We start from the raw sequence: 144,179 nt of genomic DNA, 5'->3' as shown, positions 1-144,179 counted from the left end.
AAGATTAAAAATGACAGTATGACAAGGTTGATGCAGTGATTTATTTCACTGTGAACATTACACAGTGCATTACCAGTGAGGTGGCACTTACTATCACTGTAAGCTATTCATTATGTCAAACACAAGTCAGGGCCATCGCAGGCCATCGTCCCTTTCATATTTGTTTTATCACTGTCCTACAAGGAGGCACGCCAAAACACACTTCAGATTGCATGTTACTGCACAGAGAACCTCTTTTCTTGAGCCCAAAGCACTTCACTCAGCATTTCCACCTGCCTATAAACACCGTGCCACATTGCACTGTGGGAGGACACTTCCAATCAATTTATGTTTATCTTCTGCTGAGCCACGAGCAGACATTTCTCACATGTTACAGCTCTAGCAGCATTTCCAAAGCCAGTCCTTCTACATCACATTTCATCTCTATCTGTGGCTGTGTGCTTTTTTTTTTTTTTTTACCTCCACTCCTCAGCAGCCTCACTCACTATGTTTATATTCAAAGCATGCATATACACACAACTGTCACATGCCTGATTTAAATGCATCTCAGTGGGCATAAGAGCCCAGAAACTACTTTAGGTCTCCGTCTGGCTATTTGAGAGAGTGATGGCCAGGTATAATGTGCAGCTGCACTGTGGGATGGATAAAGTGTATGTTTGGGGCTCATGCTGGTGGCAGGGGGAGGCAGAGCTGCTTAGCATGGGGAGAATGGAGGTGGTGACACACGAGACGAGGTCATGTCAGTGTTCAGGGCTGCACATTAACACAGCCAAAGTCATGCTCCAGATGAAACACTAGCCTGACAGAACATAAATGTGTTGTTCAAAGGGCTTGATATCCAATTAACTCACAGACAAAGGGACAAGTACTAAAAACTAGCATTTTTTTTTCAAGGTCTTCCTGTATGCAGCAGCCCTGTCATTTCTACATGTCGTGGTCCTTTGAGAGAAGATTTATGTTTAATATTCTGCATACAACACGCATTAACTGAATATTGCATTTAAATGACCTTGAAAAGAATTGTTTTCCTAATTAGCGTAGCACACAAAATATAGCAGTGTAGCCCTATAAAGTATGAAGATCATTAAACATGAATTTTCATATCCCTAATGCTCCACTTTGTACTGGGGAGGATTCTTTGCACGGGCACTTACGAGATGGCAGTTGATAAAATCCTGGGCAGAGGAAGCAAGAAGGGTGCTCAACTCACTTCATAAATGGATGGTCTAGTTGAACTTTATTTTAAGTGGACTGAGGTCAAGGCAGCATTTTGCAACCTTGAGCTGGAAAATCAACCTTGACAGAGTTTTTTTTTCTTTCTTTTTTTTTCAGAGGAGTGCACTTTGCATGAGGACGATTTGATACACTAACAGATGTGTGGTGAATGCAAATGTTCGCTTAAGAGGAGGCACACAGATCCTTGAGAGCGCAGTCTGGCAGGGTTTCTTATCTCAAAGGCATCTCCGGGTGGAAATACCATACAGAAGTCTCCGCTGATTACAACATATGACATCTACAAAATAGGATGCTTTATCTGAGAGCACTGTGAAAGCCATTATTCCCAACAAATCTGCACTTTTAGATCAGATTCTTTCCTGCTCAGTGCCGCAGAACAGATAGCACTGTCCTTGGTTATCACATCATATTTTTTCCTTCATACATCACAAATGGTTAAATGTCAGATCCCATCATTTTGACAGCCTACTCAAGCATTTATAAACCTATTCATACCATCTGTTAGCAGCATACAGTACTCTCTGCTAGCCTTGTATTTAGTGCCCCGCTCTGGCCCACAGCCCCCATAGTCATGTTCAACCCCATGCTCCCATTCAGCCATTGTTATTTCCATGGCTTACAGAAGATCCCTTTGGACAGTCAGTTGCCTTGATGTCAATGGCTGGAAATGACAATGAGGCCACCGTTGACTGGACAAGAAGAGCTGCTGGTCTGGAAAGCATTCTTGGCGTTTTACCGTGTGATATGATTTGACATCTCTGGTCAAACATTAGACAGAAATAAAATGTGGAACTTTGGCTTATACAATCAGTACATCTTCCCCTCAGTGCAAAGGGCTGACATCTCACAAAGACATGGTTGCAAACATGCATTTGCAAATGCACAGTAGTTTTATTATATAGTAAAGTATACAGCCATGCTAGCAGCTTTCTGAAGCTATAATTAGACACAGTGGAGCTTTGAGCAGTGGTGTGCCATCAGGGCAGGCAGTGCTTGAACAGTTAAAGCAAAAAACAAAAAGGATCGATACCGAAGTTGAAACAATATCTCTCCTTACACCTGATCTCAGAACAGCTTTCTGTCCCATAAAGGATCTGATGCCTGTTTGCTTCCATCATATAGGTTATTTCTCACTTGAGGCTGCAGTAGGATATTGTCTCTGGAAGCTAGCCTGACTATCAGCCAGGGTATCTACATTTGTGCAAGTGCACTGAGGATAATCCACCAGATGACTAGCTACAGCCAAAGAAGCGTTCAACTTCACGCGACGCTAAGCAGCGCAGACCTGACCTGTGCGTTCTGGACTGTAAACAATGAATGCTGGTTAGAAATTTTGTCCAGCTTTCGCCGGTGCTGTGCATCGTCACTATGCTACATGACATTAAAATCTTGCAGGAACAAGCCGCTTTCAGTTTGCTAAGTGCAGCTTTTCTCCTCCAGCTGGGACCATCTCTGTGATGACATCACTTTGTACTGATTGGCCGAAGACCTCACTGACACATATTCTGAGACATGTACGTTTTTATTCTAAGAACATCTGATCCTTGTCTTTCATGGTTATCTCTCCCAATGGGGATGCAATTGATTTGATCTCCCCCTTCTGGCGGCTTTTTTTTATGTGGGGGCAGCAACATTTTAGTTTTTATTTCCAGCAAGAAAGCTGTAAAAACTGTTTAGTTGAGAAGCTTTTTATTGGAAAAGAAGGGATGCCTTTATGGGTCATATTTTTTTTATCCTTTAGATTTCTTTTCATCCTCCTGGCAACATAGTGGCCCTTGTCTTTTCACAGTTTTCAATCAGGTCTGTGGCGCTCAATAAAACACAAAGAAATAAAAATTGTGATCTCTCTGTAAGTGTTGGTCTAGCAGGTATTCCGTGACTTTTATTAACTCTTTATCCTTGATGTTTTCCGAAAACATTACTTAGATTTTATTTCATGTGTCAAAAAACTGAGGTAAACTTGTGCCTGGCCTGAAAATGTTTTACTACAGCATATTTTTCGGGTGAGTAAACAAGACAAACTGAGGATAACATGAAAAAGGACAAGAACTGCTCTGAAGTTTTTCTGTAATGAGTTGTGTGAACAACCTGCTGCCATGACACTGGTTTAGTGAGCTCACTCGCGCTGCAGGAAGAAGAATGTGTCCAACGTGACTGCAGTGTTTTTGTACTTCACCGGGGCAGTCACCGGCAGTTCACGTTGACCATCGAGTCACCTAAGGTGTCCTTTTCAAGCTGCCCTTGACTCAGCCTTGACTCAGCCTTGAAACCACTGTTATGCATTTGCACATGTGTGTGGAAACATAACCTTTGCTTCAGAAAATTACTCCCACAGTCTTCCAAAGCATTAAGAGGCAGCAGCAGCAGCAGCAGCAAGTAAACAGGTACATTACACTGTGAATTATCATCTCTGTGCAAGATTTGCAGTAATTTTGATAAGTCGCATAATTACAGCATATTGTTGCACAAGTAGCGCAGCTCCTTTCAGGAGTAGCTTAGTACATCCAGTATGTGTGTCATGGGTGTGCAAGAGAGAGAGACAAAGAGAAAGAGGGAACAGAGAGGCTCGCGACCAGAGCACTTTAGGCTGTTTGTCAGTAAATAAATGCTACAACTCCACAAGACCCAAGTTCCTCCATCTCCCCTGTGCTTCCCAACTACAATCCAGTTTTCCTCAATACTGCCCATTTGATGTGCCCTGATACTTCTTCAGCCAGGAAGGAGTGCAGAAAGGTGAAGATTTCCAGGCAGAGAGCAGCATGTTGCAGGAGAGAGACTTTCAGCACAGGAAAAACAGGCAGCAAAACATCATGAGACAGGACAGGCCCAGAGTTTAAGATTTTCTGCTACTACTGTCATGATAAGGTATTCTTTAGTCAGGTCCATGTTATAGTTGTTAATGTAGTAAACAGATTATGTTTTTTTTTTGGGAGAGGCAGGGGGCACAAAGTACAGTTAAAGCAGATGGAAATGTCACTAGTTTAGCTGGTATTTGTTCTAAAATACTCGGAAAATTCTGACTCAAATGTGGTATTACATGGAAAATAAGGATATAACCAAAATTATTAAGATTCAAATAGTACCAAATAGTAGCACATTTCATGGGAATCCACCCAATAGTTGCCAATACATTTAATTTACCCGTAAGATTCATCCTCAGGGGACTTTGAATGTCTGTACAAATTTTAATTTCAGTACATCAAGTAATTGTTGAGATATTTCAGTGGGGACCAAAAGGACAAAGGCAAAAAGCTGAAGCATGAGTGAGAAAGTGGTTGTGGTACATAGCCGGGAAAGGAAAATGCCAACGAGGACTGGTATGTTTCCCAGAATAGGATATAAAAAAAAAAAAAAAAAAAGCGAAGTGGACATTGAGTGATTCACATGGAAATGTCAGCCAAAGTGTGTTTTAAGAAACAGATGCATGCAACAATGTAGACTATGTATATTTAACAGTGAGAGAAAGTTCAAACAGAGCTAAAGGTCATTGCAACGTGTCTGGAGGCCAACTGGATGACATCTGACAGTATGCTAATTATACTACTACTGCAGCTGAGGCTGCAACACCACTGCAGTGCTCTATTACTGCTTTCAATGGGGCCATTACAGTCAAAAGGTTGTCACAAATGTGCTTCGAATCTCTGTTGTTAAATGTTAACATTTCATTAATGCCAGCCTTGTAGTAAAGAGTTCTGTAGACAGTTAAGGAGGACTCCATTAATTAATTTTACATATTAGTTTAATCAACATGGGTATTACTCAGTCTGTGAATCAAAAAAACTGTAAAATGTCTCCTGTGCCCCTGGGAGAGTTTTGCCAAGAAAATAGAAAAAATAGCCCCATAGTGTCATCAGAGTTATATTAGCTTATGCTTGAGATTACAAATTTTTAATGGAAAGGCTGTTTTACAAACTGGTGGCTGGCAAAAAACACTATTGGGTTGTTTCATGGTTTCTGTTAGTATTTTTGGAGCTTGAGGGATTAAAGGTCTGTCTATCTTGGCCTCGACTGCATCCATTTTGACCATTTGCTTTTAGCCACACTGTGGTAATGTGTCCCTAACCAAAACCCTAACCCCAGCGCTACTATGAGGTTGACATTTTTGGTGTTGAGTGACATAGCTTGACATCTATTGAATGGATTTCCATAAATTTTGGTGCAGTCACTCAAAGTCCCTACAGGATGAATTTAAACTACTCTGGTGATCCCCTAATATTTCATGCAACTCAACTCAACTTTATTCATATTGCACCCATGATACAAACATGTAGTCCAAAGTGCTTCACATAACAAGACAAAACAATAAAAAATAAAACATAAAAAAGTTTCTGATCTTGCTTGCCTTTCTAATATCAGAGGCAGTGTTATTAGGATAAACTTGGAAATTATCTTGTGAAATGTCTGAACATCTGCAGAATGGTATATGATGGATTGGACAAAATTTGGTACAGACATTTATGGTTCCCAAAGATGACTCCTGATGACTTTAGTAATCCCCTGACTTTTCCATGTTTCCCCTAGCAGGTTGACGTTGCTTTTTTATTATTGGATAATTATTTTTGGATGGCTTGCCACAAATTTTAATATAGATACTCATGTCTCTTGTTACCCCTGACTCATCATCTGTTGCTATAATGAGGTAATAAATTCAAATTTTCAAATGTTTTGTTTTACAACCAAATATTTGCTAAATAAATGAACATTACCATTGTCATTGTGGGCACATTGTCTGGTGGCTCAAAGCGTTGAACCACAAATTTAAATTTCTGACATAATTTCTTCCTCAGTCAGTGACAGTGCATCAGACATGGTGGGTATTTGTATAAATACAGGATTTTAAAAGATGCTACAGACTATTTTATCAGTGATGCTTCTCTGACATTTTGCCTGGTCCCATCTTCCTGTAATATAATTGGAATATTAAGTGTCTATAAAGGGGCTAAAAAACCTCAGTAAGTCGTACCCATTTAAAACCCCTCAGACATGCCTACTCTGATTTATGGTGTAGGTTTGGTTTTATCACTACTAATTGATGCATTTCTTTCCTAATAATGAACAAAACTCATTTGTAACCACTTGTGTCTCTTGATCCAAACACTGGGCAGCTCACTCTTGTTTATTGTCTAACTAATGCAACATACAGCATGTGCGAATTCTGACCTTTTATCCAAGTTGGTAGTATGTTATTGTGCCAAATTGTCGCATAGTGCTTTAGTTGAGAAGTCAAGTCATTTTTTACTGCAACATAACTTTGGTTTGATGATAAACTGTTGTTTTGAATAATGGAGTGTTTGGCTGAGGAGATCAAGACAGGATCAGTGCGGCAGTCAGCCATAGCTCCCACAGGAGATCGCTGAAAAACACAAACTGTCTGTTAATTTTCTCCCTGGCTCATGCCTCGGGGGTAGAGCAGCATTTGCGAAGCCTACCCTGGAAGTGTGACCTTGGGCCCTGGCCTAGTACTTCGACAGGGAAGGCTAAACAGGTTTTGCATACCAAGAGAGACGCCTTCTTGTTTTCAGTCCAGTGGGGAGCCACATAATAGCAGACTGGAGCAAGTCGAACGATCCCTCCCTCCAACTTCCCCTCTGTTTACTTTGTCCTGAACACCTGCTGTCTCTCAGCTTGTAAATTAGAGGGTGCAAGGCTGGAGCAGTGTACTGTATATGTGGGAGTGCAGCACACAAGGATTAATTGCCAGCACAGTGATAAGAGCCCTCCTTCTCTGTTTCTCTCTATCATCTCAGAAGTCCTACTTCTAAAGCCCTCCAAACACCACACCACCTCTGCCAGAAGAGATCAATGTGAATGAATGAGGACACATCTGTGGTGACAGAACCAAAGCTCAGGCCTTCACACCTCCCACTAATTTATGTATTTATCTATTAGTGAGACATCTGCTGGTGAATTTCAGTTGAATCAGAACAAGGTGAGGAACTGTATTGGCTGGAGGAACATAAGAAATTAGGAAAATGGGTTGAAAATGTGATTTTCTCTCCTATGTGGAACACATCTAATTTGATTTAAAAAAAAATCTACACAGCACTCAAATATAAACCTACTGAAGCCTAAACCACAGACCAAACAGAGTAATATAATAGTACCAACATTATTAATGCATAACTGTCATGTACGGTAAAGGATATTTGGAAAATCATGATTGGAAATTCTCCAATTCCAGGAACCAATAAAAAGAACAAGTAATCCACCTAATACTTAACAGAAATGTACAGGAAAATCTAAATAATTTTATTTTGTGTTTTTTACATGACAAGAGCACAATGTCAGTGGCAATCAGCCCTTGTTGTTTGGTGCAAAATAGCAAATATTAGCATGGTCAGGGTCCCATGTTCTGCTAACTTACATTAAAAAAGGTCTTCGAAATCAACTGCAGAGAAATGCAGAAAGAGGCAAAGACAAACTGGGTTCAATTAGATACTTAAGTCATGATGTCACTATGTCAGAAGACAGATGTGAAGTATGAGAGTTTCACTCTGGACTCACTGCTTGCGTTGCCTGTGTGGCACTGACCTGCTGCGGCTGGCACGTGTGCATGAGTTAACACCGGCTGCGTGTCGGCTGCGTCACTGCTACCACCAGCTCTATCTACCTACACTGAGTTTGACCTGGATAATGGTGATCAATAATCGATCAACTGATAGACATTTGATGTTGGGAGCCATACGACAATTCTAAGGAACCGACAACCCACTTAACGAGTTCCAACAACAGCCTATGTCAAATGAAGTGAAGACAGAGCTTTGGAACATACAACCCTGGGAACATAGGACCATGGGTGTAGTATTGGCAATAGCCAAAAATGCACATAGGGATTTATATTTGCCAATTAGATCAGCAACATTGGAGAGAAGTTTCTCAGCTATGAGGAGGATCAGAAACTGTCTGAGATCTATAACAACCCAGGAGAGATTTTCTAATCTGGCTTTGCTGCACACTGAAGACGATCTGACTTCAAAACTGTCACTTGAGAAGATAATGGACATCTAAGCCTGCTGGAAAAGGAGGCACCTTCTGTTGCACAAGGTTTAATTGTGTTTAATTCTAAGGCAGTAATATCAGGCTAAAAATGTGTGCTTATGTGCTTAAGCTAATGTAAGTTTGGCAGCATTTGCAGATATGAAAATTCACTTGCTGATATCCCTAATATTAATTTTGTGTCAATGAAACCTCTATTGTTCAGAATCAGAATCAGAATCAGAATCAGGTTTATTGCCAAGTATGTTTTCACGTACAAGGAATTTGTTCTAGTGAATGGTGCAGAGCGCACCAAAACACCGAGGCAGCCATCTGCGGCGCCATTTAAAAAGGAGGAATGGGGAAAAAACAAGTGGAGAGGAGAGGAGAAAAAAATAATAACAGAACCCAAACTATACTCCTGGGGGGGGGGGGGGGGGGGGGGGGGGGTACAGTGTGGGATTCGGGAAAAAAACCTCAGCAACATAGGCATATATAAACAAACACATCTTACAACACAGTGACTCAAGACAATTTGCTCCAGGGGAGGGGGTAAAGGGGGGAGGAGGTGATTCCAGTGCAGACAGGCAGCCAGCCGCAGCCGCTGCCATTAAGGCGCAGCTATCGGACCCCGCCCGCCGCGCTGGATGGGAGGAAGCCGCGAAGGCGTGGGATGGGGTTGGGTTGTGAGTTGCATATGTACATGTAAGAGGTGTCCGTGAATGTGTGTGTGTGCATAGGACTGGGGAGTCGCTTCGTCTAGTTCACAATCAGTGCCTCAGTTCGCAGGGTGTCATCGCGATAACACAGCAAGTTGCCATGGAGACATCCTTGATCGGTTCCTGGACGGAGTCAACAATCCACAGGTGTCCGTGGAGGAGGGGGGGGGTAGGAGTAGAAGCGTCTCACTGCAGCGATCTCGTGGGGGAGTTGTTCCAGCACCGGTCTTGGCCAAGGCCGGTGCTGCGGGGGCCGGAACGCAGATTAGATTATGATTGTTTGGGTTAGGGCGAGCAGTCGTATTTCAATAGACACGGCTTACTCTGTTAGTCCATTCTGGTCATCTCCATCCATTCTCCTTTCCAAAGCTGCAAGCTTCTCCAAGATGTGACCCATGTTGCGATTTATGACCACAGTCTGAGCATTAACAGCTCCTTCCAAGGTGGTTCCCAAGTTGCGGTTCACAATCACAGTCTGAGTGCTTACAGCTTTACTCACTCCATCAATTATGTCGGGCAGCGTGGGGATTTGGACTGCTGTCACCGTCTTCCGAATTTTCCGATACACCAGGGCAATGCCTAATCCAATCAGCAGAAAGCCTGATATCACAGTTCCGAATATATAGAGATCTTCGATGTCCTCAACGGAAAGACTCGCCAGGCACACGACCCTCCAGTCCTCCCAGGAGTCCCTCATGTAGCCAGCGGGGTACGTTCCGCCAGGGCAGACAGGTTCCCCGAACCCGGGCTTCTCGTCGAGAAGATCCTGTCAATTGCGTTGAGAGACCAGTTGACCAATTCCATGATTTTAGATTTGGAGAGCAGTGCGGAGAGAGGCTTCCAAGGTTTAGACAAGACAGGACGAGACGTGAGATGCAAAGCAGGGAAAAAAAGGGAGAGGAGAGAGGGGGAAGATGCGTCCGCCTTCGTTGGGAGCCGGAAGAAGAGAAGCGTTTCCTCTACATTTTTTTTCATGAATCCATAACTTTAAAGTTCACTCTACACCTGTGAAAGGACCCTGAGAGCACACATGTAAAACTGGGGAACATCCAGAGAACATGGGAATAAAAAATGAAGTCACAGTGGCATAAACTGGCTGTTGTAAATGAGGAAGATGAAATTTGGTCTGCCCAAAAAGTAGCTAGATTTGTTGTTAAGTGATTTAAAAGAAAGAAAAAGTCACTGACTTTAATTGTGGAATAATAAGCTAAATACAGCTTTACAGACCTGTTAGCGCTACTGTGGATTATTAGTCTGGTTTTGAAAATGCAGCAATTAAATGCACAGTACACAACTTCTGCTGCTAGGGCTCTCGCAAAACAATAACAAAAGATGATGATGACATGAAGTAGCGTGGGATCATTGCTGTCTGCTACCCCTGATTCGGATTCCTTCAGTGTCAGTCGTTCAGGATGTTTTTACCTGGAGCTAAATTATGGTGATTATAACCATTAAGAACACCAAATAAAGCAGTTCCACATTTTAAACAGTGTTTTGTTGACACTGTATAGCAACAGAGCTGAGACTGCTGCTAACCTTTGTTTCAATTGTTTCTCTGATGACTTGTGAACCAGATGTTCAGGAGGTTTTTACCGGCAGATGAATTATCCACAGAGGTCTCCTCCTCTCCATAACAAAGTGACCAGGGGATTAAAACCTGTAGAAACCGAATAAAGCAGTTTCCCCTTAAAAACCAGTGATTCACTGACGGAAACAGGACGTCCTGGAAGGGCTGTGAGCAGAACTGCCTAAAACTTGCTTGGTTGTTTACTCTGACAACTTTCAGATTCAGACATCCCTCATCTGGTGAAAAATCGATAGTTGAAAACAACCAAGGTAAAAAGTGTATCTTCAAAATGTGGCTTAAAACTGGATAGAAGTCAGTTTTGTGTGTAGGGGATATGGCGTCATTGTCAGGTGACCAGATGAAACAGATGATAATGTAAGTACACAACTTGAAAAATATATCCAAAGTCTAGTAATTTTTAGATATTTTAATGTGGATAACTTGAACATGATATTTAACTGGAATTATTTATAGATGATGCTAAATGAATGTTAATTTGAATAAATCGTTTTCATGATTCTCACTTGAAAGAAACAGCAACAGGACAAACATGGTTCAAGTGAAATAAACCGACAGTATGAGAAGTTAGAGTTGGTTTTATGTGACCCACCAATTAAATCAACCACCTAGCTGCTTCCAGTTGAAAATGAAATAACTTTTACAGCACTCAGGTTCAAGTGGTGGTGTTTTATTGTATTGTCACAAAGCCAACAGCTTTACAACCACATAATTTGGATTTGAAAGTATGAGCGTGTGTAATTTACCAAGACACCCACATGCCAGATATTTTACTTTATTTCTGAATCTGCATAAAAAAACTTAAGTAGATGTCACTTGCATTTTGAAAGTAGGTTATACTCATGTAAATATTTTTTTTTAATATATATATTCTGGTCCTCAGAATGTAGGTTTTATTTTATTTTATATTCTTCCATCCATTTACTGCATTCACCAGAGATTCCCACTGTACAGTAGTTGCTGATTAGATGGCTCTAATTAAAACCTGCAAGGCTCCAAGTGCAGCGTCGAATCCTATAGGTAATTATGAAGAGAGGGCTTATGTCAATGTGTTTGTCATGGTTAGCAGGTTGTTTGCTTTGTTGGTTTGTTTGTTTGTTTTTTTTTTTTTTTTTTTTTTTAAATAAATCCAACATTACTGTGCTTCCTCAAATAAAAGCTGTGAGTCAATCAATAATAGCCACGGGTGTGGTCGACAGACACATAAGGACCTGTCCCCAAACACAGGCCTTGAAAAACCAAGGCTGGATTAACTCCAGGTGTCTATCATCTAATGCCCATGCCAGTTAAGCATAATGCACATTTTTTACTGCTTTCATTGAATAAATTCAACAATATAATCCTGCTATATACACGTGTGAATGCAGTCAGCTTCAAAGAGAAGTGCTAATGCCTGTGGAAGTTTGTAATCGGTCCATTTTATGCGGATGGGGTTTTACAGGCTTTGTCATAACTGGGATTTCTGCTGTCTCCAGTACAATAGAGGTAAATGAAATTGTGTTTTGGAAGCATTAAAAAAAATGTTGTAATGTTTGAACAAGCAGAGACCTCACTGTTGATCGTTTGAACTGATTTAAGAAATAGTCTGGATGCAGTCCTGGTCTGTTTTCTGTGCATGCTAGAATTAGCTAATGTCATCTTGTTACTTCAATGTTTCCATAGATATAAGCAATTATTCACATGACAGCTTTATTCTCACAGCAGCACAGTTTCCCTGAGAGTTTCAATCATATCTGATGATTTGAAGATACATACCTGATGTTTAAGACCAGTTGTCTCTGAACTTTTGACAGTGGAACCCTAATGATACTGATGTTGCACTACTTGGTTCGCTTATTCCTAACATCAGGTAGCTATGTCTCGTGGGTGTTTTTCTAAATTTGCAGCCAGAATACCTACTATGGCATTTTCTTTGCTGTGCCTGACAATTTCTGTCCAAATTCACTTTAAAATTACAAACCAGGCTTTACATGGCCACGTAATGGATTATTTCAGTGAAGATTTTACTCCCCACCCCCGTCTCAAATGGCCTCTCAGATCTGGTAGTTTAAGTCTTTTAGCTGTTGCAGAGTCTGAGTGAAACTCAAAGGGTGAGCGACGTGTTGCTGTACTGACACTGGAGGAGTTTATTTAGTTTTCAGTTTCCTGTCATGGCCTCTGTTTTTAAAACATATTTTTGCAGATTTTCCTCTCTGACTAATGGCTGTTTAGTTGTTGCCTAATATTTTTTTTTCCATCATGCTATCACATCCATCTGTTGGTTTTGTTGTTAAATTATATACAGATTTTTTTTGATGCATTTGTTTCTTTGTGCAAAAGTTGCTTTTCCTTCTTTTGTTCTACCGATTCTCTTATTTTGTAATTGCACTTCACTGCCTCCCTTCACTTCTTGAAAAGTGGTTGTTATTATTATTACTAAGGACTCAGTTGTCAACACTACATAACTGTACAGCTTTAACAATGCAAAAACCAGAAGCAGTTTTTATGCTGATACACAACTGCAGTTTTGAATAGCTGACTGAATGAAATTCGATTTAAGTGATCCAACACAGCTTGCTTATTGGTGATAATGAGCAGCAGTGTGGATTCTCTTCCTCAGATACTCAAAGCAGAAAAGATGGAGCTGCATCAGTCTTTGTGTTTGATTAAGGGATCGTTTAGCAAAGGCAGCATTACAACTTCTCCCAGAATTGAATTGACAGCCCTAAGCCTGCCTCTTTTTGCAGCTCGCACAACCCATCTGTTTGTCACCTCTTAATATGAACGGAGTCACTCAAGCTGAAAATGTGTTGCAAGACTAATATTTACGGAATACCAGTTATCCTAATGCATGGTAGAGCTAGCAGCATAATGCCTGAACATTGAGCTTATGGTGCACTCTGCATGACAAATATGAGCTGGTGTCAGTGATACATGTGATTAAAATAGGTCCCTAGAGCTTTACACCGTCCTAATGGAGACACAGTGTGCAGGGCAAAAAGGCTGGACCATGTTTGACAGTATTTAAAGCAGCAATGATGATGTACTGAAATGTATTGCTTTAACATGGACAGTCAATTCCATTGATTAGCATCATTAATAGGTCAAGGCCACCTGATAGCTACACTCTGTCTCATTCATCATTTTAACCCCTTCATTCCTGAACATGGTTATGAACCTGCAGATGCTCTGCTCTATTCATTCATCAGTTTTAATAAGACATACACTAGCTGCCTAAACAATATGAATCAACACTTTGCATGCTGACTTTATATGATGCTCTCTTTTAGGTGGAGAAAAGGGATTAGAACACGAGTTACTTTCGCAAGTGCACATTACTCAGTTCACTGCAGCTGAAAATGGTTAGTAGTTAATCATCTGAAAATTGATTTTGCATTTTTTCCCCCAGACTTGCTGGCTTTAAAAACTCACTGAGCATTTTAATGTGACTGTCATCAGTGCCTGGAAAAAGTGTTGTTACTGCGCTGGGCTAAATTGAGCCTTTCAACCGACCAAGGGGATATCAAGACCTGACAGAGGCACAACCTCAAACCCAGAAGCTTATCTCATATTGAATTATTTACAGGCAAAAAGAAATCAATTTTCAAAGGTAATGGCAAATCTCGTCTCCTCTCCTCTGAAGTACAGTCCCCATCTTGTGTTTTCAGCGAAGTGTCAGAAACTGTTCAAAATCACATAAATAAAAATCAGCATGTGTTTTCATAACAGAGCTATTTGTGTGCTAAAATCAGGGACAATAATGATATTGCTGTGATTCGCTCCTTCAAGGTACAGTCACATCTAATGTGCTCAGAGCGCTGTCAAAACACTTTTAAAACCACATAAATAAAAATAAGCAGAGATTGCATCAACTAACAGATTCTGCTGCTGATACCCTGAGCATCCTTTTCACTGTTAGGCTTGTATGTTTCTCTCATGTTTGTGTTTACTGAGGCAGATTGCAAATAGTATCCACTTCCCCCTGGAGCCATGGGTCGGACTCAAACCCGTGGCTGCTGTGGTTAGGATTCCGTTCTGCTAGGTCAGCCACCGAAGCGCCCCCTCACCGCTTTTTTTGTGTCTGCTGGAAACACTTCCGTTCTTTCGTAAGCATTTGCAGCACGTGTTGTCAAACTGATGAAGATGTTTTCTGAATTTGCTTGTGTCTTGTCTATTTGCATGTGTGTTTTTTAAAGTTGCAGTGTGTTGAGCTCTCAAAAGTACAGCGGAAATGAAAAAAAAATGATGACATACATGTAGGTCCACTGAAGCTACTTGTTCCTCTAAAGACACAAAAGAAAAAAAAAAGAAAAAAAGAAAGGTGGAGGACAAAAACATCAGATCTGTGACAGGAAATAAAAAAATGACTCATACAGCTCTTCAAGACTTAATTTGACTTAATTAATACTTAAAACTTAATTAGCACTTTTCCTTCCTGGATATGAATCACATGTTAATAACAGGTGTAAATACAATTACACAATGAGGTAGGTGTCATGTCTAGATTGATATATTATGCAAATGTGTCTAACTTTAATTAACCATGTGTGGGCCTGGCTTCTGATCTCGCCTGTCAGGTTTACATAGAACTCATACCTACTGCAGCAGTCTAAGAGACACTGTGGCTTGTCTGTGTAAATGTTATCACTTTAGGGACAAGCGGCAAATTTTTCACTTTTGTGTCTGAATTATAAATGGAGGAATGTGCCACAGATTTTTATCTACATGTGCAGAATCGGAGTGTTAATTAATTAAACAGCCCTGTCTCTTTACTCGGATCTTTAATTACAAGTGAATCAAACAATGCCCAACGTGAATTATGTCTAATCAGAGGAATAGATTTCACCAATTAAAGTGCCCTCCAGTCTGGAGGTGAGAGTAAAAATATGTCGCTGACTTGCTCATAAATCCAAGTATTGATTTGAACGCTGAGGCGAGGGTGATTCAATAAATATAGCTCAGTGCTCTCTGTGCATTGCAATGTCAATTCCCATATACAGACAGAGACAATGACTGGGAACCATGTAGCTGACTGCTGATAGCATCAGGAGCTCACAATATTGTTCTTGATGTCAGAGAAGTTGCTGTGACTTTTGGTTTAAAAGTTTTAATGAGAGACCTTGGACAGCACCTTTACATTTCATAGTCAGTTTTACAGGGAACATTGTGGCATAGACTTTTAGAGAATATGGTTCAGTATGAAATTTTCTTTTAAATTTAATTTTATAACATGAGAAATCAGATATTAAACTCAGTGAGCACCTAGGTAAATGGATCATTTTAGTTTCTTGCGACTGTTATTAGAAATGTAATATGAGACTTCAGATGTAGTTTCATATTAAAGGGCCTATGCTGGGAGCAGGTGGTGGTGATTGTCACTTGACAAGAGCTTCGGCTATTGTAGCATTTACAAGACGAGGAGTTATAATACGTCCTCTGAGCAGCGTTACATCGTCAGGGCAGATTGGAGGCTACAGCGGGTCAGTGCTAATGTTAGCCATGCAGCATAGGGTTGCCACCCATCACGTAAAATATGGAATCATCCCATAATTGGAAACCAAAAGATGTGTTCCATATTGAACTGATCACAGGACGCGCTTTGTTCGGTATTTTTGAGAATCAATTCAGTACAAATCTATGGGAGAGAAGATTGAAGAGAGACTATATGAGATAGAAGGAAATCCTCCTGCTCTCTCTCAGCCTGTCGGTCAGGCTGTCGTTACGCTACCCAAACAGAGAATGCACTTTTCATTGGTCGTGAGTCACCATCAATGAAAAGCCCTGTCAATGTTGCTAGGATACACCTGACATGGATTTTAAAAATGGCGACCTGTGAGCATATTCTGCTGGCACAGAAAAAGAGATTACAAAAGCATAGAACGGAATGGCAGAACGAGTATCAATGGCTGGGGTGCGTGAGCAACAATGTACACAAGACCAACTGTACCGTCTGCCACCGGGTTTTCTCCATTAACCACGGAGGAATTTGAGAAAATCATAAGAGGAGTGAGATCCTGTGGAGGACGCAGGGATAACTCTACTTCTGAAGGAAGAGCCATCATTTTGGATAAAATGTGCATTTTATCCTCCCCTACCCTAATGTAGCACTAGCAAAACTTACAAATAGCTCCATTAACTACCATATTTAAACAACTATATGCAATGCACTTCAGTTAAAATAAGGGCTTGAAGGTTGAATAACACATTAATAAAAGTGCACACAATAATAATAATAATAATAATAATAATAATAATAATAATAATAAAGGTAATCAAAATTAAATTTGGACCACAGATAATGCTTTTAAGGTGATGGACATACATGAATCTGCACAAAAACCATGCATATGCAGTTATCCCTCATAAACTGGTGTTTAGAAAGGTGGAGACTCTGTGTGCACAGTTCTTTAATGAGCTCAGTTTGATATTGTCAAGTTGAAATGAAACAAGGACTATGTGATTGACAGAGTCTAATAATAATAGGTTGTTTAAGTTGTCCAGTAATTTCATGGATTGTGCATAACTTAAATTGTATAATTATTTCTACTGTAGATGCAGGTAGGATTTTATTTACCTGTGTTTATGTAGTTTTCAGTTTCACCTTTCAGTAAGACTGCTATTTCTGATGTTTGATGGTGATGAGATGTCACTGTTGATGAGGGGTTAAACAGGTACATATATTTATTTAGTAATAAAGCTGTTGCTATAGATAGCTGCTGCTGTGTATAATGGTAGCATGTAATTACTGCTGCCATTGTTAGCAGACTTACATGTTAGCTCTTAAAGATGGAGGAGGAGTCAGAGGGATATGATATGGTAACTTAGGTGATTATTTCACAATGACGTGAAGCGTGGTGTCATGTCTCCTGTTGCATCCTATAATCTTTATGTGTATATACAGGACAAAAAGGAGATTAACCACACAAGGATCAGCGTGTGAGTTCAGGCTAAAATACTAACATTCAGATTATTTCATAGTGTTTCACTAAAGAACAATCATACACTTATGTGCTGTCAAAGTATGTTACCTAATGTAAATATAGTATATACTGTGGAGAGAGCTGAACCCAGAACAGACCCATGGAGGATTTCACAGAGACGATCTGAACCCTGCCGGGACCTCAGATAAAGTTCTGTGAGGCAGATGGAGAGAAGGTAGCCTAAAGCAGTGGTGGAGATGCCAATCCAGAGAGTAGGAGTGAATGATCGTCTGTGTCAAAAGTTGCACTAAGATCTAGGAGAACTAAAACAGGATTTTCCACCTTAGTTACTAAAAGCAAGTCATTCATCACCTTGAGAGCAGCTGTCTCCCTGCTCTGAGGGTCATGAGAGGCAGGCTGAAATTTCTTCAGAGACTATTACTGCTCAAAAGAGTAACTAATCAGTTTGATAACTTTTTTTTTTACAAGAACTTTTGGCTGACCAGCAATAAAGACATTAGTCAGTGGGTGATTAAGATCAGCTTTATATAGCTAGAGACACAGAAAGTGTTATATATTTAAATATTCAGCAATTTAAACAAGACTGCTTTTGAAACACAGCCACATAACACACACACAAACACACATACACACACCCGCACACAGTAACATCAGTGATGAAACAAACAACAAAACCTCAAAACAAAGTTTCACAGAAAACCGATGAGAGAGATGATAATAAATTCCCCGAGGAACCAAACACATGCAAGAGAGAAAGCACAGACATTAAGGGAAACACAAATCAAACAAAACAAATCCAGAAATGCAGCAAATACCTGAACAAATAGGGGAAACACACGTAACAAGAATTGCTGCTGGGCTCAATTTGGATAAGCAGCAAAAACATATTTCTAAACAGGCTTTGCTGCTGGGTCTAATTGACAGTCACTGTAGTAAAATACACAACTATTATCTAATCTGTTCTGTATATTGAAAAATAAAGCTAAATTAACTCTAGGCTGCACTGTCTCACTTTCATTAAAACATATTCATTTTTAATAAAACGTTGTGATATATCTGTACAAAGAAGTTCAGAGAGGCAGAGGTGTTGTTAATCTGTGCGATAAAATGTATTTATTATGTGTTCAGCACTAATCAAAATTTAATTTTGATATAAATACAAAGAAATATATATTTGTGTAAGTTTTGGCATGTATGGTTATATATGAGAAAAACACAATGTGATATAAAATGGTTAAAAGTCATTTTTCATTTCAGCTGGACATTTAATTGTTATATTGCTATTTATTCCTCTGTATTAAAGTGAGGAGTAAAAATCTATAGATTACACATTTGTGCACAATGTTTCCTCCTTCCCACTGTTTCGAACCGTGGTTGGGAGCGTTCGGGTTGTTTAGCCTGGCTCATAACTCTGCAGGTAACTTGCTTTCTGTCCGGACCACTCTGCTGAGGAATGATGAGGTGTTTGGAGTAGCTTTACACACACACACACACACACACACGAGGGAGATCTACTTCCCTTAACACCTTGATGACAACATCACACACACAGGTTACTCATAAGGCCCCTGTCGCTAAAGGGGAAAGCTGGGGCAGTAACAACAAAGAATTTATTTTTTAATTTAATATAAAATAATTTAAAATGAGTGACTGTGTACTGAGAGCAGAAATTAAAATGAAAGCACAAAGTGTGACATGATGCCCCGGTTTCCCTTATTTGTAACATTGCTGCTTATCCAGTCGAGCCCGTCACGTCATTCCTATCTCGGAGCACTTCTTGTGTAGCGATTCTTGTTACATGTGTGTTGCCCCCATTTGTATGTGATTTGTTTCATTTCTGGATTCAGAGAGTTTTTTTGCACTTTCTCTCTTGAATGCGCTTTGTCCTGAGGGGCCACCATACTTTTTGTGCTGTCGATCTTTTTCTCCAATAGTTTTGTCTCTCCACAACCATTAATGGATCTCCATAAAATTCAGAGCAGACTTATAGTGCATGGTCCTAAAAGGATGAATCCAAATGACTGCGGTAATCCTGTCACTCTTCAGCTACCATCAACATCAGGTTAAAGTTTCTCCTCATTGGAGACTTGAGTTCATGACAGAACTGCAACTAACGACAGAACTCCAGTTCGTCTCAGCTGTACTTTGTGATTAATGCTAACATTTCATGCTAACTAATCCCGTTTGTAACCTCAGCACTAAGCTTTACTTTTTATTGTATCTGTTTTACAGTTGAAACATCAGGTGTGCTCTCAGGTGGATATATGAGGAAAGCCTGATGCTGTTTCTAAATGACCATTTCTATACAGTAATGTCTTGTTATTTGTGATCATTTGCACCAATATTGATATGTCTCCACAAAGCTAATATGGTTTGCATATGGGAAGCTCCTTCACAGAATTAAAGAGTAATGTTTTAGGGACTGACGACACAAATTGGACTAAATGCTAATATGTGAGCATTAGGATGCTACACAAACATGCTAATTACCACATGAGGATGTGAAAACTGTCAACATGTTAACATGATAACATTTTTTAAAGACTCAACTCTAGAACCAGGTGAATTAAAAAACTAAATCAAAATAATTTGGTAACGTGATATTTAAAAAGGTAGAAAGATATTTGCTTTTCTTCCCTCTCTGCTCTTTTACAGGGTTGTCAGGCTCCATTACAGCGGGAGACAACTTTCCAGCCTCACCTCCCGGAGCACTCGCGCTGCTCCACAGCACACCAGTCACCAGCCATGCCTTTGCTATCTAATGCATAATTTGGTGCCTAATTTGACAGTCTTCACTTCAGCCTGTTTTGCCTGTAGCTTCTCAGTCAGCAGAACAAGCTCTGCGTGTATCGCATGCTATTTTTATCTGAGCGCACATCTCCTGTTGATAGGTAATTGTTGAAACCCTTCGTCTCATCACCTTGAGAGTCTGGGGGCCTTGCACGGTATTGTAACCTATTTCTTCTCACTGAGGAGGAGATTTGTTTTTTTGTCCAATAATGATAAAATGGAAAAATGAAACAAGGTCACTACAATGTGTTTATTTACTGCATTATTACAGGTTTAAATGAGGTAGAGGAGGGTGTCTCAAGAGATGGAGAAAATTAGATGCGGAGTGTTGCATCAAACATTCCCCCCTCATACTGTATTTCTGCATTTCACTTCAGAAGCCGGTCCAATTACAAACCTGAGACCTTCACAGGGATCTGTTGCAGAAGTCATGCGATTATCCTTTTTACAGTCATGAACCAAAATCCTCCCCAATCCTATTTGTTGATAACCCCCACCTTTGCTGGCTGAAGAAATATGAAATGCAACCTGGGAAACAGTATCCTGTAAAGTTGCCATTCTCTCCAGTAAACACAATGCCATTATATCTGGCTGTAATGAAATCGACCGGCAGGGGTTACTCAGTCTAATCTGCAGTCTTTGCTGGCAATCTGGAGATGGACTCCCTGTATGCATTCACTGTGTTGAGTGTTTTATCAGCAAACAATGATTCAATGCTTTGTGGTCTACCACAAGCTGGGCTTCTCACACATCAAGTGGAGTGCTATTAGAGAACACTTGGGCTGAGGAGAGGGGTGGGGGTTGGCGCCTCGGGACAAAGTCTTCTTGCACCGCAGGAATTGTGCTGACTGAGCGATTCTGATAGACGCGCCATGTCTGTATTCGGAGCTCAGCGAGGTTCAGGAGTGCTGGGTGACAGCAGCAGTGTTTGCCAAGAGAGGAAAGGCCGTGGCAGAACAAACACACTGCTTTAGTGTGGTGGAAAACTGAGAGCTGGTTCTGTTTGTCAAACTCCTCAGCTCGGTTTAAAATAGGTTTGGACATGTTTTGGAAAAAGCCGCGTAGTGTACAGACGGGTGACAAGTTAAAGGAATAACCTGAATGAATGACAGGACAAATATAACAAATGCAGACACTCCCACACAGATGCACTGCATGGTACAATTAAACACTTAAGATCCAAACATGCTCTGTGGCTTGTATAAAGATGCTGAGCAGGACCAGACGACGCTGATTTTGTACCAAGATGGAAAGAGGAAAAGTACTAAGTGACTTTGAAAGAGGAGTCATTGTTAGGGCATGGGTGGCAGGAGCTTCAGTCACAAAGATGCTCAGCCGGCTGGTGTTTCAACAGGAACGGTGACATCTGCATTTAGATCTATGGAAGAGACATCAGGAAATAGCAACAACTCCTCCAACCTGAACAGCCATGTTCAGTAGGTGGTTTGTTTCAACCGTCTGATACGACACATAGGAGTGTCTCCTGAAACAGGTGTTCTGGACCTTGGCTGTCATGGATACAATTGTAAACAATCATGGTTTAGTTCGGTTTAGGCACAAAAACTCCTCAGTTAAGTTAAGGAAAATATCATGATTTGGGTTAAAATAAGTACTTCCTCAACATTAGATGGTCTTTGTTGTCATGGATACAACAGCAATAACAACGTGGTTAACCGGGTCCAATGGTCATGGATAAAGAAACATATAAACTGCTAATTTCACACGGGAATCGAACAACTTTATCAACTTTCTCGCTCTATATGTACAACACCAGACTTTCCCCTCCTGTCAGAATTACTACGGCTGCTAGATATCGCCTAACAAAAACAACTTTGACAATGGTTCATAATGATCTGCTGCACAGATGAATTATTGACTCGGTGCACATTTGATGACTGTGATGCTCATGCATCAGTGCGATATATCAGGAAAAACAGAGGAGCAGCTCTTCCTCAGGTGACTCAGACTGTCAGTGCAGGGCAATGTCAAACTGTGTCAGCAAGAACAGTCTGTCGTCACTTACATAGAGGGGGATATTATAGTAGGGTTGCAATGCATAAACCCTTCATTACAAAGATGAAAACACATTTGAATGTTGAGTGTTGTCAAACCACAGCTGGTCTACAGAGATGTGGAAAAAAGGGATCTGGTAAAATGAGTCATCCTTCACCATATTCTCAACAAGTGGCTGGAGGCTGGACTCCAACAGTGAGGGGATCTGGTGGCTCTGTTGAAATGTGGGGGGCATTTTGTTGGCATGGTTTGGGTCCACTTGTCCCCTTAGAGGCAAGGGTGACTGCAAATCAATACAAAGTTGTTCTGAGTGATCTCCTTTGCCCTATAATGAAACGTTTCCCTCCTGATGGGAGTTGTCTCTTCCAGGAAGACAATGCTCCCATCAACAGGGCACGAGGGGTCACTGAATGGATTGATTGGAATAAAAATGATGTGTATTATAGGCTATGTCCTTCGCAGTCACATGATCTCAACCCAACTGTGGGACAGCTCTCCACCACCATCATCAAAACACCAAATGAGGGGGCATCTTTTGGAAGAATGGTGTTCAGGGGCAATGAAGCTGCTCTGGCAACAAATGGTGGAACCAAAACCTTATTAAGACACTTGTTTTTGTCTAAAACTGCATAGTGCACATATTACATCTCACTTAGTTTATAATCTCAAATGTCTGCAAGCTCCAAATTTGACTTTTGACACATGCACTTGAGAATAATATATGGAATAAATTTAAGTGCAGCCCAGTCTTTTGAAGTTGCACTCAGGCAGCAGTACAAAACACTGCAGAACAACGTTTTGTGTCTGCAGCTGCCATTTTATTTGACCTTGGAAAGTCTTGTGAAAAAGACAATTGACCGGCGGACATAATAATAATTAAAAAAAACAGTCCGTGCCACAGTTTAGTTCCCCATATTGACCTATGGATGAACTTTGTTTTTCCACCTAAACTCTCCCACATAATATTGTAGTTTTTAACAGTAAAAAAAGAGTGCACTTGCAAAAAAGCAAGTTTCATAAAGTATTTACACTCAGTGGGGTTTATCAGCAGTTCAAAGAGAAAGGTAGGTTTCTTATTCAGCATGAATATTATGCGCTACATGTTCTTCCAAAGTTTAGATATGGAGGTATGCTGCTGAGTCAAGAATAGAAAGGCTGTATTAGGCCTGCTGACTTTGTCAACACTTGAGGATCATCAGAGTCAGTGGCTTACATGCAGACAGTGAGAGAGTAACCAAAAGAAATCTTTGTAAAAGCAAACCTGCTACATCACAGCATGCAGGTGAGATCAGTTTGATGGGCACACTTAGAGGAGAAAAATTGCATGAGACTGGTTTTTTTGCAAGTATTTTGGATAGTTTTTAGGAACATAGATATTCACTGCAAGCTTTGCATCATCTCAGTGTATACTGTAATGCTGTTTGATCATATTTGCCTTCCAGGTGAAAGCACACTCACAAAACTATAAACTACTCAGAGGGGCAGAAAGGGATGTGAGTAAAAGGTTTCATTGCATGGGGTCAACAACCATTCTCTTCTCTCTGTCAAAACCTGCCACATATTCACAAATCGGTTTTTAAACCACACAGTGTTTGGGGCATTTTTGGTTGTTTTTTTTTTTTCAAGTGCATTGGGTTTTTGAAAGTGTCTCTTTAAAGTAACCTGATGTTAGAAAGACCAAAGCCTGCTTCTAGCCTGTTATATTTAGAAATTGAGTGAAATAAAAAAAACATGTTTTCAAACACATTTTTTTAAAATTGGGATTTAAGATACCTGTGGAAATTGCAGAGAGGTCAATTTAAAAGGCAATACATACTCAAAGAAAGATAGCACTACTGAAAGACTATAAAATGAATTAACGTTCCATTAGCATTCATAAGCAGCATATCAACAATTAACTGTAAATTTCCCATAGGTGTGTAAGTGAGTGTGCGCTTGTTTGTCTCTATATGTCCGCCCTGTGATAGCTTGGTGACCTGTCCAGGGTGTACTCCGCCCTCACCCAATGTCAGCTGGGATTGGCTCCTGCCTCCCACAACGTGGTTCGGACAAGTGGTATAGAAAATGGACAGATGGATGGATATCAACAATTAATAGTTTATAATGTCCAGCCATAATCTGGACTGACATGTAGAGACAAACCTACGGGTAATTTATAATCTCCAGTTAACCTAACGTGCATGTCTTTGGAACAGGGGACCCAGGCAGACACAGGGAGAACATGCAAATTCACACAGAAAGGCCCGAGGGTTCAAACCCAGAACCTTCTTGCTGTGAGACAATAATGCTAACCACTGCACCACCGTGCCACCCAGTTTGTAATGTGGTTGTTAGCAAATGTAAGTGCTGAACCTTTATGGTGAAGTGCACCTTGTGTGTAAACAATTAACTGAGAACATAATACAGTTATATTTATTAATTTATTTTTAAAATTAATTATATATATATATATATAATATATATATATATATATATATATATATATTTTTTTTTTTATTTTTTTATTTTATCCCTTTATTAAATGATTGCAAAACACAAGTATAGACAAGTGTAGCATACAGTTATATTTGAAGTAAATACATAGGAGTTCATATTTTATATCATTATGAAATACTGAATACTTATTATAGAGTGTTCACTATTGAGGTAGTTATTATATATAAATACTTCTTATTCAATCTTATAACAACTAAGCAAAGTCCATTCACTAATGAAGGCTGTGAAATGTGGTTGAAGTGGCTCTTGAAAAAATCTGATAATGAAATTGACTTTTTTCCCCCCTTTTATTAAGTTAATGAAAGGTCAAGAAAAAACCTTAAATCTGCATCGGTCTTCCTGAGTTTTGAACACATTTATAAGCACTTTAACCCAACTGTGAATGGTTTGCACATGCTATAAAGCCCACAGAAATGCCTGCAGTCAAACACAACCCAGTCTGCTAACCACGAGAACCTCCACTCCATAAAATCACAAGTGCAGGTAATGTATAATGTTACTAGTGCATTGTGCTGTGTGTAAGCTGCAGTAACATTAATGAATAAACATAAACTCTTGTAATGGTAGCTAATGCATTTATCACAGCTTGTGGGAACAGCATGCTAATACTACCTATCTGTTTACACTCCTGTTTCAATAATGTTATCTCCCAGTTGCTGTAAGCATTCATTCAAGCGAATGACTTTAAGGTGACTGAATCTATGTCTGACTCAGTTGCCCATCAACCAAAATGTGGTGCAATTTTCACTATTGTATTCATGGTTGTGAGTGAACATATATTGGTACCTCTGGTAAGGCCTGCTAGAATTAAATTGTGTTTTAATACAAATCTCCTCAGTGAAGACTGGGCTTCAGACTGGGCACCTACTACACAATTCAACACTCTACACAATTATTGATACTTGCCAAAACTTTTTGCTTAAATAACATGAGAATAGGGAATCAGTAAAATAATGTTGGCTTTCTATGTGAGGCATGGAAACACAATGATTAATAATTATTACGTAAACAATGTCATTATCAGGTTACATTTTAGCAACTTCATCAACCTCAGGACATGTCAGTGAAACATGTTGCATTAACAGAAAATCACTGAGGTGCTGGTCACTGCTTTAAGATGCAGGAGACTACATTATAATGCACTATGAACCATTTATGAACCAAGTGTTCGTATACCAGAATAGCTCACTAGCCAGATTTGTTGCAACTGCATGTCCTTTGTATCTCCCCCCACCTGCTCCTACAGTGTTAATAATTCATCAGAGTTAGGTGTATGAGGCTGGTTGCATCCATGTGACCACTGCACAGATCAGGTACAGCCCTGGGCAAGAGACTCCCATGTCAGTCTATCATGGGCTGCAGCTGGAGAGTGCTTCACATACAGTACTCCTCACCTCCTCATCCTCCTCTCTCACACAGGAATCAACCTGAGATTCAGGAGCTCTCTCCTTGGATTCCATGACCCTGTGCTGTGGCAGCAGTAAATTTATGAGGCAGCAGACAGAGTGACAGCAATTGAATAATCCACAGTATTTATGACTGCAGTGGAGGACCTCCAAAGTAATAGCACGTAATGAAAGATGATGCTGATGTTGTGTGAAAACTCTGAGTGGAAGCAATGTGACTGATATCAAACTAATTTAATTTTGTGGAATCAAATGCATATCGTCCTGTATAAAGGGAGGAGGTTTGGCTTGAAGTAGTATGGAGCTGTCAATTCAATGACGTATCATTCCTGGTACAGAATCTTATTCAATTCAGCAGAGGTTAAAACCTCTAATATGACCAGACAGTTCTCGCAAAGATATCTTACTGTTCCTGACAGTCAGGAAAAGTCTCCTCTTAATGACATACAACAAAACATTGAAAGGAAAGAAAAATGCCTGCTGCTTTTTTGACTGAGTTGATAAATGTAAATTCATAATGTGTGTATGGCCAATTTGAACTGGAGGAAAAAACAAGCTTCTCGGTTAACTGTTAAATTTCAACTGAAAAACTCATATCTACTCTATTCAAAAGAAAACATATTAATGATGTGTTATGCTTCATAAAAATTCTAGGCAGCTAGAAATTGTTACCACAAATGGACTGATTAGTCCAACAATATACATTTTGATGCTGGGTAGGAAAACACAGCATGCCCGGAATGTAAAATCAATCGCAACCTTCATTAGAGTCGACACGTACAAATGTACTGAAAGTGAAATGGATACATTCAACAATAATACTTTCTATTTGTGTGTGTGTGTATGTGTGTGTGTGCGTGTGTGTGTGTGTGTGCGTGTGAGTGTGTTAACCTTAGATAACATGCCAACAGTGGAGACTGTAATGAGATTAGCTGACAGCATATGTGCAACAGGATAGTCTCTGTTGCAATGCACTCTTCACACACTCTGCTTGCCGGTCAGATTTACTGTTGCAAAATGCCAATAGCTTCCCAGTATTCTGATAAAGTATCCATTAGCTTTCATATTATCTTGGAATTAACTGTCATTTCAATAGATACCAGAGATTAATTTGACAAGAGATGCAAGCAAACACCATCTCAGTGGATCTAAATTGATTATTATTTACCTTACTTTCCCGCAAAAACAGCCCCTAAGCAAAAGACATTTCATATAAGTTTTTTCCTGTTTTCTATATATTCTTACCAATATCTTCTGGCATAAAAATTTGTCATATTATGGTGGTTTGCGGTGGCGGATGGGTTGTGAGGGCTGGGGGCGGAGGGGAGTGGGGGATGCAGTTGGCACCCAAGTGTGTGTGTGTGTGCGTGTGTGCGTGTGTGTGTGTGTGTGTGTGTGGGCATGTGAACTTGGCAGAGACATGAGATGAGAAAATACACTCACCAAATTCTATTGTCTCCTGGAGATTGTACATCACGGTTCAGCCTGGGTGGTGTGTTTCTAAGCTCTGCGATGCATTTAACGTCCAAAGGGAGGATTAGCGAGGAACACGCAACAGGATTTGTCTTTTCTCTGGAATGGTTCAATTTTCATATCTCCTTCAGCAGAGACTCGAGTTGGGGTTCAGCGAATGGTTGGAATTGCAAGATTGTTATTTCAATGGAGTCTTAAATAAACAGAAATGTATGATGATGATTGAATAAATTAGTTACACTAGATAGCACTGATTTCTGATGTTAGCTGACAAATTCCAATCCTTTGCTTTATCCAGGTGGAGATGGTAATTAAAATGCCATCTTAAGACCATGTTGCATTTATATTGTCACTTTTTATCTCCCAGTGACACTTGTCATGACAGTGGTGTCATCGACAGTTACAAACTGTAGATGGACATAGCCTACGTGATGTCACCTATAGGTTTCTGAAGAGCGGTTTTGAAGCACACAGCAGAGTGGGCTGCTCTGATGTCGCTTTCATGGCAGTGCCCGACTTTGTTCAAGTCCCGGCGAATCCAAAAATGCCCAAAGAGGTTTGGTGTGTGTGGAGCAGAGATGTTGGGGATTGCCGGTTTGTGGCAAGTGTATGCTCACCCATACTGAATACTGTCAGTCAAAGTGACACCCTCAATTATGCATAACTTTAGACCTTAGTAAAATTTAAGTGGGTGAGTTATATAAAAATTCACCAGCCACACAGAGACCAAAACCATTTTTTGTACAAGGCCGTAAACATGTTTGTTTCTGCTGTAAGGTTGGGCATTTTAACACGGGAGTCTTTGGGGATTGAACTGCAGGTTTTGGCATTTCTTTGTTGACTTCATTTTTCATCCTTGGAGGTTGCCGCTTAGTTACCACCCATCACCTTTGAGTCAGTCACATGCCACCTGCTTGTTAGCTAGACTCACATCTCATACGACTTGGCTGCTGCTGTAAATAAACACAGTACACAGAAACTAAACTGCCCTTTTATTTAGCTTAACAAGGCTGCACATGTCACCTAACTAGCTGGTTGACGATAGGCTTTGTTGGGAGCTAATTAGCATATTGTACATGAAGAGTCTGTGAAGACCAATACACAAAGAGTCTTCTTCCGTGGTCTCTCTGGCCAACTTGAGCTAGCTAAGTCTGGCTCTTGTTTTTAATCGGGCATCATGAAATAGCAGACCTATAAAAAATAAAAATGTGCATAATTTGACTTCAGTAAAACTGTTAAATCGAAAATTAGAATGGTTAAATGACATTTTGAAAATAATGACGCTAAGTCTGAATAATTTCACAATTTATTGGTTCATTCGAGTAATATGTTTTACATTTTATTTATTGTCAGAATTGAATACTCTATGGCCATAGAGGCATAATAAGTTAGCATAAAAAAAAAGTCATGGATTATTTCCCATTTCATCGTTCATTGCTTCAGTAACCATTAACAGTAAGAAAACGGAGTGCATTCACGATTTAAGTATTGATGTGAGAGAAATTTAAGATGCTGAAACAGAAGTCTGTGGAGCACTTGGGTCCATTGCCTCCATCGTGTTTGAAGTGCGTGCAAACCAAGCGAGGTATGTCTGGGGTCTTTGCGATGAACCTCTGAGGGAAGGATTAATAGGAGTGGGGGTCTGCTGATGCATGCTCTTGCTCCTTCGGGTCTCCATAATTCACATTGTCAGCTGAAGAGCCGGTGCCGAGCGCCAACCCGGAGCTGTCTCTCATCATCACACACAGTCAAGAGCCTGTCAGAACAGATGAAGCCACCGGCTCAGCACTGTCGAGGAACATTGAGCCGTAATTCACATTCTCCTGCCCCGACAGGCCTCACTAAATCCTGGTCCTGCCATGAAACGCTGGCGTCTGATCAAGGAAGCCCCGCGCTGAAACCACAGGAGAGTCACTGTGCTATGAACTAGATTATCAACGATCAGCTCAAACCTGTCTCCCTATCATATGATATTGGCACCAATAATTGGTATGTCGCCTTCCACAGGGGTTCAGTATGTGCCTGTGCATGAATTCCCACAATGTAAAAAAGAAAATTAAGACATATCTTTTTTTGTTCATGGCTTCTTCTGAATGCAGCAGATCTGTGTGACACTTATAATAACTTCTTCTGCCCACTTTCCTTGTGCAAATTGTATTTCAGAGATATCAAAATTAAACTCTGAGGGGTTGTTGGGGATGAAATTAGTGTAATGACACGCAACATCACATGGCTGTGGCCTTTTGCCACAGCCTAGAGAGGCGTGTGAGTTCATCCGACCCAGTGTAGCTGGATCTCACAATTATCAGCTGCAGCAGCCTGATATTTGTGCTGATATACACATCTTGGCAGATGCATACAAAAGCTTCAAAGCCCCCATATCCCTCTTACAGCAGAAAATTCCTGTGAGTATATTTAACTGAGAATTCAGCACCATCAGCATACAGAATCCACATCTGTGTTTGAGTGGCTTAATTAAGCCATAATGAAGAACTGAGGATGCTATGTCCAGCTCAGGGATTTCTGGTGCCTGGTGTCAGACCTCATTTATACTACTCGGCTCCATGATTGGCACCTCAGTCTTCAGGAAACCACAAGGCAACATGAACACCAGGAACAGACTGAAGAAATTGTGTTTCCCAAGACTACAATCTACAAGCAAGACTCAAGACCACAGATTTATAAACTGTAAGAAATTATGGAAAGAGTTCTAGCAGCTAAAAAGAGCAATACAATGCTGAGACATTGTCATTTTCCTGGAAGATATTTATCATTCGACATAGCTGATTATTCAAGAATATATAAATGAAATTGCTCTCATGTAGACACAGGTTGCTTTAACATAACACCAGTTTAGGAATGTTAATCACCACACCATCCACTGATATAGCGTGCTGCTGATACAAATGTTTAATTCAAATAATTCAAATACATATTTAATTTGCTCCAGGCTTGTGTGCAAGAGAACAAATTACAGTGCAGAAAAAGAACTGACATATTAACATATGTCATCTGTCAGGCTCTGGTTTTATGCTAGCTGCTCAATTAAATGCCTGCTCAAATTCTTCACGCACGTTTTTAAAAGCTGTCATTCAGACCAACTATACAGTACCCGACTGTAAATGGTGTGCTCTGATGCTTGCAACTCACGGGACTGCACTGCATGTGTTGCATATAAACACATGCTTGCACATGTGCTGTGTTGAATTGTAACTCATATTATACCATATTTACCAAGTTACATTACATTTACTCATTTGGCCGACTTATAAATGAGGATCAACACTTAAGACTCAGTGCAGTAGGAGACCTTGGTGTAAGTACCCCAGTTAGACCAGAAGTAGTAAATACACTGTACATTTATTACACTGGATGTGCCATTGATGTAGTGAGGTCAGTGTGATGCCGGACAGACGCTCTTCCAGTTCCAGTGTTAACTGTCAACTGTCAACAACTAAACAAGACGAGTGACAGCCCCAGTGGTATGCAAAGATTTCACAACTGAACTATGGGTGGGTTTCAATCAACCTGCACATTTTCAGTTTGCGAATAAAAAAAAAACCTGAATGGAAATGCTGGAAAATCAAAAAAAAAAAAAGTGTCAGGCTGAAACTGAAAAGTTGGTGTTGACAAATGCAAAATGTTGCAAATAAATCAAATCAAATAAATCAAATAAATAATGATTCAGCTCCACTGAAGACACTGAAAATAGTGGCAGACGAAAACATCAGACCTGTGTGGAACAACATGAGACTGTTATGTTCTTGAAATTAATACATGAAACAAATATAAATGCCATGTTTTCATCAGCTTATCTGTCTCAGTGTTTGAGGTCTTACTGATCTGTCCTTTTAGCGGAGCTATTTGCAAGTTTTGATGTTGCTGCATACCTAGCTTTAGCATTAGTGGGTGTTTACCTATTGGTCTAGAGGAAAAGTTGCAAGTTCCGCATCAAACTTCAAACTTCCTTTACTATCTCAGTCTGTCTATCTGTCTCTATCACTTGCTCTTGCTCTTGTCAAGTGACAATCCCCACCACCCACTCCCGCCAAGAAGCGACGTCAATGTCAGAGAAAACATAAAAATAGCTGCTTTAAGTCATCTTGTTGCAACCTCTTCTTCTACGGTTTTATTGACCAGCTGTTTATCTTGACAAACCATCTCCTATGACAGTAGAGGACGGAAATTAAGTTGTTTTTTCTTGACTTTTGACCAATTTTCAAGAAATCCGCATTGCATTTGGATGGAAACATACCTTATGAACAGGATGCACACGTTTACTGACTGGTGGGAAATCTGATGTTTTAATTTGACACATGATGATCTAAGACATTAAACTTAAAGCAAAAACATGAGACTTGTGTGTGTTCATACATATTACATACTGTCTATAGTGAATAAAGCCGATATACAAGCCTGATAATATAAGACACCCTTCCTGTGTCTCGTGGTTGTGCTGTCAGTGGGCGAAAACCAGTGCTGAACAACAGACACATGATTTGACCTCAGTGTCATTATCACTTGGAAAATAATAATGAGCTAAACCTGAAGGAGGGTGGATGGTGTTCTGCAAATTCTCTGAAAATGAAAGTCTTTAAACAGCAGTAAAAATATTAGAACACAAATAAAGAAAGTGTGATAGTTGTTATAAGTGTGATTGCATATAGTCTTAACTGGTGGTTGGTAGAATCCTCTCGTTGCCTGAGTTGCACTGTTTGGCATTCAGTGTAGCAGAGATCAACCTTTAATTGAGCTGGTGAACTGGCAAAAGAAAAGAAAACTTAAACAACTGTTCTGTCCTCAAAGTTTTACAAATGAAATTAAAAAGTGGATTTGGAGTCAAACAATGTCACTGAGCTAAGAGTATGTGGTTATTATGTTATGTTAGATTTGAAAATTTGTGGATCCAGTGTTTCCTTTTAAACTATTAAACTGTCCTTCTGTAATAATGAATCTCTACAAGATCTGACATGATAAACCATTAAAACTGAATAAACACGGCCCTTTGTTTTAAGACCCTCTGCTAGAAAACTTAAAATTCCCATTTTTATCACTGAGCGTACTGAAAAAAATATAAAGTGGGTGTATCAAGTCTATCTTTAATTCAGTTTCAACTCCTTATTTCTGGGATCCATTAAAGTTTATTATTTGAGCTTTGGCCTAATCCTTTTAAGTTGTTATAGCAGAAAATACCTCATGGTATAGGAAAAATTATAAAGCATGAAAATGATCATCTATCACTGTCTAGATCACCAAGGTGCATGTCCTGGTATAATTTGCTGCCATGCAAGAAGGCTCTGCAATAAAACTGGCAATGCAAATATTAATCAAAGACGAGTCACCAAAATGCAATTAGACAAGCTCAGAAAAAAAGAGCTCAGGTACATATGTTATAAATATCAGCTGTTTTTTTTCTACCTTTTGATCTTTATAAAAAGGCACATCTTGTGATGCACCTCGACATTATGTTCAGGAGGTGGATAAGTCTGCAACAGAACAGACAGAACAACATCCAGCTCTCAATGACATCTACAGCATAATCAGCAGGAATCCAAACGTTGACCTCTTTATTACATTTCAGCTACTGAGATGTCAGCTTAAACCATATGAACACTTGCAAATGACAAGAGACTGTATTCATCTGCTGTAGAGTGATAATGAAACCAGACTCACAGAATTAGCACTCAGAGCATCTATAGCTCATGGAGCTGATTTACTCATCTAATTATTTTTCTAAGGTAGATCCTGATAGAAAATACACCTCCAGACTGATCAAACTCAAGACATACAAGCTTAATTCTAGTAAAAAAGTAAAAAATGACTTAATTCCTATTGGTACTAATAGTATTTGTCACTTTTCTCACCATATCATACAGTGAAGTCAGTTTTATTTATATTCCCCAAAATTAACATTCACATTAGCAATAAAGGAGGGACAGACATGCAAAAGACGTCTGTAAATACACACTATGAGTAGCAATACAGTGAGGATAAACAGCACAACCACAAAGGCAGAAAAAGACGAGGATGCCATTCAGACAGCAGGGAGGGAGACGAGCGACGCCAGGAGAGGATTAAGTAGGTAATTGCAGACAACACATAATGTAAGAACAGTTTTGATCAAAGACAGAGCAAGACATGTTTATGCTTTCCTGAAAGGGATCTCTTGTGGCCTCACAAGGAGCATGACATTGCTATAGTGCAACAAAAACCTCTTGAGGAGAGGGTCAGGTGGGTGGTGGGCGTCAACAGAGAATGTGGCCATGACATTTAAATCCTCTGCTTGCTTTCTGCCTCCTTTTAAAAGTCCACATTGGTTTCTTTTAACCCCGATGACAACCTTTTCAATCTTTAACCTGGTAGTTTTTCTTGTCTAAACCTCACAAAACTTTAACCATAGTGGTGGCAGATCAGAAAACACTCTTGAGAACCCACAGTCATTTGTAATGGTTTGGGAGGGCACCGATAAATAATGTCAACTCCCCAGCTGAGTCGGAGATTCAAGTGGGTTATGCTAGTAATGGCTAATGTAGGCTCTTGCTGTGAGCTTCAAGCGGAGATGAGGAGCAGGGTACAAAGCTAGGTCTGATAAAGTTCACTTTGTTACTCCTCTAACCTCGAACACATGTATTTTTCAGACTCAATAGTCATCGACTCAAGTGAAATTACTTCAGATAGTTTATCACACATCCTGTAGCTCTTAGAAAGTCTTACTTTCTTTTCACTCATGCAGTATTAATCCCAAACATATGCAAACAAACTAACTTTGATGTGGAAAATTGACATGTTTCCTGTTTAAAAAAGTTCAAATTCAAAGCCCTAAAGTTAGTTTATGCCTTTCGTAAAGTTGCTGCACCTTTAGGAATTCATAGAAGAAGGTTTTTTAATCCCTTTAACATCCAAGTCCTTGTTTGGGCCTGTCTGAGCCTGAGAAGCCAGATTTATCTGATCTAGGTCATGCACCCTTTGGAAATAAAACACTGTTAGCATTCTGAGGCATATGCTAACCTTGTTTTCTAATTTGTTATCTCTTATCCGTGAAGAAATAGATGTCATGCCTCCCACTTGCTCATTCCTCCCCTGCTGTTGGCCACAGAGAAGCTCCACAGGGGAAAATGGGGGTTAAGTGCCTATATCAAGGGCACTTCAATGGTAGTTATTGAGGAAGGGTATGAAATTCTCCTCGATTGCTTTCCCAGATGTTCCTTGTCTGGGATTTGAGATGGAAAACTTGTGGACACCTGCTTGTCTAACCTGACCCTGCTAGAAAAAGACCAGTATTAAAATTTAGTCTTTTTAATCAATCTCGATCTCTAACTATTGCCACGTTTTAAAGACAATAACGAATCTGCTACTTCTCCACCATGGTGGCTCTGTGTGCCTCTGCTGGACTTACCAGTGGTTCTGAAGTCTGCCACAGAAACCACTTGTGCGTAACCACTGCCTTCTGGCCCGTCACGCCTGACCAGCGTCCTCCTGGAAGGAGCCTTGAATTTATCCTCCAAAGCTCAGTGAGATCAGAGAACTGACTGAGGTGGTTTGGCTGGAGCCCCCTGTGAGGCAAAGCTCCTGTATAAGGCTCCTCTGACCTCACTGGAGAAGGGAGGACCTGTTTCCCAGTTTGTGCCTCCTGTGTTATTATCTTTTTTAGACTTTTCCCACACATGGTTACATTCAGATCTGAGATATGTGCCACTTCTCAAACAAAAGTACAATCCAAAAGGTTTTCTGCCAGCCAGCATTCATTCTATTTGTTTCCAGACTCTTCTCTCTTGTGCAAAAGATATACAGTCTGCAGCAGAGTGAAGTATATTGTTTTACCATTTTCACATAGCGCAACTTTATTCTCTCAGCTCAACAAACTTGCTTGTGCAATGTATCACTACAACTTTCACACCTTTGGACTTTTCAGTTTGGCCTAAATCAAAATAGCAGGTGTGAAAGGTGCCACAGTCCACGGTCCATACCAAAAGAAAAAAATTTGGTCAGACCAAATGAGATGTTCTCTGTCCGGATCACATGGAACCATGGTTCGGTTTGTTTGCAGTGTGAAAACACGCTTTTGGATGGTTTGGACTTTCGGAGCAGTTACAGAAAGTTTACCACCTATTAAAGAAAAGAAGTAAAAATAAGTAATTTTCTGGGAGGGGTACGGAAAATGGACACATTGAATTAACACGCTGACGTCACCTGCACGCCCATCTATACAACAATCAATGTCAAGTACAGGGAGAGCAACACACATAGGTGATGACAACAGGACATTTGTCTCATGCAAAGTCCATTTGTGCACTTGGAACATTTCAATGTGAAAACAAAAGAAACAATACCAAATGTATACAACAAACCAAAAATGTGAACCTTCCTTCAGACCTTGGTCCAGAGTTTCAGGTGTAAAAAAAGCCCTAACAATTTTTCTGTCTTTTATCTAAATTGATTTCGCTTTATAGCAAATAGAATAAAAGCATGTCCATATTTTTGTCACCTTGCACCTCACTTTGGTTTATATTTTAACCTCTCTAAAGAACAGCCTGCATATAAATAGATAATGACAATTGTGTGACAAAGCTGTGTGTTTGGAATCACTGAAAGACATGTTAAAGGTTTTTGACTATTTTTAGCTGTGCTGACACAGCACTCTGGGGACAGCAGCGCAGCCACCAGCAGGTTCCCATGTGAGTAGTGTGTGTTTGGTGCTAATTAGCAATTGCAAGCTGAAGGGCTGAATGGGACAATTTTGGTTAACATGGTAAACATTACTTGTTAGATTCAGCATGTTAACATAGTCATTGTGAGCATGTTAGCACGTGATGGTAGTATTTAGATCATGGCACTGGTGTGGAGTAAGCACAGACTCTGCTAGCATGACTGCACACTGTTGTTACACTCTTGTCTTGTTACAATAGTAACACGCGTCTTAGTTGAAAGTGAAAGCAGAACTGGGTTGTACAATACCACAGAAATACCACAGATAAAGTACCATACGTTGTAAGTCAACTTATATTATTTGGTATAAATAACAATTCCATGTTTTTAGGCCTTTTAGCATTTAAAGTAAAAATTGAAATTGTACCAACAAATCAAGCTCTTGCTGTTATTCCTATACTACCCAGGATGCATTGCATTAAGGTCAAAATTCTCCAGAAATCATTTTTTCTAAAATAAAAAAAAAAAGTTACACAATCGAGGCCATTATGTCTTCTTACACATGAGTCTTAGAGGTCAGATCACCTTCTCTTTGATCAAAATCAAAACAATGCAATACAGTCAGGACCATGATGAAGGTATGTCTGTATTACAGCCACTTCCTGAACCTTATCATACAGGGCAACTGCAGTAATACACTATTAGTCAAAAGCTTTAAATTTGTTGGAACAAACTGTGTTACTACACCCTCCATTATTAGGACAATCCAGTTACTGCAGGAAGTAGTGCTGTATATTGCTATCAGAATGGTGAGAAAAAGGCAAATAGGACAACAGTTGGTAGGGGGTTCATCCTACAACAGGATAATGATGCAAAACATAAGAAAAAACTAACCAGACTGTGGCTTCATGTGATGGAAGAGCAGCACAGTCTCCAGACTTAAACCCCGTGCAGCTGGTTTGGGATGAACTGGACAGAAGATGAAAGCAAAGTGTAACATACTCTGGGAACTGCAACAGTGTTGGGATGAACTTAATGAACACTATTTGATTTCCATTGTAACAAGAATCCACAAGTGAGTTCAGCTGCTGAATGAGTCAAAAATCTAGATCAAATTTAGTTCGGCAAGAAGATTCCATGATTCCCAGTTTTTAAAATCTTTAATTGATTATTTTTTAATGTTTAAATTGCACAACCACTGAGACAGTGAAATAAGTAAATTTAAATAACATTTGTATATAGTTGCTGATGTGACAGTATTGGAATAGAGGACAATCAGGTTCAGGCCCTGCTCATGAAGTCTGCCCATTTTACAGCCAACATAATGATAAAGCAGGTTATTTTACTCATACCCTGTAAGTGCAGGAACCTAATACATTACCTGTCTCCTGTATGCTTAGTGTGAACTATGGCGCTCCTTGATGCATCCAGCAGTTCATTAACAGCAAATTCTAAGGACTGCATTCTAAATATTTCTGTCAGTGGGGGTGAAAATAGCTCCAGAAAGGTCATAGGATGACATTCAGGAGCTCTTTAAACAGAATTTCATCCACGTCCTCACAAACTGAATTTTTGAGCAATAGCAAATATTAGTATTAAAGGCCCATCCCAGGTCTAAATAATTACTATCTGATATTAGGATTTTCTTTTCTTAACTTGTGTCCAAAATAGATTGTCTCTAAAAGCTTTGTTCTGCTGGTGTCTCCACACAGTTTCCAGAGTGATGGATGGAGCTTACGCTCCTTCTCATATTGTTCTCTGGCCACACAGGGCAAATATCCCCTCATTAATAAACCTCAGTGATTAATTTCCAAGCCTCCCTCTTGTGTCGCTTCCCTTGTTGTCTGTAAAAAAGGCGCTCTCCTAATTAGTGAACGCTGATGGAGTACCTATAATGCCCAGGGACAAAGCTAAGTAGCAGTGCTGCTTTTGAAAAGAAATCTTTAAATATTCATTCTGGAAGACCCCTTCATCTGTAACTCAAATCCAGTGAATGTTGCATTAACATATATCACTGTTTTTAAGAATTGTATATTTCAGTAGCTTTTTCACTGACTAAAGTTTTCAGTATGTGTCACATTTAGCTATATTATTTCCCTTTAAATCTGTATGTTTACACCAAACACCGTGATCAAGCCAAGATTTCCTCTCTTAATTAGTGGAAGTGTCACTCACCACCTTAATTATGGGCCATTTGGTGCAAAAACAGCCTCATGATAAGAATCGCCTGATCCTGTGACAGAGGTTCATGTGGGATTCTTTGTCTTTAAAAAAAAAAAAAAAAAAGTAAAAATAAATCACTAACACTGCTAGATTTGAGTCATTGTTGTTATTCTCAGTCAACAGTCGTCATTGGTGTGCAGTGACTTAGTGCAGATAGGCAAGCTGTGCTGAAGAGCACACTACTCCAACACAAACCACCATTTCAATGTATGAAAAATGGACCAGACTTTGAATGACATTAGTAGTAGAAACTCAGCTGCTACTGAATTCAGCATCTGTCCTGCCTCATGGTTTTTTGCTACCTGTCTTTCCTGTGTCTCTCTCTTGCTGCACTCTTCCTTTGCCTTTCTGTACTCCTTCCTGGCTGAACAAGTATTAGGATTACTCCTTCGAACTGACAGTAAACATATCAAATGTGATGACTCCCCCTCCCTTTGTGTTCACAGCAAGGTGTTAGAAAGTCCAGTGAAAGTGAACAGTAAACACTAGTGAAGCACAACTAAGCAAGGTTAGCCTACGTACACAAGAGCCAACAAAAAAACAATCCAGCCACAACCAGAACTGAGGTAATATGCTCCACAGCAATGTCGGCATTAAGCCAACTAGTGATAGTAATATTTGCCAAACAAATTCATAATATCAGTAGTAGCAAGTTAGCTAATTCCGGTCACAAGTTAGCTAAATGTTACATGAAAACAGACATGTGACCATTATGTAACCATCAAGTTACTTATGTGTTCAAGAGAAGAAAAGCCAGTTCTGTGATGAGCTGGAGCCTCTTAGCTTCATGTAGGGCTCTACATCTTGGAACAGCCAAACCTACTGAATGTGGTCCATGGTCGAACTGGAAAAGAAATTCAACCTTGGATTTATCCACTGGAACCAAACTGCATGAAAGACACTGACAGAGCTGTAAAACTTTATGGATACTTTGACAGTTAACTGGCTCATTGGGATTTCAGCTGGTAGTCCCCCTTGTCAGTCTACCTATACTTAGGCTTTGCTTTCTTTGTTGGAGGCCTTCTTAGATGAAAAGATGTTTCATAAGTGAAGGAAATTTGGCAAGATCTGCAAATGCTGCATACTGCAAATGGACTACCTTGAAATAAATGTAACTTTCTAAGCTAACTTGATTTTTTTTTTCAATTAGGAAGGCTGATGGTCTTTACAGCTTGTGTCAAAGGATGATTGCTTTGATATTTTGTGACTAATCAGTAATTCCAGTCCTTTTGAATAAAGCAAAGGGTGAGAGGAAGGTCAGACTCTTGAATTTTTCAGAAAATTAAAGCATTTTTATGGAAAATAATCTTTAGAATAGCTGTTTTTTTGTCACTTAAAAGGGCATTTACATTGAATTAGGTTTGCTAGTTCATCCGTGATTCTGTGTGAAAAGACCAGAAGACCTTAATCATAAAACTACTGAAAAGAAGTGAACTAGAAAGTGTAAAGTCACCTTAGGTTATTCATTAAGATGTCAACTGTAATAAATGTACTCTGCAAACAACTTTAGTTGACTATATGTGTGAACCCTCTGATGATTATTTTGTAGGAAAAAATTAACTCTAATGTTGACATCCTTTTACATGTGTGTTTTGTGGTAATTTAAGAATGATTGAAAATATGTACAGTCCTCCTTTTGTGCAGTTTAATTACCCTAAACTGAAGGAAATATTACTAACTAGAATAGACCCAGGAGCACAAACAGTATTCCTTAAAAAAAGCTATATTTCTCATTGCAACAGGACATTCAGTGGTTACATTTGCATTAATAATAATTAAAAAAAAGACATAAAAAAACATAATAAATTACATCTCTTCACAGATACTGTAGAAAGCAAATAAGGAGGTCAACAAGGGGTGAAAGCAAATGAGCAGCCTTTTGTGACATATAAGCATGAGGTTAAATCACACTGCTTGTGTATCACTTAAAGATGACCTCTGGTCAGACATAAAGAAACATCTATTCTTCATAGATACTGTGACTGTGTGGGGCTAATGATGGGTAAAATGCCGTGCAGTGGAGAAGCCAGTGCAAAGCTGTGCTTTGATGAATCGGGTGATTACATTCTGAAACACCCGTTTACTCTACAAACTTCTGTGGAATAAAGTAATCCTGTTTAGATCTCACTGACTAAAATTGTTGCCTCTGCTTGTGTGAATCCCACAAGCAGAGGCTTTCTGTAATTCTTGCCTCACATTATGAACGGAGGCACCTGTAGTTGGATCAAGGATTGCATTTATGTCCCCATTTATGCTGAAACTTAATACATTTAATTTACACATCAAATTTCACTTGATATCTATAAAGTCCCTGCATTTATTTCCTATGAATTATTTAACTGCACAGTCTATTAATCTATAGCTCCTCTTGTACATGTTAGGAGTAATTTTACCCTGAACCATTAACATTGTCAGGGATTTGACCTGTGGAAAAACATGTACTGTATGTTGTCCTTTTTTTTTTTTTTTTTTGCATAATGGGATGATTAGGGGCATAGAGTTCCTGTAAATAGGTCTATGTCAATTTGTCTATCCTCAAGAAACCCATTAATTACCTCTTACATTTGATATGTACACTTTTGGAGTAACTGTGGCCTTCATTTGGTCTCAGTCTTGACGCGCTGTTGACCTGATCTTGTCTCCAGGTTCCCTGGACCCAATCTTGGGCCAGGATTGGTGTTAACTTGACATGTGATTATGGCTTGGTGATAATTCAGTATTGCTATCTATCTTTTATCAACAAAATGTTCTAATTATTTATCTCATTGTTCGAAAAATATCTATTTTATGCATTAATGACTTCAAACACGCTGTTTTTAAAAATATTTGTATTACACATAGAGTTTTGTCTTATTTGATGCATAACAGTGAAGCACAGGTTATTGCTTTGCACATCAGATTGATTGATTTACATATTATTTAGCATACATTTTCCATACTGTAGCATGTATTGACACTGGAAAATATCCTTATATGTAAGTAGTAATAGTTTCAAACCTATCGCTCAGCACTGACCTGTTAAGAAGCCCTGAGGCAATATTTGCTGTTGTGTTCCTGTTCAGACCCCTGTTTAACCCCTTGCACCTTTTTGCCATGGGAACAGTATGTATGTTGCCTACAAATTCCCAATTAGTATGATACACGCAACGAACTCAATTTATGCAATTTATTTGCTCAGAGGTTTTGCAACTAACCAGCCGTCCTAGCTGGAATAACATTACTTGGACTCTGGTTGTGTGATAGTGTCAGACAGTTTGTGGTAGGTTTGATTAAACAAAGCTTTATTTAGAATATATGCACAATGAGAAGAATATTAAAAATAATAAAGTTAGATTTAGAAACAGGAAAGCCTAAGTAAAAGGCAAGAGTTTAAGATTAGCTAAATAATGAAACCTCCATTATCTGATATTGTATTTTAAAGAAAAAAAAAGAGCCAAAATCAATTGACAGACAACCAGACCACTGGCTGGAATAAACATTTTTATTAAGTTATAGTTTTAGAAAAAATCCAACACAAATTCACTAACAATGATTAACATGCACAATTTTAGTATACAAGACAAAACAGTTACTTTTCAATATGAAAATGCCATTCTACATGTCAGTATCTCACAGAGATCATTGATTAATACACCAGTATTAAGGTTGGAGAACACACTATATAAAAGCAATAAGGTTGTCTTTGATGGCCATGTTTAAAAAATATATGCAAGCTATTTACACTGCCGGATACACTCCTTTCTAGCAACAGCAACGACAGAAACCTATATAACCAAACCGACCTTGTGGATATAAAGATAAGTTGCTGTTCTGTGATCAACACATTTCAACCACTTCAGCTGGTTGCACCTTTAGATTGTACTTGTAATATTTATTAACCACAGAAACAATGGCCAGAAACAATAGTGGCCTGAAACAATAGTTTTGCCTTCTTATGTGAGCAAGAGCAGAGGAAAGAAATATTAAGCTGAACTACAACTATGTAAATAATGACAAAGCTCTTGAGAAATTGCCACACATTTAAGCACTGTAAATTAATAACCTATTAGCCTGACATTTGGCGATGAGGTTACGTTATTTGGATATCTACGGAAATATTAACACCACTTGGATCAAGTATTTGCACACACAAGCTGCTTCGGAGCCTGGTCACACCAGAACACGGCACAGTGAAATTCATCTGTTCATCTTAGCGAAATACAGCTAGTTTCTTAACTACTGTAGCTGAGGAGCAAGTGGCTATACAAACTAAGCAGCTAGGAACATGCTAGTGCTAGTCAGTCACAAAACCTACCTCTCTAAGCTTCTTTTTATTTATTTAATTTTAATTTTTTTTTATTATTTCTGTACTGTGCTATTTACTGTACTTGTTCTCTTCATTCAGCAGAGAGTCATTGAAGGGAGAAAAAAACTAATGAGCTTGTCAGTTAGCATGCTCATTAGCTCCTCTGATAACAGGACATTAAGTTCACACAGTTTATCTAGATGTATTTGCACAATCAAAACTGCTCTTTACAGACCATGCCTCTTTTGTGGGGCGTGCTTTGCTTTGACAGAGGAGGGATGAGTAAAAATGGATAGAGCAACACAGCTAATAAGCAATGGTAGCTACCTCCGTTTTGGATTCTCAGCTCATTTTCATGACTCTTGGCCACTGTGACTGCACAAAAAGTCACCAAAGTTAAACCTGACACTAATTGCATCAGTTCCATGATTTCGCATTGAAATGTCACTGTTCTGAATCCTGGTGTGACTGGGCTTTTATGCAGTTGGAAAGAAAGATACAGTAGTACAACTGCTAGAGCACAACAGTGCTCGTGTTCGACATGTAACTCAAAAGAACCAACCAGCCAATCAGTTTCAGGTCACTGCTCCAATTCAAAGTCACAATCTACCACAACACTACAAAATACTTGCAAAATCTGTGAAAAATTGAGCAAATACATAAATGAGATTTCTGGTAAAAACCAAACCAAAACACAACAAAAAAACCCCAAAAAACAGAATGCCTTTGAAGTCTTCTGATAAGGGGTAAGGTAGTGGAGGGCATCTGAAACATCACTGAATGTAACACAACAGAACGAGTGCAATAAGAACGCGGCCATCAGTCAATCAAGCAGCTGAATTGTGACAGCTGTAATAATGGGGCAGGAAAATCAATATCCCATTGACTGGTCTGCAGCAGTCTAATCAACGAGCAAAGAGCTTTATGAAACCAGTCAAGGAGCAGATAGGACAGCGTGATTATGTCGGCCGTTTGGACTTTTTACGAGGCCTCTGGGGTCTGCACACCTGTTCAGATGGCTAAGTGAGGACATCCAGTCACCTTGCATCAATTCCTTGTGCTTTCATTCGACTTTGGGGTGGGGCGGGGTAGGGGTTAGAGAGTGCAAAATGCAGACGACGACAGCCTCCAAGCTAATGACCGTACACAGCCCCATGTTCGGCAAAGGCACAGTAATGTGTAGCAGTTCAGTTGACTGCATCCTTCCACATCCACATGAACACTGTCAGGACCCCAGTAATCACACCTCAGCTTTTACTTGGGTGGCTTTTGACAGACTCATCCACATGATAAAAGGGCATGAGAAGTAGCTCCCTCAGCAGTGTTGCAGCGTTCTGTTGTTACTGTTCAGGCTGGTATGTGTCCAATAGATGGTGCTGGGGTGGGAGTACAATGACAGCCATGCCTTTCACCCCATTTCCAGTCAGGGCTCTTTTCACTGCGGTATTGGCATCAATTATTCTGATGCCTTAATAGCCCATAAATTATGCTACGGATGGAGTCATACATTTATTATACCACAGACCATAAATACTTAGACCAAAATTTCCCCCATATATCTCAATCCACTGCGGCTTTTCTAAAGCTTCCAACCCATTTTATCTTAGGTGCTCTCGGTGTACTTGTCTGAATGAAAATTTAATCAACATACCCTTTACAATAATGGGCTCCCTCTACATTCTGAGTTTCCTGTCCCTCGTAACTAATTTCTGTGGAAACAAAAGCAAACAATGCCTCCTCTGCAATATGAATCTTTCTCCTAAGCTATTTGAAAAGGAAAGAAAGAGAAAAAAATAACAAATCAGAGTGAGCTATAGTGAAGGCACTGGTATCCTGTAGTCCACTGTGCACTGAGCCAGCTGGTCATCTGGGGTGTACATGTGATATGATATACGTATCTAGAACACAGGTCATCTAAATGTAGAGAAGGAACAGTACACATGGGATCTGCTTGACATAGTAACACCACACATCTCTATTCTCTGCAACCCCGGCTTTTACACTAGACTGAGAATGCAGAGCGTGATAGGCATTTATTATTTAGAGGAGCATGAGATAGAGAGCAAAATGCCAAGGACTATCAGAGTATTGTAGAGTAGCCCAAAGCTCAGGAGCATGTGGCTCTCGAATGGACTTAATTTTATTTCAGAACGCAGAGATAAGCCGGCTCGAGGCACAGTTGATCATGTTTGCTATGCATCTTTCATTTCTTCTTAGCTGACAAAGCCTGGTAAAACTTCTTAAGTCTGCAATGGATGATTCTTTTGGCAAAAGCTGGGAAAAAATTGCTGTGTGGTTATTATAATGGTGATGTTTAGTTTAACCCATAAGATTCATTTAGAGATATTAAAAATATGGATGCACCCATGATGACAGGCTTTTTTCTGTTGATCTTAAGAAAAAAAATTCTTGTGAGTACAAAACATTTTTTTTTATAGGGTTAAAGAAACCATAAAGCAAGCAGCCTCTGTCACCTACTTTGGTATGGACTGTATGTTTCAAATGGGTTTAAGGCATTAGTATCTCCAGAGATACTAAGAAGATAAGTTATATAGACATCATAACTTTTTAAAATGAAACCTAGAGCATGGCGGCACTTATGACACTGGAAGAAATACCAAAAGATATCATGCACGCAAATCATCACATCTCTATCTGATGGTCCTTTAAAAGAAGTGGCGTGGTCCCTTTAAGTAATCGGGGTAGTCCAGTCCTTTCCAGTCCTTCCCAGTCCATGCCACTGAAGCCCGGGCCTTGTGCCAGTCCAGTGGAGGGTTAACGTAGGACAGGCTGACTGAGGGGATGGAGGGAGAGGGAGAGTGCTCTGTAAACTCTGATTAGACATCACCAGATGGAGCAGAGCAGTGCACTGATGGGGACTGCAGAGAGGTACAGTGGGCTGAAGGCGCTCGCTCCTGAGCCCCGCGCTCCCATGCCTGCAACCAAAACCAGCAGAGCAGCTCGTGAAGAACCAGAAATACCCCTGCGATCAAAAGAAGAAAACCTGCTCTCTGCTGCGCTGGCCTCTAAATTTCTGACAAGTCATAATAAATCAAAAGCCAACTGTGAATTTTTTCCCATATCTACATTATTACTTTCTTACAACAGGAGAGGCTATTTAAGTATCCCGAGAAGATAAAGTTCGTATCACATCAAAGGGGAGAGTGGCAAACTGAGCCGCCTCACAGTTTTGCACAGCAGTAGGATGGAAGCACAGCACTGCTTTATATGCTGTGGCGCTGTGCAGCCAGTCAACAAGGAATAATAACCCAATGGCAGAGATGGATGACACCGTGCACGCATTTCTAAAAAGGTCGCTTTTCTCACACTCAAAATAAGTCTATTACACATGGTTGGAAAAGGATGCAATGAACCCAAATTAAACGTCCTCTCTGAATTATTGAATCCTCACTTAAACTTTATCAGTAGTCAAAAAGGAAGTGATATGAGGCAGGAAAGAGAACAGTAAACTCACTTAGTTTGTGGATGTGGATGGGTTCACTGCCCACACCTTCACCGCCCTCACTCGTGGCCTTAATCTGAATGAGATAGTTGTCATTGGTGGAGAGGCTGAGCACCGCACTGGTTTTGTTGGTCAAGATAGTGTTGATGTCATTGTAGCGATGTCTCTTCAGCAGCACCTGAGGCAGGATGGGGTGACACAGAGAAATAAGCTAATGCAAAAACTGTCATCCTTGATTCTGAAGATAAATCGGAGCTTTGCGGTGAATTGGGACCTACCAAATATCCTGTGACCTTTGACTCTGTCTCCATGGCTACTACAGGATCCCAGTGCAGCGTGAGCGTGGAGCCAATCATGGTCCATTGTATGTTGAGCGGAGCTCGATCTGGAGCTAGAAAAAGAAGCAGAGGTAAAGATATACTGTAGTGCAGGATATTTCCTATGACTGCTGCTGGAACACACATGTATACACTTATTTATTTATGGTTTATATCGTAGCTCCCCCTGGAAAGATTTTGATATAACTCATCTTATTCTGAATAATAAATTGTGGCTGCAGCAGAGCACCACACTAATTAAGATGAGTGAATTCTGCTGTGGCCCTGAGAGCTCAGTTCATTCCAACTTAGAAAACCCACGCAAATAGACAAAACATGAGAAAATGAAGAAAACATCTTCGCCAATTTGACAGCACAGGTGCAGCATGTAGAAAGAAGTGTGCTAAAGAAAGGAAACACAGTCAAATACAGAAATGCACTGCAAAAACAAATGTAGTCGCACAGAACTAAACAAGAATGAGTTACAAAACAACAGAAGTGTAGTCCAGGTGGCCGCCCCCGCAGCTTAAGATGATGTGCATAAATGTCCCCGTTTGAATCCTTTCATCTCTCCACCATTGCCAACTAATAAATATATAAAATCAAAATTTCAAAATGCTGTATATATATATATATATATATATATATATATATATATATATATATATATATATATATATTTTATATATATTTTTTTTTCTTTTTTTTTTTTCCAAATTGTGAGGATGTTTTCTTCATTTGCATGCATTTTTAGGCTGCAGTGCATTGAGCCCTCTGGGCTATCATCAAATTTTCACTGTACTCAAACAAAACTGTAGAGTACTGTACAGTCACTGGCAGCAGCTCTCTGGCCACAGGAAATCAAACAGACACAGCCAGAGGAAGCTGAACCTTAAACCTTTTGGTGTCATGAAACATTGGCATCCCATGGTTATTTTTCTTACTCTAATTACAAAATATCTCATCCAAAGATTTTGCGACACTTGTCTAATTTAGCTTAACATCATTTGTCCATTTTAAACACCTGAACTGAAATTGCTGCTACATTGCTGTCAACCCACTTTTTTTCCTCCATCTTTGTTTCCTTTCAAGGCAAATGGAAAGCTCTCTTGTCAGATTAAATTTTATGAGCAGAGCCAACAAGGCTGAAGAAATGCTATGCCTATCACGTTGAGGACAGTACAACGTCATTCGAGTGGGGCTGACATGGTTCATGAACGAGCACCATTTAGAAATGATTTCAATGCCTATGGGGGACGGACTCACGTGGTTTCTTTGTGGTGGTGTTGATGGGCGCTGACTGCGGCCCAGGGCCAGCTGTATTGAAAGCAGCCACAGAGAGGTAGTACACTGTGTTCGCTTTCAGCCCTGTGATGTTAACCAGTGTGTAGTTTCCAGATATGCGCACTTTGCCAACAGTGTCAGGCTTGGTGTCGTCTTCCCAGTACACAACCTGTTGGGGAGAAAAAAAAAAAAAAAGTCACGTGCGTGGGCACAAACAGCCGGATTCTAGTGGTGCATTTCACTGCATTATTGAAATTCATATTCCATCATGAAATCTGAAATACTGTTTGTATTACACAAGGGGAGGGAGGGAGCGATGATGATGAATAAATTTTTCAAGAGTGGAGTCTCAATTACTGATGCACATCCTCTCAACCGCCCCGGTCATATAAACAGGATATTAGTGGGTCATATGATAAGTTACCCAGGATGAAAGATTAATAACTGTTGCCTGTCTTGTTTATGAAAAAGCTCTTACTTTTGTCTGAGGAAACTGGATATCAAAAGCATAGAGGTTGTGGATTTTACAAATATTTCAAAATGCTTTATCCGTACTAACAAATCACCACTTTCTACAGCAAAGCAGAATTCTGCCCCCCTCAAAACAAGATGCAGAGTTTGCCTTCCTTCAGGCAATAAGCCTCCAATTAAGGGTGCAGGTGAAGCCATACTTGACAAAGCAAACGGACTAATTTGCCACTTGCTTTGGGTCATCTTCAATTTTTTTGTCTCCAGTATTAAGTGACATAAGAGTTAAGTCACTATATAATTTAATAGGAGTGTGAAGTCTTCCCCCAGGGAGACTCCTGCTCATCCATCTCCCATAAATTATTGTATTTCAAATGTGTTATCAATTAAATCTGTGTATGATTAGCACCAGAATTCAGTTTACAGTAATGTAATCTTTGGAGCAGTAATAAGTGATTACATTAAACATGAAACTGGATTGCATTTGCAATCCTAATGACATCTAATTAAAGGGCTGAGCGTCACACATGTGCAGTCCACAGCTCCAGACCTATACTGTTGGTGGCCTATTGAGATTCAGCAGCTTAAATCCACTTCAGAACCGCATTTGGAGAAATGAGCTCTGTTCTGAAAGGACAATGTGGCCAGCGCTATGGCAACTGGAGAGCTTTGTGCTGAGGGCCAGAGGTGACAGATATTGAAAGAGCACCGGTTGTGGTGGTGGTGGTGGGGGGGAGCAAAGCCCTCTTTGCATTCTTGAATGGATGAGGGATTTTATTTTCCTCCTGTGGGGTTTGCTGTTGGTGCGCCAAAAGTGATGAGGTCATTTCATGATATTACACTTTAAAGCAAAGTCTCTGCAGAGATACATGAGGTAGAAAATGAGAAAAACTAATTAAAAGAACAATGAAAGGACGATTATGAGCTGATAAACAAGCCAGTGGGAAAGGCTAAATTATCATGTTATTTAAAAAAAAAAAAAAGAAAAAAAAGACAGATTTTGTACTGAGTCATAACGTACCTCATATCCAAGCACTCTTTCAGGCATGGCAGGGAGAGCTTCCCAGATCACTTCAATTTGTGCTGCAGACACACTTCTAGCCCTAACCCTCTTAGGAGCCACACTGGGGACTGCAGAAATAGAGCGCTGGTGAGAATCCCACAAACTCATCCAACACCATCACACACACTAATAGCAATAAGAGCAAAGGCACAGAATAAACCTGTAGTTTCACTGAAAAGCTATTTCCCCGCTCTCTTTTAATGGGATCTGTGACTGACATAAGGGAAGACTATCTGCCCAGCAAATTCAATTAACAGGATACCTCCCTGACAGCACGGTGTGGAAAGTGTCTGCTAGGATTTCCTGTAATCTACCAGCATGATAACTAATATCAAGTTGACATTCCCAGCTAGAGAGGGGAGGGAAATAACAGCACTGGAACTACAGAACTCATTTCATCATTACTATTCAAGGTCACAGTTGTAAGGAGAGAGATTATAGCTTATTTAAGCATCACTGTGTTGTTGGGCTGTGAAGTCTGTGCTGCACCTTCCTCTGCTGAATACACGGTGGCAATAGAGCTGAAGGGTCCCTCCCCTCGGTTGTTGTATGCTCCCACTTTCACATCAAAAGGCGAGAAGGGTGGGATGGTGTCGTTGCGGAAGACGTAACGTGCCACACCAGTTGTAGAGATGACAGCTCGTGTCCACGTGACCGTGCCCATGGGCCTGAAGGCGATGATGTAGCCGAAACCCTCTCCGTTCTGCAGTTCCTCGGGCACAGGCTGGGAGCGAAACACAAAACTATAGTGATATTAAAACGCATACAGACAAAGTCACAGACAGGCCCGTCTCTGCACTGTACCTTCACAAGGGCTTCTGTGATTAGTCACAGCCTTTTTCTTTACCGTCGCCACCCGGAACCCTCCACAATCACCTTTTACCTTATCTTTTCCTCATGCATGGCTATGTAATTGTGGCTAAAGTGCAAAACTCTTGAAAGGAAGTGCTCTCTGTCCCTGCTTTTGGAGGGAGAAATGGCTCTTGGAGGCTGAGCCGGAGGAGAGGTGTCTCGCTCTAATGTGGGTCATAAAATTGCTCCGTTCAATTCTGCACAATTAAGCAAAACCATTACTCTGCGATGGAAAGAACAGTAAAATGTGACAGATGACTTACCTCCCATGTTATCACTAATTCAGACTTTGTGCCGCCTCCACCTCCGACATCAGTGGGAGCTGTATCAGGAACTGAGAGGTAAAGCCCAGAGGGGAGCAATTAGAACACAGTTTACAAAGCTCAACGACAAGCCTCAACTGTACTTGTAGCTTTATGACAAGGCTGCCTGCTGCAGATACTGTCTTCTATTTTACACCCCACAATTCCCTCACTGTGTGCAAACACAAACATTTCAGAGAATTATGAATTACTGATATTGCCCAGATGTTACTGTACATAAACCTCAAGCCAAGATTTGTAATTTTTGCAAATGACATTCGACTCAGCCCACTCCATCCTGGTTCCCACTCAGCTTTGCCATCACACTGTGCACCACAGTGTGATGGCAAAGCTGAAAGTGTAGGTGGAGGAGCAGTTGTGCACATCTTTATAGTATCCTTTAGCAAGTGAAGCATCACATTTAATGTGTCATATCAGAAAATGGTTAAAGAAGCCTTTATGTGTGATTGCTGTGTGCAGCTGCTTAGCAGGGCTGAATCCTGGATCCAGGATTCTTGCCTACATCTGCTCCCATTCCCTGAAAAAAATACTTGGGACGTAGGGAACCTGGGATTCTATGTGCGTATGCAGCTGTGTGTTTGTGAACTGCAGATTGCATAATAGGTTTACACAAACAGCAAACCTCACTAACTCAAGCACGATACAGTAGTAGCTATATGCTGACCATGAAGTGCTATTATTCGGACAATATAACTGAATATTATTCAAAATGATTCCATTGCTGCAAACTCTCACACTTTCAGAGCCTGTCTCGCACTCTCACACTACCCAAAGTAATGTGACACAAGTAAGAGTAAGCGACAAAGCCGCTCTGATGAAAAATATAGCCATTTAAGTTACATAAGCTGCACACAGAACAAGGACTGAATATCAGGATTCACTGCACACTGCAAGTGTAAAAGCTACAGTTTGCACTGCTTTAATGGTGGACGCTCACTCACACAGACCTCCCCGACATTTCGAAACCTTTCCTCTATTTTAAATTTTATTTTTCTTTATGTTTTCTTGATTTCAAGTGACTATCTACAGTTTGAAATTTCCATAAAAATGTTAACCCAATGCTCTGTTTATTGCTCACAACTGTTTGCATTTATGCACATGCTTTCCTCTGGCTTTATTAAAAACCAACGATATGTGTGCCTCCAAATTGAGAAAGATGCAGTGCACATTTTACACAGCTGAAACAGTGGTCAGAATCAGTCAGTATCTTACATTAATTTACCTTCAGTACAAGTACAAGTACAAGTGCAGCTTTACACAGAAATTCCAAGTTAATCCAGTGTAAAGTTGCCATAAAGTCAACACTAGCATTAACAGCTGTTTAATTTACCAGTTTTGAAGAAACGTTGCGAGTGCAGCATCAAACTTCATTCCCTTACTCGCCAAGAGCTGTCTCCAGAGGTTGAAAGCACTCGTTTTGTTTTGCTTCAATTTCTATCACTTCTTTTCTTCAACTGAAGTTAGCATGCTAACTAGCTAACCTTGGCCTGGTTGGTCCATCACTTTCCGATACTGACTTTCCGAGTCAGTGTAGCATCCAGTCCCCTCTGAAGAAGTAGCCCCGCTCGGAGGGTATATTATAGCCCCTTTTCTTATAATCACAATGAAGCACTCAGCGATACTGGAAAATGAACAGCTGGTAACGCTAATGTAGCAATAGCAAACCTTACATATAGCTCCTTTAAAATCAAATCCATGGTAAGAAGTTCATGGGGTAATTTAAAGTCTTCCACCTTACTGTCTATGTGTTTGATGTGTGTGTGTGTGTGTGTTCAGTTTTACATACTGGCATCCTCCGTTCTGGTCTTGGGCGAGGCTGGGCTGGGCTCTCCCAGGCCTACAGTATTGCGAGCCACCACCCTAAACTCGTACTCTACCCAGGCATTCAGACCCACCACTGTGGCTGTCAGCATATTCCCATTAACCACTTCCGGCACTGCAATGTGGAAATGAAACCCACAGAAAATCAGGTTACTGCACAAGTGGACTCAAATTGAATGATGAATAAATAAATACCTACAGAAGGACCACATGAATATTACAAGGACGACAGGAGGAGTGTTTCATGCTACCTGTGTCCACAGCCTGCCAGCCCACAGTAAACGGCGTGCGGGCCTGGATGATGTAGCCAGTGATGGGGCTGCCATTGTCTCTGCCGGGGGTCCAGGAAAGCTGTGCCGTGCTGTCAGTGATCTCCTCCACGGATACTTTGTCTGGAGGATCTGGCGGACCTAAATCAATCGAGCAATGAGGAGGGGGAACATAAGGTGATCACCCACTCCCAGAAGCCCCTCACTAATCTCATGTTACATGTCAAGGCCATCACACTCCCTTTAATTAAGGGCTACGTCCTTGTTGTGTGCATGTGGGGACTCCATTCACTGTGTGTGTGATGCACATGGCTACAAAGTGATTACTGAACACGGGAGTGAAAAGATAACCTGGATGGGATCATTTATGAGAGAAAGGAAAAAGGGGTTAGAGGGGGGAGGAGTCACCAGTGATTAGAATAAAAGAAGAGACAATACGCAGAGAGAGAGAAAGAAACAATTGTTTGTGAGTGTTTTACTCGGTCTGGCTTTACCATGTTGTTTGCTCTGCTGCCCCATTATTCAAATACTTTCCATGATATTTTGCCGATGTGTAAATGAGCCAATTATAGTCATTTTCTGTGATAAACATTGCCTTCTCAAAGCACCTGGGACAGCTATTACAGTTTGTTAAGGGCATGAATACCAATGTAAATCACCAGAGATTAGCCCGCACACTGAGCCAGATACGCCGAGCACATATCAACGAAGCTGGCTCAGTTGAGCCGAAAGTCACACATGCCAGTGAGTGTGTGCCATTTCTGAATTTCAGCAACACATATATAATGTAAACAGAAGATGACATAACTCTGACTGAGGTTGCTTTCCCTCGCTCTATATTCACAAGAAGCCGGAGGGATTCTTCACATTTTTCTGTTATTCCTTGAATACTTCTACAGATGCTTCAATACTACAGTACTGTACAGTTAATATACTTGGGTATTCATACAGTAATGCACAGAAACACGCTCTTGAATTACATCAGTTCTCTTACCTTTGACAACCAAGATGGCAGAAGTGGACAAGCTCTCCACGTCAGTCTCAATAACACAGACGTACTTCCCTCCATGGTTCAGCTGGATGTTACGAATCATCAGATCCCCTGATATGCTCTGGAAGATATTTATTGTTGGAAGTAGAATACAGCTGAGTAAGAGATGTGGTTTTGTTTCATCACTAAGCTTTTGGCTCTGGGATGTTTTAACATTTTTAATGCTTTGCACAATCGCATCGTCTCCAGGCCACTGGTTTTTGCATCTCTTCAAACACCAACAACAGACATGGCAGATGTACTTTGCACAAATAATGCTATTGGCTGTCCTTCAGGCACTACCCGATAAACCTACCCCCCCTCCCCTCCGCCACACATACACACACTCCCCTTCTCAACCCCTGCAAACAGCTACCAGCTATACACAGGACACACAAAACAAACATGGTCTAGTTAATTGGCAAGACAATCCTAATTATTTTGTAATTACATAAGCGCAAGCAAGTATAGAGAGCATAACTCCCAGTGTAAAGAGCAAATATTATTTTACATAATGCATGCAAGTGGTGGCCATGAGGGAACAGAACAAAACATCACAACAAATACTGTTAACTTTCTCATCTGGGTAAGTATCTGGACAGTTGTATTACTTGTGGCTGCAAGAAGGACAATCTTTAAAGGATAAGACTGATGTTATTTTGCTACTACCACTTCCTTCTATATTTTCCTTCATGTGAAAAAATCCCACTCAAAGAACAAAGTTTGTCTCCCAGTTTCAGACATATTCCCTTCCCTGTCTGAGACAGTCAGCCCCAAGCCAATTGGTTCCTACTGAAGTCTTATATTTTTAAAAACAAATAACAAATACAGTAGTTCAATTACAGTTTAAGACAAAAAAAGGTCTTATACGGAAACAAGAATAAATAGTTCATCAGTTGGGGACTATTTTCTGCCATGGATTAACACACACTTGGCATGGTAGTGAGTAACTACAGCACATAGAAGGGACTCACTCAAAATAAACTACAGTGCCCATATTTATTGTCATGAAGGAACGTGTCATCCAGTGCAACAGTGTGACTCACTCATGTTTTTGAAATAGTTTTTGGACAACAATAGAGCTCGGCGGCACAGAGGAACAAGCTACGTCAAGCTTTGGATGCAAAGACAATAATTGCCTGTCTACACTGTGCAATTTTGAGCTGTCCCAGACAAACACGACAATTGTGAGGGAAAGTCTTTGGTCATAATTCCAAAATGGAGGTCTGAAATCTTACGGATAATTTTAGGTTTGGGTGACCAAAGACAGCTTGTGGAAAAATTCTCAGAGAGCCTCAAATATAGACCCAATTCTCACCATGTGACAGAATCTACCCATGCAGGTCCTCTGTACATGTACTGTAGATACCACACAGGCCTTTATATGGTTTTTAAAAAGTGCATGTTGCCAATCCTATGGCCAAAGCTTGTATTTTGCTGCATTGTCAACACATGAGATATCATTGTAGTACAATTAACCAAGCTTTCATCACACAATCTGACACAGATTGCAAGCAAGATATTATTAGACCTATCTGGCACAGTGTGACATGCACTGAACCTGTCAGATCGCTTTGGGGGGATCAATTCATTGTTGGTTTTTGTCTTCTGGTTGGATTCTTTGATAATAAGAAAATTATAGAATATCACCAGCCTTATCCTTGAAAATGACATGTGTACACTGAGGTAAAAAGTAATTTACAATGTGGTATTAACATATTTGTTCAAACGCCATTATTCTCATTTTCACTGTGCATAGGGATCTGCCTCCTGAAAGTCACCACTTTAGGTGCTCTGTCACTAAGCATGTCAGCCTGTGAAAAGGAGTGTGTTGCTTTAGAAACAAGTCTCCCAGGGGTAAGACTCGCTGAAGTCATAGCAGATTTCATCACCCCCAGCGGCTACTGATCATAGCTTCACTCTGCAGCAGCTGGACATGAACGCCCATGGACCACCACCTCTCTGAAGCACCTGACAAAGCACAGCTGAGCTAAATGGCACTCCTCTGCGGCCATGGGCTAAAGAGACTTACTCCCTCGCTCTCCTTTCTTTTTCCCACTCCCTTTCATCTCCTCTCCTTCCAACTGACAGTTTTTACCCGCTGCTCGCCACGTCTGATTTTCTCTCCAGTGTCAGCCGCCACCTGGCCGACCTGAGAGCTCGCATTTGAAAGCAAGGCATCCTGCCTTGGCAGGAAGGAAGTGATGAGGCATATTTGCCTTAATTATGTTAATTAATTCATCAGAAGCTGTTGATTACGGGGCTGGTAATCTCTCTGGACAGGGGAAACAGATTCTGTGGAAACTATATCTCATTTTATGCCTACACACAGTTCAATGTCATTAGTAATTGCCATTTGCATCCACGAAGATATGAATTTGGCATGTCCACAACATTGTGAGGGCATTCAGACATGATGCCAACCTTTAACACGTGAATCACAGTGATTACACTGCTGACCTTGGATGATAAATTATACTATAAAAAGCAAAAAAGATTGTGTCAAGTAATTTCATACTGACAAGCTCTGAACAATTAGCTTTGCCCTTCATCAAAAGGAACAAATATTCAACAAAGTGTCATCACTTATCATTATTTCAAAACATAAGGATTTCAAATGAACATTTACACGTGCCAGGCCTGCCCTTGGTGAAAGCCAGCCAGCTCATTACTTAATTATTTTGAGGCTCAAGATTCATAAATAGGTATGCAAATTCAATTATGGAAGAGGGAGATGATAAGAAAATGTTCTCCCTTGAGGTACGGGAATTAGAAGCTGAAGGGATGAAAAGTATAAAGACTTCATTAATGAGGAGCCTCTGTATGACTGAAATGTTATTTCACTAATATATTTTCAGAAGGCTCACACAGCCAATTCAAAAGGTAAGGATCCTGATTACTGACCTGATAGTGCCATTCATTGAGGGTTTTACGGCATATGAATGGAAGAATGTAAGTGATTCTTAATAGATATCTCTTGTATTTTTGATATGCTTTCTACTACTGACCATAGGGAAACTTTCAAATGGATGAGTCATAAATTTCCCTGCTTGAGTATTATTGGTGTCTGAGAAGCCCTCAGCAGGGCAGTAGAGCATACCCTTGCACACCACACAGTATGTCCCAATTAATCCCAGAACAGCCAGAAAGTAGTTGAGTTTAATGCTTGAGATGACTCACCCCACCCACTCTTTCAAAATGATTGCTGTCTCGCTGGAAGTCGATGAGCTGGCCGTTGAATGCCCACGAGAAAGAGACATCCAGAGCTGGATCGCAGGCAATCTGGCAGGGTAACACGATGCTCTCGCCAACAATAATCTCCATGTTAGTGGGCCTCATGGTGATTCTGGTGGGCTCTGGCCAGACAACAGATGACAGTGTATGCATGTTAATATCTCTGCCATGGGAACCTTTAACACCACCGTGACCTCTGCAACTGCCACCTGACTCCAATTCACCGCCATATCAAGCTACCATCGTTAAATTACCCATGGATGTGTGCTTTTCCTGATTTTTAATAAGCACTTAAATTCCAAGCCTGTCCATTAGCAACATTTAATGACATCTCTGGTTTGCACTTTATGTTCCAGGATCAATTTGGAGGAAAATGTTTGAAACAGGATTATAGAGATGGGAGCACATTCCCACTGGTGACTGTGGTGGATTGGAGGCCTCTCAGTATGTATATGAAAGGTCACAGTAATTAAATTCTATGACATTAAATGGTTCGGCTGTCAGTGTATGAGAAGAATAGAAGCTAATGAGAAAAATAAGTCAGGTGGCTACACACACAACAGATTAAGAGGACTACATGAATATGTTATGTCACTGCATTCATAAATAATGACCTTTAACTAAATCAAGGATAATGCTTTGTTGCTTGCTTGACTGCTATTTTGCATAATGTACACCAGCCATATTAATTTGACTATAAACCTGGCTGTTAGTGTTACACATGCACTATCACTTGCATATAAGACAAAACAAATCAGGCTATTCCCAAGCCAAATTGGTTTTACCTTCATTTTGAGTGGACTGAAAGGGAATTTGACCATTTCCCAGTTTTCAGTCTAGGTTAGCCTTCAGCCCAGTGTTGCCAACTACTTTCAATGGAAAGTAGCTAAAGCCTGCTCAAAAAGTGGCTGAATGTTGCCAGATGACGCTATGCGCGAATTAGCATATTTGTGACATCATGGTGTCGTGTTTGAATCCTGCCCAGTGTCAGCTGGAGTCAGCCCTTTACATCTGGATGTTTCTCTCCTGCTCTCTTTATACATAGCATTTAAACAGTTTCTGTTTTCAGACTATGTGACAACTATGAAATAGTGACGTGGCCCATTAAGACCACATGTTAACCACCAGTCACTTCTAAGCTGCTGCTCTCCACTGCTAAAATCCAGATTTTATAACCACAACGTCATCTGGTAAAATCCCCATACTGCGCCGTGATTTTGGCTGTATCTGCATGTAAAATGATCACTCTGAGAGAAAATTAGAAGCAACAGAATTTCTTTCTTACTTTTTTCTCTCACACAGCGCTAGTCACTGAAAGGGGTCTAAAATGTCGCTAAATCTTCCTCCACTCGTGGCAGCTTCATATTTAGCAAATGAGTTTTCTCATTTGACTCTTAGCAAAAAAGTGTATTTCTGATAATGTCAAACTTTTTCTTGATGATCATCGTGCAAGTTTCTTGTTTTCATATGTCAACTTGAAACATTAAAAAAATTATTTGTAAGTTTTCTCTGCCGCTGAATGTAGTTTCTTGCCAGGAGCGAGTGGTGGTGGTTGTCGCTTGACAAGAGCTTCAGCCATTGTTGCGTTTACAGGACAAGAGGTTATAAAACCCTCTTTGAACGTTAGGTATTCAGGGCAGATTGGAGGCTACAGTGAGTCGCTATCGGAAAGTGACAAGATGGGCTAGGGCTAGCTGGTTAGCATGCTAACTTCAGTAAAAGAAAAGTGACAGTGATAGACACAAGAGTAACACTGATGTTGCGGTGACAGCTCTTGCCGAGTAAAGGAATGAAATTTGATGCTGAACTTGCGACATTTCTTCTAGACTGATTGGTAAACAGCTGTTAATGCTAACGCTGGCTGAGTAGCAGTAACAAAACTCCCAAATAGCTCCTTTAAGAAGTCAGCAAGAGAAGGAGCTTCACCAGCTCAAGAGTTACTCTCAGTTAGCAGGCTAGCTACAGCTAATGAAATTAACAACATTAATAACAGCCATCCACATCAACAGCTACCAGTTAGAATCTGCTTTTCTTTGCTTCTGTTAATGCCGTTGTTTTAAAAATGACAACAAATCTTGAGAGGCAAATCTACCGCCGTTATCAGTGGAAACTGTATATGTGCAGTGGTGGAGAGGAAAACCTGGGACAGGACTTAGTGGAAGGTGATTTGTCGATGGATATGAGCGGGACTCACCAGTGACAAGCAGCCTCCCAGTTGTGCTTGCTGTCCCAAACTGGTTCTTAGCGATGCACGTGTAGGTAGCTGCATCCCGTTTGGTTACATTGGCGATCTTTAACGTTCCATTGGGAAGCAAAGTAATCCTGAGGGTAGGACAACAGCTTTTTACTGTATTGACTAAGGTGCAAAGAGAAAACTGAAGACTGAAGAGCTGAGCTTTGTGGTGCTGACTGTAGTCATTATTTTGTGGTTATATTCAGTATCTTCACATGTCATGTTTTTTTTTAATGTTATTAGTCTCTGTGTAGTAAGTTTACTGTGTGGTGTTTCTATCACAATCAAATGGTGAAGCTCCTCCAAAAGTACTTTGCCCCTGGTACTTTAAAGCTCTCACCTAAAGCCCAGAAAAATGAAATTCTTGAGGTGGGTTAGCAGCAGGTAGAGTGTGACCCATCACCCCGACTCAGTGGTAAGCTAAACTTACACACACATTACTGAATAAAGAAATATTTTACAAACAGCACCATTGAATAATTCAATGAATAAATAAAATGTGCTTTACAGGCTCTGTGCTGCTAAGGTCAGAGAAGAACCTCTATCATAATGCTGGAGTCACTGACTTGCTAGATAAGCCCAGGACATGCTACAATACATTATATAATGCAGTGCTGCATAAGCACAAGTAGTGTCCCAGAAAACAGTGCACTGTGAAGTTTGTAATAATTGCATTTTGACTGTTTGTGGCTCTGTAGACCACTTATATGGCTCAGGGTTGTGCTTTCCTATGTGTTTTATTGGATATGTTATTGTATCCCTGTGTTGTGTGTTTTCTATGTTTTGCATTTTGATTGATCTTGACTGTTTTTGGCTCTGTAAAGCACTCTGTGACTCATGTCTGTGAACAGTGCTATATAAATAAACTTGACTAACTTATGTTCTAATAAACAACAAACACTGTTCAAGACAATAGTCCATAATATTATAAGAAACAATTATAAACATAAAAAACTTTCATAATCATGGATGAAATTAAACTGATAATAATAAACACTTTGCACTGCATTGTTACTTTTTTTTATGTAATACTGCATAGCCTCCTTCTGAAAAGAGACCTCAGATTTTGCGTTTTGACTCCAACCCCAGGGGAATAATGGTGAATAGAATTTTTTTCTTTTTTTCTTTCTTTTATTTTTTTTTTGGTGATGCTCAAAGAATTGAAAAATTACATATAAAAAAATGTCAACAGCAATGTGTCTTTCCAGGAGCAATGTCTGGATAAATAGACCTCACTGTAAACATTGTTTTCACTGGAGCCACTTTCGACCACAGAAATAGTCCAGATAAAAACTGCTGAAAGTGTGTTCTGTAGATTATCCAGGGTAACAAGGGATAGTTGGGTGGAGGCAGATATTTCAGAGATTGATATCTCTAAATTAAGCTAAAACTCTCTGCATGGATAGACACCATGAGGGTAATTGTAAAAAATATATCTTTATAATTTGGGTGAAGCTTCCTTTAACTGATGTGGTATTTAGTGACAGAATGTGTGCTCAGTTCATTTTCTGAACACTGCACCAATTTGCAGCGTGACTGCATATAGGAGAAAACATTCCCCATTCAGTGTCCTCATACATCCAGCGATGCGCACCTTGAAAGGGTATGTGGGCTTCACATACAGTGTGCTAAATGTCATTCAGCTTGGGAATTTTACCAATTTTTTGCAGCTATAGCTGCAACTCCCCATCTGGAGCCAACTAAAGAGCTTCTGTGCTGTTTTGACAAGATGCTTTGCTCATATTGTTTTCTTTCAGACCTCCTTTTGAATAAGCAGCATAGAAATGACTCAAAAAGCACAAAGTAAAGCATTTCTTTAGTGGATAGGATGCGTCTGTTTGGGTTGTTTTTTCAGTCTGTCCTGCCTGTGTGTGTGTGTGTGTGTGTGTGTGTGTGTAAGAGAGAGAGCAACAAATTCTCGATGTGTGCGTGCTAACTTGCAGGAAGGTTCAGTCACCATCAAAGCTTTTCTTCTCCCTCCAATCAGGAAGATGAAAAGTGTGCAAATTGCTCAAATGTGTCATTTCTTGCTTCTGATTTGCTTTTGGACTTCTCCACCTTTAATTAGTTGTTTAGCATTGTGTGAAATCTATTCAGGAGCTCAAAATTCATCTCCTGGTGTATCCAAAAAGAAATCAGGCCGAGGCGGACAACAAACTAAATTAAGCACCACTTTTATGTCGCTTTAAGTGGCGCCTTAAGTTCGCTTGTTGTCTGCATCATTTCTGTGTGTGGAGTTTGTCGTCTAGTGAGACGTTTCTTAGTCTCAAATCCTCAACAAGGCTTTTGTCTTGGCAGCTTTCGTGATTGCATGAATCCAGTTGTGTTTGTATGCCATGATAAAGTAGAACATTTTACCTTGGGTAATTACAAGTGCAACAGCTTCAGTTTCACTTCTTTTATCTTTATCTAAAAGGCGGTAGACTTTTATCTTCAGCAGTGATTCCATTTGCTAATCTTTTATCTCCTTAAATATTTCATGCATGCACTATTGCTTGCATCTTCATCCGTCATACCAAGCTATTTGCACATGACGGTGCGCACAGTACATTAGCCATGTGCAGTTTTCATGGTGGGTGCCCTGCTCTCCTTCTCCTCATTAGCCTTTCCTTCTATGCATCTGCACAAATGCCAAATACACTATAAAAACAAGTTGCCCTGCAGTGACTGTGAATGAAATCTGCTAGGAATATGCATTTGGACTTTTATCCTACCTTTCAGTTCTCTGCAGGATCTCATTCCCTTTCTTCCACAGGCTAATTGCTGGGGGCGAGGCCTGAGGCTTGCATTCAAGAGTGACTTCACTGCCTGACCGAGCTTTTAGCAAGGCCCTTAACGGAGTTTTGGAGAAACTGGGAGGTGAAGCTGTTTGTGGGGGAGCAGAGAAAGGGTGTGAGATTAAAAAAATATAAGCAAGGCAAACCTATTTACATCAGCCATGCTGTGTTGTGATTGAATCTCCTTCAGCGTTCAGATCAAATCTCTGTATGAACTCAGCATGACATGCCTTTTGGCTCCAGCCTCTGCACTCACCTGCCGCCCCGCCCTTCAACTACACGCACACACATACACACAATATCTACTCTGATCACCGTCAGCCTGCAGAGGTTGCAGACATGATCCACACTCATCATCACATTTTGTCAGCCACCATGTGGACCCGAGTGTCATCACATGTTGAATTTCTCGAGTCAGTCAGATGGAAGTCATCAAAGCTTTGCAAATAAATCAATACCCCATCTACATGAGAAAGCACGCACGATGCCACAAAGCAATGCGTTTGTAGTATCCAAATCAATATGATGAAACGACTGAAAGTAAAATGAGACACTCCATCAGATTCATATTTTTGCTAGCAGGGCCCATAGTGACATCAAATGAGCCTGCAGACTGATTGCTGAGGAGAGCTGTAGCAGGCTGCTGGTTTTTATCTGAGGAGATGATCAAACGCACAGACAGATAAGCAGGGTGAAAGCAGAGGGAGGGAGGCAAGCTTACCTAACACCATTAGTTGGGCACTGGAATAAATAATGCCATGTTTGTTTTCAGCCACACACTGATACATCCCGGAATCTGACAGGTTTAACGCAGCTATAGAAAGGGCCCCATTTTCAATTTGTACCCGGCCCTGAGGAGAAGAGAGAAACAGTTATGCATATCCATTGCAAGGCCAGTCTATTATGTCCAAAGGCACAGCAGCAATTACTGGGGCACCATGAGGGGAGGAGGACAGCAGGAGAGGAGAAAAGAAAGGAAGCCTATAGAGCCTCGTGGCATCTTGCGTATGTTCAGCTCGGAATGGGGGAGGAGATGAAGAGCCAGTGTGAGTGGATAAAACCGGCCGCTCACCTGCATCTTAGATACGCAAAAAAGAAGCAATGTTCAGAACAGCACCAGCAGCATATTAAAAAGTCATTTGTTTTCTGTGGTTATTCAGTCGGAAAAACTGTAATGATCAGCTCAGATGATGACTTTTAGTCCAATGAGCTTGTTAGAGATCCTCAGTGCTGCAACGGGGAGTGGCCTCTTACAATGCTTCCTTAATTATAGATGCATAAAGAGGGTTTGGCCTTTAAAATTGAATATACTGGTGAGGTACAAAGTCACCACATAAACACTGCTAACCTTCAGAGAGAAGTCCAGTTTGGAACCTGGCAGCATGTTTCTACCGCAAAGTAAATGCTTGCACGTTTTTTTGGTTGCTTTACTATTTTAAAGGGACACTCCGCTCTTGATACACCTAAAGCTCTGTTTAGCAGTGAGGGGTGAAAACAATCCTGCAATATCTTCTGTGGGGCTCAAGGGGGTTTCATTAAGTATGAGACAGAGAAAGAGAGGTCACCAGACAGAAAGCAAGGGGAATTATTGCCTCACATTACTCGCACAAATTACCATTAGGGTTTCAAATAATTATATGTTAGCCATAAGCTAGCTATGAATATACCACACACACAGTGTCTGTGTGTTAACTGTACTCTGTCTGTACTCAGTCTGTCTGCATCTATGAAATAGACACATAAATCTTTTGGATTCACACACATTTTTTGTTCAAATTGAACATCTGTCAGCTCCAGCACCTGCATTTGCATCTGTCTTTCCACTGACTTTGTATATGATCATTCTGCCTCTAAAATTCACCTGGCATTCTGTCTGAGAAATGAAGCCAACACAGAAGTGCTTAAAACTGCAGTTCCTCAAATGGCCTCTTGAGTCTGGCTCGAAAAGCAAGTTGATCCCCACAGACTCCCATTTTGAAATGATTAACTTCACAGCAGAAATAAACATGTTTACACCCTGATCCATAAAACGTTATGCATGATTGATGACATGCTTTGAGTGACAGGTGGGTGAGCGTATGCCCGCCACAAACCGGCAAGTCTCAGCTGGATTAGCCAGGAGTTAGGTGGAGTCAGGCACTGCCAAGATGGTGACAGCAGAACAGCCCACTCTGAGCTTCAAAACAGTGCTCATTAAACCATATTTGACAGCATTCATCATGTTTCTCCCCACATTTATTCAGGTTTTAATCACTGGTCTGTGCTACAGTGAGAAACTGAACACATCTCCATACCTCAGCCATCACTTGCTCCCCATTTTTCAGCCAGCTGTAGGACGGTTTAGGCTTTCCATTGGCCTTACACTCCCAGAAGAGATTTTCCTCGATGGACAAAGATGTGTCCGTCATTGTCTGGAGCCAGTGCGGTTTAGCTTGGAAAAAATGAGAGGATTACCTTTTCAAACACATGTTTTAATTATAGAAGCAGTGGATTAGTGAAGAGTGGTGTCAGAAATCATAAAGCTGTTAAGGCAGCCTTGCATTAAATCATCAAAGTTTAAACTTAACAAGTGGATTATAAATATAATGAAAAACACAGGTTAGTAAACAGATTTGACTTTGAATTTGATTTGACTGGGAGAGCCTGTAAAATAATTTTCACTTTTACAGCCAGGATCCATAGCCTATCCTGCAATTTCATAGTGACATTATGCCCCTCACGCTATAGACAAATAGGTTTTCTGTCCAACAAATGAGATTCAAACTGCTGGTCCCATACATGTTTCCTGTTCAGATGTGTCTATCTGTTACAAGCACACTTTCATTTCTGCATCTTCATGTCATTTAATTTGAAACGGTTCACTAACCATGGAATGAAATACGACCTCGCGCAGCATTTTTGCCTCGCCGATTCTCCGCTGTACATTCATATGTCCCAGCGTCTTCCTGCTGGAAATTAGGGATTTCAAGGACGCCGTTTGAATTCTTCATTTTGACTTTGCTGGGGAAAGGGACACCGCTGGTTCTCCTCCAGCTGATTTCTGGGACAGGGCTACAAAAGAGGAACAAAAAGTTACCGTGATGGCAACTGTCAGTTGCTGTGATCAAAGTGTGATTAAGCAAAGAAGAAATGTCGTTGAAGCAAAAGCCTTGGGAATTACTGTACCCTACAAATCAAACTGCGATCACTCAGATTTCAGAAGCTCTTAAAAGATCTCTGATTTCCACTCCCTTGTCTTTTCATGCTACGGCCCTCACTCTACTGTGGATTGATGGATCTGAGAATGAGTAATGTTACACTTGTGCATCCTTAAATCATTTTGAGTAGCACTAATTCATGCATGAATGAGCCTACAGCTTATGTCACATGCACACAATAGGGCTGACTTACTTTCCCAGAGCGAAGCATTCCAGTTTCACCACCGATTCCTTCGCAGCTGGAACCGAATCAGGGAAATGAACTTCTATTTTGGGTTCATATTCACCCATTACTCCTACAAAAAGGAGACAATAGATGACAAGCTTTTTACATCAATGATTAACAGCAGACATTACACATGCATTGGATCAAAGAGAGAGAAATAACACAATGGGACGGGTAACACAAAAGTCTTTATGCGTAGGAGCAAAAGTGACCACTGAAGGGCTGATAAAGAGGGCAAAAAAATCAGAGGTGGCTTATAAAAGATTCAGAGAACACATCAGGGAAAAGTCTTGCTTAGCAGAGATTCATCACCTGTGGCAATTCCACTTCATTTATGACTTTATTTATATTCACATCACTAGAAGGGGTCAAAGACTTCTTCGCAGAGATAGTAGTATGCCCTTTACTATTACCAATTACAACCTCACAGTCTGGCAGCAAGAGCTGGGATCTTGTGCATGTTTTCAGATTAAAAGTCACTAAAGACTTTCAAAAGCTGTCTCAGCATGAAAAACATGCAGAATATGGAGTTGTGTCTTCTTCAACACAACAATATCTCAGTCATCTAAATGCTTAGTAATGATCTGTGATATTTTCAGCCAAAAGAAATTATTCACAACCTGAAAACCCCGTAGGTGCTCTGAAAAATAAGTTGCAACTCCTCTGTACAGTTTCCATAAATGTTGAAAAATATATATATTTGAAATTATTAACTAAAACTAACAAGCCCTTTATAAAAGCTGCCTCATAGAAAGTGGTGCAGCAAGCCCATTACAGCGCTGACTGAAGATTTATATCTATAAATGATAAGTATTATTCTGGTGATTTTCTGCTCAGAAAAAGTTGGTTTGAAAGGTTTTTATTTACCATTTCTTTCAACGGAATTTAAATGAGCAGATACATTCGGTGAAATGTTGTTCAAACAACTATAATATGTAGCAATTAACTCTTTTGATAATGAAACTGTTTTTAAGAGAGAGCAATTTTCAAATTACCAGGGCAGGAAGTTTATTTATACTGTAGACCTCATTATAAGCAAGGTCCTCACATTTTGCAAATTAAAGGTTATACCAGCGACTGTTGATTTCTGTGTCTCTATAATGATATACTCAGCTGTATTAACATTCATTCATTTGGCCACAAAACAAATCTCAGCTGTTGTCCTGGTAACTTCTTGTATGCTATCTGTACACTCAGCCAAAAAATGGGTTTGTGGAAGAAGAAATGCCACCCAGTCATTTTAAATGAATGCTGACTGGGTTGCGTCTTTTAACTGTTAGGAAAGCTAAACAAAGAGGCAAATTTTTTTCTACCTAAACAATCTAGGTCATTGCCTCACGTCAGTATCAGACAGGTAGCTAGCAGTTAGCTGAGTAGTTGTAAAATGTGACTGACAGACAGCTGGTGAACAGAGTTGTCAGAATGCAGCAGTTAGATTTTTAAGAACATCATATCATCTGAGACTGAGACCTCCAATATGAAGCAGTCTGTCCTGTCAGTCTGCGGCGCTAACATTGGCGTTAGCTCAAACAGCTTAAGTGCAGAGCTGTCAACAGTTGCACTGGGTGTCATCAAATATTGTCAGATATGACGTTTTTTATTCTTACTGTCAGCGAATGTGACACCAGTTTTACATTTCATAATCATATTTGAATATTATTGAATAATGTTAGGTAAACCACTGATGTAAATGTTCAAACAATGTGAGCTAAAGTGGTCCGTGTTTCTACAGACTAATTAAGATCACTTAAGAGGCTATTTTTCTCTGACTAACTGGTATGAACTCAGCTATCACCTGCATTATTCCATCTGTTTTTATTCAAGATAGGATGTGATTATGTTTGGTACAATCATATGTTGACAAATGTTGCAAACACAGACCTGCAGCTTAAATTATAGAAAATACCCACAATTGAAAACACCATAGCAATATTAGTCAGAAAAATCACACCTACGATGTAATCATAATAATATATAAACAAAATTTAAACCAAATTTAGCCCAGTTTTAACCAAGATGAACCCCCAGCAAAGCCAAAAATACCTAAGCAATAGACATTGCACATTAGTGGACAGTAGAATGAACTGGTGTTCAACAAAGTAAAGGTTCTCTGTACTTTGTGGCATTTACCATCAATTCTGAGGACCAGTGGTGTTGGAGAGCTGAGCACCTTCTCCCTCGTTATGGTGTTGTTCACCACACAAGTGTAGTTTCCCACATCTGAGGGCTCCACCTTAGCGATGTACAGACTCCCAGTCTCTTGAGAGATGAATCGACGGCTGTCTTGTTGGACAAAGTATGGGTATTCATTGAAGATCCAGGCAAATGCCAGCTCTGTAAAGGAAATAAAATCAATTATTATAGCAGCAATGATCTACTATCACTGCTTGTTCAAAGCCTGACTGATTCAACACATATTAGATTTATGTCATGATTGTGGCAGGGACAGCTGAACTGAAACATACTCCACTGTGGCCTAAAAATGTTTGCATGTCATTTTCCTCTCCCTTATCTTAGTTTCCTCAGGAAGAGATACCAAGACATGACAAATGCAATAGCTATCAGTGCAGAAGAAATGGGAGACCTAAGGAAAGGGAGCGAAACAAAATGGATTACAGTGCGTCAGTGGCCCTCCCCTGACACGTGGCCTCCTTTCCCTGGGTCCCTGAGTGACTTAGTTCATGGGAGATTCAAATGGAGGAAGGGATTGACAGATTGATGTAAAGAAATAAGAATACACTGTCAAGCCCCTTCGTAAGCAGCAGGTCTACCATAAGAAAAGTGCACACTCCCCAGACTTGCAAGACTGAGGAGATGCTCTGTGTAATCTATCACTTCACAAGTGAGGGGCTCCGAGTCAAAAGGTGTATGCAATGACTGTCAAGCATATCCCATGCCCCTGGAGGGAGTGAGCCCCTCGGCTTTGGATGGAATCGAGCATCCTAGCTCGGTGCAGTGATGCAAAAGCAAAGCTCCCTCTGATTAGGCAAGCAGCAGCCACATAGTTCAAAGTCAGCATAACCTCCATTGGAACTATGTGGCTGTAATGGGAAGGGATAGAGTTTTGCCAAGGAAGTGTAAGTCAAAGAATCAGTGGGAATACAGTGCAAGGACTTTTAAGCAACAGAGTAAGGGGCCTATATGGCACAAGAAAAGGCCTTTTGACTAAAAATAGGTCAGTGGTGGCTTACAAGTTGAACATTATCATTTTTTGTGACAATATCATATTTAATTTGTCATATCTGAGAGATGTGATAATGAATGTAGTAGAAGAGGAGAAACATTTTGTGGGGTCAAGGAAGCTCAATGAAAACCAGAAGGGATGCCTTATAAGTGTTGGACAAAGCTGATCTGAGATTCAAGGTTTTGTACCACAACAATACTTCAAGAGTGAAAATGAAAAAGAGGGGGAGGAAAAAGCAAAAAAAAGAGAGCAAGAAGGAGATTCAGAGAGGGTGCAACAGGACGAGAAGGGAAGAAAGGGACAGCAGACTCACAGCGCTTTACTTTCATTCACTTCTGAAAATGTGAGAAAACACAATAGTGCTACGGTTACAGCAGCCAACCCCGTATAAGCCTATGTTAGAGAGGAAAGCTGTCAAACTGTATTTCACACAGAGTACTCTGACCCATTATCCCATAGACCAGCTGTACAATGCACTGTGCTACAAACTGTTCTCTTGTAAAGGAAATTGGTTGTTCCAGTGTGAAGGCTACTGTATCAAGAGGGAGACAAGCTAGGCAGCAGCCATTGTCCATGTTCTCAGTTTTCTGCAGGGTGGTGCGGCTTAGCAGTCGGTGTCTTTATCTGTTATTTGTAGCCTCTCATTTATAAAATACTTTTTATGTATCTGCGCCGGAGGCAGCCTGGGCCGGAGGCAATATGTTTTTTGGATTGTCCATCCAACTGTCTGTCCGCCTAGTTACTGGGAATTTCCTCAAATTTGGCACAAACATTCACTTGGACTCAAAGATGAACTGATTAGATTTTAGTGGTCAAAGGTCAAGCTTATTGTGACCTCACAAAAATGTATTTTGGCCTTGTGAACGCAATATCTCCTCAAGGGAATCCATTCAAATTTGGTAGAAATGTCAATTTCGAGTAATTAGATTTTGACAGTCAACAGTCAAAGGTCAAGGTTACTATGACCTCACAAAACACATTTTTCGTCTCTTGAATGTAGGAATGTAACAAGAACCAATACTTCGGTGCCAAGTCAATGCCAAAATTCTGAAAATGTGATGGTACTTGTTTTTTGAAGATGTGATTCTTCAGGGACTGACGAGGGCAGTTCAATAAAACTACGATCATCCTAGTCTGAGAGAAGAGGAAGGCAGGTACAGTGAACTATAACTATGACACGTGGAATGGCAGCATGGGAAATAAAAGAATACACCATGACTGGTGTATGGAGATATTTTGTATTTAGGGGCAAACAGTGCCACAGGAGGAAACACCTCAAACTTATCTAAGCAGCTCAAACATGGACAGATCTGTACACACAGTTCAGAGAGAGTGAGTCTCAGTTTGCAATTTTAAATGAACAACATGTTGTCAAAATGCTCATGTCCTGAAATTTTCCTGTTATTGTTTGTAGCCATAATCTGTTGTAGCAACACTCCACACACAACATTCGCAAAGGCTAATGTTAGCTTGTTTAGGCTAACAGCTCATAGCATGCTAAGCTGATTACTGCACAGTAATTTCATATTTAATGGACAGTGGTATAGATCTTCTCATCTAATTCTCAGCCATCATATTTACCAAAATATCAAATTGTTTCTGGAAAACTTGAGAAACACATTGCATTTTTTTTTAATTGTCAGAATAAGTGAAGATTGACTTAGTAACTTTCTGTATAAACAACATGAGGCGAGGATTATTAGGAGCATGTGTACAAATAAATGGGTGTAAAAACCGATTAAGTTTGGAGTAAGGAAGTAATCCTTTATCAGAGGTTGCCATGTGGAACGAGTAATTCCTATGAGTCATGTCTAAATAGGAAAACGAGAGGCACAGGCACAAAAGTGGCTTTCAGTAAACTTACCTCCAGAGTGCACAGGTGGTCCACATAACAGTACCACTCCTTGGCCCTCACGGACGTTGACAGCACTCCTCACTGTTTGGGTTCTGAAGTTTTCAAGATCTGATGAGTCAAATAAGATCAAAATAGAATTAGACTGCAGCTCAAAAAAAGTAAAATCATTAGCAGCATAGAGCTGAATATCAGGCAGGCAAAAAGTGTCTGCATCGTGAAGGGTTTCTTTGAAAAGGATAGTTCTGAAAATAGGCGACATACATTTTCCCAATCTCCCTTCACTGATTCACTGAGACATGTTTTTGATGTCACATTTTGAGCACTGGGACTTTAATAAGGCATCATTGATTGCCCTAGGACAACTCCTGATAGCCTCCAACACTTTCAAAGGCATCTGGGGCGTTGATAAAATAGATGGGCCTGACTTGGTGATGCTTACTCTGCAACACTACACTTAAGACAAGGAAGAGATTAGGCTGAAAATGGGATAAAATGAGCAGGGAGGGGGGAGAGGAAACACTGTGCGCGGACTGAGCAAACACGGGGGAGTGTGCATGACAAATGACAGTTTGCAGTGCCAGCAGCAATAAGTAACATCATTATTAAATGTGGTGTAATCTTGCACTTAAAAGCATTAGCTTCCCCATCAATACTCTCAGCACAATCTATCCGCTGCAAATGAATGAACAGTTTCTGGCAGAAAAAACCTAAACCTGGGATGATAAACCATCCTTGGCTTCATGACTGATGGAGGGAAGCTGCCGCAGTCCGCTCTGCACTCTGTCTGCACCCTCTGGCTAACAGCCTAGAGTAAGCCTTCCAAACACAAACAAAAGAAAGTCAGTGTGACCGATAAGGGAAATTAGGAGAAGGAAGATTATGGAGAGAAGTGGGACAGAGTGTTGGTAAGATTAATGAGCAGCTCTCTGATGACCGCAGTGGAATCAAACAGAGCCAAGTCACGGCAGGACACCAAGGAGGCCACAGGAGGAGATGGCTGACTTGAAATACAGACAGAGGCGATGTCCTTCTGATCTCACCAGGCTGCCTTAGTAAATACAGAGTCCATCTCCTAAAGACATTTATGATTCAGGGGAGCGGGATCCACATACCGGGCTGATTGAAAAAGCCCGGCATAACAGCGGCTGATAATTATAAAAGCAACACTTTTGGAAACAGTGGGAGGTGATTCAGGGAGCTACTATTAATTACTTAGCAGACGAGGAAAGGATGACTCCTTCACCCAGATCGTGCAAAACAGTACAGAGAAGGTTAGAGATGTAGCGGGGCTCAGTGCTGGAGGGGAGACACTTCTCTTCTCTCTGGCCTCTGTGCAGAAGAATAATGGGCTTCACTGGAGTGAACTGACCACACACTGTAACTCTGAGAGCTAGAGGCCAAACTCACTGTAGCTGCAGTGATTCCTTTGTAAGCAGAATCAGTCTCTGCCATATCAGAATGGCTAGGCTAGCAATTACACAGAGTGACCATTACAGCTCGCAGATGATTGGTCTAGGCAGTGGCGCCGCCGTAGAGACATTTCCTGTTATATATTGTGTCCTGCAGATTTCAAAATTAAAGCTACTTTTACCTGCTCTCGAGGGATCGCAGCACACACCACACCTCTCAATGAGTGTTTGAGATTTTAAACAAAAAATATCACTTGTTACAACTTGGGTCTTATTTTTGTAGCTTTGAAACCATTCTTTCTATCACTTACAGTAACACTGTAATCACCTTAGCTCCGAAAGGAGAACAGATGACATGACTACAACAAAATCCAATAGAACAAGAGTAGCGATATGGTATTTGCAAATAGTTGCTTCGTGACATATCCAGCAGACATGTAAAATATATTTAATCATGTTTCTGGCCAACATGTCATTTAGTCTTTTTTCAAGACCAATATTCAATCTTCCTTAATTTCTGTTTCAGCAAAAGGTGGTGCACAGTGGGCTCATCAGACCTTTTACACTGAAAACTGTGGCCTGCTGCAGCTGAAAACAGGGCTGTTGAAAGAGGAAGTGAGGAAAACTTTAAGCTTGTGGGCAGTAAAATCAAAACAAAGAATTAAAAGTGTGAAAAGCTCTTTAGAGCCAAAAGGACAAAAAGCTAGAAAACTTTTATTTTTTGTTTACGTGCTGGATGAGGGACATTTTAAAGTCGGTTCTCATAATACGTCCAAGGCAGACTGTAGTCAGTGTTTACGACCAACAGCTTTCTTAATTTTAAGTTTGGCTAGCTAATGTGAGTGTGATTGTAAGCTATAAAACTAGCTTTTAGTAATGTCACTATGTTCCCAGCCCCCCCAGCAACAGTGAGTACAATCTTATCATAACTGATGATGATGGGCAAAACTGGCTCTATAAAACTGAAATTTCTCTTTAAGACAATATGAAAAATAATAATTCTTCATTGATACAGTATATAAACTCACTGAGCACTATTAGGAACATCATTCTAATACTGGCTAAGGTCTCCCTTTGCTCTCAAAACAGCCTCAGTTCTTCCTGGAAGCATTATTTTGAGATTTGTCAAATTGTGTCACATAATTTCTGCATTCTCCTGTTCTACCACATCCCAGAGGTGCTCTACTGGATTCAGATAGGTGACTGGGGAGGCTCAGTGAACTTCAGTGGCCTCTCACTGTCGTATTTATGAGACCAGTTTGAGATGACTTTTGCTTTGTGACGTGGTTCATTATCCTGCTGGAAGTTGCTGTCAGAAGAGTGTAAACTGTGGCCATGAAGGCGTGCACATGGTCAGCAATGATACTCAGAGAGGCCGTGGCCTTCAAACCGTAACCGTATTAAGGGGCCCAAAGTGTGTAGAGATTCATCAGATGAGGCTATGTTTTACCAGTCTTCAACTGTCCAGTTTAGTTCAGCCTGTGCCTACTGCAGCCTCAGATTTCTGTTCTTGGGGACAAGAGTGGGACCTGATGTGGTCCTCAGCTGTTGTAGCTCGTACACCTTATTTGTTTTTTGCATCACTGTGGGTAAAAACTAATCCCAGGAAATCAGCATTTTCAGAAATACTCAAACCAGCCTGTCGGGTACCAGCAATCACAACAGGGTCAAAGTCAAAGATGTTCTGATGTTAGATGTGAACATTAACTGAAGCTCCTGACCTGCATCTGCATGATTTTATGCACTACACTGCAGCCACATGATTGGCTGATAATAATGGATAATAGCATGAATAATCAGGTGTACAGGACATGTTCATAGCTTATAGTAGGCGCAGCCGAATTCTGAAGGCAAGCAAATCAGCAAAGAAGGCACAACATTTCATCTTAGGGCAGGGGCCTCATTACACAGACAAACAGAGTATCAGCCTTGCTGATCTTAGAGACCTCACTCACAGCGCTATAGGCAAGACAATAAATGTCAAGCAGCTCTGCTCTTCACCGAGTCCCCAAAAGTGAGATTCATTACTGAGCTATAGGGATAATGGCAACCCATCTCCTGAAAGGAAGTGAGAGGCTCTCTATCCTTGGGACATGATCAATAGTCAGCAAGCTTGATCAAGAGAGGGGAGGTGCCTCTACATTGGAGTGGGGTTCTACCTTCACGACAGGCAGAGTATCATTTTCCAATCCGCCTTTTGCCTTTGAAGCAGTAGGCTGGCGGAGCAGCAGACAGCCCGTCACTGTTGCTCTGCTCACAATCTGCTGTATATATTATACAGAAAGACGTGCCTGGTGATTACAAAGATACAAACACTTCTTAAGCATTATTTGTGTTCATCTGCTTCAAAGTCTGGATCACAGGGGCCGGCATATCACTCAGCAAAATTGAGGCAATTCGGACTGAGCAAAGTCGCTGTCAGAGTTTGAACCACTAATGAGAATCAATGGAGTTGTGAGGCAGTCAGAAGCTGCCTCGCCCACTGTGTTTGTTGCATCTGACATTTCATTCGATTACCATTTCCCCCCTCGAAAATCTATTCCCCGGCAATTTAAATGAGAAATTGGAAAAATAAATGAAAAAAATAAAAAATAAATAAAGAGGCCTGGGCCATACGCATATTGCACACATGTCAGGCTCAGATACAGCAGATACAAAGACACGCCAGAATGTCATAACTGTGTCAGAGTCGTGCCAGAAATGTGTTAGCAATTGTAGGATCACTTACATGCAAATTGGAGGCTGGCTCTGCGGCTGAGGATGGAGCCCCATGTGTTGAAGGCCGTGCACTGGTACACCCCGGTGTCTTGGTCCTTGTCCAGATTGCTAATGATCAGGCTGCCCCCAGACATGTGACGCCGGTAGTCATTCCCCAGATCAATGAGTGTTCCGTTTAGTGACCATCTGGAAAAACGCAAACACAATCAGTAGCCGAGTCCCCTGGAGAGGCGTGCTCACGGTGTTTTTCACAGAGATCAATTTGATCAGTCCGCCAACGTCATGCTGAGAAGATAAAGGCTGAGTAATAAGAGTAAGGTTCAGTATTATTAACATACAAATCTGAACGTTTGGAGAGTCCCTCAGAGCAAGTTAGAAAGATAGAAAATGTTTCTTGACATTGTGAACAGCTGTAGCTCCCAGTTTTTATCAGTTTGACTTCACTGAAGTATTTTGTTTGCCATTAATTGCAAATTTCCAAAACTTGCAGATCTACTATTGTGAATATTGATTTCCTTCTACTTGCAAGAGGATTTTATTTCATCTGAGTTTTATTACTTCAACTAAGGAGGTTATTTTTTTTGGTCCAGCAGGATATCTGAAAAAAAAAACAAAAACAAAAAAAAAACAACAAAATATGAACAGATGTCATTAACACTTGCACTTGGTGGAAATGTTAGCAGGATATCTCAAAAAACATGTTGACAGACTTCAATTACATCTGGTGGAAATTTAGGCCATGGACCAAGGAGCAAGTGTTTTTGTGGAGATAAGAACAAAAGAAATTATGAGTCATGGTAACACAGACCATCAGAAAACATAATAACTTTTACTCAAGTAAATGTTGTAACACCACAATCTAAAAATAGATACAAGTATAAAAAATAAAAAATCTTAGGTATGTAAGTATTATTGGAAACGTTTACATAAAGCACAAAAGCAAAAGAAGTCATTTTGCATCTAAAATAGGTCAGTTTTCCATTATTATGTACTATACTACTGGATTATTTATTATGGATGCAGTAACATGCAAACTGCATTTTACTATAGAGCAGAACTAGAGCTAATTTAATTTTAATTTAGTAACTATAACTGTCAGATAAATGTTGTGGACTAAAAGGTACAATGTTTCTCTGAAATGTTGTAGAGTAGATGTATAAAACATCATGAAATTAAAAAACTCAAGTACAGTACGACTAACTCAGAACTGTACATTGCACTGTATGTTTACTTTGTCCTTTTCCACCACTGCTAACACACTAAACTAAGATGGTGAACACAGGAAACATTAAACATTAACATGTTAGCATTCTTAGTATGAGTATGTTAGCATTTAGCTCAAAGCACCACTGTGATGGTGTGGACCAGAGGTATTCGAGTCCTAATAGCTAATTGAATTTTCTCAAGAGAAAGTCCCGAACATTGGCAGGGGTGCACAGGTTAAAGAAGTATATATATATATATATATATATATATAGTATAATAATTATTAGAAAATAATATATAATTATATTCTATAACAATTCTGTATAATATTCTTATAATTACAATGCCTTCTCTATTTAATAATACAATAATAACTATGTGTTCTTGACAGCTATAATAAGTAGCCTAATAACTACTTAGCAGGGGGCTTTTGAAAAAAATATAATAAAGTGCTCACTTTTACAAAATGATATAAAAAAGTGTAGCTTTACTTTCCATTTTTTCTCTTTATGTTTAACTCTGAAAGTTAACCAACAGTCTCAACCATTTTTATAATAAACGATCTCAACACATCCATACAACTGAGCAGCTTTAAAACATCTTTTTCTTTCTTTCCCTATTCCATCCCACTTTCTCCACTTGTTTCTCCGGCATCATCTCTCACCATGTGCTTATCTCACTCACTGACTCCAATCGCAGTGATTGGCTGAGTAGCATTACGTGAGCCAGTTAATGATTCTCTGTAATGTACAGGTTATATGTCTGGGTGTAAACTCTTAGTCCTGTTTCTATTTGTTAATCAATCACTGCACACCCTTGAATGAAAAATGAATCCCATCACTGTGTCTCTACTGTATGTGCAATTTGATGTGAATTTGAGTTCCAGCGCAGATAAAAAATGTCTTAACATTTTTGTGTTATTAACATTACAAATCCAAAGGATTGTTCAGCCTTGGCAGAGTTATGCTCCCTCTGAGTGATTTCTAATTAGTTTATGTTTGTGCGTTTGTGCTTCTGAATTATTGCTTTGACACCTTCATATTGCATTGTCTACAGACCATTTCCCTCAAGGAAAGGTCACAAGATACTCTGTCATGCAAGCTGAGTTCAGGAAGTGACAGCTATTAATCACAGCTACCAACAGAGACAAAACACTGAATAATGTTCACACTGAACAATGAAAACACTTCATATCCCGTTCTCTGAAATCTACAGACTGTCAGTCTGCCGGAGCCATATTTGAAGGAGATGCAAATGAGGGATACGTATAGGAGCAGGACTTTATCTCAGAACATTAACAGTTGAAAATTTACTTTTCCCTATAGAATCTGAAAAAAACAAAAGCTTATTGGGATGCCACGTGTAAGGCTGCCTTAGCGACAGGACTGTGAAATGACAATTCCAATGATAAGGAGGGAAAAAAGAAATCAATATCATTTCTTTTCTCCCTCCCAGGCAAACTAATAGGCAGTTAGACTGATGCTTCATGCAGTCCTAAAGCCAGTCAGGGCTCTCCCTGGTTTCCTGCCTGACAGACTACAAAAGACAAAGCTGTCTTTCATTTCGTAGCCTGCATTATTCATCTAACAGTCTGTGCTGATGTCACTTAATCTGACAGATTTTGTCATTGTTGCGACAATGGTATTATTTTTAAAAGCTCTACACTTGTCATGACAAAGCTCATGTTTCAAAGTGTATATGAAAAACACACACTGTGGCCATTTCAAGTAAAACACACATATTACTGAGGTGTTTGCATTTCTCCATTTGAAATCTCCCCTCTCCTTTTCCTCCTCTGTTTGTGCCAAAGGAAGGATTATTGTATGTACAGGAGGGGAGGAGGTTAAATGGGAAAGGACGAGAGGCTAGTTGGGCTTGCGGCCGCCCAGCATGATTGAACTTAATGGGAGAGGACGGTGGGCAGCCTGGACAGATCACACACCCCTGGAGCAGACGGCTGGCCGGGTGTAATGATGTCTCTGCACCGTCAACACAATCAGTAAAGCTACCCACCTACTCTTGCTGCAGAGACAGCTGCGACAGGCTCTGATATCAGAAAATGTGTGGAAGCTGTCATCACAGAGCTCCTATTTGCCTTTTTCCATTCAAATCCAGAGAGGTGAACATGATTTAAAGGTTCAGAGAGGTCAACAGGAGCAAATGGGCTGCTGTCACTTTGAAAAGTGTTAACACTGACGCCATCTGGGCTATTTAAAAGATCATTTTGAAAGGGAAATGCAGCTGTGACTGACCAGTTGTGAACAAAATAACAAACCTGGACTTGCAGCTTCTCACATTGTGACATTGACAGGTGAGAAAAAAAATGCGAACCTTCACACTTAGAGAATGTGAAGAAACATCAGCACAACAGACTCCACACAGCATCTCATGAACCCAGCTGCGCTGTAATCTCTGTGCTCTTTCACTGCTGACTGGGGGACTGTTTGAATTTTGAGCATATTTTGAAATTTGTCACTTTGAAAGGCAATTTTCCCCCCAGTGATAATAAAACAGTTCCATGACTTAATTCAGGCAAATAGGATGAATATCAGCCTCAGTCTCATCTGCTGTGGCTCGTCCTCCTACACCCACCACCACTCACTACATGGGGAATTCTATGAAGAGGAATATAGTATATTGTGTGTTTCTAAATTTACTTTTTTTGGGTCGACAAAACACAAGATTTACACACAGGAGAACACTGCTCGTGAAACTGTTTTTTTTATACATGACTGTTCTGCAACCTTAACTGTGTATTTATTATTATAACCATGACAAGAAAGACAATGGTGTGGCTGCCACTGGAACACTCCTACAGGTCATATTGTTGTTTACCCTATCAGAGGGGAGGACTTGTAGGTCATCTGTAATTATAAATGTTCACAATTTAATAAATGTAAATAATAAACCATCAAATAAGCAGTTATATATATAAGTCAGACATTCATAAATGTTTCTTACAGTAATGTTAATCAATAGATGATAATAATATTCTTTTTACACCAAAATTAAGCAGCTTTTTAAATGCATGTACAACCACTAAAAAAAGGCGACTGACTCCTTTTACACTGCCAGACAAGTTAGACTTTTTGTTCAAGAGGACACACACAACTGCAGGGAGCAATGTCATCACTTGTACTTACAGAGCACATAGATGCAGAGGACAGAGTGAGCTGTAAGCTGCCAGTCAGACTGGTAAAATGGATCTGTCATGTCTCTTCCCTGGGTTGGTGCTCCTGTAAGTGTTGGAGCCTCCATGTCAGATGCTTTGAACAATGACTGTATGTTTTTGAAACTTATTTTGGGGCTGCAGTTCCCGAGTGCAGTGTAGCCACTGTTTTTCTGGTTTAACAGCACCATGTTGGACAGGTGACAGGTCTATTTACAGCGTTTGCTCTGAAAGACATCGCAGGACAGTAAAGGGGCAAATATTGACATGTTCGCCCGGGTTTTGTGTTTACATCACTGCTGATTGGAGCAAGAACTGATAAATACCCGCATCTACTACTGGACTCATTTGACCCAGGAGTGAATGCCAATTGTACCCTTTCCCATTGCCAACAAAGGTCTGCTGTTAGCAGTGATTTCAGAAACAAGATGTGTTTTTCTCTTCTTAAAACTTTAAAATAACCAAGCACCAACTGTATGTATTGTTCTATAAAACCAGCAGGTTAGGACACCTCACATTTTTCAAACTCAAACTGCTGCAGCAAAACAGGTGAATTAGGCAGAGCAGGTCTTAACGTAACTGAAACACACCACATCAGGCTGAGAGCAGCTCACAGTGAGTCCGACAGAGTCAGGGAGAACAGTCGTATTTGCTGCGGTGTGCTGCAGGCGCGGGCTGATCTGAGCATGCTCTGAATGAACTCCCCGTGACCTTGAGGTGCACATCAATTTTGCATGAGGTCTCCTCATCAAATAGACTGGGGATTGTACTGCAGCACCGGCTCACCTGGCTTTCCTTGAGGCCAGACACCCACAGAGACGGCAGTGACCACACAGACCACATACTGTTCACGCGCACGCACTCACACACACTTAAACACGCACTAACACACACGCAGAGCCTTAGAGCTGATAATGGAAATTCAACTGCTGACCAGGATACTCTCTACAATTATGTTCAGTAGGTTATTGCTGCTGCTTTTTAATAAATTGATGTTCATTTGAGAGCCAAACGTAACACAATAAATATTCTTAAAACCACCCTGTGTCAGTTTGAGTGTTCCTGTGTTTCTGTGTGTGTGCATGAGTGTGGGTTCGTGTATCTGTGTTTGTGTGTGTGTGTGTGTATACTATAGAACTAGTGAAACAGAGATACAGTACTTCTATACAGGTGTATATATACATACTGTATTGTAACAAGGATGTGTCAACTGATATAATTACATTTACAATTACTGCTATCTATAATCAAATTGAAAGTAAAGGAGGTGAATAAATGTGCTGTATGTAATGTAACAGATAATAAAAAAAAAAAAAAGAGAGAGAGAGAAAAAACAGCGTCCCTCTAGAGCTGTATTTCAGACCACATTCCTACATTTTTCAAGTTTATCCTTCTGGTTTTCAAATGATCACATAAGCCCAAGGGTCACAGAATTTCCTCACCCTATCAAAGGACAAGTAACCCCTCAAAAGATAAAAATCGATTCGTTGTGAAACAGTTTCCACATCCAGAACCATTATCTGGCTCTATGCTGCAACAAAATTCATAACAAAAAAGAATAATATCTTATAATCACACCCTCCTATTTATGTCTCTGTTACCCTGCACCAAGTCACCGAGTCATACATCTGCCTGAAGTCGTATTACATGATAGCAGACACCAGCCAGAGCACTTTTTTATTCCCCCTTTCCAATCACTGCTGTGCCCTTGATCCTGTGTTACAGCAGATTCATAGTAAACACAGTGACAGGTGTATTCATAAAGCACAGCTCTGAGCCCCGGAGTGTGCTCTGGTGCTTCGCTGGACTATTTGTCAACTGAAGAACTGTCAGGATTCCCGCTCACGCATTCGCTGTGTCACTGTGTGGGCGAGGTGAAGGTGGAGTGGTGCATCAGTGTGAGTGTTGAAAACAAAATCAGACGGAGCAGAGATAACTAGCAACTGTAGCTCGCACGGGTAATAAGCAGGAACACAAATGACCACCTGAATTCTAATATCATCACATCTGCTCTCTGTACTGTCGTATTTAGATCAACTAGACAGAACATATCCACCTTCACGTCGCTGTTAAACATCCCTAATATCATTATATTACAGGTGCAATTATGTTTTAGTGTTTAGTTTCCACTCTCCATCATCCTTGCCTTCTTCAGTTGCTGGGTTTACTGCATTTTCCTGCATTCTGGTCCGCTAGCTCTTTTTCTATGATGGATTTTTCCATGTGTGATTGTTGAGCACCACTGCAAACTGATGAGTCTGCAAAGCCTGTAAAGCGCTCACTCTTTGACTGACAGTCCAACACTGACACAGCTACTGGTCGTGATTTATCCCAGTTTTAGGATAAGCCTGGTGACACTATATACTGTGTATTTTTCTTAGCGTCAATCAATTCCATTAAAAGACCAACACCAACAATGACTAACGAGTATGTTCTCTGTAGCCAAAGTATGACACACAGTATCTTATTTCTCTGAGTCACTGAGCTCCATTGTTGTCCAAAATCGCATCAGTGAGCCACACTGTTGCACTGGGTGACATCTTGTTTTATTTCCATGAGCGTGGGCGCTGTCATTTGTTTTGAATCGATCCCACATCCACCATCCTGCTGCTGGAAATACCCACAAGCTCACCTAACAAATACACTCTTTTGACTTGTTTGAGTAACGTTTGATAAAAACAGCAGTCTTTTCTTTTTTAAATTTTTTTTTTTTTTTTTTTTTAACCAATGACCCTATGCTTTTGGAAACTGGTTTTAAAGATTTATGTCTTCAGTAAAAACCAAGGAGCTTGGGGCTGAGAGACAGAAATCAGATAGTATAGAGATGGACTGGTATATTGGTTTTGGTCACATTTGCTGACATTGTTGAAGATATAGAATAACAACAACATTATCATTTAAGAGCCTTGTTTTTTTTTTTTTTTACCTGCATGTGGCTGGTATTGTTTTCACCTTGTGAGTCTGTGTGTTTATGTGTGTCCTGGTGACACCTCTTGTAGTGGGAATTACCACAGAAGTGCTTTCGAGTACTCTGACAGGTGATTATATGTCTGTCTGTGGTTAGTGTTACAACTGTGAAAAGCTTTACAGGTACAGCTGGACGTGGTCAGTCATGTAATAATGTAGTAATATGTAGTAATGACCACAAATGCTCATGAGTCAGAATGACAGAGGCAATGAATGACAATGTATGCTGTGCTGACAGTCCACGTGGACTTGGCAGTTTTATGTTTATGACACAATATTGTGTTGGTTTCCAGCTTCCTCCCACAATCCAGAGTCGTGCAGGTTTGGGTTTGCGTGCAAATATGAGTGTGAATGGTTGTTTGTCTCTACATGTCAGCCCTGTGATAGACTAGCATCCTGTCTAGAGTGTAACCCGCCCTTACCCAGTGTCAGCTGGGATTGGCTTCAGCCCCTTGTGATCCTAAATGGATAAATGGTATGGCTAATGAAAAAAAAAAAAAAAGTGTCCAAAGTGCCCCCCCCCCCCCCCCCCCCCGACAAGGGCTAATGTAATCTTTTCTGACAAATTCAATATTGGGTGGGCCAATTTTCTGTATAGATATTAAACCAAATGAATGAATTTTTCTTAATAGTTGCAGTAACGGAGGAAATTAAGTGCGCAGCTCTGAATGTAATACCCTCTCGCTTGGCACATCTAATTATACAAATACTGTTCATTTGCAGGGTGTAGGCACATGCATAGTTTGCAGGCTCTGGTGAAAGTCACAGCATGACCACTTCCTGAAGTCTTTTTTTCCAGTCTGCTCAGGGCTTTTTCAGGTTCTAATTTCAGTGTTAGTGAAATGAATTGCCAAGAATTTATGCCTTCTATTTTATCACTAGGACAAAGAAGTCCTCTCCTTGCCCAAAGGGAAACAAGTCAAGGACAATCAGTGTCAGAAAAACTGATGCAACCTAAATAAAGCTAAAAAAATAACTCCATCCTCAAAGTAAAATTAGGGCCAAAACTGTAGTGCCTTTAAAACCATTATCAGAAATGTCAATCCACAGTGGTGAGAGATTGCTCACTCGAACATCAATTCTTCCTTTTCAAATCTGGTTTCAGATTTTTTTTTATTCATTATTGAGTGCAGTGACTCCAAACAGTGTAACTACTGACCTAGATGAATATCACCAGCGTGAGATATGTGCATTGTTTTGAAGCTAAGTGCTCCAAAACCCCAGGTACTCGGGGTACCTCGGCAAAATAAGAAAGCAGCCACACAAGGCTCACTAGAAAAGCAGGACGGAGTGTTTATATCATTATATGAAATCAGAGCAATCATTTTACTTTTATCACTAGGTCTCTTAAAAATGTGTGTGGTGTATATTTTGTAGTGTATTTTACTTAAAAGCTTACAAAAAACCTAAAAAATATTGAGGATGTAATGAACAAATAGTGAATTACTTTATGTGAAATTAAAAATCAAAGAACTTAAAGCTTCATTGTTTTTGTTTTTTTTAATCACACACTTGACAATCTTTTTCCTTATAAAGTTCAATTGCATGAATGTATTAGCAAACTATTGATTATTTATACATCCTGTAGACAGAAAGCAACATCAGCATTTGTGTGGAGTCATTTTTCTAGCAACCTGACAAAGGTAAGTCCAATATTAACCCTCCTTTTAGCTTTGTTTTGGTCTCCACCTAGTATTCACAAATGCATTTGGCATGTTAGCTGCTAAATATCCCGTTGTGTTCTCTAGCTAGTCACTAACTTTGTCTGTCTGTTGTTTGATAGGTAGAAAATCCATTTATGAGCATTTTTTTCTGCATGCGGTTAAAAGCATTGAAACTAAACCAAAACAGTAAAGTTGCTAGCTGTAGAACTGAAAGTGAGCCAGAAGACTCTTGTGGGTTGTGGGCCCTTTTACTTTACACAAAGTCATTTGATCCATTGTTTATATAAAATATTGATTAGTGCAGCTTTAATATGAGGATAACACTCTGATAGCGATAATCTCCACAGAGCTAATCTTGTAAAATTACATCAGAACTGTGCTCACTCGGCCCCAGAGAAAGTTACAGATCCTGCTGACAATCACACCATTTCTCGTTACTGCATTCACGCCACAAAGAACCTGAAAGACAAAACCTTTTCAACAACACAAGCGTCAAAAAGGCTCTAAGTTGCAGGTGAAGTAACACAAGTGATGGTTTCAGCTTCATCCTGTGATGGCTCAGGTTGCACAACAAGTATAATGATACCCCCCGCTGCTGTGCCTGGACCATGTTTTCAGCGCAGACACATTATAGGAAATGTAAGCATTTAGTGGAATGTCACTCACAAGGTTATTGCCTCTCTCCCCTGCTTGCTGTGCATCTACATGGTGCTGACCAAGCTCCGAAACACAATCTACCATAAAAAACACCACCAGCTGCCATTTTCAGGCAGGCTCCCTGCTCCGCCAGGGAATTGCTGTGGAGATATCAAAGGATCTGTGGTGCAAATGAGTTGCTGGAATCTCCTTTACTCTCCTAATGATTTCTTAAGCCGTGCACCACATTATAAATCATCATCTTCATCCGTACAGTGGCTTAAATCTTATCATTAATAAAGTTAACCTCACTCATATCTGAGGTGTTGGCATATTCATCAACCGCAGTGGCGGCTCCCTGACTCTAACTCTACATCATAGCTCAGGCTGAAAATAGATAGGCTTTTTTCAATTACAAATGGATGCTCAATTAAGCAGTTGCTCTTTGAGGCCTGTCTTTTTGTCGAATGGTGCATAATCTCTCTCGAGCCTTGATGTCCAGAAAATGCTGTTCTTTAACAAATCAATAGCAATGAGCGTTATCTGTACCCGCTTTGATTTCCGTGGAAGCAGCAATGAAGATTCACAAGCAATTAAGCAGCAATGGATTTTCACCATGTGATGCTGATGTGGAGCCAAAGCAGGTAGACAGCTGAGCTTCTTATGCTGGCGGGTTGAATGTAACACTGATGTGGTAATTTACCTGTACTGCGGAGGAGGGCTCCCTTCTGCCTCGCACGTGATGGTAGCCTGCTGGTCTGGGGAGTTGATTGGTAAAATGAGGTCACTTGGCTCCGTCCTCCATCTTGGCCCTTGAAATATGACATCCTCTGTACAGGCTGGGGAAAGGGCAGAAAGGCTATAGTAGTGCAAGCCAGAAAAATGCTCTCTTTGACCTTAAAAGAAAATAATGGAAGAATTAAATGAAAGCATAGGATAGATACTGTGAGGACAAATAGTTAATCTTGCTGAAATGCAGCAACTTTCTGACACTTACTGTATATTATATACTGTATATTTTCAATATACAGTATATTGTCTCTTATTCCCTGAACAGTGTTGCTTTCTCCAAAGAAAATCAAAGCAATACATTAGGACAATGCACACAATTTGTTGTGCATTATTTGCTTATCTTTCCATGAGGGAAGTTAATTCCATTTACCCTCGTTAGGCTGCTACTTGCTAATGCAGACATATTGGCATCTACTTCACTGTACACTACTGTATGTTTCTGATGAGCCTAACATTTAAAATAGTAGAGAAAAACCACTGACCATGGCAGTTGTGTGTATTTAGTCCAATTTTGCACACAGGGCCTGTTTTTCCACAGTGCCAGGCCTCTCTCTGTCACTTTATCATCATGATAAATCATCATATTGTAGATACGATTAATCTACCTCCTTCAAAACTTCCATATAAAAATGCAAGGACACAAAAATACTGTAAATAAGTCATATAATGCTTTTATCGTTGCGTAAGTATTTGGCAAGGTAAGTTATTTGAGATGCCTTAATGCAGTTGCACAGAGATCACACATACTGAAAATGATGCAAACAAAAGTGAGGTGGAACAATATCATAGCTATTAATTATAAGTCGAGCGCTCAAGCAGAGTTTTCACATATTTCCTCAGAAATTAATGATTCTTTTAAAGTGACATGTTTGATAAATAAAGCAGTGTGATCTATTTTCAGATCATCTATGTCATACTATGCATGCACCGGTTAATTGAGGCCATAAGGAGCAGCAGCTTAAAAGGAAAAGATGTGGAACACAATCTGGTACTAAATGAAAGCAGAGTCAACAGACGGTCAGAGTAGGTCTAATTAATATCCTACTGCTAACAGATTGCAGCATGTGGCTAGCAGTTCTACATGTGGTTTTAACCGGTAATAATATGTCAGGGAATCAGCACATATTTCACTGTGTGACAGGAAGAGGAACGAGAAAGGACAATGAATAGGGACATGGAGAAATTTGAATTAGATTAAAACCAAACTACAGCAAAAAAACATGTTAAATTTAGGAGAAATCTGAAACACAGTGACATTTCAAAGGATTGTTGTAGCATGATCTTTTAATAAATGATCAAACAACTGCTATCACATCACATTCATTCACCTTCACCACTTTGGTATAACAGCCTCTCCCTAATATGATTTTGAATAAAATGTCATGCCGGCTAACATCTAAGCTGTCAGAATATAGAGTCAGACAACATGGCACTTCAGGTGTCATAATGATTCTTATCAGCTGCAGTAATTTTGAAGGGTTTCCAGGCGTACAATCCCAACACTGTAGGAGAACTAGCGCCAACAGGCCGCAACCTAGGCCCTGTTAAAAACTCTCGTCCGCCAGGAAGGTGAGATTGCTTGGATCTCGCTCCCATGAGTACTTGGCGTGAATTACCCATGAGCCCATTTGAATAACATTCATTGGGATTTACAATGTCATTTGAACGAGGGTTGACATTCTGGTAGAGTGTCAGCGCTTTCTCTTGCTCGAATCCCAGGTGGCCACACAAGGGCAGAATGAGGCATGGTGGCAAGTAGATTGTGCTAAAATGTGGGGCTGGAGTCATTGCGTGGATCCTGATAATGATCTGGACAGGCCATAAACAGGAATAGGATTGGACTCCCAGTTGTCCCTGACAGTGTACTGTAAATGTGCTGCAGGACACTACTCTAGGGAACAGTGAAGGACATCACGCTGGAACACTGTACATGTAATGACTGCAACTTAATCAGTGTAACCTTTTTACTCGAGAAGATTTTCTGAGGTTATTTACAACTGTTCTGAATCTGTCTCTCCCTCGCTAATGGATGAAACTCTATATTGTGTATAAACTCTGCTTGCTCAGAATAAGATGCTATTTCTAACCTCTAACCTTAGAGACATGAATTTTGGCTGAGACTGTAGAGAAGCACATTATTCTGTTATTAATATGCATTAGAAAACACAAATTTATTAGACAGATGCTGTGTCGACATAAACCATAACAACAAGTGCAGCGAAACTCAAATATAATATGTGTTAAAATATCTTACCTGCAAGGCATCCAGTGATTGATAGCAGAACAATTTGTTTCCATGGTAACATCATCTTTAGTTGCCAAGAGCTAATAAGACTCTCATCCAATTGCTTGTGAATGGAATGCTCTCCCTTGAATGCGAGAATTTTAATCTGAAGGGAAAGTAATTATGGATGTGATTAAAATATGACATTTTGATCCAAATACGACAAGCATTCAACAGAAAAAAAACATGATTATAGCACTGCTAAGTTACATAATTGGCTCCTATTATTTTTGGAGTTACGGCAAGTGAGGAGAAAGTGAATCTTGAGGAAGCGAGAGGCGTCGAGGGGGGTAAAACAGCAGCAGACAAAAACCTGAGGACACAACCCGGCAGTATGATTTTCAGGTGGCGCCGAAGAAGAAACAGCTGCTAAATGGGAATGTTTTCTTTTACTGTGCGTGTTGCTCATCCTGCCTAACAAGCTCGATTCTGCAGCTTTAAAGAGGAGTGAGGAAGGAAATGATTGACCTCAAAAAGATACTTCTCTCCCTATTTGGCTATTAATAGGGTTTGGTGGATGATTGAATGTAAGCAAAGTGACTGTTTTCATTTTTAGATACAGGCATCATATTCCCTGAGATCAAGAAGGCCACACAGTAAGACAATAAAAATGGCACATTTCACTGTCAGCCATTAGTGTTGACTGTCAACAATATGCACAGTAAGAGGACATAAATTATATAATTTCTACTGAGGTAGTTATCCTTTTAAAGGAATCAGTTAACATGCCATGGGAAGCGGTACTGTTAAACAGCTGCTTGTCCCTTGTGGCTCAGGAGAATGACAACAAAGATCATCTAATGTTGAGAAAGTACTTATTTTAACCCAAATCACGACTTTTTCCTAAACCTAACCATGTAGTTTCAGTGCTTACACCTAACCGAGCCATAATCTCTATAGACACATGATCGTTAAGCGATTGTTGCTCTCTTCGTTAACAGAAAATGGAATCGTGAGCTGTCTTGAATCATGACTCTAACCCATCTGAGAAGCAGTATTTTGGATCAGACACATAAACACAAACAGATAAATTGAGGATAACAGTGATGATGTTAGCTAACTTTGTAAAATGTAAACTGCCTGGAACAGTGGTAACTTTAGTTTGAGGGGCGGCAGAGCCACTGTAAATACGTGGAACTACTACAATTATTAGGCTGTGCTTGTTGCCTTCAAATTAATTCAAATGAATCATGAGTTGAAAAAGTGACAGCTGTAGTATATAATTCCAAACTATAGACTGGCTTTTGGAAAACAAAGTGTCTACACATTAACTGCAAAAAGTGGAGGGATGTTGACAAAGCTGGGGTCATGTGACAAGTGTATTATTACTTTTGCTGATGAGTAATTGCAATTGTGAGTAATTTTTTCCCTAAGAATAATACATAACAAGTAATTAAATTAATCACAAATTTCAAGCAACTTTCCTAAAAATGCTTAATGCCTCTTCATGGAAACATGATGTCAAATGTCCAGAGTATCCCTTTAATATGCCATCTCTGTTTGTCATAGGCTGTTGTTGGCACTGCTGCAAAGAAATGAGAAGCAATGCTTTATGGGACAGTAAATGTTTTGTATATTTAACTCACTGGATCAGAGAAAAGCAGACATTCTTTCTATCACAATATCAGTATACTGTATATCATGATAAAAAATGTACTCTGAAAGAAAATTCTATCCACACCACTCACCCCCTTTACCTATTATTATCACAAGGAGTGATTTAATCAGAAATCCCCTGTAACCGGTGATCAATGACCTAAATAGCCATTAAAACTTTTCTAATGTGGAAGTGGAACTGAGAGCTTTAAGTCTGTAATTGTAGTATCAGTGGCACAGGAGGGGCTTTGCTCAAGCTCTGACCTACATCACAGTAAGTGGAAACGGATACGCCTCTCAGGATTAAGAATTCAACCCAACCCCTCATCCTTACAACACAACCCTGTTGTGCGGATTAACCGAGGGCTATCTTTGCAATTCTTGAAACAGACCTAAATACTAACCAGTCACTTGTTTCACCAACTTGTAATTGTAGAAATGCGGTGGTGGTTTCATGTGAAAAGCATCACTACGTGATCTTAAGAAGGAGTATGAAGCGCAGTAGAATCTACACCGGGGGGTGGGAGGGGTGGGGGAGGGGGGGTGATCATCCTATTTGCCTGATCATAACTTAATGGCCAGTGTCGGCTTAGCTCGACTGTCCTGGTGCCAGTAATTGTTCCTCGTCTGCTGTAATTGCAGGCACAGTAAGATTCAGAGTGGATTTCCTTGTGTCTTTCAAAATTTAGGGGGCGTTTTGCCACTCTAAAAACCCATCACATTGGATTACACGGTGTGAGATTCTACTGGAGCAAAAAAAAAAAAAAAAAAAGTCTGTGCTGTGTTTTTCACTTTGAGTGCTGTATTAACCACTATCCGCTTTCTGGAGGATTCGACTTCGTCACCCCAACCCATCAGTCCAAAAAGCTTCAAGATCATGAGAGGAAAATCTCCTCGAACAGTCTTTACAAGTTTGGTGCTGCACAGTTGTCGGTCTCTAAACACGGCTTCTTTCTGCAGCCTGTGAAACCTGCAGTCATGTTTTCATTATTGAGCATTTTCTTTGTGTATTTATTTCTGAATTGGTGGTTCATTAAAAGACACAGTCTATGCCAGTCTTTCCAGCTGTTGTGTAAGAAGGGTGTGTCACCCTGCCTTGAAGAGTTTCTTTTTCATTGGACAGCTTCTCAGTGGCAGAATGTGGGGAGCTGAAGTGTCTCACTGTGCCATTTAGAGCCTTTTATACAGTTAGGGAATACACAGAGCACACAAGTCGTGTACCTCCGCCAACCAGTCATCTTGCAGTTTACATCCATGTCTGTCCAAAGCTATATAATATATGTAGAAGACTCAGAGGGTATTTAAGAAATTGTATTTAGTGTATTTTTATTCTTGAATTACGGCCAAAAACATGTTTTGTGAGGTAACAGTAACATTGACCTTTAACCTTTGACCTAGAGCTGGAAAATTCACTGAAAAAGTATCAGAACCGATGTTTAGGACCTTTCACTGACTGAATCTTGCTCGTCTCAGTTAATAACAATGTGTGCATTCATGAACTGTCCACTTAAGAATCCCTGTCCAACTAAGTCTGCGTTGACTCAGAGCAAAGCTGGTGATATGGACAACACAAACGCAAACACTGAGCCTCAGCTGGAGCAACTAAATAACTACATCAAAAACTACAAAGAATGCCGTGTCGGCTGTTTGAGCACATTTTGGCTTCAGTGAAGATGACACCAAACAAAAAGAAATCAAACAGAAACACTGCAGAAAAATCTCTTACCAACCAAAGGTAACACCGTTGTTTGTTCCCTCAGCCAACTAAAATGTGACCTTTATCACAAGATGTTTTCATTTTAAGGAGCTGTTAGAAATATTCAATAAAGAGCCATAAATAGTTCATCTGTGTCTGTTTTCTTTGTTCCTTTGCATTTTAATCACAAAGATATAATCAAAGAAATAATTGTTCATTAATCGAAGTCGAGGTAAAGGTTTGAAATAATTATATTATTGATTTGAGGTCGTATCGCCCAGTCCTACTTTGACCACTGAATTCTAATCAGTTCATCCTAGAGTGCAAGTGAACATTTGTGCCAAATGAAAACACATTCCCTGGAGGCGTTGCTGAGCTATCGCGTTCACGGGAATGGGACAGACAACCCGAAAACATAATGCCTCCAACCACAGCTGTCAGCAGCACAGAGGCATAAAAACAGAAATACTAAAACTGAAAAAAATAAACAATTGTATTACTCTTGAGTATCAAAAATTCACAGATGTCAAACCTTACAGAGCGGAATATCAGCTGATGATTTAGCTAATCAAAAAAAAAAACTTTTCTCTGGAAACAAAGAAACCTGAAAAAAAAAAAAACCTACTCATTCTGGGCTTTGTGGCGATCAAGGTGAGGTGGCATTTTCTTTCTTGGACTTTCTCAACCGAAATAATGAGCAAAAGATTGCTCTGCCAAATGTAATGAGGCACCACACTCGCCTCACCTCCACAGAATCTAAACCTAATGGAAGTCATTGGCTAAACACATTCCAGAGTAAATGAGATGACTTCTTGGTTAGTGGGGCTGTTGTTTGGCACATAATTGATAGGAGAGGTGGTTAAAGGCACCCATTTTCCCCCCTGAGGGCAACATAATTGCACAAGAATCTAATAAGGGAGGGATGCAAGGAGAGAGTTTCTATCATAAGGGTGTGCATGCTCGAGGTCTGTATTCATTCATGCGGTATATAAGCAACACAGAGCTTGGAAATCTACATGTATCAGACATCACCCCCCCCCCCCCCCCCCCCCCCAAAAAAAAACCCCACTCCGTCAAAATTGAACACCAGTGGCACTGTGTATATGAATTCACTACAGACTGTGATGCATTCATTTCCATTTAGTTAATGTCTTTATGACTATCTGATGCTATCTCCATTAAATCATTCAGCAGGAGAACCTGGGAGACCAGGATCCACCACCAGGGACGGACTCGATCTGAATGCACAGCTGCTCTGTGCTTTTGCCAATGAATGAAGAATTCACAATCAAGTGTGCACTGATACCTCCTAATTTACTCTGAGTGACTGAGGACCTGCACAAGTCTATTTCACATGAGCCAGGGGGGTGAGAGGCGTGGGGGTAACAAATGAATAGGTAAATAACTGCGGGTGATTGACAAAGAAACGCAGAGCTTAATGTCTGTTTTTCACGGCTTAGGTTCCAGCGAAATAGTTCCAAAATGAAAAGGAGAAGAAGCAAAGGAGGAGTAATTGTTTGGCACTGATTGCAACACAACACCACAATAGGCCCATTGAAGGTGAGTGAGTAATGTTTCCCGTGGCAAATTATGCATTAAGATTTCAAGTAAAAAAAAAAAAAAAAAAAAGGCCTTATATATAATTGGCCCCTCCAAACCCAATCTCAGCAGCTGTTATATTAACATTCATGAAAGAACTGGCTGAATGCATATTCTCTCTTGAGATTTCAGTTGCGGCAGAGCATTGCAGGCTAAAGGAAATAAAGTAGCCACTTCACGCGTGGATGTCATGCCACACTGTGCATGTATGAATGAGACGGTATGATTACAAGAGTGGCCGTTTGAATGCTGGAGGACAGCTTAAGACGATGAAGATAAGAGGGAGCAACATGTTTATTGTTACTCTGACATTATTCACACTTTTACACCAAATAAATGAAGACTGTAATTTTACATCTACTTGACATTTTTTTTGTGTTACACATTAAATCTCTGTTTACCAGAGTATAACTAAACACCTGGGCAGGACACTCAGACATTATCCAGCTGTGTATTTTCATGCGAGAAATCATTGAATCCGTGGAAGACAGCGAGACGCCCCCTGTGACTCCCCTGCAATGTTAAACGCGGCTACATCCCTCAGCTGCTGCCTAACACAGGGGCAGGAGAGTAAGTGCACTTAAAAGAGAGGGGAGCAGCGATCCATTTCTCAACCCCATCATCAGCCAGGCACATCCCCAGACCCTCATCTTAGATACAGCCACAAACACATGACTGGAGGTCAAGGATGAGGAGCAGGAGACACTCAGCCAGGCTCTTTACATGTTTTTCACTGTGACATTCAATCCATTTCGGAGCCTTTTTCTGGAGGAGGAACTGGCTGCACAATGTAAATGCCTCTCTGGTTGAATCAAAAAAAGGGGGGGGGGGGGGGGGGGTTTCAAAGCAAATGGTGCTACAGCACAAACTCATCTCTGCACTGCCATGGTGGATATTACTGCGTTATGGCATAATTGACTGCTTGGCTTCAAAGACATGTTTCACCTCTCATTTGGCTACTGCCTGTTATTCTCCAAATGTGTGCAAGGGACCTATAAATAAACACGAATAGAGGGGAGAACGATTACAATCCCTGCTGAACACTGGGATACTTTGTAGATGAGGCAGGCTGAGCATTTTCCTCCCACTGTTGAGTCTGTCCTTTTGTAGTCTGGATGAACAAAAAAAAAAAAAAAAAAAGAAGAAGAGCAGACCACTGGTGGCCAAATATTTGGTTTTCCAGATAAATGAGAGAGGTTGAGCTGTTAGGATCATTTCTTTAATAACAGCCCCCAGCAGGCTGCAACTATCATAATCCTGTGAGATTTTTTTTTTTTTTTTTTTCGGAAAAAAAAATGCCCCACAGATATCAGAATATTATGATGCAAGAGGACATTCAGATACAATTAAATGACCATTTGGAAAATCCGCATGAGCTCAGGCTCTTTTCCCCTCTGCAGAGACTCGAATAATTGCCTTAAACAAGTTAGACGGAGAGCTTTTCTCCGGGCGGGCAGTCCTGATGCCGGGGCTCAGTGTTACTGAGCGGAGCAGCACCATATGGACTTTGTCCTAGATGAGGGAAATGAGCCCCAACAGTAGAAATCCCAGTAGGACCATCTGAGCCATTTGGGGCTCGTTTAGAAACGCAATCATCAGCATCAAGCATGTGCGACCACTGCCAGCATGCACACTCTGTCTCAGAGAGGAACATCAAGACATGTCGCCTCATGGATGAGGCTTTTGAGGTTATTTTATTTTTTAAGTTGCATTTTTTTTTTTTTTTACTACAGTTTTCCTACAAAGCAAAGGCAGCAAACTTGGCACTACACAGTTCCTTCATGTATATATTCAAATTAAAAAGGCGAGAAAATAAGGTGCAAGGAGGTGTGGTGATTTCTGAGCGGATACTCACTTGTTCTAGGATGCAGTTTTTTTCCTCTTCATTAAACTGCTTTGATTGTAATTCCACTGTCCGTCAGCTGCCGTTTGTGTCTGGATCTAGAGAGCGGAGAACATTTCTCACAGCAAACTCTGTGTCTTTTTCAGAAGCCAAAAGAAAGAGGCAGCTCTGTGCTCCGGCAGTGTTTCTGCGCCCTGCACTTAATTCTGCTCCGTCTAAGTGCGTCTCTCGGTCTCTGAGGATGGGTCTAACAGTGTTGTGCACCTCGGTAAATTCCACAATCAGTGAGACAGTTCACCGGCTGAGGGCTGATGCGCTGCTGCACGCCGGGACGTTCCTCGACCTCCTCAGATTACACTCCGCAAGATGCTGCCAAGAAGCAGAGAGGAGGACAGCGGTGCCTCTGAGCGGACACTCACATCGTGCGCATCCCCGGGCTCTGCTCTCTTTGTGCGCAGGAAGAAGCGCCCACTGGTGACGCGTGAAAACACCCATCGCAGCACAGTCATACGCCACCAGCCTATGGGCACCTGCCATTCCTCTGCTTAAGTGAGTGCACATTTGATCTCGGGATATTTGTCGTTAGGATGAGCAGAGATCAAGCAGGAATTTCCACAAGTATTTTGGGGTAAAAACGCCATTTCTTAAAAAAAAAAAAAAAAAAGAGAGAGAGAGAGAAATAAGCACAGAAAATGAACTCATTTTGATCATTCATCACCATAAACAAACTGCCTCATATCAATGGCGTGTTTGTGGTGAATTGGTGCTGTAGGTTTGGTGAATTACGGTTTCTGCAGACCAACCGCTGCTGATCAACACAAGCAAAGGAGAGGATGGATTTTATTTTATTTATTTAAAAAGAAAGTGATGTGCATTAGTGAAACTGACCCATAAGATTATTCTACTAGGCTCAGACATCGAATGTAATCATCAGGAATCGTCTTCACTCGGTGTGGAATGAGCACACATGCAGCAGTTCTCAGACACAGCCTGTGTAGAGTGTGAGGATTTCATCCTGGAGCACAACTGCACAAGTACCGTTCAAACTAGATGTGCGGTAGAGGACCACACAGACAGGTGCTTTAGTGCCTTTTGGTCTATTAATATGCTGTCACCTAATTTAAATTTCATTGTTTTCATGATGCAACCATCCGAAATCATAGAGTGTTTTTGGTGAGTTTTTTCCCCCCACAGCTCTTTTCAAAGTCTTAGCTCTGCAAGGGCATTCGATCACATGCTTATTACAAACACAGAGGCGAATAAAATGGGACTCTTGTTACTATACACACCTGAGAAACTAGATTCTTGTTTTGGCCGAGCACAGGGAGACATGTTCCAAGAACAGGAATATGTCCTGTGATCTTAAAGCTGCTGTTTGCTGCTGTTTGTTTAAAGCTGCACCCGTCAGTATTTTCATATTAACAGTGAATTAAATTGCCATGCGTAAAGAAAACTGAGTCAGTTGTAGTGGCTCACCTGACTCAGTAGGATCTTTCGGTCTCTCATTGTTTTGGTTTTAAGGACCAGAACTTTCCTTTTTGGTTCACTCACCAGCAGGGGCGTAGCAGTGAGAGCGTGGAGTAAAAAGTTGGGCTGCCACCTAGTGGTCAACCAAACACAGATGATGAGAAGAGTTTTGGTTAAACAAGTTTTGAGGAAAGGAAGATAAAGTCAAACTTCAAAGGAAGTGACTCAGTCAGTCAACATACACCAGTATGTTGGGCCGGAATTCCAAAGCACGGGACGACTCACATTAAGGCGACATGCAAGCTCATCAACCTCAAACATGGCTTATCCCCTTGCTGGTTGCTTAAGTCCCATATAATACAGGATTGTCCTGTATAATACAGCATCATCCATGATAAAATAAAATGCTGCGTCCCATATTGAATGAAAATGGGACACAATTTGTCCAGTGTTTTTGTACATGTCATTTCATTTATAAACTACGTTTTCAAAGTGACGTGAATAATGTAATGTCACGTAAAGCCAAAGTGGCTTGGAGAAGTTTTTCAATGAGCAATAGACTGACAAGCCCTGTGTGCTGTGAGAAAATTACGTCCATAACTTCTTCACATAGAAGGTGGCAACTCTATTGCTCAGACACATTCGGAATCATAACTACTTTTGAGAGTATTGTAAACAGGCAGTTCACTCCGTGCACATGCTTGCAAAATTAATATTTTAAATGTTGTATTTCTCTGTAATGTAGCAAAGTGTTGAACTATGAAATCTTTTCAGCCCTGGACTCACACCTTTTATATTGAATATATATTTAGATAATTAAATTGATATCATTAATATGCGATGAATAGTTACCTAATCGCTTGAACTGATGCCTACCAGTCGGCTTGGAAAATCTTGAAGTGGGGGCAGTAACAAGTTCATGTGTGATTTGAAAATGTTATGTTATTAGCATTATAGGTAATCTGTTACATTGGGCCAAATAAATAGTTTGACAGACTCCTGTATCCAAAAGGTGCACATGGCTGAGTCCACTCCACTGGCCTAATTATTGTTTTGGTTCCTGCTGGTTGACTTTATTGTGAAATTCAGTAATTCTGTAACCCTTTCTTAGTGTAGGTGGTAGAGTAGGATGGACTTAGACCATTGTCTTATGCCCAGGGTATAATTAAGACCTGAAAACCTCTACTGATTGCCATGGTAACCACTGCAGATGTCATGTTTACCTGTTGATTCAGTGATTTGGGCAGGTGTGACAATGGATATATTAAAAGGGGAGCATTGAGACTGCTTCTGTATGGGGCCCAGATTTTTGTGCTACGCCACTTCTCACCAGTCTCAGCTTTGTTGTGTTCGCGTGCAGCTTTTAGCAGCTGAACAGCAAGAGGTTTTCATTAAGAGGTGGTAGCCACCAAATCAGAGCTAAAAGGAGCATGAATATTGTAATTACATTCATTAGGCGTTGCCCTGTTACTGCTGGCTGTGTAAAAGGGCAAATGTTTTCAAACTTTGTGAGATGATTAGATATCAGTATCGTGTTTACGGTTTGTTCTGCTGCCCCCTTATGACCAAGATATAATTATTGCTGCTTTAAGTTTATTTAGAATTTAAATATCATCAAATAAGTTCCTTATTCAATCCATGTTGATATGCTGTATATATTGTTACTATAATCATAAAGAAGTGATATGGATACAGATACTGAAATACATTTGACCAACCAAAATAATCTATCATTATGCTGAGGAACTGATTGAGGCCATTATTTTCGGGGTCATTTGACACACAGGACTTCCTCCTACTGGAAATATTTCACATCCTCCATCTTCAGGAGAAGAAACATACACAATTATATTGTCTGGCTTTTGTTTCCATGAAGAAATTCTGTGACAATGTCATATTCCAGCCTCAAGTTAGTCTGTATCCAAGTAGCCTAAACAGCAGTGGAATCAAACATGCGAGACTTATTATCATCAAATCTCAATAAAAACAGAGCCACCACTTTAGCTCTTTTTAGCCATTTTATCCATAACGACCTGCCCTCGTAATTTTCATGTTCTCAGCCAGTGTGTAAGGGTCTGTGTTACTTTTTATTAAAAGTGGTTTTCTCGTTTTCAGAAGTCTTCATAAGCTGTGCCAGCGATTCTCTTTCAAGTTATAGGAAGCCTTGGAAGATGCACTGTCGTCAAAAAAAAAGAGAAAAAAAATGAAAAAGAAAACAGGCAAAGAAAAGAGAAAGCGGCAGACATTCAGCCTCATGTTTCACCATTTGTCGCTCATCACACTAAATAAATCTCCCTATCACTGCATAGATAATTGCTGTTAGTTTTATCTGGCGCAATCCATTTGATTGACTTAAATATTAAAATGATGGAGATATGAATATTTAATGTTTCTGGGCACAGGATAACTCCAGGGGGTTTTCAGAGAGACTGATGGAAAATACAGAGGAGGTGAAACGCCATTAATTAAAGTCATTCAGTATCTTATTGGTTGAGGAGGGGTGTGTAGAAGTGGGGGTTTGTGTTTGGAAAAATGTCAGTTCAAGGTCAGCAGAGATCTGAGGCCACTGCATACACAGCCACTGCGGATAATCTGTCTTCATCCATGAATAACTATGGTGGTGAAATAAGTAATGTAGCTATTATGCATCTCCAGGCAAGCATTAGTTTCAGAGAGCACAAGTCCTGCTACCGTGTGCTGGGGCAAGACCGTGTAGGTCAACCAGGTAGAGCTGCTTTCTCGCTGAATCTGGACGCTGACCTTCCTGTGGAGGAGGCCTATAGGAAATGAATGCTTGTTTACATTTAAATGGCGTTGCATTGTATTTTAAACTAACATACTTTTGCATCTCACCTGTAAAGCTGAGAGACCAAGTTTAACAATTACCAGACCTTACAACAGCTCTGCACAGTGCCACATTTCAGTGTATAGCTACATTTAATCTCTGCATCAAATTTCACCTTTTGATGATGACAGAAAACAGTGCGACTTGTTATTAAGCGTTTGAACCCTGGGCTGTTTTTGTTTGCTTTGTGCTCCATTATTTACAGGCTCATGGCATTTTCACATGCCATGTATTATTATTTTCAGAATACCACAGGCTGGGCTGAAATGCCATCAGCTGGTACTACAGAACAGAAGATCTGGGACAGTGAATACTTCACAGTGAATACCGAAGTGTCCAGTCCAGTCAATCCACACTGAATCTGACCTCTGTTCAGCAGTCACTCTGCACACAATCAGCTTCCCTGTCAGCAGCACAGCTCCTGAGGAGCTGAGACGACAAACTGTGTTCATCAGACCGACTAATGTCACAAATTTACTGGGCAAAAATGTTTTTCAATAAGGCTCCATGATGAGTGAGGAAAGTGCATTTTATTTTCCCTGCCCATCTGAGCAAACCTATAGTGTATTCAGAAAACTCATATTCACACTGGCGGCTGTAATCAATAATTATATAGGAGCGTAAATATTGTTTGTAAATAAAACAACATACAGTGTAAACAGAGATTTATGTGATTTGATTGATTATCTGTTAAGATTTTGCTCAATGTGCCGGAGAGAAAATAAAAGGAGGGTTGTAGAGTCAGTGTGGACTGATACATTTGATAAAATGGAATCTGCTTTATGCGTCAGACGAGTGAAGGATGTCAAAAACTGGATGGGCCTTTAGTGCTCCAGGGTAATACAAGCTATGTTGATAGGAAATTGCATGACTACAGTTACAGAAATGTGTTGAGAGTTTTAAACAAAACAAGCTAAAATCCATGGATTCTTTAATTCTATAATTCTATCATGAAAGAATCGATCTATAATTTAATTCTATTCCTATTATATTTCTCAACATTCCTATATTTTGGTTTTTGCCAATAAGCTTCCCATCATGCTTCGGGACACGTAAAAAGAGAGAGTGATGTTGGTCTGTCCCAGCACTCACACTCACAGTCTTGAGCACATGAGTGCACATTTGTGTTCCCCTCAAGTAGTAGGCAAATGTGTCCCACATCTGAAAAATGGCAAGGCACAGCACACTTTAGCTCACACTCGCTGCACACTTATCCTAATAATGTTTTGGAGCAGTAGTCAGAGCTTCCTGTGTCCCACATTTCATCAGCAGCCCAGCTGTTGGTAGTAATGCATGTATAAGTTGATTTTAGGGTTGAAAATAAGCAACAAACATGAAAAGGTGGAAGATTGTGGCATGTATGGATTTAAAGGGGCTATTTGCGAGTTTTCTCTGCCACAGAACGTGGTCACCTGGCAGGACCAGGTGGTGGTGCTTGTCGCTTGACAAGATAGCAAAATGAAAGTTGTGGCCCAACATATGCCTGGGTCTTCAGCCCAGGTCTGGCCCGTGTAATTCTTCATTTGGGTGGAGTCCAGCTGTATTCTGTATTGACTGGCAGCATGACGATTTTCCATGTGTACTCCAGAATTGGTCCAGATGTGGTCGTAACATTTTACAATCATGGTGTTTATGGGCCAGATTCTGGAGATAGACCTGGGTGTACACCTGGGCCAGAAGAAAACAAGCACATGGCCCAAGAACAGGACAGAATTTCTTTGCTATCTGGGGACCTTCAGCCATGGTTGGATTTACAAGACAAGAGGTTATAATACGCCTCAAGGCAGATTGGAGGCTACAGTGGGTTGCTATTGGCTAGCTGGTAAGCGTGCTAACTTCAGTAGAAGAAAAGGCCTGCTCGAGTTAACATTGGCATTGCTTTTCACCACTTGAGACAGATCTGGGTGAGTAAAGGAATGACGCGATGTTTCTTCAAGACTGCTGAGTAAACAGCTGTAAATGCTGATGCTAGCTGTGTAGCCAGCAAAACTTACAACTAGCTCCTAATAATCAGTATTATTGCTCATGTGCAGAACCTCCACAGATGGTTTTCACCTAATATTGTGATCTATCATCTTCATTCTTCATGAGATTGATAAGAACAAAAATTCATATGTGAGGATTTTTACATAAATATTTAGTTTAATATCCTTTTGTCAGTGACTATGAAAGATTTTGCTCGGCTGGGGTGATTCAAAAATAATATCATGTAATGTCTCTTTTATGTACAGCGGACATAGGTGCTTCTAGGTAACTTAATTGAATTGTTTAATTCATGGGTTACTCCGGCCAGCTCCTGAATGGGCTTTTGTTTTTCACTATCATCAACTCTAATTCTTCGTGGCTCATTCAACTCATTTTTTCCCTGCGAGGAAACACATAAAGCCAACACAGCAGCTCGGCTTGAGTGAGCCATATATTTATGTTCGGGTGAGTGACAGGATGTCCTCATTAACCAGTGTGCTTCAATAAACCTCTTGGGAACTGTTAGCGATAACCGGGCATAATTCATGCAAGTCACGCTTCATTACGGGTAAATACGGTATATGGGTATTGTAGGCAATATTATTTTTTACCCTAATCATATTATATTGTATAAAACCACAACAATTTTGATGCACAGTACTTCAATCCAGTGTCTATACGGAGCAGTGACAAGACTTGCTCTGTGTGTTTCTAACTGCTGTTTGGGGCCGTTGCACCAAATTGGGGAATTCTTTAAGAGGCCATATGTTGGCTTAAGCATATGCAAATTGGTTTTAAAAAAAAAAGTCTTAAAAAGAGGTCAGACAGCTGGGAACCTGCTACCACAACTCTGAATGTTGTGCTGTTCTGTAGCTGACCAGCTTCTCTGACACCCTGAGCAGGGGCTGCACATTTCATATGTCTAATTATTAAAGACTGATGCTACTTTGCACTCCCTTACTCTTTTCATACTTCTGTTTGTACTTGTTTTTCTGAAAGGACACTGTGTGTGGAGAGAAGTTAGAGAAACAGAAAACAAGTGGAAAGTGATCAGAAAGAAGAAATGCACCTGAGGGTGTACAGTGCTTCCCAGTTAGGTACACGGCTTTGACTGAAAGAGTGGTGAGTTTTTTAAGCTCCACGCTTGGCAGCATACAGGACTGCTCTCATTGTTGTTACTGCCAGTCCTGTATTTGGAGGTATAACAACATCCACTGGCGAGAATAACACTTTATGTTTTATTGGTGCACTTTAGGGTCTGCGCTGCAAGGACAAACCAAGAGAGGTGGGTATCACCTCAGTGTGAACTTGTCAAAAGTGAAACAAGTAGAAAAAGTAGAAAAAATTGAAAAACACACAGAAAAAGAAACCAACATAGTTACATATTATATGGTGTTTCCTATGCAATGCATAGGATACTAAAGAAGATGTAATGTATACAATTACAAAAGTAGACAGGTACAATAGTTGAGATGACACAAAAGTAAATATAATCATAGCATATATATGTATACAGATATACTACAATAGTACATACAATAAAAACACAAGGTAAGCCCTCCTTGGCTAAAGGTCAATAAATAACACTACATTATGAGTGTGTGTATGTGTTAGGTAAATAAAATGGTGAACTATTTGAAATGCCTTAAATATCTACATTAGATGCACTTAAATTTCAGTGTTAAAGTGTTAAATAGAATTACAAAAAAAAAAAAAAAATCGAATCAATGGAGGAGGTACAGACCAGCTCTGGTATTAGTGTCAGCTGTGAAATTTTGTGTTTTGAAATGTTTGTGGGCACAATAAAAAAATAGGGCTCATGGAGCTTAAACCCCTGTATTTGACAAAGGGACCAAGCAACAAAAGGCACTGACAGTGAATCAGCAAGAGAACCGACACTTAGGCACCAAGTCAATGCTGTAATCTGACGGTGCTTGTTTTTCTACAGTACTGTAAGTACTGTAGATGTCGTAGGTGCTGGAGATGACAGACGAGGGCAGTATAATGACCCTATAAGCGTTCTCGTCTTACATTAACAGTAGGCACAGTAAACAATGACAGTAACACATGGCAGCAGCAAGTGCAGGTGCAGCAACAGGTCTACCATGATTTGTGGACAAAAAAACACATCGAGGCTGTTGTATGGAGATATTTTGTGTTTGATGCTGATCAACAGGGACGAGCAGTATGCAAACTGTGCCGCAGAGCATTTCAAATGAAGGGAGGAGACACCTCGAACTTACCTAAGCACCTCAAAGATAGATACCTGTACACAGAGGTCAGGGTGGGTGAGTTTCAGTTGTTCACTTCATATTAAAAACATGTCATCAACATGTTCGTCTGTGGTGTTTGTCAACTGCCACAGCTGGAATCTGTTGTAGCAACTCTCTGCACACACAACATTCACAAAGTCTAATGTCAGCTTGTTTAAGCTAGCGCAACAGCAGCTCATAATGTGAGCACTGCTCAGTCATTCAGAATGTAACACTGACTTTTTAAATGGATGTTTTCACACCACTGGTCTGTCACCTTGTTAGTTAATTTAAACTACTGCTTGCACACTGACTACATTGAGGTGTGTGTTTGCATGTGTGTGTGCATGCACAGTATCAGACTGTCTGTGCAACAACCTCTGTTGTTTTCTCTTTTTTGCTGTGGTTTTGAATTTGGTATTGAGAATCATGGAATTTCATTGGTATTGGTACAAACTACCGCATTTATGGTTTTGAGACATCCCTAGTTCAAATTGTTGTGTACTGTATATACCGTATGCCCTTATGTTACACTGTGAGGAGGCCTGGCCAGAGTGTCAAGATAGTAGACAGAGATGTTGACAGAGACTTAAAAAAAGGTTGTTTTTTACAGTGAAGACCTGCCAAAGAACCTCCGACCTTTAATAGGCCCTCCAATGTTAAAATCACAAAAAAACAGGTGTTATAACAGTCAACATTATTCTGTATGAGCAAATCTTAATCTGATCTCAAACCATGACATCATCAATGACTCGATCAATTGACAAGAAAAGTAGTGACAGGTACGCATCAGTGCACATCTTGCAGAGAACAATCATTTTCCAGTCTTTCATGGTGTGTCTCTGGCGTTTACTGCACATGAAGAGTTTGTTCCCTGGTTTTCAGTCTGGGGTGAAGCATTCTCTTGTTTTATCGTTCCATAATCCACAGGCTTTGTAGCTCACATGACTACAAATATGAAGCAAACACGTCAAGGCATTTGTGTCAACAAGTAAAAACTTTGTGAACAAATAAAAACACTTTGCCAACAATTACATGGACAGTTGTTATGAGTTAGAGGGCCCCCTGACCACTTAGGCCCCTGCGTCTGTGCCAAGTGCACACTGCTATCAGCTCAGGCTGCACCAAGACTTAATACTGTTAGTCAGGCCACAGTAAATTGAAACCCACCGGGATTTGTCCCGATCCTCATCATTAACACCTCCCCTCTGGCAATATACTGCTAGCTGATTCTCTGTTTGTTGTTATACAACAATTTATCCAATGTTTTTATAATAAAGCAGTGTCATCTATGTCTTATGTTGTGATGTCTCCTTCACAAGTACCCTCTTAGTTTTAATACAGCAAAGATTTATAGGATGTACTTCCAGATGGAATAGTTGTTGTGGATGATGTGGAGTGTCTTGTTTCAGTCTGAGACAAGAGTTTGACAGTTGTTTGATCACACTCTGCGGTGCCTCTCACTGGGACATGTCTTCAGTAGAAAAACCAGATCCTGTTTGGCATTGCAATAGCCTAAATGCTCACATGACATTTCAACATGTAGAATACACTACCCAAAACTGCCGACAGTGAGTATGTGCGAATGTTTGTTTTGTATTATTTCAGTTTGCATTAAATAGTGGCAGTGCATGTTGTACTGTGCCACCTGATAAACCTTGTTGAACACTGTTTGTTCGTATGTGTGTTTATTCTCATACTTGCATATAACTATAAGCATATTCATTGATTCTTCAGTCACAGCTGAATGTTTTCATCTGTGCACATTTGATGCTCTGAGTCACCTCCACTGCTTTGTAAATTGTTAGTTTTCATTTCCTTTAGTGAATAAATGGAAATCTTTATTTTGACTGCCCACCGCTCCACCAGAGGTCTGTTTCACTGGAAGCCTGGTGAGATTTATCATTTCAAAACCAATAAGGTCTATTTTATGTTTTAGGAATGGTTTAACATTTTGAGAAATGTGATCATTTGCGTGTGCTAAATATGATACACCACTTGCAGATAACCAGCTTAGCTTAGCATGAAACTTGGAAGCAAAGGAAGCTGAATATCAGTGCACAAACTGGCACATTATACCATATCTTGTTATTTTAATCAGTACAAATGTATAAGTGCATGTAAATAAAAATACATATAATTTTTTTTTTTTTAAAAGTGTGGTTACGGGGAGAAAAATGATTTCTCTCTGGAAGAACTGATACTTTCTGGAGTCTTGTCGCGTTGATGTTGCGAGGCAACTGGCAGAGACTTTGGGAGTCCACTGCTCCCATCTAAGAAATAGTTCCCCACAACCCTGTAAAACCAACTTTAATTTTCTTTATTACGTGAATCCACTGGGTGTCACAAGGTCCAGAGTTGGCATATGACCTGCCAGCTCTTAGAAACAGCTGGGATATCTGGGACACCGCAGTCCCCAGAGCTGATCATGCGATTATTGCCATTTTTGTTACAGCTCATTATGACCTCTGTTAAAAATGTGACCAAGTTAAAACACCATGAGCAGTGTGTGAGAAGCAACCTCATTTTCATCTTTTTGAAAAACAGGCTCAGCCATACTGTAAAATTACACTGTACACTGTACAAACAGCTTAATTGTCATTAATTATTCATCACTACTAAGCCAACAATTTCCCACAATAGATGCTGAAACATGTCCTAGTCATGCAAATTTAATATACTAGCATGTGCACAATGCAGTAGTTTGCTCTAGGAATTCTGAGCACTTACATACAAGAGAAAGCGAATCAAAGTCTATGAAGCTACACTTTCTGTCAGCCGAACATCTATATTTATTGGCTGATTTGGCTGCACTCTGTGATTAGCCTTTTTGAAGCTGCACAGAGCGACTTCATATAGGCTCTTTCATGCCCGCAGGAAGCGGTTATATTAATTATTATAATTACACATTAAAATCACTCATTATTTTTTATTGAAGCATCTTGGAAAGCATGGGAAGAAATGTGGTATCAAACAAAATGTGTTCTTGCATACGTTCTTAAAGTGTCAAAAGTAAAAGCAGGCCTAGCCGTTATTTATGCATAAATGTGTACATCATTTTAATGTTGCAGCTGGTACAAGTGGGCTAAATATAACCACTTAATGTATAGCTGAGGCAGGGACCATTAAAGGCTTGTCTTGTCTTACTGTATCTTAAATACAAAATCTAATCACATTTTTAAATTTTTTTTTCTGTTATTTTAACCTTGTTTTACCCTTATATAACATGTGTTACAGGACATATCATGAGCAAAATAAGCAGTCTACGCCATGACTGAGTATTTCCACCTTGGAAGTGCAGTGAACCAATGACAGTCTCATAAAAACAGATTCAGACAGTAAGGGATTCATACATGATATAACCTAAGAAACCAATCCTGAAATGGGGGGGGGGGTGGCCCTGAGAGCTCAACGCTCTGCAACTTAAGAGAACACATGCAAATGGACAAATCACAAGCAAATTCAGAAAACATAATCAATTTGAAAACACGTGTGCTGCAAATACTCACAACACAAAGGAAGTGTCTCAAGAATTTAAAAAAACTGATGAGGGGACATCCCTGTGGCTCACCTGGTAAAGAGTGCACTATTAAGGCGTAGTCCTAACTGCAGTGGCTACAAGTTGCGGCTCTTTGCTGCATGTCATCCTCTCTCTCCCTGACTTCCCTGTCTCTCTCTCACTGTTGCTATCGGAATACAAAAAACAGTGACGAACCCGACTGGGTTAAAATTAAAATTGCATGGATGTATTATAATACATTTATCATAATACATCAATGTGCACTTGTTGTTCAATGCTTTAACCTTCAAAAGTCACAAATCATTGAACTACTGTGTTCCAGCCGGGGTCATTACTTTTTAATGTCCCCTGGAAACACTTCTGTTGTGTTGTGAGTATTGTGTTAGTATAGTGTTGTCAAATTGATGAAGATGTTTTCTGAATTTGTTTGTGTTTTGTCTATTTGCATATGTTTTCTTAAGTTGCAGTGTGTTGAGCTTCAGGGCCACCGTACACAAGGCCTGATCCAGAATTACTCAGTAAGGAAGTAAGAGTACATGTGGGAAATCCACGTTAAACAAAATATTAATCACAGCAGAGTATTTTTATTTAATTTAAACATGTCTGGAGATGAACTTTAACCTATAATGCATCCTATTTTGTTGTTTATTACATTTTATTTCTATCTCATCATATTCTTTCACATGGTTAAGCAGATATGAAAATGTTAGGATTCCAGTTTTTAATTCAAATTGTCCAAATATGTAAATGCACATTCTTATGTTGGGAAGGTTCACATAGGATATTTTATGTTTTCATAAAAAGTTGTTTTGACAGTTATGGGCTACCTTACAGTCAACAGAGCTGACACAAGTCGAGTGTATTCTCAGTCTCAACCTTTAGACTAAAAGACATTGTGTTCAACTTTGTTTCAGTAATATTGCTGCATTCAGTGACCTGTGCATGAACCTCAGTAACATTTAACAACTACTGAACTTATGAAGTGCTGCAGAGTCATGCCGATCAAATGCTGCATCCCCATTAAATGCAAAAACAGCAAAAAGCAGAAAGAAAGGGGCTAGGAGGTTATATAGGGAGGTTAGGGAGGCATAAAGATGGAGATAAAAAGTGAACAAATTAGACCGGCTGAAAAACATTAGCCATTATACACCCCCAAGCAGCCTTCGACAAACTAATTCACTGCAGGCGGACACCGGAATAAGAGCAGGGAGATTGTAAAGATGGAATGCAGAGAGAAAATACATTTCATTAAGGTTTGGAAAAGAGCTTTTAACTCGGAAAGTTGGAGATTTACAAGAGCAGACTTTCTGTGGAGTACATAAAAAGTGGTTTAAGTTACAGCATATAAGAAATCACATGCCTGTCACATGTTGCTTAAAATAATAAATCAGACATGTCAAATTAGATATGATCATTAAGGGCAGTACACTGAACTTCCATACTGACAGATTTCACTGTATCTGGGTCAGTGGTGTCCTCTGATAGCAGTCCGTTTCATCTACCGCCTCTCCCCTGGGTGATGCTCTTACCACATGCATGCATATTAATATTTAGATAGACATTTTATCACATTTATGGCTGTTTTCATTCCTGCACTCTGATGTCGATAAATTTATTTTATCTGAATTTGATAGTGTGTTCTATTTTGGCTGCTTTCTCTTAGAGGCACTAATAAACAGATTGGGAAACTTGGTGGAAAATAGCGCATATGTTTACTGGTGTGAGTAAGTCTTCAAGGAGCACGGTGGTGGTGGTGGTGAGGAAAGCTAATGCTATTCGCTGCTGCACTGACAGCCCCTGGGTGCCAATTTAGGTGTTAATACAGGACTAAAAGAACCTTGTTGGCTGCTTTATTTTAATATGAAGGGATGTGGATTCCTGTTGTATGTGGCTTTTCACATTAATGAATGATGAACGTGTTCTTTTTTTCATTTTTAATGTTGTTGACTCACATTTGGTCCTTGTTTTCATTATTGTGATTTCTTCTGCTCATGTGTGCTGCAACCTTTCTTTTGCAGGAAATTAAGATTGAATTGGACTGGAACAGAAGTTGTGTCATATGTGCACAAGCTTATCATATGTTAATCAAACTGTCTTGTACAGGCAATAATAGAACAGGGTCAATTTGGACTAAAGCATAGAAAAATGTAACACTGTGAAATGGATGTTTATTTCCATGAATGGTAAGGAAGAGCAGAGACCTCTTAGGGAGAAATATCAATAGTGCATGAAGCTGAGAGCCTCTCAGTGATCACACGTGGCCTTTTCCGCAGATGTTGATACACTGATATTCAGAGATGTGCTGTAAGAGATTCTGAGAGAGAACCAATGGTGGCATTCATCTGAATTTACCAGGAAGGAAGGATCATGAGGACATTAATTGGTATGATTCACTCCGGCGCTGAGCACAATAAGCAGCTGTGTTTTCAGCCGAGTGAGACTGCGGCTGTGCGCAGCTGTTTTTCTTCACCTGCAGAAAGTTTGAAGGTTGAGCCGAGACTATGAAGATGTTCCTGTTGTTCCGTCGCATGGCCCTGCCAAGCTGGGGCCTTTGTTCCTTGGCAGCATATCACCCCACAAACCACAGCCAGAGGAACTGTGTCATGCCACGCGCAGTTTGGTTTGAACGCAGGGAATAACCCATTCCATTTGATAGCTGTCTGGCATGAATTTGAGTGGCTGTCACAGCAACTTAAGAACAGATTTTCTGTCAAAACTGAAATATTATGTATATCACCACCCATCTATTAGGGCACATGTTCACCCCCTGGGCCTTACTGTTCTCTGTAAGCTGAAGTAGCTGTTTATCCACAATCTCTGCTTGGCTTGTTACTTGTAGCTTCAGCAAGAAAGTTTGAAGGAATTCAAAGAGTAACTTTCAAGAATTCAATGCGTCGCTCCCCTGTACAGAGAAGTAGTAAGCAGCCATCTAACACATTGGCAATTCAATTATCTTCTTTCTAATCAGTCGCTGAAAAAATTCTAATTAAAAGTACAATTTGGGTGTTCGACTTCAGAAGAAGAAAAAAAATAAAAGAAAAACAGATCAGACAGATTAGGCTAAAGTCAGCCACGACCACGATATGGCACAGCTGGACACAAAGGATTAATATACCTGATTATTCCTTCTGCCGCTGGTGATGTAGAGATGTAGAGACCCAGCTGGCATATTAGAAGACGCAGGGTGAGTGTCAGGGTCGGCCATCGGGGGTTAACAAGTGAACTGTCCCAGAATTACGACACCTCCCACAGGCTCTGCAGTAAATTCCAGCATTCCTCTCCAGACAGCCCCTCCACCCCGGTCAGCTCTCAGCCCGTAACAATGGCACAGGTAATAACGATCACAACAACATTAATCTCAATAACAGTAGGCTAATGGAACGGCTGACTGTGCTGGAAACAGCACATTTGTCAGTTAAGAAACAACACAGATCCAACAAGGAGCAAAGGCAGAGCTCAACTGCTAAATAGTTTGGGCTCAGCAGTAATTACTGAAGCACGAATGTTCAATTATACAATTCATCAAAAGGTAACCAGTGGGTGTTTGATAGAGGGCAGCGTAACAATGCTAAAAGGCCAACAACAACAACAAAATCTTATTCTAATACATGATCAATACAGTATATTCACACAAACATAGACAGTAGATTCTACCAAAGCACCACAACACTTGGCTGGTGTGAGCAAACCTCTGGACCCCTGCGGTTAAATGAGCTTCCGTCTTCCATGACGTCCACTGGTATTAATTAAAACCAGAACAAGCTTCTCAACACAACTGTGGCACAACCTCAGGCCTCCTCAATTAGCTGCCAAACAACTTGTCTTCCTTGGTGGCTGAAGTTACACAAAATCAGAGAAAATAAAGTGAGTCAGGAGACATCTGGGCCTCCAAAGGAAACAATGTCAACATGCTCTCACTGTTGAGTTTTCTCAGCGTGTTGCTTCACTTGTTTGTCCTTGTCACTACCTCCCCTTGTGCCACGACTTCTGCCTATTCAGTGATAACACTGTGCTAATTACAGTTGGTTGATTAGTAGTTGGTTGATTATCAAGGTATTAGAGGGTATTCATTAAATTTCTTTTATTTATTTTTGGTCATATCACAGGAACAAAATCTATCAAGACTAGTCAGATGTTTAATGCTCAAAATCTTGAACCAGACAAAAACTTACCACAAAATGCTTTGATGCCTTGATTACACATGAACTGAACTTGTGGAAGTTTCTCTGTACCAGCAAATCTACTGATTCATTGTCCTAAAATTGCTAAAATTGACAACTGAAAAATGGGTTCTATCTGTGTTACCCAATACTCCAATGAAATAGGATTCAATCAAAACTAAAAAAAAGTAAATAATAAATCATAATGAGTCAAATTAGTGCGAAAAATTTAGCTCAAAATATGTTTCAGAGAATGTAATTAATACTTTCCTCATATATTACGTCATTTCATCCACTGTTAATCAGAAATACTTGAATTGAATTGAATTTTTACGACTTACTCGATCCGTGGATTAACCACAGTGCCCGCAGATGTAACGATCTGTGCATCACTAATAAAAATAAATCTAGTCTCCCTGGTTTGATTTGCTTACATTACAAATCGCTGTGGAAGAAAACTGTTTTTGTGTTTCTCAACCACCATCTACCAACTTCTCGTGGCACATACTTGTAGTGTTTCATCCACTTACACAAACATTCAGGTTTGATTATGTTTATCATCTCATTGTAACTGGGAATAAATCCGTGCTTCCAGGAAAGAGGGTTGAGCACAAAAAGCTCCATGTCTCACCACTCTACCTTCTGCTGCTGCTAGTTGCTGTGTTGTGGTGGAGATGTACTTCACATCAGTTGCCCTAACATGCTCCGAAGACGTTTTTGTCTAACAAATCTGCCAGCTGTTTTCTGCAAATAGTTATTCTGATTATCTGTGTTACACAAATTTACCTCTTCAGAGATGTGGAAATTCAGAAATTCAGACTACCAGTTTCTCTTCCATTAATGATGGCAGCACATTACTGATAGCAGCAGTAGCCTTCAGTGATTGGCTGCACTCTTAAAGACATCAGCCCGGGGTGAGTTTAAAGATCACAACATCTGAATTTTTGGCACAACAAAGTACATGGAGCTTGCCAGAAATATACACACATACAAAAAAATAAATAAATAAATAAAATCTGGCTCTGGTGAGGAATGAAGTGTGGAATGAAGTGTGGAAAGTGTAAAATAAATCCAAGTGTGAGCAGCATGAGAGTCTGACAGATTATAGTGTGAACCATAAGTATTCATTACTCCTACAATATTCATGCATGACAACACAGCAGTTCAACTACTTGGTTAAGTTTAGGGTATTGTACAGGTATGCTGTTGGTCTGAGACAGAAGATGCACCTGAGATGAGAGACATGTTACCTCCACACCCTTACTTTCATCACTGCTACATAGCAAGCCATTTTCACTATTAGTCCTATTGTTGGTTTGTGGATAAACTATTCTAGTGTGTTTTGATGTTGTGGCACTGCCTGGGTCTTTTTCCCATCAGAAGGCCTGGAGGAGTGTGAGGCCAGGTCAAAGATGATTTTAGCCAATGGCCACAGAAATAGATTTTGTAGATAAGTTGCAACAAATCGTTTTCAGCTGACAGGTTTCTGTGCAGGCTGGTTACTGAGCTGAACCAGCCTTAAATAGACAAGGTGAGGACTGAAGTGTGTGGAAATGGACCACCGTATCTGCCGCAGGTCGAATTTCTTCAGCTATAGATCTGTTTGCCTCCATTTAAGACAACTGATAGAAGTTCACAGCAGGCTCAATTACACAGTAAAATCACTGAGGTGACGTCTGGGCCCACCATTTGTAGTTAAAAGTGCAGGATGCATGGATAAGCAGCAGCAATCAAAAACAGCATCCTGCTGATATAGTGTGAGGTTTGCAGTGATGAACAGCTGATGCAAGACACAGGCACAGGTGACACTCAAAAAACATACACTGAATGTTTCTCCAAATTTAAGATTGAATATCTTCTTAATATTTTTTTCACAAACAGTAATGTGAAAAATAGCCACCAATGCACATGTAAGAAGTAAATTTAGCAACTGTCACATTGCAAGTCTGGCCATGGGTAGGAACCATTCAGGCTATTTTGAGCTAGCAGCTATAATTTCTCAAGGATGTGGTGGCAACTGTTACAGTGTTTGGCATTTTTTGAGTATTTTTTTTGTTCTTGTTTTTTGTCATCTTTTTGTGCCAAAAACTAGTTGGTTGGTTTGGAAACTGCACATCTCCTTAATCTTCCCCCATCTGATGACAGCAATCAGTTGAGTGTCATCTGCAAACTTGACGAGTCAGTGCTTGAGCCTGACGCGTATTATTTTTTGGAAGATAGTGATCCTCAGAGATGCAGGCGTGGGCAGCTGTGAGAGCCTGGAGCAGCTCACAACAGAGTTAAATACAAAAGTAAAGTCCACAAACAAAATCCTCACAAATGTCCTTGGACATTTAGATGCCACAAAGAGATACACAGTCTCCTTATCGAGCTCCAAGGTTTAGGCAGAAGTGTCGTATTTGGCAGTTCAGTCAGTGTGAAACTGTACACAAATTACAGGAATATACATTTATCAGTATCACCATTAGATAAAGAGCAATGTGACATCTTGCACCACCACCAGCTTAAGGTTTGTTATAGGTTACATACAAAGTATAATGCAATACAAAGCACTTTCTTACATGTTAATATAACATTATATCTACTATCTAATTTCTACTATAGTAACGAACAAATAATAATATACCAATGTTAAATTTATGTCAATAAATAATGTAACTTAACCATAAACCCTGACGGAGAGGATGATGTTGGAGTGTAGCCTGCAGTACCATGTGGCTGTCTAACAAGATCGTTAAACAAAGTGAAGGTAGAATACACTTCTGCATTGGCTTCACTTTTCAGACCCGGAGTCTGCTTCCATTTTTATATGCAGTCTATGGTTTAAAGCAACCATACCACATATCAAGGCATCTATGTGTGGTAGTGATAGTCAACCATATCGAGCCAGTTAAAGCCATTAATGCATGTTACTGGCCAGGAAATAGCAGAAACTATCTATGTGTATTGCACTTTCATTGGCTGCTGCATTTTAATAGAGCGTCTGTTCTTTAACTTGTCTGTGGCTGAAGTTAATATCTATAAATACTGAAGATATTTCTACTCGATGTCAAAACACCAAAGCAGTCAGAAGTAACTGGCTGGTGGCCAATAATGTTAACTGCAGTCACTTCCCTCCAGAGCTAATATATAAGCACTATAAACTCCTGCCCCTCACCACTTTCCATTTTAAAACGCATGAAAATAAATGGCCCAAACCACTTACAGATATCTTAATAGAGTTAAACGTTACAAATCCACCCATGGTTTTTCTTTGTAACTATTGCCAATGCTATTGATGCTATATGAAAGGTATATCCTCCCACCACATGCCCAATGCCCAGTGGGGAAACTAACTTTTAAGTTTATATTTTTACTTTTACATTTTTAGATATATTTCTCAGTTCAAGAATGTGTAAGCCCCGGTGTTGCAACATTATATGACATCTAATGCTAATGCCTAGAGCAATGCTGAGACATGGGGTTATAAACATATCATTGCGTCTTAGATTTATCCTTTCAATACAGGAAGATTTACTGACATGTCTGGTGAGGTGAGAATACAGACACTTTGAGTTGTAAATCCTGTCTCTGAGAACTTTTCCTGCATCTTCCTGCTCAGAAATGTTTTGCTGCATTGGCCACTCGCAAGGAATGCACCTTATCCAGAGACTCAAACATCCATCCTATCTGCAAGATGTCAACATGCAGGCAGGGCATCATTAGTCCAAAAGAGAGGAGGTGGATAAAACTTATCATCAATGCACCATTAACCTTTAATGAACTGGTGCTACATTTTCAAGACAAAGCTGTTCTGAAACTCCCCTTCCCAAGAGGTCAATTTCCTCTCACCAGGCTGTCCTTGTCAACAAGAATTTGGTCTGACACTGCATCAGTAGTTGAGTTAAAGAGATGCGTTTGAATATGGAAAGGAAACGTACCTGAGTTCAGACCGTTTGTTAAGTTTGTGTTCACAATCGTGCGGTGTTCCGGAGGCTGAATTAAACTTCAGAGGGATCACGCAGTGATTTACGGTGTGCTGCGTGCTGGGCTGCGCTCATCAATAGAGGCATTCTGTCATGTTGTAATAGCTGTTGTTGATGTTGATGAGGTATTATTTTGCACATAAAACACCCCCACATGCTGACTATTTCAATGCTAATTATGTTTGGCTCGTTTTTGATGTCTCTGTCGCAGTGGGTCGGCTCTCCGCTCATGGTGCCACTGTCAAAGCAGAACCTGAGCCTTCTCTATCCAGCCCTTCTTCTCACAGCACGAGCTGACCCACACTTCAAGTTCACCTCAGGAATGGTGAAAAGCCAGATTCATGTTTTATTATGCTTTGAAGGTAACTTCAGAACCAGGTCCGTTCTAAAAAACAAATCTAAAAAAAGATACCTACCATGTTAGAAAGGATGTGATCTGAACATGCTGTAATTAAAATGTCCCCGCTGCCATTGGACTTTGTGAATGTGCTTTAAGACTGACTCCTGGTTGTGTCATTAGTGAGCAAGTAACACACTGGCATTTGGCCTTTAAAAATGAGCAGCAAGCTGGGGAGAAACAGCTTGGCGTTAATCTTATTTACCTGCAGTACTGGGGATTCTCATTGGCTCTAATAAACAGGATTCATGGGAACCAATATTTGTTCCGGGCATGATTTTTATAGCTTCTGCCTAAATACAGTGGCAATTATGGCATAATGGCATAATGAGTTCCCCTAAATTTCTCAAGATTCTCTTGACTCTGTTGCTGAGGGTCACGTAGCAGATGCAGGCATCCAGAGGAGCTCTGCTAGCAGTTTACTGTAACTGTAACAAGGTAAACCCTGAAGAAGCTTTCTACGACTAGTGCTATCTTGTCTTGCACATCACAGTGGTTCCTTGAAAGTCTCCTCAAGGGGATTATAGTCACAGTGTCTGTGACTATAATCTGTCTGTGAGGTGCCATGTGTCCTTGTCTTTCTGTACGTTTATCTGAAGCATAGCGTAAGAGCTGCAGTCGCCAGTATTAACACGTACAAACTACAGTGGGTCTTGTCCCCAGAAGACACTGTTTTGAACAGCCTGCCGTCACAGAGAGGGGCGACACACAATACTCGTTTTCATTGGGGATAATGGGGCACAGTCTCCCTTCAAAGGTATTCATGGTGGTTCACTAGTTTTTTTTATGCACAGAAAATGACAAGCACTGCATTTTACAGATACCTACACTTAACCCTTAACTGTGCTAAAACCCGTTTTTGTTGAATTGGGAGCAAAATGAAGAATGGACAAAATATAAGAGATACTTTTTTCTTAAATTATACTAAACAATAGGGAAAACGTGTGTTATGCTTTTGGAAAGCCATTTATTTCCATATGGAGCTGTGTGCATGGTGGCTTACTGCAGCATCAGGTCAGGCACAGTCCTCTTTTTGTCTGTTGCAGCCCCCTCAGTTGCCACAGTGCCCTGGTTAAGCTGAGGCTGATTCCAGTCTCTGTGAATGAGTAGATAGGGAGGTGAGTCGCATATCTCCATCCTGACAGGCTCAACACACCCCCACCTCCTGGGACTCCACACCAATCATCCCTGATAGCACACGACTCGCTTCTCCCCTCATGCACTCAGAAACACACACACACACACAAAGACTAACCACTCGGCGAGACCCGGCACTCGCCTTTTTATTTAAATGCGATAAATATTTAATTTGTGAACGTGTTGTGAAAGATCACACGAGCACGCACAAAGGACCCTCAGCTGAATATGCAACGCTCTGATAAATATTTCAGTACTCCATTTCCCCAACCCCCGGTTGACTCACCAGGAACCTGGAGCTGATCCTGGTGAGAATTAAACATGTTTTCCTTGTAATATTTATTCTTTAAAAACAGTCAGTGCCTTGCTGATTCGCTGATTTCAAGGGGTTACTGCAACTGGGCTCGATCCGGTGTCCATTTAAGGATGCTCTCTTGAATGACATAATATATCATCCCTGCTCTCTTTCATGTAGGTTAGTAGCACAAGAATAATAACTCCAGTAATCCTCCCACTAACATAATATCCCCCCACTGCTTTTCTGCACCTATAAATAGTATGACACACTATAAACTGCACCTCTCGCCTTTTCTCACTCACAAAACCTGCATCACTGTAGCACTACTCCCTGTAATTAACTTATGTTTCCTATAGAGCAATGTAAAAGTCTGAAGCTGCTTTTATAGTGAGCAATCCTGAGCCTCTAATGCTAATTCCAAAGCTTGTCTTTGTTTAATGATAGTGTCACATTTATTTCTCCACAGGGTATTGTAATGAAACAACTTAGATCTTGCAAACAACATAAACCATGATTTCACCTCTCCATCTAAAGATGTATTGTATTTTTAGAGAGCAGAAAACGCTCAGTGAAGAAACAATGCCAGTAATTTTCAAGGGCAGTCCTCACCAACACAACTGCACTTAAGAGATTTAAATTAAAGGAAAAGAAAAAAAAAACCAAACAGCAGTATTCATGTTGGTGCGGTGAAAAGTCCCATGCCAGCCCGGTGAGGTGGTCTTCCTTGTATGAGAGAAATTCATCAATAAAGCAATTGTTTAAGCTCCCAGTAGGTTCCAGCACGGGCTGTAAAATTTATGAGCAGCAGTACAAACAGACAGTGGATGGATCGAAAAGGGTCCCGGAGGCAGCCGGAAGAGAGTCCTTAGCAATAACAACACAATCAATCACATCCAGCACACGTCACATCCAACCCCAGGCTCCCCAGCAGTGCATTCAAAACATATTCCCACATTCACATGATCGCAGCTCTGTCATCATATCTTACTGTGGAAGTGCTTGTTTTTATTACCTGTACGAGGTATAGCGCCCTGCAATCTTCCTATGCTAATAAGAACAGGCTGTTGCTGTTGTGTAATTATATTTTTGTGTGACAGCCTGTCAGTGCTGTGTATTTTACATTTTCTATTTACTTGACTGTTCAATAGAGGATTTTATTTAAAACACTTTTTATTATTACTTTGATCTGTAGTGGGTGTCCCCACTGTGTCTTAAAGCCCCTAAAAGCTTAGTTTCAAATCTATGGCAAAATCAAATCTCTTCAAGTATTTCTTTTGTAGCATTAAGAAGGCAACAATTCAAGTAAAGGTTTGGAGGGATTAAACAAGCCATAGATGTTTATTAGGAGCTTAAAGGAGCTGTTTGTAAGTTTTGCTGTTGCTACATAGCTAATGTTAGCATTAACAGCTGTTTACTTATCAAAAAACGTTGCAAGTTCATCATCAAACTTCATTCATTTACTCACCAAGAGCTGTCTCCAGCAGTGGAACGCAACACTAATGTCACCTTCTGATAGCGACTCACTTTAGCCTCCAACCTGCCCTGAAGACATTGTGTGGCTCAGAGGGTGTATTATAACCTCTTGTCAAGCGACAATCACCACCACCCACTCCCAGCAAGACGCCACGTTCAGCAGCAGGGAAAACGTACAAATAGCCCATTTAACACTCAAATTGGAAATAGGCGCCACTGACAGTGGTCTGGTGACAGAACTGAAATTTGTGACGGTTCAGGGTCAATATGGGTCGACAAAATCATGTGACTATTACATGCCAGGCCACTGTTTGCATCCCTTATCCCACCAGCAGTTCACACTGTTTTCTTTGAATTATGTCCTTAACTTTAAAGCTGCGCAGTCAATATTTCTACTTTTACAAATGGTCAAATAAATATGAGTAATATTAAATATGTCATTCTCAATGAAAAACCCACAAAGAAATATCACTCTCCTCTGGAGTTTCTCTCAATCCAACAGAGATTTAACACCTTTCAGCTCCTTGTTCTGGGGATTTTTATTTCACACTCACCGCTCTCATCAACCTCGTCTCCAGACACATCAGCTGTTCAAAGTGAAAAACCCCAAAACTAGTCAGTGTACACTTCCTGCCCAGCATCAAAGGACAGACAGACAAAGTTAGCAAGTAGCTGGAACACAGAAGAAGATTTAGCAGCTTAAGAGTGTTGGGATCGCAAGCCATGAGTTCTGAGAAGAACAATGGAGAGGCCTACAAGCCACTCCAAGGCCTGAGTGTCAAACCATGCGTCCTGAAGGGAACAATAGAGAGGCCCGCGTGCTTCTCCTGAAGCCTGACTCGAGCCATGCCTCGTGGGGAGAACAAAGGAGTGGACTACATTTCCCTCCAGGCTATGGGCCAAAACCACCCCCACAATTCACACCTAGGTGTAAAATTGGAGTTTGAAAGAAAACTCAGCAAAGGCATTGGCTGAGGCCAGGCATTCCCAGCAGGGGTCCCCGGTGACGTCACTCAGGTGATAACCCTCCTCCTGCGCTTATTCCCGTGCACCAGGTACAGTAGAGAGCTCCTCCAGCTCTCTCCGCGACTCGGCTGCTGAAAGGGAGCAATCTGCCAACATCTGACCTTTTCTCCAGAACTTCTTCAAGCCCAGGTCACAGTCTCCAACTCGCAGGCCGAGCACAGATGCTGTGTTTCTCTTCTTTAGGATCCGACGTAGATCGCTGTGCAATCAGCTGATTTCACGTCCTGTGAGGACGAGCGCCGACTTTGTTAAAGACAAACAAAGTTCACCGTCTCTCATCTGTGATCTTCCCGCTGCCGCCGAGGAACTCATCACTGTCACCGCCAGGAGAGAGACACGACCCGCCGAGCTCCGGCCGAGGACCGAGCTCCGGCCGAGGACCGAGCTCCGGCCGAGGACCGAGCTGTGGAGACCCAGAGACTTTCTGTCCTGACTCCGGAGGACCGGAGCCGCTCACAGTAAGAGGCTGATGTCTGGGCAGAGACACAGTTAGTGTAGCTGTTGTATTGTTGTATCTGACTGATAAGTGCTGCAGATCCTGTTGTTTAGATCGGTCACTGTGATCAGCTTAATGAGCCAAATATCTCTAGTTAAAGGACCAATATCCGACCAGACGAGCTCGGTTCTCTGGCTCCGTTATTGTGTAGTGATGTTGTGGTGATTATTAACTGTGATCTCTTGTGGACTCTTTCCTCTCTTCACCTCTATTCTCCCTCTTTCCTCCCAATCACACACCTCATCTACACCTCTCTCTCATTCAGGCCCGAGAGTGTGGTCGCGTCATACACGTGAGGCTCAAGGCCCCGCCCACTTTTCTCGTGTTCACGCCACTCACGCTCTGCGGCCAGCCGCCATCTTGGCTCTAGCGAGTACCTCACTCTGCCGCCATCTTGGTTCCTACTGACACGTCACTCACGTGACCTCGTCACATCCTCTCGCTCTCTCTCACACACACACACACACACACACACACACACGGTTGTACATATGTGTTTTGCCTGTAATCATCTAGTTAGTAACCAATGTTTGTTTTAGTTGTAGTTGAGTTATAATCGGTTTAATATTAAGTGATGTTATTTTGAATAATTATTACTCTTATTAATAAATCCTGTTATAATTTCACTCGTCATTGTTTGTGATTATTGTGACTATATTTGTGATAACAGCTGGATTCACAACAGTCAGTGCTCGAATTTACCCTTCAACCAACCTTCTGAGACTGTATTCTGAGCCATCAATTTGGTCATTGGTCCCTGGTGACAGGGTGGTGCCCCGAGGTTACTACTTGTAGTAAACATCTATATATATATTGGTGATTATCACTGATAATCATTAATATGATAAGCCAATAACCAAACTGCTCCTACCTGTGCCCCAACAAGAGCCAAACATTTCTCTCAGGAGTTGATGGAGACCAAAACAGAGCAGGAAACGTGTGGCAAGAAACACAACTTCAAATGAATGCTCATCTGCTGGCTGTCTTAAAACAACAGTTTGCTAACATGTTAGCCAGATCAGTTTTATGAGGTGATAATATGTCTGTAGCCGGGTTTCCATTGCAGTTTTAGAAAAGTCGACAAAGCTCAATTGCCAGTTGTGTGTGTTTCTGTTGAGTTATGTGATGCGAATAAAGTTTGGTATTTCCCTCGTGTGCAGCTGAATTAGATGTGATGACTTCCAGCAGTCTGTCGCTCGGTTGGAGCTGGCTCTCTGGGGCACAGGAACCACGACCTGAATGCAAACAAAAGTCCGTTTCACTTTTGCAAAATCTTGCTTTATCGAACAAAATGCACCTTATGCGAGCGTATACATTTTTTTGCGACATTTGAGTTTGTTTCCATTACTCGTTTTTAACTTCGTAATATCAAATTGCACATTAGGCAGGATAATGGAAACGCACCTGGTGTTGTCTTCACAATTTTGTTCACAGATGCAATCAAATTTAACCATAGCAGTGTAAGATCAGAAAATATTCACATACTCACATACTTACAACACTAATTTTTTATATTTAATTTTTTTGAATATGCTGATACCTGTATTGTTAAGCTGTTTGTTACTAGCAGTCCTCTTCTTCCAAGTCTTATTCTGTATTGCTACAATGGATTGTGCGTTGCAGCTTAAAACTAACAACAGGAAAGTGTATCATGCCCTAGTTTTTGCTTGCTACATGTATGTTTGTTTTGTTTGGTTTGTTTTTTAGTTTTTTCTTCTTTTAAGTTTATTTACATCAGGGACTCTGTACAAAATACATTAATCCAAAAAAAAGAGAAAAGGTGTTTGTACCAGATTTAGCAGCTAGCTGATTTCTATCTGCAGACCCTGGGCAGGTGATGGCAACAGTAAGACACAGAGCAAAACGCAACATCACAACTACAAGTAGGCCAACATCCTATTAATAACCACACGGATGTATACAAACACATACACAAAATCACAATTACACACTTCATGTGAACACAAAACACAAACCACATATCAAAGTACATACATACATGTATCCAAGTCATCACAATGATGCTGAAATTATTGCTGAGAAGACTGGTCGCACCATCAAAACGGTGCTCCGTAGCAAAACTAGTTTTTATAAACACCTTGGGGTACCTTTAAAAAGAGCTGCTGAAACAAGTCAATCAATATCTTGCATTTTTCAGTTTATGTCCTAAATTTCAATGCAATGTTGGGGTAATCAGTGGACTCAGTTATTGAATATTCTGGTATTTCATGAAAACGTTCATGTTTTAAATATTAGTATAAAATATCTGTCACAATAAAAAATACATCAGAATTAGCTTCAGCTCTCAAAGGCACATTCATACACTGGAAGTAAAGTGTGTTTTATAGTCGCCCCAAGAGACTCTCATACATTACTGCAGCAATATACCAGTTATAGCCTCTTACTTAAACATGTCTCCAAGTGTATTTAATCATATTCCCTTATGTCCGCGATCCCTCGGTGCACTTAGTAAACTTCTGGGATCTCTCTGTTCACAGTGTTCATGCTTGGAGAGACACATGGAGGGTAGATTTGCCTCTGGCGCGCTCACAGCATCAGCCAAGAATCTGCTCATTATTCTTCCCATACAACAAGTAGTGTGGCCCGAATTAGATTCGCGGGCCTGGACAACAATTTTAGCCCACAGAGCTCAGGCCAGATAGTCCTGTGATCTATGCACATGAATTTACAGTGAAAGCTGAAACAGAAGGAGCTCTGCCTGCACCGGTTTATGACTGTACACGGCTTGTTTCAAAGCAAAAGTGAGGAGACAGAGGGGAGAGACGGTAGAGAAAAGAGTGCTAGATCTATATAAGCACTTGTAAATAAAACCATATACCGTGCTTACTTACACCTCACTGGTTTGTCATTATTCATATCTCTTTTGAAAGATTAGCGTGGCACCATTCTATGGTATCTTTCACAACGCACACAAATCGCAACTGAGTCTGCTGTATTAATCATTTGATGTTGTTCTTCAGAATTCAGAATTTTATCATCATGCACAGCCCTTGTAACATACATACTTTCAGACCTGAAAAATTAAACACCTGTGAATCTTTTTTCCTGGAGCGAAATCTCTCTCACTGACATGTTCATGATGGTTGCATGCTGTGTTATGTTATCGAGAAAGATTTATTTTAGCATTTGAATATGACTGCCTCAATAGGCATATTTGAATAAAAATGCCTGCCTGCAATGATTCAGAAGCACAACACAAAACTCATTTTTGCTGTGGGATTTTCAAATATCACACCCACACGAAACTCCAAATAAACATTTCAGATCCTCCACACTTCTGATCAAATGTTGGTATTTCAACAATGCAGTACTGACGGTGCCACGGCCACTTTCATCACAAGATTTCTGTGATATAAATCACAGGCTGCTACTGTATAGTGCTGTTGCCATTTTGAAGTTATACAAATCGCAGCCCACTCAAAATGGTGTCCACGGTCAAAGTATAAATTAGAGACTAGAGTTCTTACATCAAGCAGCAATTCAGAGGAACAGTTTGTTACGGAGCAGCTCACAGGATGGATTTATACGTTTTAGATGCAAATTATGCTTTGGAAAATTAAAGATTATGTTTTGCTATAATTGCACAAATCAGTAAAAAAAAAAAACAGGTAGTTTGAAGAATCAGACAAAAAGCAAGGCCACAGTTTTCCTAACAGGTGCGGGTTTCCCTGTGTGCACAGAACTTAACTGCCACACCTGTAACTTTGTCACAGAAACCACTGTGGAAACTCCCTCTGTCCCATTTATCTCACTCTCTCTCGGTGAGTTTGTCTCTATGTGCCTCTCTGTTTCTGTCTCTGTCACTCTTTCCCCTGCAGTCTCACACTGTAATCGTACTGTGGAGTTTGGTCTGGCAGTTCGAGATGTGACTGACCTAACAAGCAGACCCTCACAAATTAGTCCCTGTTGTGAAATAAGTATCATTACTCCTCCCAGTTCAATCCTGTCTCTAAGTTAAGTTATATTTATAAGATACAATTATAAGCATTTGATTTGCCGTAGCAAACCTGGGAGACAGGTAACACTCCCCAGGTCTCATTTTCTGTCCAAATAATGAGAAAACACTGTTAATTAATATTATGCAATCCAAAATGTTGATTACGAATGTATCAGAAAAATGTCCTCTGATAACTAATCTGGTTTCCACTAATATATCATATTGCAATGCAATATCTGCTCAAATAAAACACGATTACACATTTTATGGTTATCAGGTGCCTGTAGCAGTTTGGCTGAGGTTAGAGAAAGGTCAAAACCACCATCTTTCACTGACCTTAACCTAAGTGCTTTTGTTGCCTGAACCTCAGAGAGGGCTCAGGAATATGAACCCTGGTCTCCAGTGTAAAAGCCCAGTACTTTGTGCACCAATCACAGATTTAGCCAACCAATAGAAGAGCAGCAGAGAGAATCCCCACCCCTGAAATATTTGTCCATTTACAAACAAAACTGAGAAATGAGAAACTGACACACAAACAAAAATAAGGATTGCAAACCAAAACACAGGGGATACAAACTGTGATTTAGATGCAAATCACATTTCTTTGCATTTCACATTGTAGCCCTGTAGCCTAACGCAGATCCTTACAAATCAGAACGCTGCTGTTTTATTAGAATTTTTGGAAGCTATTAGCACAGTGTGCAGATCTTTTTTTCTTATTTTTCTCTGTAGTTTAATCTTTTTGATCCAGCACCTGTGAAAGTGCTTTTGGATGTGTGTGCTTTACACTCTGTTTGACATTGTAGCCCTTTGTCATATTTTGAAAGATATTTACGTCACAGTTCTTTCTTCTTTCTCGTTTTTATTAAAAGCAAAGCCATACACTTGGACAGTCATCACTAGTTTTGGGACAGCTTTGGTCCGTCACTTTTTATTTAAAATTCAAACCTTTGTTCGGTGCAAAAATATTTTTGAATTCAAGATTTGCATCCTATAAGCTCAAAAGACTGTTTGACGTCTGCGTTGTGGTTCAGCATACCTATTGTATGCCCTAATGATAAATATACAAGACTAGGCCAAACCTGGTGTATGCCTGGACTGCGCACAGTCAATGTGTAAATTTGTGGACATAGATGAAAACTGTTGTGGAACCGCTGTAAATAACTGACATCCTTGTGTCCTGTGCACATTCTGCCTAATATCAGCTGGTTTCAGTCCTTTATTTGTTCTCTCCTACTCTTTGTGCTCACACATACAGTATTTTAATACAACTGAATACCTAATAAAGCTGTTCTCATTTACATATTTTTGTTGTCATACGAAAGAACAAGTTTGAAATAGTGACTGAAACGTGGCACATCACGACTACATGTTAACTTCCGAGCTATTTGCTGCTGCTAAAATCCAGATTTTATGATGCAACATTGATGGAAATTAAAGACAACGACTGTGCTCACTATATTCACTTGTAAAATGATTGCCCAGAGAGAAAGTTTGAAGAAAATGTTGCATATTTTGTCTCTCACACAGAGGACAGTCTCCGTCTGGGTAACAAACTGCCTCTCTGACACTCGCTGAACAGAGCAGGGAGGGAGGGCATTACTGGCAGCTCTAAATCTGGCGACAAACTTGTTGAGTTGGTAACACTGCAGGCCGTAAACTTCCCCCTAATAGAAACTGCTTTCGCCGATTCATTTTGAAAGAGCAAGAGCCAATAGGAAAACTCCAACTCAGTCATTGTGGCATTCAGCTGACCAATGGTGGAAATATGATCACTCACTCACAGACATTCACCATTACAGGGCTGGCCCCGTTGTTGTGGTGTAGCCACAAATGGAGGAGGTTACTAGTGAGCAAAGTAGTGCTGATCAGATACAACACTGAAACATCTCAGAAACACTGAGTGGAAGTATTAAGCGTGAGCTCCACTCACGCTTAATACTTCCACTCATAAATGAGTGGAGCAGCGTGAACTGTACAACCTCATCTGACTGCTTACTTTTCACCACACTCATCAGGACCCTCGGCAGAAGTTTACAAGCCATCAAAGTTATGCACTGCACGTCTCATTGGCTTTGGCACTGTTTTGAAAGAAGGTCGTCAGAAGGTTTTAGAATAGAGACAAGTTTCTCCTGATGTACATGACTCAACCTGATTTTAAAACCAGTTGCACTGAAACTTTGTGTAGTCTGAGTCTGGCTTCAGGCTATGAATCATAAGGCTGTAGTCAGTTCTATGTTCATGAACCTACTCATTTTCCAGCCTCATCAGTGTCAAACTAGCATTAGCCTGTGATCAATATTGAACTTAAGGGTGCCATTCTTAGCATCATGCCCATTTTCTCTGTTTTTGAGTGGATGTGAAATAACTGTACACAAATTAGTCAGTGTGGTGCATTAAGAAATATATATTTGGAAAAATTCTGTTTCCATACATGCAACCAACCTTTTTTTATGGGTAATTACTTCAGTAGGTTTGACTTTGCTAAATACTTAATTTTATTCAGATTTGATTGGCCCAAAAGGATTTTTACTGTATGGGGAGTTGAGAGGCCGTTTTTACCTTCCTTACTAGAATTACTTCTTTCAAGTTGGCTCCATCTGCAGAGCACATTTCTGTCAACCTTGCAGGCACAGGGCCCAAGGCTTCCAGGATGGGAATGGGACTCACTCAGACAGCACTTCTTTATAACATGACTGACACCTCGGAGACAAGCACACAGCACTGCACGTCTCATCATTGCTGTTAGACAGACCAACACCTGCAGGCTGCAGGCGGTGGCCTTGGCTGATTTCTACAGAAAATGGTGAGTGAAATCACTCGGCTTCAGTTTGACATGAAAGCTATGTTCTGTCTATGGCAGGAAAAAAAACAGAAAAAGAAAATGACTAACTGGCATTGAAATCTTCAAGAGATGGGCAAAGATTACACAAGTGCTACATCGTGTGGAGGACACAATGGTGCTTTAGCTTTGTAAATTTGAATGAAGTAAAGTAAGTGATTTGGAAAGACGTACTTCAAACATAATTTCACTGCTCATGCTTCTCACTATTTTAAATACACGTATGTTCTGCAAGTAGTCAGCAAGTTTTTCTCGTTTAAATTAAAATTTAAATTAGAAAAACAAAAGCAATCAGCAGGAAAGCTTTTTGTCCCTGTATGCTTTTAAAAGCATTAAGGGCTGCAACCAAAAGCTCTCATGAAAAATTGATTGCCCATGGGGAACAGCAACACTTGAAACTGCAAAAAAGCTGAAAAGTAGCCAGTCTGTTCACTGGGTTTATAAATAGACCATTCACCATACTGGAAAATAACACCTGAATGCAAACTGTTCTTTCATCCTCTTAGTCATTCAGAGACATTCAGGGAGTGATAAACCGCTACTAAACAGAAAATATTGGATAGGTTGTTTCTTAGAGAAGGGAGAAAAAAAATCCTTCATACATTTCAATCAATTCTTTACTCTGAGTAATGATTTAGCTGAAATAAATAATGAGAGGTGGGAATTGGAGCTCTCTATTGCAATTAGTCATTTCATTTATAAATATAATTTGGCTTAGTTGAAATGCCATGGCTGTGATTTCACAGTGTCTGTCTCCAAAGGTCAATCTAAAGGCTCTTCTCTTCTCTTCTCTTCTCTTCTCTTCTCTCTCATTTCTCTTCTCTTCTCTTCTCTTCTCTTCTCTTCTCTTCTCTTCTCTTCTCTTCTCTTCTCTTCTCTTCTCTTCTCTTCTCTCACTTCTCTTCTCTTCTCCTCTCTCACTTCTCTTCTCTTCTCTCATTTCTCTTCTTTTCCAGCCAGTGTTTTTCTCAGTTTCAACTAACTCACAATGCCCTGAATTGTTGGGGGACTCTGGCTCTCTATCTGCAGCAGAGCTACAGTTGCATCTTTAAAGCTGCCCACACTGGAACCACATTGTCTTGGCTGCATGCATACAGAAATTCCCATATGCCATAAAGGGGACAAGACAGAGTCAGGGAACTGACAGGTAATACAGCCATGATAAATGCCAGGTGCACTCTCTGTGTAAGGGTTACAAATGTGCATGATGCAAAAATAGGATTCAAGATAGTAGCAAAAGTAGATTTAATTGAGGATGAATTAGGAATTTTATCCTTTTTTAGCAAACAACAAAAGCTGACAGATACAACCTCCTTCCTCACACAGAAACATCCTTTGGGATCAAAACAAAGCGCAACCCTTGATAAAACACATCTCATCTGTGTGAAAGTTCACTATGACTTCAGTTTTAGTGGTTCCTGTACTAACCTAAGCAATTTTGAAAAGCATTTCTTTTCAGTAACAAGCTCACAATGAGACCCTTAGAGTTTCTTGCAGTCTTCTGCTATTGTAGCGCCATCAGAGTGGCACTGGGGATTACATGGTTTTGCAGTCTCAGATGGTTGCTCTGAGAAACAATTATCTGATTGCGACTTGAGGCTAAGGGATAAAAGGGTGTTCAATCTCTGCAGGGGCCCGTTGTAAAGCAATATCAGGAGCAAAGTCCCCACCACAGAGGCAACGGACACTGCAAACCAGTCATATTGTTGCAGAATATAACTGATAAACACTGGCCAGTAATTTGCCATAAACAGGTAATGGCTGCTCCAAAAAAAGACTTTGGCCCTAGGAGGTCAGTGGGAAAGGCTCCAAATCCTTTTTCTTCTGTCAATGATTTTTCTTCTACAAGAAGTGAACGTTTCTTCACCTCTTAAAGGGTGCACAATATGAAAAATTGACTTTTTTGGTGTTTGTGCCCATAAATCTGAGACCCACAAAGTGTGATATGAGGTAACCCAGTACGTTTCTGTGGACGTATGTCAGGGAAGTAATGGTTAGACAAGTAATTCTGATTTGCCTCCCCTTCCTATGTAAGAAGCAGGCACATTAGAATGTCCAATTCAGCTGAACATGGGTAAGGTCAGCTCCATCTTATCAATATTCTTGTGGCTGATCAGGTGTAGACCCTGAGGAGAGATCGGTTGCAGCTACTGGAGGCATCCCCATCTTCCCTACCCGCTGAGCCCTGATTGGAGCGGCACCTGGTCCAGCCCACCAATCAAACTGAGGCCATTCTGGACCGAGAGTACAAAAGCCTGACCAGCCTGTCACTTGGGGTGGCTGATACCTACAGCTCGCCAGTGTACCTCCCATAGTTGTTGAGTTTTTTCTCCTTTGCAAATGAGCATTGATATTGATAGCATTGATATATATATATATATATATATATATATATATATATATATATACCCAATTTGTATTTAAATTTCATATGCCATAAATAAAGTGCACTTTTTAAGACTCCTTTTTAGGGAGCAGTCTGTAATTTTTTTTTTTTCAAAAGGGTTTTATGTAATTATACTGTTTACACTGGTAATATGAAAAGCTTTAATTTCATGTCATGCAGAAGGATTTGATGATTTGAAAAAAGGTATCATACAAATCATTTCAATCACTGACAAAGATGTTACAGCATAAATACAGCAAGCATTGTCTGACTGTAACAACCCATCCTCTGAAAAGACCCAAGTTACTGTGTAAAGCATGGACAGAGATATGAATAGCAGTGTTTATCTGAGGCAACATCAGGGAAACCTGTAATCTTGGTTGCTGATGTTGTTTGTGTCTTCATGGTTTCGGCTCAGACCACTCGAGTGTGTGCTGTTGTTTACCTTTTGGTTTGGACGTGGTTATTGGGGTGATAATCACGGTAGCGGCTCTGCTAAACTGGGTTACACTATTTTCCTGGCTGCAGAGATGCCCCCGGCAGAGCAGATATGGAAGACCAAAATATACTGCAGCTGGTGAGCAGTTCCCGTTCAGACGTGGTAAACTGACCAATCAGAACAGACTGGGCAAGCCATAAACAAATAGACAGCAAGTGAAAAGAGGGGCTACGCAAATGGACAGTATGAGAAAAATAACGTGTTGTGTTCTATGAACTTTAAAGCATGTAAACATTTTCTACTAGACCCCTGAAATTAAACTACTGACATGAAAATGAGAGAAATATGCCCTTAATTTTCCCCTTAATAATGTCCCCCTTTAAACATTAATCCCCTTAATGTCTGTATTGTTGGTTATTTTGAAATTATTATTCCACCAACGGAAATAAAAGCAACCTCCCACTGATTTTACACGTGAAGATCAGGTACCGTATCCACAAAGGATCTTATCTTTCCACTAAGAGTCCTTCCAAATCACGCTAAAAGCTCCTAGCTAGGAATTTCCTCTTAAAGGTGGAGTAAGTGATTGTGGAGACATTTGAACACAGCAGCAAAACAAATACGCCCCTCCCTTCAGTGCTCCTTCAGAAGCTTAGTCCCCCAGTATTCTCCTGCTACTATAGCTAACATTGCACCAACAACATATCCTGGCAAACTATAAAGCAAACTTATTGTAATTTAAGATTAGCAGACACACAAATGACACAGTGGTTCCTGTTTGCTAATTAACATGTCGGGGTTAGCTATCATAAAACATCAGCAAACGGGACAAAGCTGTACTGATGTATTGAATCTGTGACACAGCAAAACTAATGTTATCTGTCAAGTAGAGCAGCCACTGCATCCATAGTTATGCTCTCCAACTCTCGGAGGTCACTCCACCATTAATGGAGTGAGACTGCCCGGATACAACAGCGTGGATGTAATGAAACATCCATCCAAATGGGCTTCAAGGTTTAAACTGAAATCACATTTATCTGTGGTACTTCCACTTTCTCCCCACCACAGCTTTGTATTTGTGGTTGCAACAACTGACAAGATAGTGGCAAACTTAACCCAGCCCCAGACTACAGAAAGTCTCCACTTGACTATTGTTTGATTTGGGCATTCACCTTCACAGATTTCTGTGTTGTTGCAGGTTGTATTAAAATTTAATCAATATTCACTATTTCTGCTGGGAAGTGTGGCCGCAGGTTCCCATGTGATTAGCAGAGTACTGATGAGAAATGAGTTCTCATTGTGCCAATGAACTGGGGCTGGATGCAAAAAGGATATGAACACAGGCCTGGGCTCGCTGTATTCAGCGTTGTCCTCCACAGCCTTCTGTCCAAAAAATCAGATAAAGTCTCACTAGTCACAGTAAGACATGCCAGCTGATAAGATACTTATTGGTTTAGGATTTTTTTTTTTTTTTTTTTTTATCAGATCAGTCTCAAGTCTCAGGGAACCACAATGCTAACCTCAGTGACAATCTAGACACATGCTGCAAATAAATACAACAATAAACTACAGACCATCTAGTAATGACAGCCCACCAGCTGCGACGCCCGTCAATATGTCGACTTTCCGACCCGTTATAGTACATGAGCACTCAGTGTTCGGCCTTCTGTGGTAGATTTTGGCCAGAGTAGTTCTCTATAGGACCACATTTTGACATGATGACACACACAGACTCACAAGGTGAAACCAGCCATGTTGTTGCAGCCAGTTGTACATGGGAAACATACACAGACCACCATAGGTGCCGATTTATGTTTCTGTCAGTGGGTGCAGTATAATGTCCCACCCCCACGCCCAATATAAACCCTCTGCAAAAACCACAGACTACATGACTTGTTGCTATAAGGATTTGGAAAAGTCAAATTCTTGTATATCAGCATGGGAGGAAATGAACCGCAACAACCGACACAAATACACACACAGAGGGATTGGAGATGAAAACTTTAACAATACACAATATGAAACACAAGGATAAGGTTATGCTGTCCCGACTTGCACGCTCCGGGACGTGGGTGCTCGGGCGTGGAAGCACCCACAGCTTCAGCACCTATGTGGGCCAAGCCAGCATGCAAAGATTTAGCACAAAGGACAGTGTGAGAGGAAGGCAGGATGTGGCATTTAACTGTATTTGCAATGGTCTACTTTACACGCGCCATCTGGGACCACAGTGTGTAGACAGCGCTGTGATCTTGTCTTGAATCGTCTCATCTTTCACACACAATTCACCATTTGCCTGCTGCCTGCTACTCTTAAATCATTTAAACAATCATTTCCAATTAGGATCTAATTTGGAGCCATGCATTTTTTTTTGGTTATAAACAACTGATTACTAAAAAATCAATTGCAACAGTCCAGGGCGTCCAAAAGTGTATGGCTTGAAAACAGTTTGATACCAAGCACGAGCGAGTACAAATAGCAATTACCAGGCTCACTGATTTGTGACAGACTTTAACAAGATTTAGGATGGAGAAGGACAGATCCAGCAATATTGTGATTTTCAAGTCTTTGCAGAGGCCAAGCAGTATGAAAAATAAAAAGACAAACTGCTACACAGTAGGATTAGTATTTTTCAAAAAAACTGCATGATCCTGAATGAACTGCTTTATTTTAACCTGCTGAGTTGATATGTGTTATAAAGAAGCAACTAAACACTATAGCCATATCCTATAATTAATTAATAACTATCCTGTAATTAATTAACATCTAAATTTGAATTCATTGGACCCCCTCCCATTTTATAATCCCATTAATCATGGCAGTCAGTGTACCAATCACTCTCCTGGCAGTGTTAATTGCTGAGCAGTAATGAAGCTACAGTGGTCTTATGAGAATAACAGTGAGTTGTGATTGATTAACAGTTAAAGGATCATTGATTTACTGGTCTCTGGGTGCTGAATAAGCGCTACCAACAGACAGCACCAGGATGTCCTGGCTCCAGCTCTGAGCCCCTCAACACAGAGCTCCTGTCTTACTAAAATTCAGACTCTTGCTCGACGTTAGAGCTTGATTTAGTAGACACATACTGCTGCCATGCCCTCCTGCAGTGGAGCCAGTGGGAGTTTCTGCCAAAATCCAAACCTGATAGTTCAGGCTGATCAACCATAATGTCAGACTTAACACTGATACTGAATGATTTAAAACACAAATTTTTTTAAATAATACTTTAAATGTTCAATGTCGGCATTTAAAAATAACTTCTACAATATCTGTGGATGGCAGCCACGGGATGGTTAAAGCTGCTGTACTCAACAATGGATCAAATAAATATGTGTATGTGAAAGGGCTTGCTTGTGGTAATGGAACCACAGATAATTATCACCCAGCTCTGCAGTTCCTCTCAACATTTCAGCATCTTTAAACTAATTGTTCTGATTTTACGGCCTGCAACTTTAATGTTTCGCTTCACTCTCACCACTCTCATCAGCGTCATTTTCCAGCAGCAGTTGGCAGCTGTTTTCTGTAAAAAAAAACTCTAAAACCTACTGTACACCACCTGCTCAGCACTGCACAGCAGACAGATGAATTTAGAGACTAGCTAGTGAAGAAAGTGCAGCATTAATCCGCTAAACAACTAGGTATTTTCCCCTCAGGAAAACAGAGCTACATTAACTTCAAATGAATCCTAATATTGTTTTGCATCTCGTGGATGTGCACTGCATATATGCAACTGATTGCTAAAATGTTCACCATAAGAATTTAATAGATGTCGTGTTTACAGCTTGTTTCCAGTGCTCCATGAAATGGCCATGACATCAGGTTTAAGGGTAGAGAAAGAGTGTGATTATGCAAAGCAAACAACAGTTTCAGCACAGTTCACCTAGTTTAATAACAGTGCTTGACTGGTTAGAGAAAGACCATATCTATTGCATATTTAAGTGCCTATTTAAGTAAAAATTTCTGTTCGCTACATAATGGACACACGATTTCCTGCAGCGACACTTGAGGTTGGCACTGTTTATATATCATGTCCTACAGAAATAGTCCAATATGAATGTAATGCCTCTGTTTACCGAGCTGTAGATACTCCTAAAGGAGCAGCAATATATGATAATGTAAACTAATCTAATTATAATATTGCTTGTGATCTGCTTTGTTGGCTTGAGAACAAGGCATGCCTGCTGTGTTTGCAGTGCTACTGTGTGTAATGCCTCAATCACGGAGCAAATGCCAGGATGGTGGGCAGTGGTGGACTGGGATTTTAAAACTGTACTGAGGGGACAGAAAGCAGAACCTGACAAAGTAATCATTTAGTCAGTGGGATTGATCATTCCTGTAGAGTCAACTTTGAAACAAATACTGCACATTCTGGTCATTTTGTTCTGTGGAGCAGCAGAAATGTTTTATTGCAGCTTCAGGGCAAAAGCATTAGAAATGCAATTGTTTTAAATGAACACTGACTAAATGATTGCGACCTCCAAGAAGTTTAATTTGAGAGTTTTAATAGAGCACCAAAACAGCTGCTTTCTGACAAAGATTGTGTGTCATGACTTCATGTATTTCATGGCACTGTGCGTCTTTATAATTATGGTAAGTAGGCAACAGTTTGCCAAGACATGGATGAAGAAAAGCTAATTAACAAAATCAAAAAATGTCCAGAGGTGCCACAGTGGTTTGTACTGTTGCCTCCCAGCAGAAGGGGCCGAGGCTCAACTCCCAGCCCAGTGGGGCTTTCTGTGTGTGTTACTCAAGTTTCCTCTGGATTCTTCTGATTTCACCCAGGGCATGCTGGGAGAGACTCCAGCCTTACACAACCCTGAAGATAAATATACGAGCAAAGAAAATGTTAGAAAATATCTCTGTACATCTGTGACACGTGGTTAATACCAAGTCTGATGTATGGATAACAGTAACAGCACACACTTCACACACCTGCACTAGTGGCTTGTCTCCAAACCTGTGAATCAATATGCTGAGGAGCCCATTGACACGAAAATATGATACAGTAAAACAACTCATGGTGATGGAGGAAGAGCCTGCTGCTGCAGTGCACCATACTGGAAGCATCGGATGACACGTCAATAACTATATCTGATGTGTTTATGTTAGTGGTCAGATACGCTCACTTTTCAGAGATTTAATGGATATTTTGCTTCTATGTTGCAAAACTCTGCCTATTTTTGAGTTTGTTTTTTGACTTTAAGTCTCTCAGGGCTGACAGAAGAAGCCCTCTCCTGTTCAGCCCTATGGCACACTGTCAGGTGAACACACCACAGTATCAATCAATATCATATTTCACTTTGAGACATAACGCGTTTTGTTGTACACTGTCATGAATTGCTTCTGTGGAGCCCTTTGTATAATACATCAACCTTCCCTGGCAGCAGAAACTGAGAGCAAAACCAAGAAAATAAATATTTTACCTGTTATGTGACAGTGTGCAATGCATCAAATTCTCCTGTGTGCCCAGAGGATAATAAGTCAGGAGAGAATTATTAGTGAGCGGCCACAAGGTGGGGGAAATGGGAGGGACATAGGACTGCTGGGTAATGGTATTTCTCATCTGGTGTCTCAGTCAGAAGCCACATGAGCTGGGGCACTAGCCAACTCTCCAAGCGCAACAACTTGGGCTTGTCTGGAACATTAAGTTCTCTGCATGTGCAAACCTAATTGATGAGGATAATAGACATTTCTCAAAGCACACATTTTGACTTGTCATGTGAAAAACCCCCCTCTGAGCAATAAACGTCATAACATCTCCTCTATGCTTTTGCTGTGATATAGACCAGGATTTATTTTGGCTAATTATAGCCTGGTTTTATACCATGTTTTGAAAACATAATTACATTATTTAAAAATGCATTTCACATAAGAACTGCACACCCCTTCATCTACAGTTTAACCATTTTTTTTTTTACTTACACAGATTCTGTTTACTCATATCCCACTAAGCATTGTTATGTGGAATGCATGTTTAATATATGTCTAATAAGGTCGGGCGTTAACACAAATTTTATCATAAAAACAAAATATTTTATATAATGTCATGATTGGAAAGATTCAGGTAATAATTAGAAAGTTTGCGTACTGAGAATTATTGCTGATATCAATTCTTTTCAAGAGCTAGAGGAATGTGCATGTATGATAATTTAAATTATTGTTCACCTGGCTAGCACTACTTAGCAGAGCTCTAGCCAAGAGGGTAGTAATTACGACTTCTCACCAAATGTGGTGTGGCATACATTTCTTTTGGACTGGAGAGTGGCATCTTCTGGCATTTATCACAACACACTGCTGAACAGGGGCTAGTTGAGACTGATCTTAACGTAGACAAAGTTCGTCTGAATAAATCTTCTTGGGTACACCTCTAATTTAGCCAAATTAAAGGAGCTATTTGTAAGTTTTGCTGTTGCTACATCGCCAGCATTTGCATCAACAGTTGTTTACTAACCAGTCTTGAAGAAACGCTACAAGTTCAGCATCAAACTTCATTCCTTTACTCACCAAGAACTGTCACCTGCAGTAGAAGGCGACGCCAATGTTAACTCTAGTCTCTATCACATCTTTTCTTCTAATGAAGTTAGCACGCTAACCAGCTAGCCCCGCCCCATCCCATGACTTTATGATAGCGGCTCACTGTAGCCTCCAGGCTGCCCTAAAAAACCTAGCACTGCTCAGCCGGCGTATTATAACCTCTGGTCACAACGATGACCAAAGAGACAATTACCACCACCTGCTCCTGGCAAGAAAACTTACAATAGCCCCTTTAAAGGACAGGCAGCCATTTCTTGTTGCTCTCTTTTGTAGAGTACAAAACCTAAACCAGTGGAGGACTATCCGCATGACTTAGTATAGGAAATGATTCTTTAGAAACATGGTCTTGGTCATCAGGGGAAAATTAAATGGCATGCTTATATATGTGATGCTCATACAAAAAACACAATGCTTAGGAGGGTTGTAAACGCTGGTAAGAATTGTGTGAGGCTTTGGCCAAACGAGTGGATGGTAGGATTGTGTGCACAGATCCTGGTTCTTGCAGTAGAAGAAGAGATGAGAGATTCAGACAGACACACCACACAGTGCACACCACTGAGTGCTGCTGGTATTGGTTGTGTTAGTCAGTTTGTACAAGCAAGTAGTTTGTCTGGGAAGCATAACGAGAGTTCACATTTTGGATCAATGGACCTAAACAATGCAAACTTGTGCAAACTTTGAGACAGAAAATCAAAAACCATCTATAGGCATTAAGAGGAGCAGTGCCATCAGAATTAGCCCGGTAGAAGAGGTCTCTGACTGAATTGGACTGATGGAAAGCTGTAGACTTTAGACAATTCCTTCTATACACCAGCCCAGTTTTCCTTTGAGACATACTCCCTGTAGGCCAACTACTTCATGTGCCTAACAGTTGGTTTGTCGATACTAATATAGTCAGAGCCATATGAGAGAGAAGCATACCTCGACTGATCCAAGTATTTGCCTAGAGTTTCTATCGATATTGCTGTGGAATTCTATGTGGGGACCTTTACTGTATTTACCATCCACGGTCTTGAGTGAAGATGTGAATTTCAAGTGCTCACCGAATGTAATATCAGTCATTAAAGAAAACAGTGAGAAGTAGCCATAACTCTGTTGTGCAAAGACAGTTTCAGAGGAGGATCATTTGAAGGCAGAAAAATCCTTCAGAACCCGCTGGAAATACTGTGCGGCAGCCAACACACATCATCATTTCATCGATTCCAACAACTGTAAACACAGCAGCGGTGAATTTTTCATCTTTACGTTGATGTGTGTGTTCTGTGAATTCTGGTACACACACATCTGCAGGTGATCGACTAATGCAACATGTTTCACTGGTAGTGTTTCTCACAACAGGATTTGATCTATTATACTTCATTAACCTATATCTATGCAGATTGCATCTTTCAGGTTAAGGACATTTTTTAACTGACCCATAGACACATTTTTTAAGATACAGTTTTTTTGACATATTTTGACATATCTGTTTCTCGAGCAGTAGACTCGTAACCCTTCTACACTATGCATTGCATTTCTTTGGCATTTCTTTCTTTACACAGTATTTCAATATCTTTACTGTGAATTGTGATATTTGGCTAATTTATTCATATTTATTGACATAATGTGCGGTCAGTATACTTAATTAGGTGTATTTATTCCATATTTATTTTTTGTGGAACATTTATCTATTGTGAAATTTATCTTTTTGTAACTACCTATATGCTGGATCTGCTCCAAATATCTCTTAAGGCCACAAGGAAACTGTTACAGTTTTGATTGTTGCCACCAGTGGGCAAGGAAATGCGATGCATACACACCTGTTTTGGACTGCAGCTATAATTACCTGCTGCTTCTTTGTTTCCCCACACCCTGATGAAGGCTGTGAGCAGATATACCTAGGTGTTGGTCTTTTAATGCTTCACCTGTACAAATAAAGGCTTTTTAACCTCTTTGAACCTACTGAGTTGTCATCCTTGACTGAAATTTTCCAACTGTTCGTTCATGAGTATTTTCCCTTCCAGGAGCACCAATGGTTTCAGGGACACCAGCAGCGCTCCATTTTCGTAGAAAGCATTCACACAGCTCAAAGCATGACACACTCCCTTGGCTCTCAAATTATGTTAAGATTTTGAAATTTTATATTTTCCTTCAAATTTATTTCAGCTATGTCAGCTAACCCTAACCTTCATAGTTGTATAACTTATACAACACTCATACTCTTTTAGGTTATTTGAAATTGTATTCTAAATGTCAACAATAGTCTGTTGGAAATTGTAAATGTATTTGAACACAGAAAGGAATGCCTGTGTTTGTACTCGCTATTATTCTCGTTAAAGCTGTTAGCAATCAAAGCCAGGCTCCTGTCTGAGAGCTGAAAAGTTCACAAGGTAAATCTTTAATTTTAAGTGATGAAGTGTTAGTGATTAATTCCGTTACTGTCCAAGGTAGGCTACAACAACTACAAAGTCGTGTTTTTCCAGCAGCGATTGGCAATATCTCAGGCAAAACAAGGAATGCAATAGTCTTTATTTTCCATGTTATTTGCAGAAGTCACCATTTTTCTTTATAAGGTGCTCCAAATGTATTAATGTTCTTATTCAAACAGTGATTGACTACAAGTCCCCAGCATGTTTAATTATCGTAGCTACTCAAAGTTGTTTGAAAAGAACTGAAATAAGGTTTTCTCTGAATAAATTTACAATTAAAAATTGATGAGCTCCTTTCCTTTATCTTCACATAATGGGGTAAAGAGAAAATTCCATTAATGGAGAGAAGTAAGGTAATTCAGTAACCTTGAGAAATGGCTTATAAAACTTTGTCTGTGATCACACATGCGAACCTAATACAGTGCACCTGTGTGTAGGAATATAGTAGATGAAAAAATGTGGTGCCAAAGGAAAGCGCTCTTTGATGGAAAGTTAAGGCAGCTAAAACACATTTTTGTGGCTCAGCCTCTGTGCCGGTACTCTCGGCTGCTTCTCCAAACTAGGAGGGTGCTGATCCGAAGCTCCTGCGGATAATACACTGACTATAAATAAGTACCTCAACACAACCCCGCGTCAAATAACCCAAACTATCACTTTAAAGGCAGAGTAAACAATTGTAGTCTAATACACTTTTTGTCATTCACAACTCCTGATGGTACGTTAACTGTCCATTCTGCATGTGCGCTGGAAAAAAAAATCCTGGTGTTCCTTCACAGCCCTGGCTCTGTAAATGGACAATAAACGTGGCTCAGATGGACAATTCCAGCCAATCAGCATCACTGGATTTTTGTGTTTGCGCACAAGACAAGGGAAGGAAGAGGAGGGGGAGATGGAGGAAAGCACATGCTAACAGATAAAACAAATTTATGGATTACCACGGGAGGATGGAAGAGCAGTCTACCCTTCTGTTGCTGCTACACTGTGTGGAGTTGAATAGGATTGCATGGGACTGCAGACTTGTGGTGACATTAAGGCAAGTGTGTGCCGGAACATCTAGCGATGGCAGCGTGATGGATGCCTATACTCATCACATCATCAAGAAAGGGAGATGGCCAAGGAACAGCCAAAGAGGAGAAAGTCAGAAGACGATCAGGTAAGGGCAAAGATATGCACAAACATGGTGAGACTTTCCAACAGAGGAGCACAGTCTGACTGTGAAAGAAATTCAGCCCTGGGTTTATCCACTGGGACCCGCCCACAACACAGAGAGGGGCAATAAAGAGACCGACCAGACCAGTAAAAACTTTTTAAAAATATTAAATAAAGACATTTTGACAGTCCACAGGCTCAGTGATTCAGCAGCCAACCAGTGGCTCCAAGGGCCAGTCCAACTATGGTGGAGAGACCTCTGAGAGGTGAAAGGCATGAAGACGGACGCTGTTTCTGCTTCACAGGTGGGTAACATTAGCTTTACTCTGGTTCACAGAGCAGCTGGATCAGTATTGCTACTGTTTTTGATCTCTAACCCTTTGGTTACTTTGCAAGCAGGTACCAGTGTGACTTTTGTGTATCCATTGACATTAAATTCCTTATTTTCTAATTTGCCAAGACATGCTGTTGGTGATGTTAGCTGTGGTAGCAGGAGAGTTGTGAGAACGGCTGTGTGGAGCTGGTGTGCCGCCTTTGGGAAACCATCTCTTCCTCTCTGCCCAGTTTTTACTCCATTGTGGTTTGGATGTTTGTGTGTGTGTCTTTTTGTGTGATGATGTTTTACATTATAAGATTTATTCTGTTTACGCTGTAAGAAAGAGTTGCACTTCCACGCTCTGGATGGTGTTGTTGGCTTGGGAATGCGCGTCCATGAATTTGCATCTAAAGGAGCACTGAAGGGATTGGTGTATTTGTTTTGCTGTTGAGTTCAAATATCACTTGTTGCTCTCCAGAAACTCTTACTGCACCTTTAATCTAGATCTCCAAGTTGAGGAGAATCAGAGGAAAGACCAAGAGACTGTGTGAACAAAATACTGGACAGGTATTTATACACAAAAATGTAGTTTTAATTAACGTAACAGCAATACATGTGATGTACTGAAAGCCTTTTTTTTTGTTCCATGTGCAGTTGTTTCCACTATATTGTTGGAATAGTTCAAATGTACAAGTTCCTCTTTTGTGTTTTTCCAGATGCAATCCCATAAGTGGATTACTTTGGGATTTAATTAACTGTTCATGCCACATTGTGTCAGGCTTAGCTGTCTGCATGTCATCTAACAAAACATGTCAACTCAAGCATTGTACATTTTCTAATTTTGCACAGTACAGCGAGAGTGAAGTGAAGCTTTAACTTTACTGTTAATTCTTGCAGTTTGGTTTTTTTATGTTTCGTTTTTTTTTTTTTACATTACAGATGCTGTGACAACAATTTTTGAGGACATCCGAGAGAGACGTGAAAATCTACTTTTGACCATTTCAAGCAGACCATAGCCTGAAATGGTGGTGGGGGCTACCAAAGAACTGCAAGTTTAATTACCCTCACCTCATACATGCAGTGTCAGTCCTCTACCATCTGTGTTATCATACACTACGGTAAGATCACAAACCTGGCATCCAGCATACCTGAGAGCAGAGGTGTGGACTCACCTGTCACCTGTCACTGCACCCAAAGATTAAGTGTTTACCATACATTGATTTATTTGTGGCAGCCCGTTACAATATCACCATTGACAGAAACATATTGATTTTGTATTTCTAGTATAATATTTATGGTTGCGCTGCTTCTCTGTCCTCCTCCCTGCTCTCGATCTGCCTGGGGCAGGTCTGCATACTCAGTGCATGCTCCACACACACACACACACACACACACACACACACACACAACAAAAAGCAGAAAAGTGAGGCTGCAGTGTCTGGACACAGTGAACCAGGTGAAGTGAAGATAACTTGAAGATGACTTGAGTTGACAACAACTATGCTCATTATTGTAAGTGCAATAAAAAGTAAAAGGTCAAGAAGTACTTTATCAAACTACCTGTTCAACAAGAATGTGGACAGTGACATTTTCAACTGCTTTGTCACCAGTCTCCCAGAATGTTTTACACAACCACAGTGCAGTGGTTAAACCTGGGGTAGGAAGAATCTGTAAAAAAAAAGAAAAAAAAAAAGTCAGAACTTGAAAATACAGCTGCCCTACTGCAGCTCTCCCCTCACAGCCTAATACATCTGCTCTTTACATGCAAGCAACAAAAGCAACACAGCTTCAGCTGTAAGCCTTTGGCTATGGTTAGCAGAAGGCTAAACTATGAGCAACGTCAACATAGCCACTCACCGCCTGCTCTCATGGTAAATCTACCAACACAGCCAACCACTACAACACATTTAGATGTTGGGAAAATGAAGCTACAGCATACTTTACAGTGACTTTCCTGCTGTGAACATTACTGTTGCTGGTGTATGCATATGCATTAGGGCGTGGCTTCCATGTGATTGACAGACTGTACCACACAAGGCAACCTGCCTGACAAACAGGACAGAATACAGAGCAGGTCAGATCCACCCCCTCACTCCTCGCTGTCTTTACAGGCTTTGCTTGTGATGTATTCTCATGATCGCAGCACAAAGTAATTAATTTTCATGCTTCATATCTATTTTCTCCTATAACTTCACTTCACGTAACTTCACTGATGGTGTATTGAGCTCCGAGCTCTGCGAGTGGCCAACAACTCATCACTGAGCTTGAACACATCCCTTGCAGACACGGACGGAGCCCTGAAGCTGCTGCTGTTTTGCTAACGTAGTGCTCATGACATGACTCCTGTGTTGCTCTCTGCCCATAGTGGTCCTTACATGTGTCATTTCAACCCTGGTACCTGCAGTGGTAAAATGCACTTTTCCACCAGTAACCACAGGTGGCCTGATCAGAGCTGAAAAACAGACCTGTGTTAACTGACGTCTCTCTCTCACTGCAGTGTTGTGTAGCGTGTTTCTGTATTTAGTTGTGTTTTATCTATTCTTATGTGTTTTCTTTAGTTGCGCTGCATCGAGCTGTGAGGAGCTCTGTATTTTTGGCTTTTGAAAGTATAAAAAAAAAAAAAACCACACACACAAGAAAACAGGGGGAGAGAGACTCAAATCCCCACCAGTGAATGGAGCCAGCGATGTGAGACCATTTACATCTTTCTGTCATCATGGAGGGGTTTTAGACATGACGTGGATTTCAGAGATATTCTCTTATTCCCAGGAAAGCTCAACCTACAGTAACGTGAAACTAGGCAGAGGTCTAATAATGTAGAATAACTGAATACACCTGTGTGGGTGTCCAAGGCCTTTAATTGATGATTAAAAGAAGTGTCAGCTCTTTCATAAGCAGCATGACATGTGACTTGCTGTTATAATGTTATTAATTATAATATAATATTAAAGGCTGACTGCCTCAAATTGGCCAGGCGCATTGCATGTGAGTGTAATTCTTGTCTTTAAAAGAGAAATACCCTTTTATTTCTCTTCATGGTTCTTTGTGCATGCTGTCCCTCTGAATATGTTCAAAGGTAATGTGACACTGGGTGTGTAAATGGCTTTTCTTTGGGCGGGTGGGGGGTCTTTAATTGAGGTGAGATTTGTGTGCTGCAGCCTGTGCATTGTTGTGACCTGCTGCATCATATTCTGAATCACACTGTCACCAAAACCAAATTTAGCCTCTAAACACAGGCGCAGGTGCAGATAACTACACAGTGCACATACAGTACGACACAGGAATAACTGCTGCCACTGTGCTCTGAGAGTATTTGTTCCTGATGAGTCATACAATCAGCGCAGTGGAGCTGTGAGAGGTATATGATGCCTAGGTATAAGAGGTATAAGATATTTTTGTGGTAAGATGCTTAATAACCTGGACAATAGAATCTGTGTCTGCAACAGAACGTGTGCTCAAAAAATATGCGCACATGTATTAATAATTTTGGTTATTAATAACGATAATTAAGTTCGCTGCCACACAGAGCATTGCTGTTGGAGCTGTAAGCATGTAGAGTTGTTCATACACAAAAACCCAACAATCACACCTTCCCCCGGCAGCCCCTCAAATCTTGCAAAAGTTGTGAAGTTCTCACACTCAGCTTCTTACATGTGCAGGAGTGACAGTGGGACTAAATATATTCAGGCCCAGATGCCCAGATGGTTTGCTGCAGATTCGTATTCCAGCGTGGTCATGGGTGGTTTGCTACAAAAACACCTTTTATTATATTTTAATGGTGTTCTCAGATGAATTAGGTACGTAATCTGGCATAGTGAGAATATTACAATACAACTTCTGTAAAACTGAACATTGGTTATGTGTGTGTGTGTGTACATGTGTGAATTCTCTTTCTCAGTGACTCTCAGGTGCTATTCAGTGTGAAAAGTTGATGTAATTACAACCTTGACGTTTCCTCACAGAAGTCATCAAAAGCAAGATGAAAAAAAAAAAAAAGCAACTACATCTTTTCGCATCTCTTGACAGCCGTGGCCAGAGGCCGTGTTTTCAGGTTGTCCGTCCGTCTGTCCCATTCTCTTGAACCTGATATCTCAGGAACATCTAGAGGGCATATCTTCAGATTTGGCACAAACATTCACATGGACTCACAGATGAATTGATGAGAGGTTGGTGGGCAAAGGTCAAAGGTCAAAGTCTTTGACCTCACATCCATCCCATTCTTGTGAACATGATATATCAAGAACACCTGGAAGGAATTTCATTACGTCCACTTGGACTCATGGATGAACTGATTAGATTTTGGTGATCAAAGGTCAAAGGTCAAGGTTAATGTGATTTTTGGCCATAAGTCAAAAATTCATTTGCGAATAAAATCTAATTGGATGAAATTATGACATGACTTGTAATATTAATACCTTTCTGTACCAAGTGTAAGTTTAATTTATAGCTAAATGTTGATTTGCTGTTTGTGGGAATATTAAAGGAATGACTTGACATTTTGGGAAACACACTAACACACACACATCCTTGCCAAGAGCTAGAAGATTAATATCACTGTCATGTCTGTACGGTAAATAAGAAGCTACAGCCTGCAGCTGCTTAGCTTAGCTTAGCACAGAGACTGGAAACGGGGAACAGCTGTCCTGGCTGTGTCCAACGGTAACAAGTCCCTCCCATAAAACTTCTGAAGCTCACTAATTAACACGTTACATCTTGTTTGTTTGATCCATACACAAACCAAAGTGTAAAAAATAACACAATGTGGTTTTACAAGGGCTTATGTGCCAGACTATTTCTTGGCTAGGAGCAGTAACATCCAGCACAGCGTAACAAACACCATCTATGCACAAGGCACACATGATACTTGCAGTCTGCACCTACACCTACACTGACACTCACCCTGCCACCCACCAGATGCTTCAGTGGGAGAAAAAAAAATACTTTGCAGGAACTTGAAGGTTTCAGAAACATTTTCTTTCAGGTTGCCTCCCTTTTTAAAGGCTTTGTGTTTCATTAAGACTTTAATTCTGCATTTAGTGAATCAGCTGCTGTTGCGTTATTTACCGCTTGAACAATGACTTCACTCCTTTGCTTTTAAATAAATGTGAGATATCATACATTATGCAGCCGTAACTGGATCTCTACAGCTGTTCGACATCACCCTGGACACTGAGACCGCCACCAAATTAATATGAAATCTGCCTTCC

At 40.4% G+C, this 144,179-nt stretch overlaps 1 protein-coding gene across 1 annotated transcript; it reads right to left on the bottom strand.

Annotated features, from left to right (window-relative positions):
* Nucleotides 1-41,949: 41,949 nt before the first annotated feature.
* On the bottom strand, nt 41,950-97,730 carry cntn3b (contactin 3b). Its single transcript, XM_071494757.1, has 23 exons — nt 93,955-97,730; nt 87,179-87,314; nt 84,836-84,971; nt 74,501-74,676; nt 70,373-70,471; nt 67,455-67,658; nt 65,292-65,394; nt 64,768-64,952; nt 64,196-64,332; nt 62,623-62,752; nt 61,839-61,989; nt 59,086-59,213; nt 56,838-57,013; nt 53,622-53,739; nt 52,610-52,768; nt 52,324-52,473; nt 50,478-50,548; nt 49,852-50,086; nt 49,321-49,430; nt 47,814-48,000; nt 46,509-46,621; nt 46,243-46,408; nt 41,950-45,703 (listed from the first exon to the last, which is right to left on the bottom strand). The coding sequence occupies exons 2-23, from the start codon at nt 87,231-87,233 to the stop codon at nt 45,612-45,614; spliced, it is 3,081 nt and encodes a 1,026-aa protein (XP_071350858.1). The 5' UTR covers nt 87,234-87,314; nt 93,955-97,730; the 3' UTR covers nt 41,950-45,611.
* Between the last annotated feature and the right edge of the window lie 46,449 nt (nt 97,731-144,179).

Source organism: Trachinotus anak, unplaced genomic scaffold (genome assembly GCF_046630095.1).
Source record: "Trachinotus anak isolate AG129_WGS33_773 ecotype Australia unplaced genomic scaffold, CSIRO_AGI_Tana_v1 ptg000013l, whole genome shotgun sequence".
NCBI lineage: Eukaryota > Metazoa > Chordata > Actinopteri > Carangiformes > Carangidae > Trachinotus > Trachinotus anak.
Note: the sequence above shows the minus strand (reverse complement) of the source record. Positions and strands in the feature narration are given on the sequence as shown.

Excerpts from the sequence above, each read along its gene's own strand:
- cntn3b (XM_071494757.1), bottom strand. The coding sequence starts at position 87,233 with ATGATGTTACCATGGAAACAAATTGTTCTGCTATCAATCACTGGATGC. Across the intron at positions 52,474-52,609 it reads CTGGCAGGCTGTGGACACAG|TGCCGGAAGTGGTTAATGGG; the intron begins GTAGCATGAAAC and ends TCCACATTGCAG. Across the intron at positions 50,087-50,477 it reads AATTAGTGATAACATGGGAG|CCTGTGCCCGAGGAACTGCA; the intron begins GTAAGTCATCTG and ends TTTCGCTCCCAG.